Source organism: Phoxinus phoxinus (genome assembly GCF_949152265.1).
Source record: "Phoxinus phoxinus genome assembly, chromosome: 17".
In the NCBI taxonomy this organism is placed as follows: domain Eukaryota; kingdom Metazoa; phylum Chordata; class Actinopteri; order Cypriniformes; family Leuciscidae; genus Phoxinus; species Phoxinus phoxinus.
In genome coordinates, this window is record NC_136892.1 from 12850324 (window position 1) to 12962742 (window position 112419).

Genomic DNA, 112419 nt, shown 5'->3' on the forward strand with positions numbered 1-112419 from the left:
TCCAGTCTTCAGTGTCACATGATCCTTCAGAAATTATTCTAATATGCTGATTTGCCGCTCAAGAATTTTTTTTTTTATCTTCACTTTGCACAAGTGATCCAATACTCTGCAATACTTTACACGTTACATACATTTATTTCTTGCATATTTTCCTATCATTTCATTTCTGAACCTGAACGGGACTTTGTAAATATTCACAACCACTGCCAAAGTCAGTAATAAATCAGTACTTGTTTTCTTCTGTCTGAGACTGATACAGTTCACTTTTGCAGTCATGCACTTGCTTCATTAAGAAACGAATCCCCAGGGTGCTCTTTGAATTAGTTTAGTTTAGTTTCCATGGGGAAAAACTGTAATCACATGCTAGAGAAGTCATGTAAGAAGAGGAAAGGAAATGACTTCACCTGTTCACTTCCTAAAAGTGAACTCAGATGATACTTTCATGCCCTTTGACCAGTGAGACAACAAGGGAAATAGACCTAATGGGGCATGGAAAACAAATACACACCCTTTTATTGCCCATCTCTGTCCTGTCTCCACCCCTCCTTCACACCTCTGACTTTCCATTAGTGTGTGAACACATTATAAATGCAAAGTGTGGCCCTGCTTTCTGCTATGGCACATTACCTGACAAAACAATTCTCAAAGAAATAAACACATCATTGTCATAAACGAATAAAAACGAGCACTGAAGCAAAGAGGTGTTCTTCAAAAATGTATTATTTATCGATTTACACAAATATAAATATGATTGAAGTGATTCCAAAACGTATATAAAAAATAGCAAAGCCTTTAGGCAGTTATACACATTCTCATAATATTAGCTACAATGGAGTAGTGTGAAATCAATCCCTGAGAAGCGATTATATTTGTAGCATCTTTTGGGATTACTTTTATGTGCAAGTCCATGCGTTGGAATGGAAAGACCACTCTGATGTTGTGAATTTACACAGTAATGTGATGATTTTCTTTAAGAATACGGGATACATTTCAAATCTCAAACATGCGTGTGGAAAACAAAATCTCATCCGTGATCGACTGACTATTTTTGTTGTTGCTTTGCCTGAAAACTTGACCTTGTATTTAATAACAAACCATATTTCCTCATTAAATCGTATGTACAGTATCATTGAAGATTTCATCCCCTAAAACCGACGGGTGTGAAAGCTTCGGCTCAGTATTCGATCGTCTTAGCAAGTTCCGCCAGTTTGTTCTGTCATGTGGCTTAAAGCTGTAATATATCAATCATTATTCTTCATTTGTTGCAGAATCCAGAGGCAGTTCTGCTCCTATTGTTTCTCCGTGCTGACAGGTTACCAGCGTAACTGAGAAACGCAGAGGTCACGGACCGCCGTTGCTAAGCTGCCGAGGAAGTTCTCGCTTCGGTTGCGTTTGTTCACCAGGCCTGCAATGGACACTGCAGTGACAACAGAGAGTAACGATTATCCATCAGGACCGCAAATACAGATAGGCACTGTTTTTATGTACAGAGAGAGAAATATCAACATTGACCACTTTATAAAAAGGAATACACCTTACTTTGCAATGCGGAAGTTACTTTCTGTTCAGGTTCATTAGCCCTGTTTACACCTGATATTAAGATGCGTTTTGGTTGATCGAGGGAAGTAGACGAGGGACACTTCTGGTGTTTTAATCCGCCTCTTTTGTTCACTCTCAACCACTTCTGTCATGATTTCTTTGAGGCGAGGGTCTATGTGTTTTTTCAGATCTTTCAATCTAATGGATAAAATAAGCTCATGCAATTTACATATAAATGTGACCGGAGACGATGGAAAAACATACGGAGAGCATCAGCTTTCGTTTTTGCTCTGACAGCCGCAAGACACGACGAATTCTGTGAGTGTGTGTTAGAAATCAGGATTGGTGAGAGAACATTGTGCTTGGTACCTTTTTCGTCTTCAAACCAAACTTAGGTCTCCAGCCGACAAAGTTTAAATCCCGTCTGGCTAGCACACTTCTTATAACGCTTTTTTCCGCATTAGGTCAGTAGGCGGAGAGCAGGCGGTCTTTTAGTGGCTGTTATAACACATGAGCGTTTACACTACGAAAGCAATCCGGTCGAATGTGTTTTCGACTACCTCTGGAAGTGGTTGAAAGTGGACAAGCTCAAAACTTTTTAGACCCCGTTTAAACCTGTATTTAGCGTCGTCCACTTGGGATCCAATCGACCAAAACGCATCCTAATACCCGGTGTAAACAGGGCCAGTAGGTAAATAATGAGAGTAACAATAACAAAGTGCAATAAACGGTATAACTATTTGCACTACAAACCAGTGTTTATGTATACAGTAAGTAAAAAGAAAAAAATTCCTTGCACATTCAAGTTACAAATGGCTGCACCCGCTCTTACATTAGAAGTAAGGTGGATAGAAAGTACAAGAAACTGAAGTTTGACCTGCTTGCTGGAGCCCAGGTGTGTGATAGTGCTGGTGTCCATGGTCGTATATCGAGATGGATGGGAAAACTGGGCGGCTTCTTGTTTGGTCGAGTACACTGAAAAGGAAGAGCGAAACGTGAGTTTTGCACATTGTTGTTCAGAATCACATACGTTCTGCATTCATGAGCGGGGGTTATTACTGTGCGACTGTGAGAAGGGCTGCTGGGAGAGGTGAGCCGTGGTCAGCTGCGTCAGGCTGGTGTTCTGTGGGAACTGCATCGGCTGCAGGGTGGCCAGGCCGGACACGCTGTTGATGACGGGCACGCTCTGAGACTGAGGCGATGCCAGACCTGGCGAAGCGTGAAAACAGTGTCAAAGACGGAACCTGTTGTTCAAACTGTTCTATAAGATTTGAAAATGAAAAGACTGTACTAGACTGTATATATTATTTAAAATCACACGCACACACGCACGCACGCAGGGTTATTATAGTTAATATAGCTAAAATCATAAAAGAAAAAAAAATGTGTTACTTAAAATAAACGTTAACAAAAATAAAATAAAAAACTTAAACTGTTTTAATTTTTTTCTTATTTTTATTTAGTTTAACTTGATGTACTCAAAAAAATCTAAACCTGAAATAAAAATTATATATCGACACTATAGACCAGACCTGGGCATTGTACGGCCCCCGGGCCACATCAGGCCCTCTGGCTATCCTTGACCGGCCCACGTAATGTAATTGGTAAATAAAAGCTGGAGTCTGTCATTTTTTTTTATTTTCTCAATATATAAAAAATTAGATATTGAGTGTGTACATCATGAATCAATGTTCCAAACCGTGTTTGTGTCTTATCCTGAATCACTATGGTACACCTATAATCAGTGTTTATATTCGGACTATTTTAGGCCGGTCGAGTCGGCACCACTGCAGAGTAACACTGTCCCTGAGTGACTCGTCATAGACATGAGAGAAGTAGTTCCGGCTGCAATGTTCTTCTGCAATACGCATGCAGTTCTGTTTAATAACCGCTAGAGTGCCAAAAGTTATGGACTGCTGTCAAGGCAACTGATTTTGTTTATTTTATTTACGTCAGTCACAGTGTGTGTGACATGCACCTTCACTCAACTGTATTCGCGCTCATGCAGGACAGCGTTCAAGAAATGCGAGTTTACCGTTAGCCCTTAAATATGTCAGCTAAAAAAAGAAAGTTTTTGTGAATGTTAATTAAATAGTTATATAATTGTGTGTTGTGTTAATTTAATTAATTTAATTTACTGTTTTTCTTTTTTGAGAGAGATGTAATATATTGGGCAGAACTGAGTTAAGTGTATTGGTCCGGCCCTCTATAACCGCCCCAGTTTCTCATGTGGCCCCTTGGGCAAATTAATTGCCCACCCCTGCTATAGACTATATTTTTAAAAATAGATTATATAGACATATAGGAAAAAATTATTGCCAAAAATACACAACTAAATTACTACAATTCTGGCACTAAACTAACATAAAAATGAAAAATATTCAAATAAAAACTAATTGAAAATATTAATATAACTATAATAGTGTCTCAGTTATACTAAAATAACACTGATATTTATGACCCCACAAACAGTACTTTTTAAATATATAGAGATGATATGGATTTTTTGTTGTTGACCGGTTTGTATTCTTTTACATTGTCAAATATCTCTGTAAAAATGTGTTGCGTTACGTCGGAATCATTTTTTTTAAGAATTAAAGGGGCCACATCCTATACAAGTCCATTTATAATGTTCTTTTTGCGCCAGAACTGTCAAATGTTAGTTTTAAATGAGGATTTGAATCTGATCCTTAGAATGAAACAGGATGATTTTTGCTATTGTACAGGTAAATTAACCTGTAAATGAACTCTGTTAGGATTGACTGACGTCCATTTACTGGCTTAGGCAAATGTGCAAACAAGGACTCAAATGCTTGACCTACTCATCAAATGTTCTTGTGTTACAGTGGCAGTCAGACACTCCAGCACTCAAGAGGGCGATAGAGTGACCTTTAAATGTCATTAAACCGGATGTGTTATCACTCAGGTAGCTAGCTATAAACTTTTTTTTTTAATGATATAACTAGATCAGCAAGATGCTGTTGCTCCTGCTATCAAAACATTGCTCTGTTTAAGAATCCCTACCAGTAATGCAGTGTCTCAACCAATGACATGAGTTTGGGGGCGTGGGTATCTGTTTGTCTGACCAATAGAAAGAGGAGGGAGTGCTGAGAGAACCTGTTTGAATTATTTTTGAAATTCCATTTGATAAAAAAAATGAATGACAGTGTAGGTTAGTGGTTTTTAAACGTTTCAGGCCAAATACCACCTTTCATCACATCAGAAAAACATAATAGTTTTAATAATACCGCAGATGTCAAAATGTGTGATAAAAAATTAAAAAATATTGTTAACTGTAAGATACCTTACATATACGTAAAAAAAAACTGTAAATGGTTTAACATAGCAATTAGATGTAAATACTGCATTTGAGTTTTTGCCAGAAAAACTATGAACTGTATAATTACAGTGGAAAATAAGAATATACAGTCACCAATATGCCATCCAGAAATACCTAAAATCACTGTATACATTTTTGGCAATTTAAAAAAAAAAGAGTTTAACAAAAAGTTTTTATCGTAAATTTAAAAGAACACTCCACTTTTTTTGGAAATAGGCTCATTTTCCAACTCCCCTAGAGTTAAACAGTTGAGTTTTACCGGTTTCGAATCCATTCAGTCGATCTCCGGGTCTGGCGGTAGCACTTTTAGCATAGCTTAGCATAGATCATTGAATCTGATTAGACCGTTAGCATCTCTCTCAAAACAATGACCAAAGAGTTTCTTTTTTTTCCTATTTAAAACTTGACTCTTCTGTAGTTACATCGTGTACTAAGACCGACAGAAAATGAAAAGTTGCGATTTTCTAGGCAAATATGACTAGGAACTATAATCTCATTCCTGTGTAATATTTAAGGAACTGCTGCCGTACCAGCAACGCAATGATATTAAAAACTTAGTGGCGGTCACGTTGGAAGTTACCGAGCTGGGGACTATTTTCAGGCGCTGCGTAATATCATTGCGCTGCTGTTACAGCAGCACAGTTCCTTGATTATTTCCTAGATTTTTTCCTAGTCATATTGGCCTAGAAAATCGCAACTTTTCATTTTCTGTCGGTCTTAGTACACAATGTAACTACAGAAGAGTCAAGTTTTAAATATGAAAAATATCGAAACTCTTTGGTCATTTTTTTGAGAGAGATGCTAACGCTCTAATCAGATTCAATGATCTATGCTAAGCTATGCTAAAAGTGCTACCGCCAGACCCCGGAGATCGGCTGAATGGATTCGAAAACTGTTTAACTCTAGGGGAGTTGGAAAATTAGCCTATTTCCAAAAAAAGTGGAGTGTTCCTTTAATAGGATATTTTTACAGTGTACAGTATGTACCACAGTTTACGATGTAAGATATGAAGAAGGAGGAGTAAATAAAAATGGCGATACACTCACTTTGAGCGGCCAGGCTCATAATGAGGCTCTGTGCTTGTTGATGATGATGATGAGATGACTGAGACAGACTATGAATGTTGGTCAAAGTGCTCACAGGAGGCAAGACTCCACCAGAGACCGAGATCTGGACACACACAAACACACGCACACACACACAATGTCAATACATATAAGGTACACAAACACTTTGCAAGTAAGGACGTGGTTCCTTTCCTCTGGTGAAAAACTTAGTTTTTGGACTGTGAGAGCGCACTAACATAACATTACAATTGTTTATTGGGGGGAGGGGCATAAAAGTGAATGAAAGTGAATAAAGGCAGGGTTTCTGTGTTAAACACACTGCCTTCACATGCTAGATCAATGCTCTCTTTGACCTAGTTGCGTCAGTTTCCAAATAAAGGCGACTTTATCAATCATGCCTGTAAAATGTACATTGATCTCTGCGACTACACGGTTGAAAAAAAGGGCTGGCAGACCCGTACTTGTCAAAGCGTGCACGTCATGACGGTTTTTTCTTTACCATTTTGGCGTCCGGCGATAACAAGCCGTGGCAGTGGTCCAGGCTACCCGGAGACACCTGTTGCAATACTGATTGGCTGCTGCCATGGTGACTGATGGTTGTGGAGGAAGTGACCTCACTGGTTCCTTGTTGACTGTACCTGAGTTCTGCACCGACAAACACAAGAAACACTTATGTAGTATAGTGCAGGTAATGCTTTGACGACAAAAAATGTGCAATTTGTTGTGTTGTCACACTGGGGAAAAAGAGAAAGCTGCTAGTCGGCACATGCTGACCTGATTCCGTCTATCTTTATTTGACCTAGTTGCGTAGCTGTAAATGCAGCTCCAATGATAAGAGTCTGCAGTCCAAACACTGAAATGCCTTTATGAGGTCGTCTATTCCTTAAACGCATTCTCGTAAACATACCTGAAAACTGATTATGCTAAATGTTGTGCATTTTCTTGCTCCGGGGCAAACAAATACAATCAAAGAGCTTTTGAACCGTTGGAGGTCAGTGACTGTAGCAGAACACACAGCTTGAGCAAACACGCTGTCCTCTGACTCACTCTCTTGACGTAATATTAATCCATTTGTAAACATTCTGCGGAATTCGGTCCATTTCACAGGCTGACAGTTTACGGCTTTTCCACAGAAAAAAGCCCTTTTGCAGTTGCCAAAAGTTAAGCTGAAGCATTTTGATTTTTATTATATGATCGTTTTAAGCCACTGCGTGATCCTACTGGGTTTAAAATACCTTTTTTTTTTTCAACAAGCTATCGATCTTCTGAGGGAGAACATTTGCGTTACACACCCTCCCAGACACACAGCTCGAACCTTGACTTGACCCTGGTTTGACCCTAAAGATTTTATGTCCTTGTATCTCACATGTGTCTGCGGGTGTGGCTGTGTGTTTTGTTCACACACCAATGGGACGGAAGAATTCCAATGAAACAAACACACTCTTACTGCTTTTGTGACCCTGTTTTACACCTGATACTAACACTCATCATACCCCGGTTTAACAGACAAGGCTTAAGTCTAGTCCCAGACTAAAATGCATGTTTGAGCTGTTTTAACTGAAAGCAACTTGCATTGGCATATCTTAAACTGTGTTTGAATATGTCAGCGCCATTGTTTTGTCACAAGATGCAGACCAGTAATGTTTTTTTCTAAGGCATGTTTATAAAAGCTACTTAAATGTCCTAATTTAACTAAGGCCAAATCCTGGCTTAATCTAAGCCCTGTCTGTGAAACCAGGCCATAACGCTCAACCAGGGTTATTATCTTTAACTAAAACTATTAAAAACATTTGTGTTCATTGACATAAATATTAGATGAAAAGGTTTAAGCAAAAATCAGAAATTCTGTCTTAAGTTTAAGTTGAAACACTGAAATTAGTAACTGTAAAAAAAAAAAACTGAAAAAAAAACTGACCTAAAATCTTGAACCTTTAAATTAAACCTAAATAGTATTAAAAATAATAAAAGTGACAAAAGCACATGACATAAATCGCATCCAAAATAAAAGTTTGTGTTTAAATAATACATGTGTGTGTACTATGTATAATTATTTTGTATATACAAATACACACACATAAGCATGTATATAAGAAACATTTGCATGTATATACTGTATATATATTTATACATAATTTATATAATATATAAATATTTTATACATAAATAACATATTTTCTTAAATATATACATGCATATGTGTGTATTATATATACAAAATAATTATACATAATACACACACATATATCATGTAAACACAAACTTTTATTTTGGATGCGATTAATCGTTGCCGAGCCCTAAATATATATATAAAGCTAATTCCAAAGAAATTCATAAAAACTACAATAGCATATAAATAATACTAAAATAACACTTCCAACGTTTCCGGTTTGCATGACATGGGATCATCTGAGACAGATGTTAATAGCAGGTGTTTTCTGTGTGTTGTTACATGCACTTACTTGAATCTGCGGCACTGTGATGGTGCTGTGTGTGTGATGACACGTGGGACAGCAGGGGGTTCATGCTGTGGGGTGGATATGTGTCCATCGCCAGCTTCTGTCTGAAGGCTTCCTCCTTCCGCCGGTTTGCAAACCAGTTGTACACACGAACCTCGGTGACCAGGTTAGACCCAAGCCCGTGAGCTTTAGAGGGCGACACACCCCTCTGCACACACTCTGCCCTGAGAACATCCCCAAAAATAACCAACCGCTACTTACAATAGATCAAATGTGTTCAAAGAAATGTACATCTTATATTGTCGAACAGAAAAAAAGAAACAAATGATGTAAGATTGATAAAATGTAATTTAACAGATATATTAAACATGTTTAATAAAACTAAAACGAATGACACTGTGTGTTTTAAAGCATAAATAAAATAAATAAGTATCCAACCAAAGTTGGAGAAACAAGAGAATATAAAAATTGATCAAAAATAAAAACAAAAGACTTTATATATAGATTTTATAAACATTAAAATAAATGTGGTGTCGGTAATTGAACAAAGAGATAGTATATGTTGTATGTAATATAATAAAATGCAAAACATAAAAATAGATCATATGTTATATATATTATATATATATATATATATATATATATAAATAAATACAAATAAATATATTCATAGTATTTCATAGTGGTGCTCATCGTTTCATCAATCATCTTTGTTATATTTATATGAGATGATTGATGAAAAGATGAGCACTTTTTTAAGTATAAATAAATATATTTATTCGTATTTATTTTAAACATATTTTTACTAAAACTAATAATAATAACTGTATATAAACTTTTTAAAAAAAAAATAAATCTAAATTGCAGTTGCATGTCTGTGAATGCAGTTGTTCACGTTGTAATTTCACTGAAACGGACAGCAACACAGAAGAGAGAGAGCATTACCTGTTGCATTCCTCCACCAGCGCCTCCCTCTCTTCTTTGCTGGGGTTCTTCTGGCGTTCATAAGCCTGATAAAGTATCTCTTGAGACGCCGGACCCCATTTGAACCGGTTTCGTCTCATCCTCTTAGAGCCGGGCTCCCCCTCGTCTCCGATTGGTCCTCCAGAACCTCCCGGAGCGCCCGAACTGTGTCCGGTAGGATTGAATTCTGGGAAAAAAAACAGGACCTGATCCTGACTGCCTGAGTCACTGAGGTCAGAGCCCTGAACACGGTCGAACTCTGCGGAAATAAAAGGGGGACACGATTGGGGCAGAGTAAGGCAGAGTCATGATAGATAGTGCTTGGATGGGGAGGATCATAATGAAGATGCAATGTTGAGGGTCGTAATAATAATAATAATAGATCCAAGAATGGGGCTTATAGAACTGAGTATGTATATATATATATATATGTGAACACACACACACACACACACACACACACATATATATATGTATATATATATACACACACACATACCGGTAAGTAATTAACACCAATTTATGAAAATTAACATGTTGACCTTGAAAAATTAATGTCCTTCATAAATGTAGGCTATTCAGAGAAAGTAAAGAGCATGTATTATGCAGTCTACAAATATGAATAAATTATCTTCTAAATTATCTGACCAAAGTTTGAGAAACAAGAGTATATATAACAAGTGACAAGATAAAAACATTCACAAAAGAGGCTTTTTATATAGATTTAATTAAATGTGCTGTAGGTCATTTATAATGGACACAGTGGAGCGGGGCACAAACTAACACGTAACACACATGGTTTAAAACTTTCCACACATGCCAGCATGAAAAAATGTACTGTATTTTCTAGTTGCCATATCAACACTATATAGATATATTTTTTGCCAAAATTAAAAAATCTTTGGATTCACTGAACATTACTTTAACCATAGAAAAAGTATTTTTTTCATCTGTTTATTGTGTTTATTTAATATTAGGCAAATCTGATATTATTTTAATCATATATCTGTTATTTAACAGTTGAGATAGTTCTTTAATGCTCCGCTAACCAGCACTAGCCGGGTTTAAATCCCAGTTGCGCAGATAGGGCATGATATAACTGTGTTACAATGTGCTCCTATTAGAGCTACGCTATTCTATTCTTTACTTTTATTTGAGAATATTGAGAAACCATGAGAAAAAGGGTAAAGACTGAGAGTCAATGTTAAGAAATCATTAATTATTATTATGTTTTAAAATATGCTGTATAACTGTGTTTTGGGTTTGTTATTACTTTATATGAAAAAGTTAAGAATTTGTATTTTATTGACAAAATATTTTAGTTTGTCTTGTATATTTTTTTTTATTAGATCAGATAATATTTGAAGCTGACATATGGTTATGTTACATTGTGCATGTATGGGGCATGTAGTCACATTTCACTTCCATTATTTCGGGGTAATTCAAGAAAAAAAGTATAGGCTACACTGTATTTGTATTAATAAAACAAAACCACATAATTGTACTAGATGTGTGAAATTAATTGAGGGGGGAAATAAATACTCTGAACACCAAGTGATGAATTTACACAAACTGAGAAAGTCAAAAAGTGTTAGGTTGTGCCCCGCTCTCCCATATTTTGTATGTACTGTAATAAAATGCAAAAATACCAAAGAGCTATATACATGTTTTACAAGTATGTAATATAATTTGTAAACAAAAAATAATACATAGGCTAAAATAATTATTCACTGCATTGTTTTATATATTAAAACATCAATATCAGTAAAACAAAAATAAACGAGAGCTTATAAAATAAATAAAGCTTAAAAATAAATGTCACTTGTATGATATTTTGTTATATAATCCAAATAGATTAATTTACTATTAAGCTTGCAAAGGGAACAAAACAGTCTAAATACGCTATAGATTGTAAATATGAACGTTGTATCGAGATGCTGACTTACGTCTGTCGATTTCGCGCTGTTTCTGGACATACCAGGTGTAAAGCGCGGCTCGCTTGGCCGTCTTCATCGGCGTGCCTTTATTGAGGTGCTGGGACAGGTGCGACTGGTTGAGGCCCGTCACGTCCACCACCTCGCGCTGAGGGATGTTGTGCTGCTGCATGTAGCCTTTCACAGTGCGAGCCACGCGCCACGGGTCCTCGCTGACGACGACACACACTACCATCAGCACATTCACGAGCAACTCGACATTAAGTGCTATGTTAGGTTGTGTAAAAGTAGACTATGCCTTTTGTTTCGAAAAGCCCAAATATGAAAAAAGGCTAACACGTCTAAATTGACATGACGTGCAATAACATTTGATAAACATTTGATATTAAACACATAAAAAAGCATGCACGAATATTTAAAAAGCAACTCAGACATACTAGAAACAATTAATGTTGTCTACTGAGTATTAGTTTCAAAGGTTCATTTTGTTTAGCTAATTTCCCAAAACAATATATTTTCCCTCCTATCGATACTGAGTTGATTATTTGGGATTCATAACTGTATAATAATAATTGTATATAGACGAACTGTAGTTGTATAGTCATACATACAATACAATAATAAATTAATAATAGGCCCCATATTTGCATGACATTGGTTCGCCTATATAATTTTAAATGCCTCTAATTTGACGTAGCCGACAAAATGCCTTAATAAATCTGTTAAATTTAGGCCTCTTATGAAAAAAAAAAAACAGCAATCAGCATACAACAAGTAAAACGATTGTGATCGGTTCAATAAGTTTAAACCAAAAAAAAAAAATGAAAATGAAAATGTCTGACGGATCCGCTAATGTTTGTTTGGGGAAATAACCCCTCACATTAGAGTGTGCTCGAGGATGTTGATTTAAGACTATAACTTTGGACAATGAATAACTAGATATCTTTTCCCTCTATTCATACGACATTGTGTATCTTTCTGTTGATGATTTATAGAAATAAATTAATAACAACTACACGTGGTTTCGTTTTGAATTTACGTCAATGTATATCTTGTCCTCTTTATAGCCTACTTTTGCACGGGATCTTTTTTTTTTTTTTTTTGCCAACATTTTTAATAAAAAAAAAATCGTTTTTTTGTGCCTAAAGTTTCATAATTAAGTAGGCTAATTAAAACAATATTCAAATAATACTAAAATAAGAAAAAAATGGCTTCATCACAATAGGTTTAAGGCAAATAATTTTGGTATTGGTTTCGTTAGATCATTTTATTAAAAACAAACGGGCAAGCAAAAAGAAATAATTTAATTAATCAAATAAAATAAATCAATTATATAGGATACAATTAGACAAGTTTCTACAGAGAATTTAGAAGAACTAGCCAGGCTCACGGTTACTTTTATAGAGCAGCTCATTATTGCGCACTAGTCTTATTGCGACTGAAATAAATTAAAAAAAGCACGTAGGCCTACATTGTAATTTAACATGTTGCATTGTTTGCATATAATATTTTAGTAAGGGGACATTTAATTAATGAACTGAAAAAAATCAAGTATCCGTCTGTGAATAACTCACGATATCATGCGCTCCACCTGCGCGCGCTGCTCCGCCGCCTCCTCCGTGTTGAGAGACTGCAGCTCGCGCAGGATCGGCGGCGTGTCGAAGTCATCCCCGTCATCAGAGCCTTCATCCCCGGACAGTTTACCGCCTTTCCCCTGCGCGCTGGTCAGAGTCAGAAACACTGGCTTTGAATCATTGGAGTCGCTGCCGCCGTTGACACTCGCCGGGGACAAGGGTTTTTCCATTTTTATTCCGAATTCGACGGAACACGGGCATAAATCCTCCAGCGCCTGGACCAGCACATCCTTAGTGACCCCCGAGTCCAACAAGGCGCTCAGGAGCTCCTGCTGAAGCGATGTCAACTTGGACACCATGTCAGTAAACATCAATCCGGTCTCGTTGAAAATCCTCGCGGCCTCGGTAAATAGACGTGTGAAATTAACTGAAACGAAGAGTTTTTAAGGACGCAAGCACACGAGACTCAAGCGTCTTAACGCAAAGTTTTGCAGTTGTCCAGTGCACGAGCGCACCTGCTGAAGGAAGTCGTTCCACGTTCCCGGTGGGCGGAGCAGACTGCATGGTCATTGGCTGTTGCACCTTATGCAAATTATATTTACTCGTTTACGAATAATGCTAATATAAACGAGACATTTAGAGGAATCCAATTCTGTGTTAGTCTACTTTTGGGTCACACATTATATTAGGGTCCAATTCTCATTAACTACAACTTTTGCCTCAATAAACTCCTTGTTTCAACTTACACTGTAAAAATGATATGATCAGTAAGTTATGACAACATATGTTTTACTTTGCTGTAACTCATCAAAATAAGTTAAGCAATCAACTTTTTTTAAGTTAAGTTATACAAGATTCAACTAATTCTTTTAAGTCAGTTCAATGTAATTTAAGTTGAAATGACTTAAACATCCACGTTTATTGTAATTAAAATGTATTTATAAATAAATACTAACTTACTAACATTTAATAACAATATAATACATTTCTGTGTGATTTAGTGATTTAAATAGTCTCAACTCTATTTGTATTTCTTCATTTAATTGATTTGCTTTGTATGTCTTACATTGTTATGAGCTTAAATTACTTTTTTAACTTGAGAATGAAAGGCAGCTCCCCCCTCTGATAAAAAATATAATTTATGAATCGTTATATTTGTTCAGTCTTTGTTGTGTTCATAATGCGTTCATTATGAGATAATCATTACTCAAATACAAAAAATTATGTGATCAATAAGTTATGACAACATGTTTTTGCATTGCTTTAACTCATCAAAATAAGTTAAGCAATTTTAATTTGCTGTATTTTTATAAATTATACAAGATTCAAATGTTTTTTTAAAAGTCAGTTTAATGTAATTTAAGTTGAAATGACTTAAACATTTAAGTTGATTGTACTTAAAAATTTAAGGCATCAACTTTTTTTACAGTTCATCTTTCGTAGACCCCTCTTTTCTTCACTGTAAAAAAAATGTTGGTTTAACTTAAAAAAGAAAGTTACCTTGTTGCCTTAAAAGCTTGAGTTCGTTGTAATTAATTTTTTTAGTTAATACAATTAGGAAGAATGGTTTAATAAACAGAAACTCAAAATAGTATGTTATCTTCACACATTAGTTATCGAAGTTGATTTGACAAAAGATAAAAAGTTGTGATAACAAATCATGAAAATATTTTTTTTACAGTGATACTTTGTATATAATCATTTTCTCATTTATTTGATTTTGAAAAGCAAAATGTGAATTTTTAATGAGCAAAAATGTTAATCAGTGATAAGAGGCACATCGACACAATAAATGTGTGTGAAAATTCAGCATTTATGTTTTTCATAAATACTGGAATCAAAATGCTACATAAAAAGAATAATTATGGAAATGTAAAACCGTAGACACAATATGAGTAATTCAAGATCAAATCTGCTGCTGGAACAGAATTTTAATGCGCGCTGCATTTCAACCTTTCTCACACATTTTGGGGTCTGGTCAGTTCTCAATCATTAACAGCAGTTAATAACAAACTTACAGAAATTACATATTTTTTTCCAGGATGTGAAACTACTTCTGTTGTGAAAGCTGCACTGGAGTGTGACTGTATCGGATGAATAATCTGTTAGTTTTCTCTCCAGGAGGTTTTGTATGTGGTTTATTGACACTATGAAAGGCTCTGCTGTCTGTGTAACAAAGCTCCTTCCCTTTCCACCACTGGAATGTTTTTTTCTTTTCATAAATATGGCTAATTTGCCTGCAGTTTGAACCAAAAGGTGTCAGAGTCGATCGATAGCCATCCATTCATAGATATTTGATATATTAAATATATTAAATTTGTATAAGTATGGCTAAAATATGCTATAAAGGTGCATTTAGTAAAACTTTTATACTTACACACACATTTTAGACATGATGGGTAAGCTGGGGAATCAGTGACCAGAAAGATGAGTTCCGGTCAGTAAGCTGGACCTTGACTCGGACTCAAAAGGACACATAAACACAAGAACACACACACACACAGTTTATTTCTGTCATGTTCAGAGCTGGTGTTCTGAGTAAGGTCTCGAGGCATTTATTGTCTGTGTTTGCCGTGACAGAACTGTGCCACAGGTGTTACACCATATAAAGCCTCCGTTGATCACCCTGTTAGACATTAACCTGCACAGTAATCTAACCTTCAGGAGCTTCCTTTTCATGATGATGCGCAATGATTATGATTGTGTTATAAAACAGCCAAGGTGTGTGAATACACACTACACATTTCCCTATATCTTTTGCAAAAACTATTGGATGAACCAGTTTAAGGATTACAAACTACTTTAAAATGCAGGTTTTTTTTGTTAAAGCTATATACCATCATTTATTTATTTATAAAAAAAAATTTGTCATTCTGGTTTCCATGTTCAAGTATGGAGAAATTATTAGAAATTTTACAATGATTTACAATATAATTGACATTATATATTGATTGAGTCGTGAGGTATACAACTGACCGCAAGCTCCGCGCATTTGTCAAAATGAAAGTGACTGAAAGACATCACACTCATTTCCTTTAAGGAGGCAGAGGAGCAAATGAGATCAGTGGTAGAGGAAATAAGGAGTGTGAGTGGAGCTACTCTCCCAGAACGGACTGAAGCCCCCGCTGATTTAAACATCCCCCTTACAGAAATCTCAGATTCACACAAGATACCAACGGCCTTCTTTAATCTCAACTCTACAATCTACTCTCTCTCTCTCTCTCTCTCTCTCTCTCTCTCTCTCTCTCTCTCTCTCTCTCTGACAGACAGACATATAGATTGTGTAATTGAAAAAATTAAGATAGGTGAAATTGTCAAGTTCACATAACTTCATTTATTCAATACGCATGAAGTTTATTTACTTAAAACTATTAAGGCAATGGGTTTCCTCAGTTTTTTCAGTTAAGTCAACTGACTGACAGACAGACAGATAGACAGACAGGTGATAGATAGACAGACAGGTGATAGACAGACAGACAGACAGACAGACAGACAGACAGGTGATAGATAGATAGATAGATAGATAGATAGATAGATAGATAGATAGATAGATAGACAGACAGACAGACAGATGGACCGACAGACAGACAGACAGATGATAGATAGATAGACAGACAGGTGATAGATAGATAGATAGATAGATAGACAGACAGACAGATGATAGATAGATAGACAGATAGATAAATAGATAGATAGATAGATAGATAGATAGATAGACAGACAGATAGACCGACAGACAGACAGACAGATGATAGATAGATAGACAGACAGGCAGGTGATAGATAGATAGACAGACAGACAGGTGATAGATAGATAGATAGATAGATAGATAGATAGACAGACAGACAGACAGAGATATAGATGATAGAAGACAGACAGACAGAAGACAGACAGACAGACAGACAGACAGACAGACAGACAGACAGACAGACAGGTGATAGACTGAGACAGACAGATAGAATAGACTTTTGTCCATCGTAGTGGACATTATATTTTAGTGAATTTCTCTGATAGCATACATGTCAGTTTTAAGTCTGGATGTAAAGAGCACATTGAGAGATACCAAATATTTGGAGGTTTCTCCATGACAACAACAACTCCTTGGCCTTTAAAAATTACTGACATTAATTTAGTGATCAAATTTAGCACTCTTATGGAAATATGACATTTTGTAAATATATCTAATTTTCAAATTGTTTGTTAAAAATCAACATCTCAGGAAAATGTTATGGGGTTTGACTTGGGGTTTGGGTATGACTTGGTGTTACAAAACAGGGCATTGATTTCATATCCACTGTAGAGGACACCACAACTTAAAGCATGCATGTTTATCAGGCATTTTTGGAGACACACTGAGTGAATAGGGAAATAAATGATATATCATTCCAATGAAATATTAGATAGATATTATTATGAACATTTTGCCAATTATTACTCCCATTATTACACGTCTTTATTCGTTACATGATGCCCCAAGAACACATAATACAGATTAGATAGTGTATAGATACATTGTATCGAATGGTACTACACATTTATGGCCATTTTAGCCACATACTGCATAAAGTAAAATGGTATATCAGTTCATTCTGTTATTTTGATAAAGTTGAGAATCATCTTGATCAAAAATGTATTGGTGAATGAAACAAAAATCCATTGTTTTTGCCTATACATGTCATTTCATGCCATTTTATTTTGTAATCCTGGTGGACTACAGTGGATATAGCATAACATAATCAAATATATTCCCCCATTTGTTTCTTATGGTCTAAACTCAATGTAATGACGAATAATACTAAATTCAAATTACTTTTTTTGCTGGGTCTCAGGAGTGGAATAAATAGATTAGATTGAACTAATTTCGAACAAACGTATAACATTTATATGATTATAGTGAAGGCCATCCCTTTCAATCTACAAACGTTTGACGTCCCACTCAGTGTTTGCAAAAATCACTTGACATTTCATTTAAATTGCACAGGCAGAACAATTAACAGCATTATAACACATATCAGTGATGCTGTACAGCACTTTTACAACACAGTAAAGAATTCATGAGCTTTTTATGGATACAACGTTCAAAAGAAGACTTTGATGGCTCCTCACGAGGGGTCAAAATGGCCACCGTAAATGTAAGGAGAATAAATACAGGCAAAGCATGTGATGCTGGCACAGTACCAGACACTTCAAATATATGCCATCTAAACCTACACTAAATCTGAAGTAACTTCTTTTTAAATTCAGCAGGGATTCAACATCACAAAAATGTCCCTCAGCTTTTTCGGTCTTTCACTCATTACTCTCAATGAGAGCCATCGCGCATGCCATCCCGTACAGTCATTCAGCTCAATGGTTACTTGGGTTAATCGGGCATTGCTTAACGCGCTGCAAATCTTTCAACCAACACAAACATCATGTTAACATCTACTATATACGCTACATGTATATATACAAAAGCATTTTAAAGTAAAAGTGCAGTATTTCTAGTATTTTTTTTATACACAAGATTTAAAAAATATGCCTTATTTAAGATGAGTATTTCAATTATTTACTTTAACATTCATTAGACTTTTGGAGACGCTCATCCACCCCTTGCAGAAAAGTTTTACTGTGCTGTATATCTTAATTGTCCCTCATTTTTCGGGACCCCCAGTGTGAAGGGGGGATGAGGGTGAGCGCTCAGGAACAGACGTGCCTGAATCAGCGTTCCTCCCTCCTGTTAGAGATGAGTGGACTCTGCCCCGCTGAACCTCATGCTCGCTTGCTCCGCTCTTCGCAGGAATCACACGTTTCGTCCTCTTCTTCATCCTGATTGCACTCCTCCTGCTGCTTTTCTCTCTCACGCCTCAGTGACCCCGGGGCCCCAGAGGGCCAAAGTCAATCAAGGTATCAGGTCAAACTAAAACTCGCAGATAATTTCGTCACAGCTTTTTAGTCGCTGTCATTGCTCTAGCCATTCAAGACATTTAATGTTACTTTTCTACAATGTAAACAACATTTTATAATATTAAATAATAATAAATTATGATATTGAACATTTTTTAAAATGCAAAAGATTTCAAAACGGTCTTCCTGGCAATTAGGTATTGTTGCACTCAAGCTAAATTGATGCATATAACACATACACGTTGGGTTTTTGTTTTATGGGGACATTATGTATAATGATTTTTATATTGTAGAAACAGTATATTCTAGCCCCTAACACTATATCCCCAAACCCGTCACAGAAAACTCTGCAGTTTTACATTTAAAAAAATTATAATTTCATGTGATTTAAAAGCTGTTTGCCTCATGGGGACCAAAAAATGTCCCTACAAGGAGAAAGATTTCAGATATTGCCATGTTGTGGGACATTTGTATGCAAGTACATACCTTCCTATCTAAGTATATACATACCTACACTGCAAAAAAATTGCTGATTAAAATGAAGTACAATCAATTTGAATGTTTAAGTCATTTCAACCTAAATTACATTAAACTGACCAAAAAAAGTTGAACATTGCTTAACTTATTTTGATGAGTTAAAGCAATGTAAAAACTTATGTTGTCATAACTTATTGATCATATAATTATTTTCGGTGTACCTACGTACACGTACCCATCTACGCAAGTATACCTACATACGTACGTATATAAATACCTACATACATCTACTTACCTACGTACATATAAGTACCCATCTACGTATGTATATCTACGCACGTACCTACCTACCTTATCTATCATGCTTCTTATAAAGATTATTTGATACCAATGTTCCAGTAAATTTTCACTTCTGATCCACACCTATGAAATTATTTACTATATTTATACAATATTTCAATGTTCTCTAAATGTAATTGTCTATGGAAAAACACAATACGTTGTATTAGAAACAGGTCATGGTTTGATAAACAACAGCCAACAGTTATACGTTTCATTCTACAAAAAAGTAGCTTGAATCGCTCTGCTCACAACCACTAGAATATGAACATTTATTTGACTGCATTCTGATCACACTGCACAAACGTGACGGCCTTCCTCAGTATTTGTGTCTTTTCCAGTGAAAATGTCTCAAGAGTCTTAAATCTAGATACATTTAGATGCAAGTTTACAAAATATGAAGTCTTGTTTTCTGTGAAACTGATGAAAATGAAGGGAGTTTATGTCTTAAACAAGAACAAATATCTGCCAGTGGGATTAGAAAAACCATGACTGGTGTTAGGGTCAATGAAGACATTTCAAGACCTTTTAAGACCCACAGAAACCCTGTTATTTGTAATCACCTGGTGGTTTTTAGTAAATGTATCAAGTCAGTTCTCCACAAGTTTACACAGGTGTAGGCTATTCAATATCAACACGTTCCAATAACATTTGATATCCAGATAGTGTCCATATAGGTTTATAAAAATAAATAATGAGATGTAGTGGTAACCTAATGATTAAGCAAATGGCTGCTAATACAAACTACTGATTCAATCCCAAGAATGACTGACTTAGGAATGGAAGTTATAGTAAGACCAGTTCTTCTCAATAACATGTGTTTAACTGAAGACTAAGTTAAAGTTGCCACAAGGGACATGAGCTACTGACTATAACCATGAGATTTCCAAGCTGCAAAACAGAATTGCTATGGGATATGTGCAAAAAAAGTCTGAAATGTTTCTTAAATGCTATATGCATGTACAGTATTTTGCTAACTGAATATCTGCATTAGTCCAATATACAGTAACAGTGTATTTAAAAAAAAACGTATACTGCGAAGCAAACACGCACACTAAAGCAATGTTTTAATAACTTCCTATTCTGTGCAGACATGCTCACCATCATGATTCAGAATGATGATCTCCTTCTGAAATTAATATTTCATATCAAGTTTTAACTGAGAACTTGAAAAAAGGAACACTTGAGTTTACAAGAACGGTTTTATTTGTTCACTCATATACTGCGAGCGTGTTTTTATTTGCGTCAAATCATTCAAGTGAAATTAGTTTTATAGTGTACCTTGAGACTCGACAGGAATTTTGGAATTGATACTTTGATAATATATTTTAAAATATACATTTTGAATAAAATATAAAGGTGGTTATAACGTCAGAAAGTCAATCCGTATGGCTTCATCGGTGCACTTTTACTTTCACTATGGTGATTTGCTGAGCTGAAGGGAGGAATCGTTGCTGTCCGATTCTTTCATCTCCTCAAAGTTCCTCACTACATCCTCAAGGAAACTCACCACAGTCTTCAGATCCTCACTGCGGTCACACGCGGTCTCTTCTAGCGGTCCCTTTAGCCTGGTCAGTGTCTCGTTGAGCACCATCAACCCATCTTCAGGCGCAGCGTGATCCACCACCTCCTCCCCTGCAGGACCGTCAACTCCGGCAACCAAAGCCACGTCCTTATCACCAAGGTAACGCACCAGGAAGTCCTGTAGTACTGGCCTGGATTGGTCACTCAGTGATGACCTCAGCGCTGGAAGGTCCTCAGGCTGGCACACGGACAGGAGGTGCAGAAGAGCACGGCAGAGCTGCGAGCGTAAACTAGCACAGTATCGATACTCAAGGAAGTCTTCCGTATCTTCACTGTGTTCGAGGGCCAGAGCCAAAGCTTGCCACACCTCGGCAAACTGGTGAACATCACCGTAGCAATCTCGCGTTGAGGGAACAGAAAGTGCGGCGGCGGATTTGATGCGTACTTTGAAGTTCTTGCAGGAAGTGACGACGTAGGACAGGGCAGAGTACGCCTCCTTAGACCAGACAGCAGAACCTGCGAGGGAAGTGGTGTGTGTGTGTTAAGGTGCGTTCACAACATTATTACCAGATTCTGACTTCTTGTAATTGCGAGTTTTACAAGGACGTGAACACTTTTTACTTGTACCACGTGACCACTGAAAAGCCAAAACATTCTAACTACCAACACGTCAAATAAGGGGGATAGTTCCCTAGAACTATTGGTGGAAGTACCCGCTTTTTGGCGTTTTCGCACCGCAGGAACTAGGAATAATTTTAATTCTAGGAACGCTTTTTGGGGGAGCTTAATTAGCACCTACGACAGAGTAGGGTCTAACCCAGAACAATAGGAACTACCAGTGTTAGTGTACGCTGATTGGCTGAACGCATACGAAACACCGGCACCTGCCATTAAAAAAAAAAAGCTGAAAGCTGTGTACACACACAGATTATAGCCTATATATTGACACGGCAAACGCTAATACTTTTTCATTTTCTGTCTACTTTTTATAACAGTTCTATCTAATAACGTATTAGAAAGGAATGTTAAACAGATAGTAAAACTAATGAACACGGAGAATGCGAGTACTGTGTGCTCTGCGTTCTCAGTGCCGTCAAAATAAAAGTCTGCTGCTTCGTCAAAATAAAAGTCACAACAAGTGCAGCTTGCGTCATTTCAGAGTTCCTACTGGAAGTGGGAATGCAACCAGGAAAATTAAACATTTTGTTATCAGGGAACCACTCTGGTGGCTAGTTCCTAGAACTAACCAGTGCGAAAGGAGCTAAAAAGTACAAATATTCCAAGTGTTCTGAGGCCAAAACAATTGATTTTTGTGAAGAACTGACTCAAAAGTGATCACCGTGTCCATCCGCTGTAGATCCTGTGCACACATTAAACAGTTGCCGCTCAAAGACGCTTTAACCAATTACGTCATGCAAAAGAGCCGGGTGTATCTGGAACGGGATCATTTTCAGCCAAGGTTTGAAATGAACACCCGCCAACATGCCAAATGCGGGCGAAAGTCCACTGTGGCGGGTAACGTATATCATCACACCAGCCAATTTGGTGGGTTGTGATTCGTAAATTATGGTCCCTAAAAGGAGCCTCAAACATTAGCAAAACAATGTGTAAAAAGGGTTGCACGCTGAGAGAAAAGCTGCGCAGCGCCACCTTCTTAAAATCCGAACACATTGTTTTCTATTACCGTAACCAGAAACCTGGTTTCTCATTAAAAGCTATGGAGTACCCTGCACATCGAAAAATTACACTAAAGGGGTTCCCTGTGCATTAAAAAGTGATGCCGAGGGGTCCTGAACAACCATCAATATGTGACGAGTTGGGAGTGAGAGTGTGTTACAATGGTTCCGAGTAGAAATTACAGTAATTATGACATGGCATGACCGTAGCATTAGCTCAATGTCATGTGGTTACTTGGCTAAATGAACCCCCCCCCCCCCCCCCCCCCCAATCCTCTATGATGTTCTGATCTCTAGATGGTGATTGACAAATTAAGCCCAAAGTATATTTTAGTTTTCATCCAAACACTTAGCATACAAGTACAGTTGAATGTACCTTTAAAAGTTTACTTTATTTGAAAGGGCACACTAGAAAGTTTCATCTCAGTTTTCCCAGTTTCTCAATTATTAATTATGAATGATAAAAATGGTCCGCGTTTAAACTAGAGTTGTGGGTGACAAGTGCTCAACGCGGCATCTTCTGTTGCTGCCGTCTCCAGTAGTTTTTATTTCTCTCTATTTATTTTTTAACCATGAAACAATGGGCCGGGCCAGGAGTGCCACCTTGTGGACCAACTAATTATTGCACGTGTGAGCTAAGCGAAAGAGTATGCGCAACAATGCGCACATGGACAAAAGTTACGCCACACACACTGTGCGCTTACTACAGCTGCACGATTCTGAGAATAATATGAGAATCACAATTGTTTTGTTTAAAAAAAGCTAAAATATGAAAAAAATATTTTTGGAAGTCACTTGTTGCCACCTACTGGTGTAACTATGTCATTGATACAATCTTTATTTAATGCGTCAAGTTACTTTCAAAAGGTGATTTGCTCTAATTTGATCGCTACTGTTTCAATCCGAACTATAAACTTTTATAAACCGTACTTCTGTAATAATTTTCATTTTTGTAACAGAAAAAATGATACTGTGAGGTTGAAAATACTTTTTGTGAACCCGCTTCAGAAACAGCCATACCCACACATGACAAATGCTCTCTCTGCATCAGCGGCAGCATGAACACAGGTTTTAATGTTCCGCTGTGATCGTACTTGTCAAATGATCAGGTGGGTGTTTGAATCGAGATTGTGATCGTTTAATGATTAATTGTGCAGCTCTAATTCATTTGGTAAAAATAGTATAGTTTGGGCTTAAGAGTGGCCATAATAAAAAAGTAAATGTACTTTTTTTATTCAAATGTTTTGAAAAACTTTTATATAATTTTCAAAAAAAGTTTTTACTAATTCAATATCATGTGATGTAACCAAGTAACAAGTAATACCATAATGTCCTTACACTTTGAAAACATGTGACTACACATCTTAATCATTATTTTCAAAAAACATGTTTATGTATATTTTTCAAGGTAAAAACTTTATGTATTATTATTATTATTTCACAATTATTTCGTTTTTAGCGGGAAAAAAATAATTTGACTGGGTGGCCAAAAGTTGAACAAATATTAATAAGCAGTGAAGGAGTTAACTTAATGCTTTCCTTTCAAGAATTTTGTTCATTTGAATGTTCAAGGACAGGTAGTTACATCCCCTGACATATTTTAAATGTATGTCTCCTGAAATTTAACCCAAGAATAAGCTATAATAATAGTGATTTCTTCCTTAGAAAACACCACTAATCCTTGCAAAAAGTTTTTTTTTTGGTGTGTTCACTCACCTAGAGGCAGGCTGCGATTTCTGAAGGTATTGCCCAGTGCGTAGCAGGCGTTCCAGCGCACTTTCATGGTGGCGTCTCCTCGAACCGTCTCGATCAGTGCCGTCATGGCCTCCTGCAGAGGCTGCTCAAACACAGGCTTTCCCAGGTGCACCGGCTGCAGGAAGTGAAGCAGATTCCCGAGCGCACGGACAGCATTGCTCTTTACCTGCGACACAGCAAACTCTTATCTTCTAGGAGTTCAATATCATGTGATTTACTTACAGCCTTACTCTGCGGCACATTATGAAAAGATGGCTTTTGTTTCTCCCCCTAATGAGGATGCAGCAATATTCAAAATGTAACTGATAAGTAAATGTTATGGCTGATAATAAACCATAGATCGATAAATGAGCATTAGAATAGTAATAAAGAACAGAAATGTTTTTTAATTACAGCAGTAATTAGTAAAGTTATTTCAAGTGATGAATTTAAAGGAATAGGACACTTAAAGCATTTACTCACCCTCAAGCTGTTTCAAACCTGAATGAATTTCTTTCTTCTGCTGAACACAAAGGAAGATATTTTGAAGAAATATCTTCTTTTGTGTTCAGCAGAAGAAAAGAAATTCATACAGGTTTGAAACAACTTGAGGGTGAGTATATGATGACAGAATTTTCATTTTAAAGTGAACTATCCCTTTAAACTAATCTTTATGCATGAATGCACAGATTTACATTTATAAAGCAACTCTTAAAGGGACAGTGTTATAACAGAGCAAGCACTCTTCAAGAAAAGGTGGTCTTTAATGGGTTAAATCAGGTAAATGTCCAGTTAAATGTCAATAAAATCTAACAATACATATCCAATATCAACTGATAAAATAATGACAATAAAAAACACTTTGAAATGGAAAGCTGAAAGCTACACATAATTTAAAGTAGTTTAACTGTAGTCAACCTACTCTTCTGAAAGTTTTCTACACTAAAAGTAACAACAATAGCCAAGCTGTTTAAACTATATGTACATATGCATTACTTGTGAAAACTTTGGGTAAGAATTTTTGTTGTTGTTGTTGAAAGAAATTAATTATTGTATTAACCCTTGTGCATTGTTCAAATTCCCATCCTTTCGTTATGTTCGTGGCTGAAAACAGCCACTACTTTAAACTGCTGTAAAAATTGATCAGATAAATATTTTTTTGCCATTTTTTTTGCATAAATCTATTAATCAACATCAGTCCTGTTCAAAACTACTAAATGTTTTTAAAAAAAAATCAAGATTTTAACTCTTTAATTGCCAAATTCATAAATTATGACACTGATTTGGGAGGGGAAAAAACACAAAATTACTTATTTTCAATATAAAATGTGATTGTGGACTGGATTTTTTTTTACCTTTTATCACAGTCTTAGACATGTCAAAGATTAGAAACAACATTGGTTTTGATGCATTGTTAGTTTTTGTGCAGCATCAGATTTTAACTTTTTCTCCCTCATTTACTGTTCGTGGCTGTTTTTGCCCCATTGACTTCCATTATAACCACATTTTTTGATTGCAAAGCCATGACACCATATAATCATGCATTTTTGATTGTTGGTGGTTTTCCCTGTTGGGAAGAGGTAAAATTTTTAATTTTTACTGTTGATAACCAGGTGGCACCATTAACCCTTTATATAGGCCTGTGCAAAAAAAAGCTTAGTTTCTGGCTTTTACATGGAGTCATATGGAGTATAATAGCATAATAAAGTGTGTGTGTGTGTGTGTGTGTGTGTGTGTGTGTGTGTGTGTGTGTGTGTGTGTGTGTGTGTGTGTGTGTGTGTGTGTGTGTGTGTGTGTGTGTGTGTGTGTGTGAGAGAGAGAGAACTCACCTTGATGCGTCTGAGAAAATCAAAATATGCACTACATGGAGTAAACAAAAACAAAGTAAGTGTATTTATGCATCTGCCTTTTGATAATGAGAAATGCAGACTAAACAAAAACTAAGCAAGTGGATTTGAACACTTGCATGCAAGCCTGCTGGTCATTTGATGGTGAGAAGAGCAGGCAACATGAGAAAGGGCTTGACTTGTAGTGAAGTTCTAGAGATGATCATGCAGCCTGACCCCTCCAGCGAGCTGCAGGATGTATTGTCTTCTCCCTCTGACACCACAGACTCAGGAGAGGCAGATCCTTATTTGGATGTGGCACTCTCATCATCCTCTCTAGCTTCCACTGAAGGGGAGGAGGATTCGGAGGATCCTGGGTCTGGGTGGATTGGGAGAAACGGCGAAGTGTGGTTTTCCACCAACGCGGAGACAACTCCCTTTCTTCAGCCTGCCAGAGGCATGACTTCATGGCTGACGCGCTATGCCATCGCAAGGGTCCATAACATCGATTCTGTGTTCAATCTTTTTTTTACGGGCGCCGCACAATGAGAAACTGGACCGGGGTGGACTCCACAGATCTCCGTGCATACATGGGGCTACTGATTTTGGCCGGCGTCTACAGGTCCAGAGGGGAGTCCACACGTTGCCTGTGGGATGATCGCAGTGGTCGTGCGATTTTTAGAGCCACCATGTCCCTCTCAAGATTCAAGAAATCAGCAGAGCTCTGCGTTTTGGAGGTTGGTCATGCTGACAATGAGGTCAATCATCTCGTCGGCCCTGGAGTCATGCCTCTGGCAGGCTGAAGAAAGGGAGTTGTCTCCGCGTTGGTGGAAAACCACACTTCGCCGTTTCTCCCAATCCACCCAGACCCAGGATCCTCCGAATCCTCCTCGCCTTCAGTGGAAGCTAGAGAGGATGATGAGAGTGCCACATCCAAATCAGGATCTGCCTCTCCTGAGTCTGTGGTGTCAGAGGGAGAAGACAATACATCCTGCCGCTCGCTGGAGGGGTCAGGCTGCATGATCATCTCTAGAACTTCACTACAAGTCAAGCCCTTTCTCATGTTGCCTGCTCTTCTCACCATCAAATGACCAGCAGGCTTGCATGCAAGTGTTCAAATCCACTTGCTTAGTTTTTGTTTAGTCTGCATTTCTCATTATCAAAAGGCAGATGCATAAATACACTTACTTTGTTTTTGTTTACTCCATGTAGTTCTGAGAGCTGAGGTGCATATTTTGATTTTCTCAGACGCATCAAGGTGAGTTCTCTCTCTCACACACACACACACACACACACACACACTCACACACACACACACACACACACCCACCCACACACACACACACACACACACACACACACACACACTTTATTATGCTATTATACTCCATATGACTCCATGTAAAAGCCAGAAACTAAGCTTTTTTTTGCACAGGCCTATATAAAGGGTTAATGGTGCCACCTGGTTATCAACAGTAAAAAATTAAATTTTTACCTCTTCCCAACAGGGAAAACCACCAACAATCAAAAATGCATGATTATATGGTGTCATGGCTTTGCAATCAAAAAATGTGGTTATAATGGAAGTCAATGGGGCAAAAACAGCCACGAACAGTAAATGAGGGAGAAAAAGTTAAAATCTGATGCTGCACAAAAACTAACAATGCATCAAAACCAATGTTGTTTCTAATCTTTGACATGTCCAAGACTGTGATAAAAGGTTAAAAAAAATCCAGTCCACAATCACATTTTATATTGAAAATAAGTAATTTTGTGTTTTTTCCCCTCCCAAATCAGTGTCATAATTTATGAATTTGGCAATTAAAGAGTTAAAATCTTGATTTTTTTAAAAACATTTAGTAGTTTTGAACAGGACTGATGTTGATTAATAGATTTATGCAAAAAAAATGGCAAAAAAATATTTATCTGATCAATTTTTACAGCAGTTTAAAGTAGTGGCTGTTTTCAGCCACGAACATAACGAAAGGGTAGTGAATTTGCCCAGAGTGTACTGTTAAGTTTTTGAAAATTTTCAAAGCATTTTCCTAAAATATGTGTAAAAATAAGCTTTGTCACCAAAAATCATTCCATTTGCTGAAACACGGAAAAAGTTATGGCCAAAATAAGACTCAAAAATACCCCATAGTGGCTGAAAACAGCCCCAACAGCACATAAGGGTTAAACAAAGATGTATTAAATTGGTCAAAAGTGACAGTAAAGACATTTATAATGTCACAAAAGATTAATATTTTATATAAATGCTGATCTTTTGAACTTTCTCTTCATCAAACAAAGAATCCAGACAAAAAACAACAACTGTGGTAATAATCAGAAATGCTTCTTGAGCAGCTGCATAGATTTGACATTTAATTTGATAACTTTCAAGATGAAGAATATGAGGGGGTTTTGGGATATTCTCTGCCCTAATAAAACATCTTATTTTACCAAATGTCTCACTCTCTCCAAAACCAGTATATATCAGGCAGTCCTAGTCCCAAAATCTTAAATGTTTGTATTTAGCAGTCATAAAATGTTTCCCACCCTGATCCTTGTAGAACGTTAAACATAAAGTACACGTAAAAGACATTTTTGGTATCACAAATAAACAAGTACCCACCCTGTCTTTATCTCCAGAAGCTTTAGTGGCAGATCTCAACATGTTGAGCAGCAGCATATCAGAGAACTCCTCCTGAAACTCCAGTCCCACCGACTGCCTGAGAACAACAGATGAGCAAAGGAAAAGCATCAGTCTGCGAGATTTATGGAGCAAACACATGCACACATACACACAGATGTGGCCGCTCTCACATGTTGACAATGAGCGTGTCGGTGAGGTTGCCGAGAGACCAGGCCGCCTTCGCACGGACGTTAGGCGAGCGGTCATCCAGAGCGGTGAGGATGGCATTAGCCGTGTCTGCCACAAACATCACATCCTGTGGTCAAAAAAATAAAAAGTTAAATCAATCATCCTTTTGAGATGGGCACCATTTTTCTAGTTGGATGAAGGTTGATGTACTTATAGTTAAACTTGTAAATGTATATATTTAACAGCGTTATACATTTATATATTTAACCCTCATCAATCCCTCGCACTTTGTAACATCTTTTCCTTGCGGGTCAAAATTACCTGTAAATTATACGGTACTTTATTATAGATTTTTAGTTCTTTTTTTATCTTATTTACCGTTACATTACTAGATTTGATCAATACATAATAAATAAATAGTAATTTAAGCACATTCCTCGCATTCTTTCAACTTGCATTCAAAATAACTCAATTTCATGCATAACCCTTTTAATTCAGCTCAAAATATCTTACATTGGATGTCTTTGCCGACCTCTTGTGGGAAAAAAATAATATAACATGACATTTCATGACTCTTGCCACTAGATGGCGTTATAGAGCAAATTAACTGTTCCGCTGGGTCCTAAATTCAGTTTCTCTTCAGTATGCATTCAGACACACTTTTAGCATTTTTAGTTTGAATTGTGTAATGAAGCATTCCTCGCATTACATTCATTCCTAATGCTGGGTACACACCAAAAGATATTTTACATCTTATAAGATTTTCAAAATGTGATAGACCACAAACATGAGGACAAAAAATCCTAGATTTAACCGTTTGGCTCCTATATATAGTGTGTGGTGTGCCATGATGTGACAAAGACAGCACTCCACACACAAACAGATTTTCAACCAGAGTCTCGACTGTGAACACAGGAAATCTCGCGAGACTTCAGAATAAGCATAGCGGACGATATGCTGGAAGAAATTGCGATGATAGTGTTTGGAATGATGTTCACAGAAAATTCACGTGGGAAAAAAAAACATTGTACCCAGCATTATATAAGATATTCAATATTTATTGGATTAATTTTCTCTTTAGAAAGAGTTCTTTAATCCCTTTAGAACCTCACTGAACCCGTAACACTCAGCTTCCTGCAAGTGTGTGTGTGTGTGTGTGTATGTGTGTGTGAATGACCGTGTCTTCCATCATCTTGCTTTCTGATTGGATATTGTTTCGTTTCATGTGATAATCTCCAGAGCGCGCGCACGTTTGTCCTCGGGGTTCCCCCCACACATCAGGATTTCTGATCGTAAATATTCAACATGTTGAATATTTACAATTCGCGATCGGGGCGCCTCCGACGTTCTTCCGAGCAGGTTCGGAAACTCTTAACACACTTCACACCCAGGGAAAATCTGATAAAATAATCTGTAGAACCATCAAGATAATCGGGATATAGCTAGGATTGTTGGAAGGGGGAAATCGGCCCAAAATCATCCGATTTTCTTTTGGTGTGTACCTTTGTATTTGATAAGGAAGTCAAATTGACCCGCGAGGGAAAAATTGGTTACTTTTTTAAATTTCAACCACAAAACTCCTCGAATCCATAATTTTATGTTCGTTGATCAAGTGCTACAAAAGTCCTAGGGTCTTGGAATGACCCGAGGAAAGGATGAGGGTGAATGATTTGTAAAAAATACCAAATATTATTCAAAATAAAGTAAAAATAAATAAATATATAAATTAAAATAAAACTCAAATGAACGATTAAATAAATACATTAATAAATAATTACAAATGAGAAGTGAAGCTCTGATTATGCGAGTAGGCTGATCCCGTACCTCTCTCAGGCAGGGAAAGAGGATGTAGACACCTAGAGCTCTCACCGCCGCCGACTTCACCAGAGAGTTCTCGCTGTACGTCAGTCCCAGCAGTAACGTGATGCACAGCACTTGTGTCTTATCCTGCAGGCATTCATATACGCGAATATCACAAACACATTTTAGAACTCAACTCCACGTTCGACTTCCTGAACACACTCACGGGCAGCTGGCTGAACGCCTGAGGCAAGATGGAGGAGATGGTGTCGCACGCACTGGTCTGCAGGGTGGGATGCTGCTCGTTCTGTAAGGCACTGATCAGTGGACCACTCAACACTTCCGACCAGAACTGAACCACCTGCAAATCATCAAGATAATGATCTTTGAATTCAGTTTGGTTTTCTACCACGTCAAATACACCGTTTAAAAAAATTAAATAATTCACTACCTGGCATACGGGCACAAGTTTGGCACTTTGTGGTGTGTTAGCATCAGCTCTGTACTGCTGGATAATGCCTGTTCCCAGTTCTTCCAGAAGCTTGGGAAAGGAACAGATAATAATAATAATAGCGATGTTTCCCTTAGCAAGCACCAGTTATGAAACAGGAAACGACAAAGATTAAGATCTGGTACTTTAGCGCCATGAAGTTGCACGGATGGCTCTTGCTCAGCGAGACAGCGGGCACTGAGTTGCCCCAACTCCAACAGAGACGTCTGAGCCAATGAGAAGTAACCCTTAACCAGATGAGCCAAAACCTGAAATAAACCACAGGCCAACAATCAAAGACAGGCATTTTAAAGAAGCACGCACGCTTCACATCTTCACGAACGGACCACTCACCTGCAGGGCTTCAAGTCGAACAGGTGAAGGTTCCAGCGATGCTCCGCCAGACCCCCCCGCGTCACTATCAGAGTACGGTTCCTCGCGAGGCTGCGTGACCAGACTCACGCACAGCTGTGACAGCCAGCACGGCCCCTCCGGACCCCCCTCAACCCCTGCTCCAGGAGACGAGGTCCCGGGACGTCTCCAGTTGTGAGAGAGCTCCTGCGGGGTCCTGACGCCGGGGGTGTTGAGGGCCGACGTGGACCCGGGCTGCTGGAGGAGGAGCTGGATCTCAGGGAGGGGGGCTTGTGTTGAGACCAATGCGCCGAAGAGGGTGAGACAGGACACGCGGACATTCACATCTAACACGGGAGGAAGAGACGGGATTGTGAAGGTTTGAACTGGATGGATTTTCAGCAATTATCAGGCCAAGCACTGAACATCTGGACAGTTTTAAAGGGTTAGTTCACCCCTAAATGAAAATTGTGTCATTTTACTCTCCCTCATGTCATTCCAAACCCATAAGACTTTGGTTAAAGGGATGGTTGATTATGATTTCACTTTTTTTTTAAACTTTAGTTAGTGTGTAATGTTGTTGTTTGAGCATAAACAACATCTGCAAAGTTACGACGCTCAAAGTTCAATGCAAAGGGAGATATTTTATTTGACAGAAATCGCTTTTTAAAGACTACAACAAACGGCTGGTAGGGACTACACCGAGGTTCTTCTCGGGTTGGTGACATCACGAAACCTAAAGTTTACATAAACCCCACCCCCGCAAACACGCAACAAATGGCGCTTTTCCACTGCATGGTACAGCTCGGTTCGGCTCGGTACGGTTCGACTCGGCGCGGAATGGTTCGGCTCGCTTCGCTTTTCCACTGCATGGTTCGACTCGATTCGGTACGGCACGGTTAGGTTCGCTTTAGCTCGGTTGCTTTTCCACTGCAGATAGTACCGCTTCAAAGTGGGTGGGACTGATCGTTAATAGTTGTAGGTCCGGTGGTAGCCGTGTACCGGTGGTAGCTAAGAGCTGTGCTACTTCCGCTCCTCGGCAACCAACGAGAGGAACCTCTGCACCTCGTCCACTGACCACGATTCACCCATTTCTTGTTTGATTTTTTTTTTTACTTTTTTGTCAAGTAAATACTCTAAAAACAGGTGCTACCGCGTTGGCTGTTGTTGTCTGGCTTTTTAAATCTAGCGGGTTTAGTGTCTCGTGTCGCAAATACAATGACGCTGAAGTGACGATTCTGTCTGACCAATCAGTGATCTGCAGTGTTTTCATGTCACATTTAGTATCGGTAAAGCCGTGTCGTGCCGTACCATGCAGTGGAAAAGCGCCAAAAGGGGGTGAGGCCATGTTGAGCTGTTTTAGAGAAAAAGTTTGTCCTAAGGCTGACAAACTTAGAGAGGTTAACATTTATTTAACACTGTTCCTGAATATTATAACCTCAACGTTTGTCCGTGCACTGCACATTTTTTCGGAGAACTTTCCAGAACTTTTCATTTTTCCAGAAGAGAGTACAATGCAGGCTATACGAACAAAAGCTTCTACTGAAAGACGGAACCATTCACATTTTGTCGGGACAATCTGTTGTTTACGGATCACAACTTGTAAGTGTGTCTTATTATATGTAGTTGTGCTTTTAACAGTTCCAATGATAAGCTTTATGTAGTTGCTATGATAGATGTAAACAAAGATCTAAGCTTAGTCTCCGATAGCCTGCTAACATTACAGTATTGATGTAGTGTTTACTTTAGCTTTTGTAAGACTATTCACTGGCCCTTAGGAAAATTATACATTTGTATTATTATAGTTTTCCGACAAATAGGATTAAATGGTTGATGACATCGTATTCGTATCTATAATAAAATAAAAAATAAAAAAACACCACTTTGAAACGTCCTGTTAAATCCGTGCTTGCAAAGTCTGTGCTTAAAATCTGTTCAGCACAATCCTCTTGTTCGTTAACATTGTAAGGGCTCGAAATGGTTTGAAATTGACGCCATGATTAATATTTACATCGGAGTAGAGCTCGCGGTTATGAAGGGCCGTGACATTTCCCGAACACGAGCTTAAAAGCTAACTAATCACAGTAGATTTTGTATTTTGGAAAGAGGGCCTTCATCAAAAACGACAATCAACCTGACTGGGGAGAGAGGAGCCGTAATAATGTGAAATATGTGAATTTTTTTTTAACAATTAAGCATGAAAAATTATTCTAGCACACCCCAAAAACAAAATCAAGACTGGTCTGAAAATCTGGGTGAACTAAGCCTTTAATAGTACAACTGCAGCGTTTTGTAACAGTACCTCTGTGGCGTATATATGGACGGATCTGTTTCCACAGTGGGCTCAGCAGGCCCGGTCTGAGACGGTTATAGGGCACGTTGGACACCAGGTGTGCAAGGCACTGGAAGACAAAACACAAACCCTGTTCACAAACTCTTTGTGGGGAAAAACTCTTGCATGCCCTTGAAAAACAGCAAATACTGACCAAACCACCTTATATTCCTCCACTGGAATATTTCTGTATGGATCATGTTCATAGTAATGATATAGTTGTGATGTTTTAGCAGAGTAACCACAGGTGTAGTTGATCTGTGTCAAATGACTTTGGGAGAAATTGATAATTACAAAATGGCTGAAGTAAGTTTTCAGGTCAAGCACCGTTCCGAGGGCACTGTATACAGTCTGCATTTTATAGTATTATTTATAGTATTTATTAATATTCGTATTTATTATTTTATTTTTAGTTTAATTTTTGTTATGTCCTTTTGTCAGTTTTAATAGTTTTTTTTTCATATTTCAAAATAGCTTTATTTTTATTTCAGTTTTAGCTTTAATAATTTCAGTTTTTCATTTAATATTTTTATTTTCATATATTAATATTTAATATACTTTTTTTCAATTACTGAGAGTGATTTTAAACCCTATAAAGTTTACTGTATAATTTGATACACACATTTCTAAGTTCATTTCAAACATAATCAAACCTTTGCAGAAAATACTGTTGTACACAATCTACCACATGCCTTCTGTCGTCTGATTGATAGTTTATACATTTTTTAGCAAGTAAAATAAAATACCTTTTAGTGTCATTTTAAAACTGTCCATCATCGGGTCATGGTACACGTGCCTTTTTGCTCTGAAATCTTTTCTGATTTTTATAAAGGAAGTGTAAGAATCACATTTTTTGAATGTGAACATTTACTGGACTGAACCAACTTAGGTTTGCTTGATTATATCCATACATCATTTTTTTTATTTTTTATCATGGTAAAATGTTAGTTTCAAACATGATACATCAGGCTTTTGAGGAATGTTTTTGTACATCTCTCAATCATTATTATTATTTTGCATTGCACTGCATTATATGTCTGGCCCCGACAATAAAAACAACAGAGCTTTGATCATAAAACTAAGCATTTAAATATCATCTTATTAAACATAATATTGGGAAGATATAGAGTGACAACTGATATTTATATGCAGTTTATGCAAGTAATCTGCTATACTCTTGTAAAGATCTTACTTTTTGGCTGAATAAATATTAACAAGCATATTTTTGCTCAGTTTGAGCCTTGAAAAATACTGAAGTATTTCTTTCCTATATCATAATATAAGAGAGCCAAGTTTCAGTAAACTGTTACATTTCCAGACTGTTATTTCTTATGTCAGGCTGTACAGGGTTAATCATTTTATTTGTAGTTAACACCACTGGCATGAGTGTGTGTTCTGTTACCTTTAAGACCTGTGTGAGGGTCTGACAGGAGGACTCCGCTACGAGCGCTAGCAGCAAGCCGCGGTGCAGCTCTCTGACACCGGCAGCTAATGTGGCCGAGAAAGGAGTGAAGGCCTGGCGCGGCGCACTGGTGTCTTCAGCGGTGGAGAGGAACTGTCGAGAACCTTCCAGAAGAGCAGACAGAACCTGCAGAGAGCCTGCTCGCACCTAGAGTACGTCAAACGGCAAATATGCTACATTTAGCTGATGTCAGAAACTAAACGGGCAACAGTGGACTTGTGTTTTACCTTTGGGGAGGGGTCCTTTAGGGCTATGGTCAGGAGCGTAAGAGGAGGAGGGCCACCAATCCCAGGAGCATCTGGAACAAAGGAAGACCAGTAGCCATAGAGGATTCGTTTCTCAACACACTTGACCACAGCCAGGAAGCACTGAAGCGCACTCTGCCGCACACGTGCTTGATACAACCTAGACAAGAGAGTGAACATACACATTTACATGTCAAAAAAAGTGTTGTGTCAGAGAGGAAACACAGTATCAGACACTTAAGACATGCAACAATAATAAAAATGTATTACAATTACTGTGAATGATTCAATTGTTATTGAATCAACTTCAATTGTTCAAAACAAATTGAACTTCAAAAATTCAATTGTTGTTATTAAATAGCCCATTTTAATTGATAATAATAAAATGGTAATAATTTGTTGTACAATATACAATTGCATGATCATAATTTTTTTTCATAATGCATAGGTTTTTATTGTTGTAATTACTATTTAGTTTTTCAATTACTATTACAGCCGAAATACAGTATCGGTTAATGGACAATTAATGAGTGCAAAAAAGTGAATATAATAACAACCATAATTAATAGTAATAATAACGTAATATGATAACTAATGTGAATTATAAATGATTAAACATGAATTAAAAGCTTATGCGTTGTTAAATTGTCTATTTTAAATTAACAATTACACATACATGCATACAAAATTAAACAAGAAAAATCTGCATATCTGTTACTGGACACTAAATCACATACACATAATCAGTATTAGTCTTTAAAAAAAAACGCCCGATCTCTACATAACACATGTAAAAAAAAAAGAAGAAAAAAAAAGCATATTTAAACATTTCTGTCTTTTTCTTTTTACTACCTGTGAATGTATTATTTGACCTGATAATGCCAGAATTTCCTGGCATTAGTGGTCCGAGAGTCACACCTGAGTTTGGATTGCATTCCTCCCTCAGGGTCGGAGAATTCAGAGTCAGAGCTGCCTTTCTTCCAGGAAGGGTAGAGCTGCGGAGTCACTCCTGACGCTGGAGGAACGCTCTGATCTACTCCAGATTTACCTTCATCACCCTCTCCTTCCTCAGCATCCCTCTTTCCCTCGGCTCCAGCTTTCTTCCCTTTCCCACGAGACTTGCGCTTCTTGTTCTGTTGGGACTAAAGCAGAATTATACAGTTTTTCCTCTTACGGAGATCATACAGTTACAGTCTTGATTTTACAATAACCTTTATACTAGAGATGCACGATATATAGGCACACCATATATATATAACATTATAATGAGAACACTATTGTAATAAAACGTTGTGAATTCTTTGGGATTAGTTGGCGTGTCTCTTCACGTTGTTTTGGAAGAGCTTTTTTAATAATAACCAGCACTTTTACGGTTCTCGTATTATTTTCATCAAAAATATGCTTTAATTATAATAATTTTTTCCTTATTTTCCATGCAGAGGCTATTCCGTTTTATTTATCCATGGTACATGTATTTTTATTTCTTTATACGTGTTGTCTAAAGACTTGTTTGCATTATTTAGGCATTATTTTATTTCTTTGCAAGGCAGCACATTTTTATTTTTGATAAAGAAAGTTTGCAATAGTGTCAAATGAATTTGAAAAGTTCCTACACTGGTTCACTATAGGTACATAGCCTACTGTACTGTATCTGTTTGATCTATGTTGAAGTGCTTAGGACATGGCTTTTAATGGTGAGCCTTTTGTTTTTGTAATCGGGCTTTACAAAATTATATTTGGATTTAGATTTATCGGTGCATCCCTTGTAACGCACGATGACCGAAAGTATCAGAGCAAACAGTCCTTTTATAAATAATAATATCCAAATGGCACAGGGAAACTCAGGTATCACAACAAGCAAAGGGAATACAGACAAAACAGGGACAGAACACAGAAAACGAAATACACGTGACATCCCTACTTTACACTTGCATTTCTGACACACGTACACGACCCGGATGTTCTTGCCACCTACCCCTGCAGTTTTTTTCTGCACAGTTGAGTCTTGTGAGGGTTCAGGTTTTGCAGCGGAAACAGTCTCGTACTGAGGGAGAGGAGCGGGGTACAACACCTGTGGCATTTCCACACTCATTCCCGGCAGCCCGTAGAACATGAATCTCTGCCAAGGACACAGTGAGACAATTATCAGCGATGATACAATTAGCTTCCCTGCATTTATCAACCCAGCTCCCTTATGAACTGTATTACCAATCTGTAAATCTACACCTATAAAACATGAAAGGAATACAATGCATACTTTGAGCACAGCCAATAAGGTGCCCAGATCCTGGTATGGAATGGCTTTCCATTTTCCACCATTGAGAAAATACTGCATTCCCTTCAGAGCACTCTGCAATAACTGAAAGAGAAGCAATGGGGAACTTTTTATAGTGCACAAACAAGAGAAAAGATGAATAACCAACAGTTACAGCAACCAAAGTGGTTTGAGTGAAGGAGCGGTCACATTTACCGCTGCTTTGCAGACAAAATCCAATCACTTCAATAGGAATCAATGCGAACTAAAGTTTTGTGTGACGGTGAAAAATGTCCCCACACAGATTTAAGTTGGTATGAATTTGCCGCATTGACCAGCAGAAAGTTACTTGGTTTGAAAGTGACAGTGTGAGTTTTGCTTCACACATTGTTACACCGTTGACAACAGAAATTGGACTTTGGCTAATGTGACCGCACCTTGAGATCTAGCAGCATCAGAAAACATGCAGTACTGACTGAACAGAAGACAATGTCCTCCACATCGGGTGGTTTGGGAGACTGCAGGGTCCGCAGGAGGATTCCATAGCATACACCTTTATATGGCTCCTCTAAATACGGCTGACCGGGAACACTAGCACACAACCAAATCGACATTTCACTGTAAAGGCCTGTTCACACAAAGAACGATGATGACTTTAATAACGATTATAACTCCGCAGTTGACGGTAGCCATTGACTTCCATTGTATGAAAAAAATATGGTAACACTTTACAATACGGTTCATTAGTTAATGTATTAAATAACATGAACTAACAATGAGCGATACATTTGTTACATTATTTATTCATCTTTGTTAATACAAATACAGCTGTTCATTGTTTGTTCATGATAGTTCACGGTGCATTAACTAATGTTAACAAATACAACCTTTGATTTTAACAATGTATTATATGTTGAAATTAATATTAACTAAGATTAAAACATGCTGTAGAAGTATTGTTCATTTTTAGTTCATGTTATTGTAAAGTGTTACCAAAATACTGTGGAAGTCAATGGCTACCGTCGGCAGTTTGGTTAGAGACAATCTTCAAAATATCTTCTTTTGTGTTCAGCAAAAGAAAGAAAAACATACAAGTTTGGGACAACTTGAGTGCAAGTAAATGATGATAGAATCCTCATTTTTGGGTTAACTATTCCTTTAACTCTGCAGATGAGTCTCTCTGCTTTTAAAATTTTGTATTAGTAGTCAATAATAACAGATTGTTGAAGAAACTGAAATGAACGGATGCATGATATATTGGTTCCGTGTCAGTAATCAGTATGTGATATGTGAGCTGATTTTTTTATTTATTTTGATTGATATCAGCTGATATTTAATATTTAATTGTGCATGCTCATTTAATCTATTTTTACATTGAGACTGCCATCATCTAACACTCAAAGTTAAACAGCATAATACATAATAAATATAATACATATTAAATACAGTATTAAACACTGTTAAATGTAATATTATGAAAAGCAAATCTAAAAAACAAATATCCATTTATCATCATTAATATTTAAATGTAAAAAAATTACAAATTATTTTTATTTATTTAAATAAAACAGAGTGTCACTTGTCCCAAATGTATTAACATTTAAATTAACCATTTGATACAATGTACTACTTAGATTTGAAAAATAACTGCAAGTAATTAATTACATCTATAATAACACTGTTGACCCTTCCAATACAATTGTAATTCATTAGTAATCATTTACATTTTCTTACCAATGTAAGGTTAAAGACAGTGCATATGTTGTGCTTGCTTGTTAGGGTGTATTTAGGAACACAAGTCAAATACTAATATGAAACAAAAAATGGCAATAGGAACACAATACTTTTGTAACTTAAAGCTGGAATACACTACACAACTAAAATTTGAACAGATTTTAAAACACTAGACATCATACACTGGTCGACTTCATAAACGGTTAAAGAAAAACACTGGGCATCACACAGACGGAGGATCACATACTACCAGAATTTCAAGTTTTGGAAAAATTATGATTTTTTTTTTTTATGTAAAAAAAAAAAGAGAAGTCTCTTATGCACACCAAAGTAAAATAGTGAAACAAAATGTGTTCTTAAATCGGCTGAAAATATCAAACACGTTTGATCTCCTCCGACTGGATGGAATCAAAGTCTGAAGCTAAACAAATGTATCTAAAAATATATGTATATATATTAGGGCTGTCAATCGATTAAAATTTTTTACTCGCGATTAATCGCACATTTTTTATTTGTTCTAAATGTACCTTAAATTAATACTTTTCAAGTTTGTAATACTCTAATCATTATGGGCATGGATAAATATGGATGCTTTATGCAAATGTATGTTTATTATTGAAACCATAGTCAACATAGAGCATGAAGACGAGACATGTTTCAAAGGTCATAGATGTTTTTCAAAGAACTTGTTCATGTCTATTAGACACATTACACACAAGAAGAAATAAATTACTTCTCTTTCTTTAAACTGAGCAATTTACTAAAACAAACATGTTTAGATTTTTGCATGACAGCCAGCTCTTCTGAAAATGCTAAATTACATTTATTATTTATTATGTAATAGTTTATGTGTAGTTATGTGTAGTTTGTCTCTCTCTGTGCCCATTTTGATGAAGCTAAATTCTCAATAAAACAGTGTTCATTGGTATATTTGACTGTTTCTGTTGTCAAACAACGGAATGAATATGAAATAGTGACTGAAACGCGACCCATTAAACATAACCAGCTCTCCCTTCCAAGATGTTAATCTGCCCAACAATCCTGATAATCGAGCCGTCGTCTGATGAAATCAAATACACATAAGATTGTCATAAAGACAATATCTCTGTTGTGATTTCTGCTATAAGTGCATGTAAAATAGAGAAGCAACATAATATCTGTGTTTAACTGAATTAAAGCGCTGCTCCTCTCTACCGCGCGAGACGCGGAGAGAGAGAGAGAGAGAGAGAGAGTGCGCGCGTGCTGGGAGAGCACCGGCGATTCTCAGAAACTAAAGGTTTGGGCGCTTTATTGAAGAGAAAAAAAATAATCGCTGAAGGTGTCTGCAATGTCGCTAAGTTGGCAACACTGTGTATCTCCATTTCTCCAACTAGGGGTTGGGTCACGGGTCAAACTGAAAATATGCGCTGCGTTAATCGCGCGTTAAAAAAATTTGCGCCGTTAATATGATGTTGCGTTAACGCCTAATTAACGCGTTAACTTTGACAGCACTAATATATATTAATATATATATAAATATATACATATATAAATTATATAAATATATAATATATATTAATGTATAAAAATATATGTACCCAAACATATGTGTCTGTATGTTACACTAAACAATTTTCAATGAAATCGGTCAACTCCGATTGCCCAAACTCGGCAGACTGTCCCTGACATTCGGCAACTTGTGTCGAAAAATTGTGTGGCGTATTCCAGCCTTTAGTTGAACTTTTACATTTTAAATAGAAATGAAATAGCAGCCAGTTCTAAAGCTTGATTCATGACATGATTTCATTCCCAAGCCTCACCTGAGACACAGATTAGCTATGCAATGCACAGCAGAACGGCGCAGCTCTATGTCGGGCTGAACGGGGTCACCGTAGCTCACCAGAATACCACTCAATCCAAGGAGCTCTGGAAGATGCTGGAGAGGATTACAAAATAAAGATGATTAGATTATTAACATCATAAACAAAAAGTAAGTGTGAGTTTGTCGCTCCTACCCGTTGACATTTGGATCCATTGCCATAGACCAGTGACGAGAGGGCAAGCAACACATCCGGGTGGGTCCACGAGCTGCATGTGCGCAGAGCACGCGAGCAGTACGACACCAACACATCAAGTGTATGCTCATCCACGATTACCTAGAAAAGCAGGAGATTTTTCAGGAGATTGAGCCTCTTGATAAGAAGCCATGCATGGCCATAGAGTAAGTACCTGGAGCTGGTTTAGAAGTTGATGAATCAACTGGCACAATTTGATGAAGAGATGCTCTTGGCTGAGAGGGACCAGACGGCTTGCTTGCATAAGCATCTCACACACAACCTGTGAAAGATGACAGGTGGGCATTTAAAAAGACATATTGGACAAACACTACCAATGATTTATGCCCTCTCACGGACTCATTGAGATTACTGGGAATTGTAGGAATGAGCTATTTTTTTTGTACATATTTATTTATTTGTATTATTTTATATTCATTATTATATTTAATTTTCAATTATTTGATGCATGGAAATATGCATGTACATGTTCAAATATACATGTACCGGTCAAAAGTTTAGAATAGTTTTTGAAAGAAGTCTCTTGTGGTCACCAAGACTGCATTTATCTTTGTTAAAAAAATATAGTAAAAACAGTTATGTTGTAAAATATTATTACAATTTAAATGAACTGTTTTGTATTTTATTATATTTTAAAATGTAATTTATTCCTGTGATGCAAAGCTACATTTTCAGCATCATTACTCCAGTTTTCAGTCACATGATCCTTCAGAAATCAGTCTATGGTGTTGATTTGCTGCTCAAGAAACATTAATTATCATCAATGTTGAAAACAATTTGTGCTGCTTCATATTTTTATGGAAACCACGATACCACAAACTTTTGAAAGGTAGTGTATAAACTAATATACACATATATGTGTATGTGTGTGTGTGTGTGTTTATTCAGCAAGGATCCATTAAGTTGATCAAAAGTGGCAGTAAATAGATTTATCATGTTACAAAAGCGTTCTAGCTCAAATAAATGCTGTTTAATGAACTTTCTATAAATCAAAGAATCCTAAAATAATGTTTTGTGCACTGATAATAATAAAATGATGAATTAATAATTGAGCACTAAATCCTATTAGAAGGATCATGTAACACCGAAGACTCGAGTAATGATGATCCTGAAAATTCAGCATTGTCTTCACAGGAATACATTACATTTGAATGGTAGTGTAGTATATATGCATACATTTGCATATTTATCTTGATATACAACTGTCTGCTCATTTCTTAGAACGTGCAAGTTTCTATCTTGTTTTGCGTAATTATTTGTATAATGATACATTTTGGAATAATAATTTGCAAAGGTTGTGTCTCAAAACCTGTCTGAGCATCCTAGGCCATTAGATTCAGGCAGACACCCAAGCGATGCCCAGACATGTAACGTTAGTCTATGTAGGGGACTTACAATGTTTTGGGAGCTTGTCTGAGCTTGACAGCTTTAAGAAAAACAGCATAAGTCTGATCCTACCTCTGGATGAATGTTGTCATGGTTGCTGCTGCTGTAGTTTTCTGAGATGAGCTGGTCGAACAGTAAATTGAGCTCAGTTTTCAGAGTCGCGCTGTCAGACGGTCTCAGAGATCGGAGTTTCTCGTGGCAGCGACTGATCTGATCCTGCGCCTGCGCGGACCCGTCCAGCTCATGCTGTGACTTTGACTGCGGGACAAACCTTGATGTATCGGGCGAGGCGGACTGAAATCCCTGTGTGTTACGATTAGAAGGAAAACTTAAGTTCGTATCAAAAAACGTTACCTTACCGGCCATCTTTACGGGGTCAAAATAGCGGCTTTACTATGGTAACCATAAACTACTTCCGCGGTCAATCGGAAATCATCGTTTTTAAATGAAAAGTCTTTTAAAATGTAGTCCAAACGATAGCTACCTAATATTATCTATAGGTAATTTACCAGTCAGTCATACTAAATGTATGTTTGTATGCTCTACATTGTGTGGCAAAAAGGTAACGTTATACTAACTTATAGTATATAAATGTTAACTATATAACTGCAAACAATTCGTCAGTTAGCAGGACAGAGGCAGAATGTTCTGCAGGAACACAAATTACCTGAACAACATTAACATGTTATTTTTATTTCCTCCCCTGTAAATGTAAGTGACTCTTTATTAAGACTGTTACTGTTCATATATTAAAATATTTAATATGATTTAATTTATTTTATGCACGAAAATGCATAAATTGTATTATTGCGCTCATCTAACAGCTGTCGGCATCTGATGCGGACCACCAAATTAAAATTATACCAAAAAAGCCTCTTTGAAGTTCAAGACAACTTGGTTTGTGCACTTTCTCAAGGCACTTTCGTGCCACATTGCAGAGACTGTCTATGGTTACGCTGCAAAATCCACATTTTCACGCAATTGGCACATGGCATGTGTTATAATTTCCTAATAATTATATAGTTTGGGGTCAAAATCTGCCATTATTATTTAAACGTATTTTAAACAACTGTGTTATTCCAGGTGAAAAACTACGTCACCCATGATTTTACAGAGAAATTTCAACCAATCAGGGCATCGCGTCAAAAAAAAAAAAAAGCACACAAATAACACTTTATAGCGCCTCCCACACCCTCCCATGAAGCACTGTGGGGAAAAATATATAAATTGTCATAAGGCTTCATGGGAATGTAGTTATTTCCCTCATATAGCCGTGAAATATGCAGTCATGTACCTTTGTCTTGTTGTCAGATTTTTAAATAAATACTTCTTCAGAATCAAAGATTGTAATGTGACTGACCTCGTAGCTGATTGATGTGGTATATGGCTTTTAACTCCAAAACTTTTTTTAAACACCTTTGTTGGAAAAAGCAACTTAAAGACAAACCTTTGATATGTCCTGACAAGCAGTAAGCTTGTCAAAAGCTGACATTGATTCTTAATAGTAATATATAGCTATATGGTACTGCCAAGACAGGTTCCCTCAGGAATTTTCAATGGGTTTGTAGAACGACGGTGTTCAATTTATGAGTGTGACGGCGTGTCATTTATGTTGTAGAACGCTTCAGGTCTTTCCTACATTTGAAGTGACAAACAAGGTGGTAGGAGTCTGGCCATGAACACTGCACATTATCTTCAATAGGCAAAGCTACAGAAGACTTCACTCATCACTGTATAAAATATTTAGAGTGGGACTGCCACTCACCTAAGAGGGCTTTTGTGCAATGACAAAGGGATTGCGAGGGCAATCATTGACATTTTTTAAATGTATACTTTCATAAGAGGGGCATAAAAGTAATGTGTGTCCTTGAAATTCGAGCGGTACTGTATCCCATTAATGGCCCCTTGTTTCCAGACAGGTCTGCTCATTAGTAACTGAACAGCCTGTATACTCCCTACCTCAGCAAAAATGCATGCAGTGAGTGCCCTTGTCTGCTGAGATAGTGAAGTTTGTTCAATTCTTCAGCTGCACTTCATAGGAGGCAAATAAAGACAATTGATCATGTTACATAATGGGGCAGAAAAAAAAGGCTGTTGGGTAAATTTTACATAACTGAGGCGTTAGGAACAGCCATTAACTTGAAACCACATGCAGAGACATTTTCACAGAATCTACAAAATAAATAAATAAATTCTTACCCCACATATGTATGACATATCAATTTTTAATATACTTTAAAGGCAGCGGTCAAAGCATTTTGTACAACTTCAGTGCAAAACAAGTTTGGACTTGGAAAAAAAAAAACCCGAACAAAAATCATCTTGTTGCGTCATCTCGTGCAACTGCAGAAAGCAAAAAAGGTTACTGTATTGCAACATATACAAATTAAATATACACGGTCCATGCATTTATGCACAGCCTCTATAGCTAAATTCATGAGTGTGTATGTGAAAGAGAATGAAAGCGTGTGTGTGTGTGTGTGTGTGTGTGTGTGTGTAATCTGAGTGAGGCTCAAGCCATCAGTGCGTCACAGTCCAGGTTTGGAGTTGATGTCCAACTTTCACAAACGACAGTTTTCCTCTCAGCCCGATTTGAAGAGTAGAATGGCTACTTGACCCAAGTAAAAGTAGATGAAATGCTTCGTTTCATGCGTCACGTAACTGCCAAAGTTCCGTCCCACAATACAATGCCATGTTGGATTATACTTCTTATCAAACTCCTGTTGAAAAGCAAGAACAGTAATGTATACTTTAGTAAGATATTCAATATTCTGGAACAGTGGTTCTCAATCACGGGCCCAAAGATTACTTTAATAGACAAAACAAGCATGAAAATAAGCTACAACAACTAAACAACAATCAAGGTATTTCTTATTATGTGGTTGTTATTTTTTTTTTTATAACAAATATACATCTTTCTATTATGCTCTTTCAAATATTGGTGTGGCCTTCAAATAAACATTTTTTGAGATCCACTGATCCCTAGAAGGACCGGAAACTTGCTCATGATAACATGAATGAATACCTATAACATGAATAGTAGCATATTAATGTTTTTACATACTTATGGTGCTTATATTGCAAAGACATTAAAATAATCATTAATAATGTACATACACTTGTCATTAAAATTTAACAATACATTTTAATGTGAGGGGCATTTAAACATTTAGCTGAACATTAGCTTCAAAGTTTTGAAATGAAGTGCATTAGGTAGTTTAACTTATGTTGATGTATAAACAATTTGAGACCAAACAATAACTGAGCCCTGCTTTACTGAATATTTCTAAGAAGCAAGACAGAATAGGAAACGAAATCTTAAAGATAAAAATATTGTTGATGAAGTCTGTGGAGGTGTCAATCATAAACGTTCTGTGGATGACCTTTTTGATATATGCAGCAATGTCTTTCTCAATATTGTACTTCTCCATGGCCTGTGTGGCACAATCCACTGCATCCTGCTGCATGTCCTCAGACATATCAGCGTTCTTTATTACTGCCTTCCTGTCAGTCATGATGGCTGTGAATATGAAGAAAGAGAAAACGCAAAAGGAGATTCACTGACCATCTCTTATAAAGTCAGAAGAACAAGGAAGAACCTGGACCATCAAGCTGAATTAGCGTGTTAAATCAAAAGCTTTCTCGTTTAACAGTGCCACTCCCATCATCAAACAGAATTTGGGGGAAAATAAGTTTTCCCGAACACTCCTCCCCCATCTGCCATGTGTCAGACAAACAGATAGTCCCGCCCCTCAACTGGTTAGCCAATGCTGCGGTTTCAGGAAGTCAACAAATCTTAAAGGGATAGTTCACCAAAAATAAAAAAAATGTGTCATTTACTCTCCATCATGTAGGCTATTTGTTTCTTTCTTCTATTGAACACAAAATAAGATATTTTGAAGTATGTTGGTAACCAGACAGTTGACGGTAGCCATTGACTACCATAGTATTTTTTTCCTACTATGAAAGTCAATGTCTACCTTCAACTGTTTCATTACCAACATTATTCAAAATATATTTTATGTTCAACAGAAGAAAGAAACTCATACAGGTTTGGAACAACATGAGGAAGAGTAAATTATGACAATTTTGATTTCTGGGTGAACTATCCCTTTAACCTACCAAAGGCTTACTTAGTTTAAGTTTATTACACAATAATATATATAGGTCTAGTCTCAAAGCAGCATACAGAATATGCTCGTTTCAAATCAAACAGACAATTAGGAAGTATTCTGTTATCAACCAGAGATGAGTGTACTGTATAATAAATGTTCATATGGCAGTAATATAAAGCAATAATAATACATGTTATGCTCTTATTGTATTCAGTTAATCCGACACACAAACGCAATTACAACTTGTGTAATCATGATGATTACAAAATAAGGATAAAATGCATACAATACAAGGATAATATTTGACAGTTTAATTTTATAACTGCCTATCAAGTATTTTTAATATCAGAAAATTACTTTGTTTACTCAGGCCTGTAGACAAACTGAAAAATAAATAAGACTATTTTAAAGCTCATAACGTTCAATAATAATAATCCTCGTTCGCTTGCATCAAAAGCTCTGTTGCTTTAATCATGGCCAAGACAGCAACTTCAAAAAGTGTGAAATATTTCACTTCACTTACAAATAAATAAAAATGGGCCTGAATCACTATAATTGCTTGCCAGTTCTTTTAATGGCAAATACAGATGTAAACGGTCTACCGCTCTGGGAGCTGTCTGAGTTTACAGCGTCATCCATTTTACCAATCAGCTTATAAAGGAACTAGTGCATTACTAAAAATGAAAACGTGCAGTCATGATTTGGAAAAAGGAGGCCACCTCAATCAGCTCCCTCTTCAAGACTCAGTGTTCGGCCCAGGAGAGGGAGGAGGTTGATGAAATCCATTCAGTGAGAAGGACGTATGAGAAAGCACAGATCTTTATCCGGCTCGATTTACTGATATTAAACTAAACCAAGGCCTAATGCATATGCAACAGAGAGGACAGTTACATCAGAGACATTTCGAATCCTTTGCATTCAGTAAACTGTAGAGAATGACCGATATTGTTTTTGACTCCTGAAGCTAAAGTGTGCAATTTAACTTTCTCCTATACCGGATTAGCATGCAGATAAAAAAAAAAAAAAGTCAAAACAAAACTGGCTCAACCAATCGCCTAAGTTTAGGGTGGGACTATATTTTTAACTGGCCAATGGCACATGGGGGCGTGTTTGGAAAAAATGTGGCCAGTAATACATATGTAGAATTTAAATATTAGTTTCATTTCTGCTTTTTAGACAACTAAAAAACAAAACCAATTTGTACATTACTATTTGTATAATAATAATCATAGCTGAAGTGCGCAATTTTAATTTTCTCCTATCGCTGTACAGTATTCACTATTCAGATACAACTTTTTCCACTAAAGACGGAAAACGTATGTGTTTTGGCCACTCGTTTACGCAACAACGTTTGGGGGCATAAAAAACGGCAACTTTTGAAAACGGGTTTCAAAGTGCAAGTTTTTGAAAACAAGACAGGTATCCTGTCGTGGGGACCGACGTAAACAACGAAAAACACGAATTTGTGAAAACGATGTCAAGCGCATACACATTATATGTTGTCTATAGGCACATATTGTTTCTTTACAAAGTGACATTGCCAACAACTGGCCAGGCAGAATACAGCGGTTTTAATCGTTTTCGCAGATCCGTGGGATAGTTTTGACAACATTGTCGCCTGTACGCGAAAAAAAGCAAAGACTTTTCCGTTTTTAGTACATCGTTGCGGTGTAAACAGACCCTCGTATCCATTTGTAGGTTTAAACAATGTGTTACTATCAAAAAAGACTCACCAATCACATAAGTTTGAGCCTTTGGGGCGGGACTATTTGTTTGACTGGCCAATGGCACATGGGAGGCATGTTAAAAAAAAAAAAATCTGCCCGTTTGAGTCTCAGGTAACTGATATATGTATAATTTTAAAATTAGTTTTATTCCTGCTTATTAACTAAACCAAATCACACTTGTAGTGAGATTTTGCTACTTTTTGGCAGATCTGATCACCAGAGTAGAATAGTGCGAATTAGGCCTATCTGTAAAAATATCGGCCAAACCGATTATCGGGCTATTAAGACAATAACGTACAAAGGCTGACTGCCCCAAGCAGTTGCACAAGTAACAAGACGCATGAGTTAAGAATTAAATTTCATTGGGCAGAATGAAAGTGGGTGTAAATTATGCTGCAACGCACAATTAATAATTCACACAGCACAGGTGTCTTCCTTTGATAAGGTCATGTAGAGGGAATCACAGAAGGCTGATGATTTGTTACATTTGTTGCAAGCTGTAGCGGGTTTTTTTTTACACGGCAAATTGGAGTAACTTTCACCTAAGTGCTGCCATAAAACAGGCATTGGCTGGACTCTGGTGTCCACAGATGAGTCCATTAAAGCCATACGGTTGTGATGTCCTCAGCATCTGCTCTTAATGCTCTCATATGATTGGCAGAATTACGTAACATTTTTCTCCAGACGCCGAGCACTTGTAACTTTCATTTCACGCCACCGCCCTAATTATTCTCGATAAAAACTATCTGCGTAGAATATTTCCTCTCAAATCCGTCTATGAACTCCGCATCCAACAATTATAATAATAATTTAAAATGCGAACGTCTAATAGAATTGCAGCGAAGTACAGGTAGCGGCTCGTGCTGCGTCCATGATGCTTCATCTGAATACAGCACTAATCACTAAACTTCCCCACATGCATCTAAATGTTTCAATACATTATTTTTCTCACAAGATACATGGTCAACACGTCGGATGCATGCATAGTAAATAAATCCACACTGCTCACCCTCTTTTGATGCTTTTACACTGGAATACTGTTTAGCTCAGGCTTTTTTTGAGCCGCTGCGTTCACGCTTGACTTCACTAACCACTATGTCAGTCGTAAGTAACTCTACCCATGCGGCTGTGCTCGTAACTCACATCCAACTTAGCGTCACGAAACCCGAGGTGACCCCGCCCATCGCACTGCACCGGCTCTCTGATTGGCTCACGTAGAGCCTCTCCCCGCGTGTTACGAGCGTTTTCCACTAGCTTCTCACTGCCCGCATTTTATTTCATCCCACAATGCACCAGGGCCCATCTGGAATCAAAATTTCACATCCTCGGGCCAAAGGTATTGATTCCTGTGATGTATTACTGGATTTACTTACCACACTGTATGAGGTCAGGTTTGTATGTAACTTAGTGGTTACTGAAGTGACGTTCCCTAACCTTAAATATGTGTAGACTGTTCACTTTTGGAATTAACCAAAAACAGTTTCATCATTTCATCTATGAATTCACATATTCTACAGCTACATGGGAAGACATTTTTTTTTTTTTTGCTTTTTTTAAATGTGGCACTAACTTTACTTAGATTTACCGATATATATCAGCTGTCCTGTTGCTCTTTAGCATAATACCACCATTGAAAATCCCTTATTGGTCCACTACACATATGAATAAAATTTGTTTCATTTATTGACAAAAGAGGAGCTTTTACATCTGTATAAATTACCTCAATCTAGTGTCAGGCATTTCATAGACATTACATATATATGTACTTTTATTGTATCAGAGTTACTGATTCCGGTAAGATAAGTTACTGATTTCTAGAAAAAAATGAAGCAGAGAACAAAACACTTTAATTGAACATTCAATCTTTATTTAAAGAAGGGTTTAAAGAGAAAAAAAACACTACAATTTAGAAGTATAAAGTAGTCAATTGTGGGGGCAAAGAAACACCACTGCCAACACAGCAAATGCCAACAAATGTTATTTGAAAAGTAATTTTTTGAAACCCTAAATAAACTACAGCATCCCCCTCAAAAAGTGCCTATTATCCCACCCTCCCACTAATTCCCCTCTATTTACCACGCTCCTCATGCCGATTCCATCCAAACTGATCCAGCCTTCTGGTTCCTTGCTCTGCTCCTGTTTATACCGAAAAACTCATCTCACAAAACCAAGAGGCACCTGGATCCCTTCTGCGCGCGCATCATTTGGGCTCCCCGGAAAAAAATAAAAAATAATAATTTGGTTCTAGAGAAGCCAATTACGACGTCAAGTATCCTTTAACTGTGGTTTGGTGGGGGGGAATGCGGGGCTGGGGTTGGGATCCTCTCCTATGGTTCCCGCTCCCGGTAAATTGATCCCGCTCCATGTATGTATCCATCCTTATCCTAAGCCTAATTCTGCTCCTGATCCTGAACTGATCCAATGATCCGGCTCCAAGGATCGGGACACAGTGAGCCCCTCCTCCAATCCAAACCTTTAAATACCAGCAAAATCAAAAAGAGGGAGGTAACAAGTTAGAATCACAGCTAAATAAAGAGCGTCTATCATTTAAAGCTTCTATAAATTGATCATAGGAGCGGTATTTTTTTTATTTTTTTTTGTGCAAATGACAAAAAAAGGATACCAGACTATGATATGCTCCGGAAGAAATTTAAAGCACCTCCTAAACACATTAAATTGTGCTTATTTCATTGAAAAAACGAGCAAAACTAACCTAGAGAAAAACAGACACTTTCTCTTGACAAATACACAATTTACATGAGAACAACTGCACATGGCAAGCCTTTATCTTGTCTAGTGATAAATCTACATAGGAGATCAATAGTGGCCAAATCCCAGTACATTTTGGACAACAGGCAAAAATGTTTTTGGATTTAAAATCAAAACACCCAAAAAAACAAAACAAACAATGCTGTCTTAATGTACGCACAAGCATTGCAACATCCAGACAGTACACATGCATGCTTAGCAGCAATGACCAGTAAGAAAAGGTAAATTAAATGGGGAAGGGGAGTGTCGTGAAGAGAGGAAGAATGGCAAAGCAAAACTAATGTGTTACTGAACTAAGACAATCCAGGGTACTGGAAGTCTGTTGAAAAACAACAACTGCCTTTTTGAAGGTGACTAAAGCCGCTTGCCGTCATACCATTGCCTCCTTAAATGAAATGCCTGCTCCTCCTCCTCCAAATATCCTAATATGAATGAACTGTGCTTCAAAATCCTTTATTCCAAAGCTTTCTTTAATCCTGCTCTTCTGTTGTCTATAGAAAGACATGAAAAGGGTCAAAGTAGAACAGTTTTCCAACAAAATACTCTCCCACCCCAGAAAAAGCCAATAATGAAGCATTGTTTTTGTTAACAAAACAAAACAGTAGCAATTAATCCATCCCACATACAACGATTTAAAGCATTTCAACATTTCCCTTGTGTCAAATATAGTACAAGGGATGAGTGTGAAGATCCAGTTAAAATGGGAATGCAAGACAAACACACAACAGGGTCATGGGATAGGAGACGACAACAACAAAAAGATTGAAAGGGGGGGAAAGGAGAGAAAGGGGAACATCCACTTAGCGACATGTAGCTGTCATTAGCAAAATGACAGTCAAGTAATAAAAAAACAAAAAAACAAACAAACAAACAAAAAGCTAACAAACCAAAGATGAGAGACAGCAAACAGGGGGAAATGGAGAGACGAAACAAGTCAAGAGAGCAATGAAGTACAACAGTGGGTCCAATAGAGGGCGACACAGCGTGTGTATGATTGTGGCCAGCCAACTAGCTGGAATGTGGATGTTTAGGTGCGGGAACGGGAGCGGCTGTTGCGGGGCGAGTAACGCGGTGATCCTCGGCTGCGGCGTGGAGAGTAGCTGCGACTGCGGCTGTTGCTCCTGCTGCGGCTCCTGCTGCGGCTGCGTGAGCGCGAGTGCCCATAACTGGGGCTGCGCGGGCCATCCACCTTTACGCGGATGTAAGCCGTCTCGCCCTGAGAAACACATAACGCAACACTTTCTAAAGACGAACTACCAGATGTTAGGTTACTCCTAATTCATGGCTCAATCTAAAATAGATTTTTTTTTTTTTTTTTTTTAGATTTAGCGCAACATCAAATTACAGTTCCTTCTTTATGTGGCCACTGACAAAATCACTTACATTCAAAAGATCCATTCCATGGATCCTCCTAGTCCATGTGGCTCCATCATGGGTCTCTGACATCAAGCTTACCTTGATGTTCCCAAATCCTTAAGCTATGCCCTGTCCTGTCCTGTCCTTTCCAATGGCGGTCTATGTTCACAAACTCACACCTACCTCATGTGACCGGAACTTAGTGTTATCCAGCTTTCGAACGGCGTAGGTCATGTCTTCTTTGCGCACAAACTCCACAACGCCGGTGCCATCTCGGAAAACGTCAGCATAACATACATCACCTGCTTCACGCATGTGATCCTTAAGGTCCTGCCAGCTGCCACTAGGAGGAAGTCCTGGAAAAAAAGACAATCATAACCATTAAATAAGTAGAGCTTTCTTTTTATGAACGGCACAAGAATCATAATGCAAGAAACTGCCTTCAGTAACGAAAGGGAATCGTTTAGAATAAACCAGTTCAAGGAAGTAGGACAGGAAATGCTTGTTCCTGTGTACCTGGGTTTGTTTGACTGCACAGTTCAGTTCTTTCTGGATGTGAATGCTGTTTAGTGGTCAACCGAAATGGATTTTCCCCCAATTCCAATATCTTATAGGTTTATATCAGCTTCATATCGGTTCTTTATTAAGTTGCACATTTTAAATTTAATTTAAAGATAGTAGCATTTCTGAAACTACATTTATATTAATTTTATATTAATATTTAGTAAAAATCATTAAAAATAATAATAATTTGAAAATCTGTAAAAAACAACAACAACTATATTATATATTACTTCAGATAGCAACTTCTTGATTCTGTAATCCTATTATAGTATTTTTTACAAATAAAGAAGTGCTAGAAAAACATGAATAAATAGTCAGCACTAAGGCTGGGTAAAAAAAATACTATATATATATATATATATATATTTATTTTAATCGATTCTCATTTTTATGAACTGATATCGATTCTTAAATCCCAAAAATCAATCTTTTAGTCTATGCTGTTTTCAGTTGATGAATGAACAAAACATTGTAGCACCTCTCCCATCCAATAAATCGCAATACGCTTTATGCTGTGTTACTTTTGATATGAAACAAAGTCACAGAGTTCACATTTGGTCCATTTTATTATGAAATTCAAACAATAAATACCGTTTTGGCGCTCTTTAATGTGGCGTCATGCTGTAGCGCCTCAGTTCAAGCGAAGCGGCAGCGTGGAGCGCACGTGAACTGATCATCTCTTCAGCTTTACTACTAGTTACAGCACGAAACAAACATGAATGAACATCAGAAGGTATGTTGAAAGATACAGTACAACTTACCGAAATCTGTATCATGTCACAGCCACCATTTAAATGTTTATATTTCAAAAGACGAATTGGAACATAATTATTTAATTATAAAGTTAGTATTATAACTTAATTATTATAAAAACTTCCTTGTGTGTAACTTAAGGGTTTGCATACAAATCAGTTCATTTGAACCTTCAATATTCTAGTAATGTAGTATCAACTGACTGTATAGGCTAGTTTACAACATTAGAGATTTTTTTCCCCTTTTCCCTTGAGAAAATTTACTATGTACTGTACCTGATATATATCCAAAATCAAAAATTCAAAATCAAATTGTGGAATTTGTGTCAAAACCCAGCCCCAGTAAACACTAACCAAAAGTGCAGTAATCCGGTGTGCACTAGGGATGTGCGAGACTAGCCGACTAGTTACGATACTGCTGCTGCTAGTCGACTATACTAGTTGTTTTGCTTTATATTTTTATAAAGACTACAGCTAAATTACTTTCATGTTAATGTTACATCTTGAAATTAACATATTTTGTTAAAGTGTATATCTGCAGTGGAAAACAAAATCATTAAACTTTCCCTCATGTTGCAAAATTTCCATTTAAAACGGTAATGAAATTAGTCGTGGGCACTGCGAATTGTATTTTCTCAAAGATCAGGTAAAAGTAATTTTAAATTCAGTACACAGTAAATATGACATAGCAGAAAACTAGATAGCACAGCATAGTTTCAAATCAAAGATTTAAAGTTGCTTGCTCTTGCATCTCTCCAGTGACAGCCGAACTCTCCTGTCTGCGGCTTATCCTCCACACAAACAGACCGTTCACACATTTTATACAGGCTAAGCACACAAGAAGATCTATCAGCGGGATTCACAGAGGTTCGTGAAGTTCATGACATTACATTTTTCAAAGATTTGTTTAAAATTCTCACAGTATGAAAACACATTTGTCTTTCAGTTATTACACAGAACTGTTACTGTAAACTAATGAAGATGGAGAATGGGAGCTCACGTAAATCTGGGCTGTCAAAATAAAAGTCAAGGCCAAACATGAGAAACAATCTTGCCAATATTTAAATTGAACACTGGCACTTTTTTATGACTCAGTCTGCTTTAAAAACTGAAATCCTGTACGAGTTGCTGCTGATTTTAATCGAATCGTACTAAACCGTGGAAAAAGTGTGAAGGGTCAATAACATGATGTGAACATTTTTAAAGTCCAAGTGCATTATTTCCTTTTAATATAATTTGATGACATAGATCACTTAATTCTATAAAACCTATTTAGTTTGAAATTTTTTATTACATTTAAATAATACATATTATTATGTTTTACTATCTTAAGCCAACAAAATGTCAGGTGGTGCAACTGTCCGAACAAATAAACAGACTAAGAAAACAATTTAAAACAATGTCTTAATAGTAAAAAATTAACATTTTAGGTTTGAAACCTTTCATATAAACGATGTTATAAATATCAGTAGTTCTAAAGCTGTTGAGGTCATTAAAAATCTTTTGTCCAGCAATTTGTATATTCTCAAATGTCAGGGTGGCTCAACTGCAAACATGACACTTTTATCATGAATTTACAAGGTAACAGTAAACATGATAATGCATCATCCCCAACCGTTTTCTGGTATACAACTATTCGGTTGTACCACCTGACATAAAAAGTGTTAAAAAAAAGTTTAAACAATTTATTTGTCAATTACCCGCAAATTGAAAGCTCTTAAAAAGCGCTTGAATTTCACTCTTTAAAGGTTGTACTGAGATGAATAATGTAAAAAAAAAAAACTATTGACTATTGCTGCCACAAAACCATGGTTTTAGTTAGTGTTGCTACATTAAACCAATACTGAATGTTGGTTATTTGTGGATTGAAAAACCTTGTATAATTTGTTAGTTCATGGCACAATGCTTCTCCTGGTTTCCACATCAGCGTTGGTTGATCTGACATATGTGGTTTATAACAGAGAATTCTGCGCCGAATTTGAAGATCGCGCTGCAATGTTATTAATTCTGTGGCGAATTCAAACAATTTCTCACTGGATCTCCTGTTTTGAGATAGGCCTGTTTGTAAACCTGCTCTGAGTTTGCGATGTGCTGTCTAGATCCGCCATGCACAGCTCAAACGAGTAGGACAGTTTACGTTTCACTTTTGTTTTGATTGTCGTTTTATGTTTCTCATATCCAACATAAAAGGCAGCTCTTATCAGTCGGTCAATGCGGTGGTTGCGCCAATGCGAACTAACAAATTTTAATTGCACTGCTAAGAAAAAAGGTCGCAAAATCTGATCATTTATTCGCAATCTGGAGCCCTGTGTGAAGTCCAGAGGGTGCGAGCAATCAAACTCAAGTTCGGACCAAGCGATCGAACCAAGTGTGAAAGCAACCTATGTCACATGAGAATGATGTACCGCTGATTCCCTCACCTGACACTATGACCCTGTACTCCGAACGCCTGGATGGAGGGCCATATCTGCCTCTGGGAGCTCCAACGCCGCCACCACCACCACCTCCTCCACCTCCACCACCACCTCCTCCTCCTCTTCCACCTCCCCTGCCACTTCTTGGGAACTCCACTCGAAGACGATAGCCATCATAGTCATAGCCATCTCGTCCATATACAGCATCCTCTGCATCTCTGCAGACGTAAGAGGAAAAAAAATCAGTGGACAGAAAAATTTTGCACAAATAATCCTAAAGGTTCTTACGCAAGAAGATCGTTTGCGCATGCGCAGAAATACTCACAGGATCAAAACATGTTGGCAGTGGCACATTTGAAAATGGTATTTCAGGCAAAATTCTGAGTATTTCTACAGAGCACTTCTAAGAACACTTAATACTTGAGAGTTTTGCATAACTTACCTCTCATAATTCTGGTTGAGCTGATATAGATACATTATTTAAACCTCCATCCATATAACGTTACTTCCCGTGTTATGATGACCCGTCTAGTTCGCGCGCTTTATAACGTTACCTTAATTTAGAGTCCTTCATTTAGAAAACTAGTGTTTGCGTATAAACACGAATTTAAAGCATATGATGTGTTAGAGACAGCATCGTCTTGTATTGTTGTTGCCAAATTCATAGACATGCAGATTCAGGGTAAGCTGGGTTAACGTTAACGTTACCTCGGGTCCTCGAACTCCACGAATGCAAACGGTGGACCTCCTCTTCTGTTTTTAAGATCGATATCCCGAATGGCTCCGTATTTATAAAACACATCCTCTACGTCCTTGGTGCGAATATCGGGAGGTAAATTACCCACGTAAATCCGACAGTCGTTGTTCCCTGCAGGCCCTCGAATTACACCGCCAGACATGTTTAGGCAGAAGTTACGCTGACGACGTTGATAATTTGTCCGTCAGGTGATATGAAAGAAATCCGTTAGCGCTGCTGGATCTATATAAATTCACAAACTAAAGTGTCCGATTATCTTCAAAACTATTATTTTTCAAGTATAAAAAACAATAAGATCCCTAACAATATGGCGCCGTCCCTTCACCACACGCTCGCGACTGCGCGGAGGGGGAGGGGCGACGGCGCGCGGAAGGATAAAAGCGTTTGGCAGTAATTCGGCAAAAATTGCAGATTATTTTACATTGCATATTGCAAAGAGCGAATTTTATCAGCATCAACGTAATCCGAGTTTATAAGCCCGTGTTTACTAATAAGGTTGGAAACCCATGTGTGGCGTGTGTAAGTTAACGTTATAAGGATACTCTGTTCAACTCATCCTCGGTATGAAGTAACGTTAGGCTACGTAGCACGGCAATTCTATCATTTTGCACGATGGAACAACTTTATTTTTTAACACCATCATGAGAATATTCTGGCAACATATTAAAACACGTCAATTTCTCATTGTCATATTTGCTGCAGCTTCTTTATGATCTAGTTCAGGGGGTTTAACCCTTTAGATGCCACAGACCCCCCAAATATGATCAACCCAGAGCCATAGAGAGATCTCTATATGGCTCTGGATCAACCTAAAGCGATCGTGACCGCAATCCTAAAAGGCAGTCATACATTTTCATACTAAACGACCCAATTTAGCCTAATTTTATTGTGTGTAGTATTACACTAATTTAACATGCTATTTGTAAAATATTTGGTTTTTATAAAAAAAAATTATTCTCACCATAGTAGGCTACTGCTGTCATTTTTATTAATTTATTCTTTTAAAATCTAATCATGTATTTAGTTTGAAGGGAGTGGTTTTACAACCCCTCTGTTTTATGATATAATGAGTTGGAAATCATAGTTTTCTTAAAACCAATGTGTCTATTCTGGTATTAATGTTACATGCAATGAGTAAAACAGTGTTTTATCTTCCAAAGAATAAATATGTACTTGTTTTGTAATTAATTAATTTGCTCATCCCAACCAAATGAATCAAGAGTTATATTTTGTAGAAAGAGAATAGTCAGTTTGAACTTTACTCTGCTCTTCTCATGATAGCGGAGACATATAAGAAAACTTTATCAAAGGTCATGAAGGTATTTATGACTCACCTGTGACACTTACCAAAGTTTCTGGTGTATATTGGACAAAGTGTGTCAACAGAATAACCTGTTCAGATGTTTCTAAAGTTATATGTACTGTTTACATATCAAAACCTGTACAAATGACATCAACTGATTGTCCATATGACTAGGCCTATATGTATTAGTGATTCTATATCTTAAGTTAGTTTGAGGTGGGATCCTTTTTTTCTATTGCCTGTAGAAGTGTGGAGAACTTTGTCTTCAATAAACTCTGTGAACTTACTGAACTTACATTTGGACTCCTGGCCTTCATTGAGCATATCGGTCTTTGTAATGTGGTCTAACTGTAATTCCCCTACTAGTTTAATATCATTTGTAATTATTTTTTAATTTTTACATTTTAGTTTGAAATCCCCTATTTAATTAGGCTGAAATAAGGAATTAATACACCCATCAACCCAATCATTCTTACTCTGAGCATTTCTTGTAATTGTCATTAAATATAAGCATATGTGAACCTGGACCACAAAACCAGTGTTATGGGTCATTAATTGAGATGTATACATAATCTGAAAGCAGAATAAATAAGATTCCCATTGATGTATGGTTTGTTAGGATAGGGCAATATTTGTCTTATACAACTATTTGAAAATCTGGAATCTAATGGTGCGGCTTTAAAGTTGTCCATTTCTGTTAGTAGCACCTCACTGCAGTACACGAGATCCAGTGGGCGGAGTTGGATCCAGATCTAAGGGGTGGAGATTGGTAGGTTTAGGGATCAGGGGGTGAAGATTGGTAGGTTTAGGGATCAGGGGGTGGAGATTGGTAGGTTTAGGGATCAGGGGGTGGATTTTGGTAGGTTTAGGGATCAGGGGGTGGATTTTGGTAGGTTTAGGGATCAGGGGGGTGGAGATTGGTAGGTTTAGGGGTGGGTTTAGGAATCAGGGGGTGTAGATTGGTAGGTTTAGGGATCAGGGGGTGGAGATTGGTAGGTTTAGGGATCAGGGGGTGGAGATTGGTAGGTTTAGGGGTGGGTTCAGGGATCAGGGGTTGGAGATTGGTAGGTTTAGGGGTGGGTTTAGGGATCAGGGGGTGGAGATTGGTAGGTTTAGGGATCAGGGGGTGGAGATTGGTAGGTTTAGGGATCAGGGGGTGGAGATTGGTAGGTTTAGGGATCAGGGGGTGGAGATTGGTAGGTTTAGGGATCAGGGGGTGGAGATTGGTAGGTTTAGGGATCAGGGGGTGGAGATTGGTAGGTTTAGGGATCAGGGGGTGGAGATTGGTAGGTTTAGGGATCAGGGGGTGGAGATTGGTAGGTTTAGGGATCAGGGGGTGGAGATTGGTAGGTTTAGGGATCAGGGGGTGGAGATTGGTAGGTTTAGGGATCAGGGGGTGGAGATTGGTATGGTTTAGAGGTGGGTTTAGGGATCAGGGGGTGGAGATTGGTAGGTTTAGGGATCAGGGGGTGGAGATTGGTAGGTTTAGAGGTGGGTTTAGCGATCAGGGGGTGTAGATGGGTATAGGTTTAGGTATATGTAAGGTGGGAGGAGTTGGATCTGGATCCAACTCCTCCCCCTGGATTTCGTGTTCTGCAGTGAGGACCATCTCATTTCTGTTGGCGAGTGCATCCACTCACAACAAAAATATATTTTTAAATATTTAAGGTAGAAAATTTACAAAATTTCTTCATGGATCATGATCTTTACTTAATATCCTAATGATTTATGGCATTAAAAGAAAAAACAATAATTTTGACCCATACAATGTTTTGTTGGCTACGTATTGCCACAAATATACTCATGCGACTTATGATTGGTTTTGTGGTCCAGGGTCACATTTAAGCAAATACACTGTACAAAATTAGATGACCAGTAAGTTACGACATGTATTTACATTGCTTTAACTCATCAAAATAACTTTCAACTTTTTTAAAAGTTATACAAGCTTCAACTCATTTTTTAAAGTAAGTTTAATGTCATTTAAATTACATAAACGTTAATGCAGCAATTATTATTTTTTTTTTTTTACAGTGTAGAAGTTATTTTTGTTATGAACGTTGCCCCAAAGAACGTGTCACTCAAGATGAACCCCTTGAAAAACAAACCTGAATATACCAAATAAACCCTCACAAACAGATAAAAAAATCGAGTGTTACAGTGTTAAAACAAGATATGGACCAACACATAATGTGCACAGAGATAGAAAACAAATTCCCCTCAGGAAGATTCAACCATGTCATCCATTCATTGTTCAGTACAGCTGCCTTTGTAAATTTAAGCAGCATTTTTTTCACTCAATTTCACTCTAATAAATAAGATTTAAATATACACCACATACATTATCAGTGTGTTTTTAAACATCCCACACAAGTGTAGCCGTTAAGATGGGTATATAACACTTGTGACTTGTTTCTCAGTCTCTTTTGGCTTGCTTATCTGCTCGCCTTTGCTTAGCTTCGCTCACAATTTTCAGCAGCGAGAGTACAATAGGTACACACATGGGTAGAAAAAGAGGAATGTAGATGGCGAATTTCTGATCGTCTGGAAAATAAAGAAGATGCAAAAGAGAGGGGTCGAAAAAGGCCCTCTCTGAAGCCAAAATGGCCTCCCTGCTGTACTGGAGCGCAAAAGCCAGGTTCCCAGTCTCTAACTCGGCCACGGCAGACTGGAGCGACGTCACTGCGCTGGAAACCTGTGCAGAAATGATTGTAAAATTGTACAATTCCTACCGTTCAGGACAAACGCTACAGTGGAATGATTTCATTATGTGCAGAACTATGAACATCTGGACGGCGCACCTGCTCTGCAATGTTGTCATTGATGACGATGTTTCCAATCTGGTCGAGGAGCTGAGCTAGTGAGGTGATGGTGGTGCTGGCGGTGGCGATGTTCTCCACACTGCGGCTCCACAGGAGTCGGTCCAGCTCCCAATCCGCCAGTCCAGCGCTGCCGGGACTCTGAAGCACAAAGCCTGTGGGAGGACGAGTGTGCTGCAGTCCCAGCATGAGCCTGAAAAGGGACAGAAATGATAAAGAAAGTGTAATGAAATACCTTCACCTGGCAAACTAGGCATTTTAACTTACATTTGTAAAGTCAAATGGTCAAGCACTAACCGTAACTGTGCCAAGAATACACCCATCACTTTAGCCATATCAATGGTAATATCGACAGGACGTTCAGATTCAGGCCCATACATTTCATTTACATTGTACACCTGAGGACGTAGATGACAGATAGATGATCAACCCTGAAATATAGCACATTTACACACAATATTTCCAAGAACAACAATGTTTAAAGTCACAATGAAATCAAAACCTATCACTCACATGAGATCGACCAACAGCAAACCACAACAATCCAATCATCCAATCAATTCCCCATGGACAAAATCAAGTCCCGCCCTACATTTTTCTTGTTTCGAGAAGCCGTTTCCCTCGTATATTCACTCGTAACAACAGGGAAAAGTCTATTGCAACTTCCATTTCATACCGACTTTAATTGGTTCATGAAATGGAAAATCAAAATGTCCTTGATATTTACACATATAAGAGGTTAATCTACAATACAAACATACTACAAGTTTCATACCTCACAGGTTTTCTACCCTTCTGAAACTTCAAGATTCAAAATGTCAATTGACCGTTCGCAAAGACCCATCCCCCTTAGTTACTGTGGCTATGTCCGACAAGCTACGCCGCTCTCATGCCACACCATGTTCTCACGCAGTACATTGTGGAGCAGAGAGGAGACTGTCAACACGCTGACAGACAGACAGGACAGACCAGGTTACTTTTGATATTAAACATATTAAACAAAGTCTCTCCTTTCAAATTTGGTCATTTTTAAAAAGAAATGTAAACAATAAATACCGTTTTGTGGCTCTTTAATGTGTCGTGACAGATCGCTGTAGAGCATCAGTTAAAGCTAGGGTAGGTAATCCTGTTCAGAAACATTTTTTTATATACTGGGTGAAATGGTCCTTCCATTCTGATAGTAGTCAATACATTATGTGTTCAGAAAAAGGAATGAAAAAAATCTGACCTCTGTAGCAGCTGTAGGACAGTAAAAACTCTGACCAATCACTGCCATTCGGTGCGAATGTAAAGAACCAATCAGATGCCTTCATGTCTCGTGCCCGAGCACCACTGCGTGCACAGCAGTGATGCGTGGGTCAATGTATAAACAACCCGCACCCGACCGACGTTTTCAACTAACCCGCCAGCAACTCAGACAGCAAAAAACAAGAAAGAAAATATTGTACCCGACCCGCATTTTTTGATTTATTAATTTATTTCGTTTCATTTTCTTAACAATTAAGATGCTGCATGTGTTTATCCAGTCTAATCGAAGTGTGTCGTCTCTCCCCGGACTTTCCCAACAAAAATCCCCCCCGCCCCCTCTCAGCAAATAGGCTACATAAAACTGACATTACTGAGCTATATGCGTTTAAAAGTAGCTTATTAAAATGGCACAATGGCATTGCTAAGTTCAACGCGTTGGGAAATCGGGCATTTTGTCCCGCGTCAGCTTTTATTCAAAAGTTAATAATGCGCTCAACATTTAAAAGGTAAATAAGGATTTCCCACTTTCATCTGCAGACTGAGCTCGTGCGTCATCCTCGCGTATTCAGCCAATAAAGTGTAGACCTATGTATTTCATAGAACATTGTGTCTAGTACTATATAAATTACAAAGGTAAACGACCCGACCGACCGCGACCCAAATATCATGAAAAATATTTTTGGATGACTCGTAACCGCGGGTAACCGCAGGCACCCGCTCATTTTGGATCAACCCGCGCATCACTGGTAGGTACATGCAGCTGACTCCAAATGTGGATGCGCGTTCATGTTTGTGGGGGGGCGTAGCTTTGGACGGAGCACTGACAGGGGCGGAGCTTAGAAGAGGTGCCACTTTCAAATCTGGCTAGCTCTCCAACATTACCGACCCTAGCTTTAAAGCTGCTCATGAACCGATCATCTCTTCCTTCTAATTAATTTATAGCATCAAATAAACATGAATGAACATAAGAAGGAATGTTGTTTTAACTGCGGAAATACGTCATTACACCCTGTTTTTCAAATTCAAATCCTCCCATGTTAATCTACCAATTCTCCTGACTGCTTTGTTGGACAAAATGGCGGATGGCGAAGTATGATTGATCAGATCACCTGTCAATCAAGCTCCCTGCGAAGGGTCAATTGTCCTCTACAAGGCCCTTAATATGTCTGTAAATCAAAAGGATGTGTTCTGAACAACTCATGCCTTTTCATTAATCACAAGAGTGATACTCCTGTCGACTGGGAATCGTTGTGGTTGCATTGGTTCGTTTTAATCTGACTCAATCCGGCTCTATTACAGCGCTGGCTATCACAAGCATCAAAACACACATCTCACATGCACCCTAGAAATAAAGAGTTTGTGAAAACGAGAAAGATGGAAAATAATTTGTACAAATATTTAAACCATTTTGATGCAAAATGTAACCTCCAGAAACAGAAATATATGAAAATGCATTTCATGACCCCTTGAATTCACGTGGACAGTACCATGATGCCTCCCCAACGAGGGCTGTGAAAGGCGTTCGAGGGCACCTCCTTTTTGCTGTGGTCTCGGATGAACAGAGGAGAGTGGTGGGCATCGGGCACATACAGCAGGAAGTTCAGGACAGGGTTAGAGGAAGCAGCATTGGAACCTGCGTGAAAGACAAGAACACTTTGTGTGAACATAAATAAGCATAAAAGCGGTTCATTAAGATCATTTCTCATCAGTGAAAGTCAAATCTCACCTAGTCTGGCTTCTACGGGGTTGATAACATGTGACAGGCTGTCTGCACTGAGTGTATAGGCTGACACACTGTCGTCAAAACGAGGGTTCACACCCAGAACCGCATAATACAGAATCTGAAAAGAACAAGCGTACAAATAGCAGCTGAGAGTTTGAGGTAGGCGGTATGGACAAAATATTATATCACGAATTACAATAAATGATTGTGATAATATACAAGGTATATATATATATATATATATATATCATGACAATTATTATATATGCTGGACACTCAAGGAAATTAAATGTTTATGCATTATGTAAACACAGTTAACACGTATTTTTTTAAATTAAATGTACATTAATTTAAATTAAACCAAATGTAATTCATTTTATTTGAATACTTTTTTATTCCATTTAATTTTTTTTATCTTATTTCTGCGTGTACGTATTGTTGAAAGAAGTCTTTTCTACTCACTAAAGCTGCATCTATTCGATCAAAAATACAGCAAAACATAGTAAAAAATTTAAATTTCAAATATCATTCATTATTTTCTACTTTAATATATTTTAAAATGTAATTTATTCCTATGATGGTAAAGCTGAATTTTCAGCATCATTACTCCAGTTTTCAGTGTCACATGATCATTCAGAAATCATTCTGATATGCTGATTTCTGACTCTAAATGATGACTGGTTGAGTTTTAAAGCTGTTATAAATATCTTCTGCTATGTATATTTTGCATTACTCCATGTTTATCCATTGTTCAAAAAACACAACTACAAGTACCTGAGAGTCCACTGAAAAGTTGGCTATAGGGGCAAGTTTGTCCAATAAAGGCTGAATGTAGCTATGAAGGGCGCCTTCGATGTCCCAGTGAAGACTGTGCGACTTTGGGTCTGGGTTGAGCAGACTGAACGTGATCTCGTAGCCTAAGAGAAAGCCAAAATGAGATTATGAAGCTTTAAATGATTATATGCCATTGAGAAAACAAGCCAAACTGAAAGCGAATACTCACCTGGACTAGATTTGATGGCCCTCATGCTGTCTGCCATACTCTCCTTAGTCACTTTAGGCATGCGGACGCGGTCGCTCAGAGCAGCCGCGATATCCTGGTGACTGAAGGACATGGTGCTCACAACCTGCTCCACTTGCAGGTCCAGATTTGATAGGACTTCCTTCAGACTCCACGAAGTTTTAAAAGGAGCAGAACGCAGCAGCGCAGTGCGTCGTTGCCCCACGTACACTTTCACATCCTGAAAGTAGAAGGCCAGAATGAGCTTTGAAGGCGATTCGGCTTAGGTTTTCTGTGAATAAATACAGAAATGCTCTGAATCTTACCTTTGGTAATAAAGTGGAGGACTCCGGGATCACATACACAACCACAGACCCACAAGAGCTCTCAGTGAGCATGTGTAGGGACAGATCTGCCTCTATGAAGGGAGAGGTAAATGGGATAGCAATTTCAGTGATCGTACCAATATAGACAAACAATTAAATTAGCCATTGTTTAGAATAACTCAACAAATATTATTATTAATAATATATATTACAATTGTTCTTCATTCAGTTGGCATTGCTGAAACAAAATAAACGCTTCTTTTTTTTTAATACTCAATCTGTCAATATATCCTCATTAACATAATAAAATGGTATAATTAAATAATTAAACAAGTGATTAAATGTCAGAGACAATAGCCTCATGGGCAGCTCCGACATATATTTATATATAAAAATAAATAAATAATCATAATAATCATGTCCGTACTGTTATGTATACTGTATTCTGTCCAATATGTTGATGAACTATGGGAGATTGTTTCCGCCACAGGATACATACATTTAAAAGACAACTTTTTATCTCACATAAATGACTTTTTACTCACAATTGTGTGTTTACATCTATTAATTCTGACCTTTTTTCTCAGAATTGCAAGATATAAACTCACAATTGTGAGTTATAATGTCTAATTCTTTGGGAAGAAAAGACTGACAATTCGGAAAGATATAAACTCACAATTCTGAGAAAGAAAGTCAAGTCAAGTCAAGAATATTTGTATAGCGCTTTTCACAATACAGATTGTATCAAAGCAGCTTCACAGTATTAAATTTAAATAATAATAATAAAACGTCCATGTTTGGTAATGCTAATCAATAGTATTATTATTGCTAATGCTAATCAATAGTATTATTCTGTTTGGTAATGCTAATCAATAGTATTATTCTGTTTGGTAATGCTAATCAATAGTATTATTCATTGATAAAAGTCAGTTTATATCTCGCAATTCTGACTTTATAACTTGCAATTGTGAGTTTATATCTCGCAATTCTGACTCAGAATTGTGAAATGTAAACTCGCAACGGCAAAAAAAAAAAAAAGGCTCAATTGTGAGATAAAAAGTCGCATATATTCTGTGGCAGAAAACAAGCTTCCATAATAAACCCCCACGCAAAAAGCGTTTATTTGTACTCCAGAGAAATGATTAGCAACAATAAATCCAGTCGACCTGCAGCAGTGGGCTGATTCAAGGCATCTTCCTCCATTATAGTGGCAGTGCGATATCTGGTTTCATACTTGTACCGCAAACCGGTTTTAGCTGGAGATGAAAAATGCATTTTGGATATCAGAATCTCTGTTCTTTGTGTTTATGGCTTGTTTTATGATGAAGCTTCCAAACAGAAATCCGTTACTTGCCATCAATCTGGTGCTCCTTTTCATTGACATGACTAAGTGGAAGCTTTTTCTGCTGTTCTGGGGTCAGTGTACCTCGAGAGAAGACCACCTCGATATCAACACTTAGCTGGAGCTGTTAAACACACACGTGACATGATAATGTATCAGATTATTAGATTAAGCCTTAGTTCAATTAGGACATCTAAGTAGATTGTATAAACATGCATAAAAAACATTACTGGTGTGCATGTTGAGCAAAAACAAGCTCCTCCGACATTTAAAAATTCACGTTTTAGAGTTCTAATTCGTGACTGGTGTCTTGTTTTGCTCTATCTTCTGCTGCGCTTCTGTGCAGTGGAGCACTTTTATGATGGATGGATGGATGTACTTTTATGGACTTCAAAACATAAACGGCCATTCACTGGCATTATAAAGCTTGGAAGAGCCGGACATTTTCTTTTATATAACTCTGATTGTATTCGTCTGAAAGAAGAATACACCTATGATGGCGAGTAAATCATGGGGTAAAATTTTAATGTTTGGGTGATGAACTATCCCTTTAAGTCTTGTCTGCTGATTCTGACTTGAAGGATGCAGTGTCTGTCACCTGGAGGCTGTCGAGTTCGCTGATCTCAGAGAAAGGCAGCCAGGCGCGGTAGGTCTGTGTGGTCTTCCACCATAGTGGGATGCCCACAACAGTGACCACTGCAGCGATGGCAAGAACAGCATATCGACCTCGCTGCTTTTCTGGTATAACCAAAAGGAAATATTAGGGAATGAATTATACTAAATAGGGACTGCACATTCAAACTGTTGTAAACACAGGCATGCCATATACATTCACAAAAAAACATAGTGAGTGACCCAACGCTGCCATTTCAACATGAACTAGAGCTTAACATAACTAAGCTAACGAGACGCTGACATTTGGCTTTAGAGTCATTTACTCATAAATGGACAGTCGTGAAAAAAATACGTGAACACCAAAATGATATCGAGAGCAAAATGAGGAAACCGTTTTGAATTAATGCACAAGACTCACCAAGCTGCAGAGCCGCCATTGCTGTGTGAAATTACTACCGCATGGCACGCGATTGGTCGATTCTATCCAATCGGACGCTAGAAGGCACTGAGTCTTCCAATCAGAGTTAAAAGGGGCGGGTTTAGTGTCATTTTACTCTCCCTTAAAAAGGCTATTCGTTTTTCTTCCGGTATGCATGCAGTTAATAAATTATCATGTAAATTATGCCACTTTTAAAGGGTTAGTTCACCCTCAAAATTAAAATTCTGTCATCAGAACCCTCATGTCGTTCTAAACCTGTATACATTTCTTTCTTCTGCAGATCACAAAATACGTTATTTTGATGAATGTTGGTAACTTAACCAATATATTTCCAAAATACGGAGGCAAAAATATGTTCTTTTTGGGTTTAAACCCCGATGACCCTCATGCGCTGCAGTGACGGTCGTTTTAAAACATTTTAAATCCTGCATTAACTTTTCATATGGTATTTTCATACAAGGGTTATATCATTTTTATTTTTATTTTTTATACCTGCAACATGGCCCAGTAAGAGAGATCACAGTGCCTCCTACAGTCACAGAAGTTTGGAACAACATGAGGGTGACAGTTTTGGGTGAACTATCACTTTAAATTAACAAATGGTCTGTTTCACTATATAAAAATATTATTTGTCATTTATAAAACGATCTTTATTTGTGTCCTAAATATGTTTTTTAGGGGTTTGGAACAGTTAGATACAGTTGAGAAGGTGGCAAATCATTTTTAATGGGGAGGATATGTGTATTTGATGCGTTTAAAACTTTTCATGCTAGTTAATATACTTTTAGGTAAAAAAATATTTTTTGATCAAATATCTAATAGGTCTCAACATAAAACATTGGATTTTTGTGTTCCTCTTTACTTAGAACTAAACATGCGTAAAATTCAGCAAATTGCTGGGGGTCTGTGGAGGAAAGCTGCAAAATAGAAAGAATGTGTAAATGTAAACTGTGGTGTATGAAATACCTGCATAATAATGGACAAAGAGGATCTGGGTTTTACAGTATTTTTATTTTAGTTTTTACTATCTGACAGACAAAGTGCTCAGAGAACAACATCAAATCACAATATCACATTTTGTCAACAGAGCAGGGAGTGCTCCCCTTCCCAGAAGCTCCACAGTTTGGTCTGCTCCGCCGTTTACAACCAATACAAGTTTATTATTCATGTAGCACTGTCACAAATATGGGGAGGAAAGGGAGAGCATGATACACTCAAGCACACAACACAACAGAATACAACTCTAAAATAACTGTCCTTGTTTTCAAACTTATATTGTTAGTATCTTATATTAAATTTAATGAACTGTAATCACACACATTCCAGACAATGCATGAATATTATATGTGAAAACACAAAATAATATTCCTCAGAGTCTGGAGTTAATAATGTTAACTAGCAATTATATATTACTTTCATTTCATTTTCAATATGATAAACTGCCCTTGCTGTGTACACTGATCTGAACTCCAGTACTCGCATCATCCACGCATCATTATGAGGACCGGTGACGCCATACTGCACTGAAAGGAATGTGACAAGTCAACTCGAGTGGCTGGTGCCTGAATTGGAATGACTTAAATTGGAATAATAATAAAAAAGTCTGACATACATTGACATACATTTGAGGGCCCACAAAAAAACACTGTTTTTAGCATGAAACCACGCCTAGAACTCTTCAAGAACAAAGATAATCTCATGTGTACCTTTATTTTTCCCATTTCTGTTTCAAAAGTGTAATACGTTTTAAATAGATATATAAGACATCGCAATGACAACCCTAAAGTACAGAAGACAGCGCAGGCCTGTGATTGGTTGGTGACAGGAAGGGTAGCAGCTGTGCACTATACTATTGGCTGGCGGAAGCTGGAACGTTGGGATGCAGGATGTTCAGTAGGAATGATCGGCCACGTAAAGGGACTGTCCTGCTGCTCCACCGGTTGCACTGGAGACGTACTTGCCCTGAGCAGCCAAACCATTAGCCTGAGGAAAGTTCACAAAGGTCAGTTTATGCTGCCAGTTTCAGACAGGCCTTACATTAACAATAACCCAATAATTACAAACAGATTCACATAGCTCTATTGTTATAAAATGTTGTATATTAGATATTATTTTCCAGTTCACGTTAGTCAATCCATATATTTACTAGAATACTGTCATTCAATTAGTGATATGATATAGTGATGTAGCAAAATGTAGTACCGAAACCACAAGAGAAATTAAAGTTTTCATGTAGTTGAAAACTAGGGCTAATCGATAATGGTTAAAGTGAGAATTATGATTATTTTGTTTAAAAATTATATTCATGATTATTATTCACGATAAATAGTTAAGTTTAAATAATATCAAGATATTCCAGAGAAAGACAAGTTAACACACATATGCGCTTATTATATAATATTATATTGTTTTATTATATTATGATAAAAAAGGGTAAATTAATAAAGGCCATTTCATATTTCACTTCTCCTAGTAGGCCTGATCATCAGTGCTTTTTTGCAGCCCAGAGAGAGCTTGTGCGCATGTTTGCCAGGTTGGGCAAGTAAAGATAGTGGAGGCTCGTTCGTTTCCAATGCAAGATAACGGAAATGTCTTAACGTTTTCAGGACAAATAACCAGCATGCCAATTAGGGTTGCCACCCGTCCCTTAAAATACGGAATCATCCCGTATTTACAAGTAAGATGATGCGTCCCGTATCAAATCAATAAGGGACGCGATTTGTCCCGTATTTTACATTAGGCCCACACATAGTTGAATAAAAACATAAGGATTCTGCAGTATGGATAATACTAATAGCAAAAATAAAGAAATCAATTTCGTAGTAGAGAAGCTCATTTCGTGATTGCATTTTAGCGTCTTTGTTTCTATAGCGACTGAGTCTCGTGAACATGCGCTGTAAACCTGCACGTTTTTAACCCCTTGTGCGCTGTTCGGGTCTTTGACCCCAAATGACGTTTGCTGAAATAAATAAAAAAATATCTTTGTCCAAATGGCGTGAGACTTTGCACAGTTGACAACACTTTCTACATCTACAAAAAAAATTCAATAAATTTGAATAATATCTGTTTTTTATGTTAGTGTGTGGGGGGGAAAGTCACTTGTGTTGTTTCAACAAAATGTAATTTTGAAACAACATAAGTTTTTTTTTTAAGGATTTATAGTTTTAGGAGGATTTTTTTATTATATATTTTTTAATTTAGGCTATATAAATAAATATTTTTTAAACAAAAACTGGATTTAAAAAAAAGTAAAATTCACTTAAAAGACCCACATTTCTAACGTTCATGGATATAGATAATTTGACATGGTTTAGTGTAAGATTTTTGCCCATCTTTTGGAAAATGCCATTTTAAAAGTAAAGAAATTATCACTTTAGTAGATGGCTGCAGAGCTACACCATTTGCTATTTGACTAAAATACATATTTTCACTAGTTTTTAGTTGGATTCATATCTACATATTATGAAATCACAATTATAACAATAAAAATGACTTTGTCAAAGTTGAGCATGTTTTGTACTGACAAAAATCTGTTTTTCAATAATGTTATATTATGATTAGAATCAAATTACATCAAGGTTTGACCCTGTTTAGAAAATTGACAAAATTCATCCTCAAAATCAGAAACAACGCAAAACACACATAAACAGTGGCAAAGTGGCAAACTACAGATGATATTAAAAAAAACAGATGTTTGAAATGGGAAAAAGTCAAAAAGCTCTATTGGGGGGTGGGGGGGGGGGGGGGGGGTGAATGGGGTGAATGGGTGTCCCTTATTTTGCCACACTGAAGGTGGCAACCCTAATGCCAATATAGCGACATTTTGAATAATCAAGAGAAGCAGATATTGTTATCGTTTGAACCAGTTGTAGTGAAATTCTTCTGTAGTGAAAAAATATGAGAAGGGAGGGAAAATTATGAAAATGCTTTTGAGTTCACTCACTAATGTTTTGCGTTCCCCTGAAAAACATTGGCATTCACTTGCCAAGAACACAAATGTTTTGCGAGGGAACTAAAAGGTTTTGCAAGCGAACAGAAAGGTTTTTTTCCCTTCACCATGTCCCTTTAGGGGCTCCGTAAAGCTTAACAAATCTCAATAAATATAAACATTCACATTGTTCTTGCATTCCATGTAAAAAGTCTGGCGAGTATAATAAATAATGTACTAGCCAATGGAGACTCGAGCTTCAGTGTGTCCGTAGAGGGTTGTTAAATACAAATCTTTATATTATTTTAAAGAATTAGAATAAATAGTTATATTTAACAGATTTCATAAAAAATGCTTTGCATTTAGGTAAAATTACAAGCGTCACATTTACTAATGCTAAATCCAGTTATTTCAATAGGAATCCACGCAATCAGAGAGGGAAAGATTTCTCCACAGATTCAAGTTGCAGATTTGCCACATTGACCAACAGAAAACTGCTTGGCTTGAAAGCGACTCTATTGACAATAGATCTTATTTGCCTGTGAAATTTGGGTCATTTGACTGCACCTTAATGGAGGAAATGATTTGAATAACTGACCTCAGCACGCTTGATGAACTCCTCTGTGGCGGCCTTCTCGTTGTCCTTGGACCCGCGCCAGGCGTTCAGGGCAGAGGCCTGCAGGGCACGTCCATAAGAGAAGGTGAGGGCCCAGGGTTTTTTCAGAGGGCAGGTGTTGATGGCGTTCAGGTTGATGGACGCCTCCTCCTCACTCTGACCTCCAGAGAGGAATGTCACACCTGCCAGAGGAATTTCAAAATGGATTATGCACATTTTTAAAAACATGATGTTTCCAGAAGTAACTACGTTATTGCGCTCTTCGGATTCATAATACTATAAACAACCTCATTCTTTATGCCTCAAAATCAGTGAATCAAACAGCTGGTAGTTTCTCTATAGACTCACATCTACACTAATGTTAGTCTTTCTGTTTATAGGTTTACTGAAGTAAGCCGGATCCGGTTCAGATGGTGGACCTGCGCCTGACCCATCCACAACGCATCCCTGAAGTGCCAGCCTCATCAGCCCTGTGAAGGCCTCATTGACACGACAGCCATCGACACAGATCCTCAACAAACTCGTTATGATTCAAACTGCCTGAATCACAATCATACACTGTTCGTTCGTTGGCCAGAGGAGAACAGCCCCAGACTGAGCCTGGTTTCTCCCAAGGTTTTTTTCTCCACTCTATCACCTGATGAAGTTCTGGTTCCTTGCCACTGTTGCTTTGTCTCTTGGTTTGATTAGTTGGGGACATTTAATATTCAACAATATTATTGACCTGCCTACTTAAAGGGTAACTCTCGCCAAAATTGATCCTAGGCTTTTTTTGTTAATCTACCCAAGTCAAACATTCGTGTAAAAGCATAATTAGAATGGAAACTCCACTTTTAAGTTTGACCGTATTTTCGTTTTCGGTCAAAATACCTTTTGAATCGGAGTGCATGGGGCACTACAATGTGAGGATCAAAATGGCTATTTTTAAAACACTAAGGAGGCTCGACACAACATGAAACTGTGCTTGAAGTATCACCAGGGGCTCTACACATGAACTCGAGCATTGACTACATTGTTTGTGCACACAGGAGTTAACTAAAAAGAAAGGTTTTGTACGACTCACTTTATCAGTTAGTGTTTCCGGTGGAATTTTGTCAGTCAAAAGTAGTCGATCTCCGAATGCAACGTAACATGAGGAGAGTGAAGATGGAAATCTTCTAAAGCTTGTTTCCATATAAATTACCATGATCTAAGTCATGGTTTTCATCGGAATTACAAGTTCATGACATTTCCTCATATGGAGTCAGTTCATTACGTTGCATTCGGAGATCGACTACTTTTGACTGAGAAAATGCCGGCGTACGGAAACAGCGAGTTGTTCAAAATCTTTCTTTTTTAGTAAACTCTGTGTACACAAACAATGTAGCCAATGCTCAAGTTCATGTGTAGAGCCCCTGGTGATACTTCAAGCAGTTTCATGTCAGGTCTCCCTTGCAAAAGAGAGGTTTAATCTCAATGGGCTTTTCCTGGTTAAATAAAGGATAAATAAAATAAAAAAAATGTTGTGTCGAGGCACCTTAGTGTTTTAAAAATAGCAATTTTGATGCTCTCATTGTGTAGTGCCCCATGCACTCCCATTCAAAAGACATTTTGACCGAAAATACGGTCAAACTTAAGTGGAGTTTACATTCTAATTATGCTTTTACACGAATGTTTGACCTGGATAGATTAACAAAACTAGCCTAGGATCAATTTTGGCGAGATATTTTCATGTTATCACTGTGAAGCTGCTTTGATACAATCTGTATTGTAAAAGCTCGATATAAATAAAGGTGACTTGACTCACCTGTTACTGCGGGGGGAACGGTCCGACGCAAGGCTGTCACTGTTGCCATGGCAATCTCCTGGTTGCTGTATTTGGTGGGGCAGGAGTGACCAGCTGTCACCATGTTAGGTTTCAGAAGAGTTCCCTCCAGATAGACATGATGGTCAGACAGGGCCTTGTAGCAGGCAGCAAGGACCTGGAAATACATGGGAAATAGGTAAAGTAAATATAACAATGTATCATGCCACAACCCATTAAAGCAAGTCTAATTTGAATGATATATTTTGATTTCACTTTTTACGAACCTTCTCTGTAACATACTGGCAACGCTTCAAGTCATGGTCACCGTCAGGTAAAATCTCTGGCTCCACAATGGGCACAATGCCATTCTGAAAAACAAAGACAATATAATAATAAACGGAGCAATTTCAATAGAGTCCTCTCACCATCGGTGCTCGGGCCCTAATTACGTAAAAAAACAAAACAAACCACCCGTCACTCCACTGACTACATCTATCATATCCATTCATTAGCTTCGACAAAATATCTAAACATTTGTAACGCGTATTTCTTTATTTCAGTGTTATTTTAGTTGTATTTATATATTATTGTTGTATTTATTTATATTTTTATTAATACATTTTTATACATTTTCATTCTAGTTTAAGTTTTAATTTTTTTTCCTTATATTTCTATTTGGCTTTAATTTATTTCAGTTGTAGTAATTTTTGTACTTCAGCTTATTTTATTTCAGCTAATTACCAATTTTTTTGTTTTGTTTTATTATATATATATATATATATATATATATATATATATATATATATATATATATACACAGCTATTTTTTCATATTTTGATTTCATCAAAAATATTAATCAAAAACTAACCATTAACAGCTACGCAACTACTATTTTGACGATTCAAAAAGGTCATAAAGAGATTGTTAAACTAATCCATATGAATTGAGTGGTTTAATCCAAATTTTATGAAGAGACTTGATCACTTTATAAGATGAACAGATTTAATGTTATGCAGAACGTTTGAGCTTCCGCACGAACCAATGAGGTTCATTTTCATGTTACGCAGCACATTTGAGCTTCAGCAAGAACCAATAAGGTTTGTTCTCACGCGTCAAGCCAGTACTGTCTAGCGAGACAGTCAATGGAGGGACAGAAATCTCTGATATTATTAAAAATATCTTCATTTGTGTTCTGAAGATGAACGAAAGTCTTACAGGTTTGGAACAACATGAGGGTGAGTAAATTACATTTTTGGGTAACTAAACCTTTAATAGTATTATTTTTAATTAACAATAACAACACTGCTTTAAGATCAACACAAAGCTGGCCAAGACTTAAGCTCACCTGCTGGCAGATGCTGGCGTAGCGAGCCAGGACGTTAGCGTTCTCCATGATGGCCAACTCTGAGGGAGTAGTCTCACTGATCTTCAGCACACTGCGCCACTTGGCAAAGTCTGCACCGTCTTTCTTATACTGAGCACAGCGTTCTGACAGGCCATCGAGCCCTTAAGACAAACGGGTATCCCATTGACATAACACCATAACTGCCATCCTTTTAAACAAATAAAACAGCGGTGACTGTGAGCCTACCCTGTGTTGTGGTCTCTCCGTTTGTTCCTGCCAGAGGGACGACACCTTTGTCAACCTGAAAAAGAGGACAACCTGCTTTAGGATCAAACTGTCATGGCTGCATTGCTAATAATCCAATCCTAAAAACTAAATAGTTGAAACTGCTTTATTCACCTATAAACTATACATACAAAGCAATAATAGAAGTATAATTCGGAAGAATATGTCAAATGTACATTTACACAAAATACATCTTCAATCTTCAGACAGTTAAAAAGGTCTTGTACCAATCAGAATACTTGGCTGAGGCAAACATGAACAACCTCCATTAACCTGATAATCTTTTTTTATACTATAAATGTATTTTTTTGCTAGTACCGTACTTGTGTATTTAAATATCTGTGGTTGTAAACACTGAATAGTTGTGATTTAAGACAAGGGCTGAGCACCAGCCAAAGCGCGAAAGCACATTTGAATTTAGCAGCTGATCACGTGACGCACTGACCGTTCTCATCACACCACTGTTATTGTACCTTGATTCCCACAACCATGCCCCTGTCCTTGATCACGTTGGCAAAGCATGTGCCATCATCAGCGTTCTGATAGAGGGTCTCGTGGAAGAAGATAACGCCACCAATGCAATTGTCAATGCGCTCGTCAGCACAGAAAAGCAGCTGGCGATACAGACGACGGTTCTCCTCTGTGTTCTCCACGCCGATTGGGTTCAGACGCTTCGCCATACTACCTATATAGACACAGACATGCATATCATTGTGTTAGAGCATTGGTCTTCACTATTTTTTTTTTTATGAGAGCCACACTGATAGGACTAAGTCAATAGTAGAGCCACTTTTACCACAAAGTATCAAAAGTTACATCCAGTCATAAATACCATGTCTGCTTATCAATCTGTCATCCCTGAACATACAATATGCAATGCAATAAATACAAAAGTGGGGAAAAAAATTTATTCTTTATGATTGACCAGTCAAATTTGTAAAAGAGACAAGAGGATTTCCCTTAATGACAAAAAAAAAAAGCAGGATTTCCAGAACATCTTCAATGCCAGAATTCATTCCGATTGATGAATCTGAACGTAGTGTTTACATGAACGCTAAACATGTGATCGGGTTGATGTGATTGTCACAAGCTTCAAATTGGAATAAATGGAAGACATGCGCACACTGCACAAATATACAAAGTTTCCCGTTGTTTACGCTTATAACCATTCTCCTACATAGGTTCTTTATTTGTTTTAAACAGTAGACAATCATTTGGAGACAATGATCATATGAACCGTTGTGCCGTGCTGCTTATATTTATCATGCAGTAAAAATCTCGGTGCAGTGGATGAGAATCCGAAACAAGGATGTTTTCCTGCTCCACTTCACAGACGCGGAGTGAAAGGAGAATTTTAGAATGATGGGACACTCATTTATATGACACTTTATTCAACAGGAAGACCAGATTGTTCCACGCGTCATACGTCGTCCTTTTAGTTTCGGTTTTCAATCCGATCAAGAGTTTACATGTTCTCTCGTTCGGATTAGAAAAGGAATAAACCGCCCTTTTCAATCCGAGCGAAATTATTTGTAATGGAGCTGATGCTTTTGTAATGGGTTATATTATAGCTCTACTTGTTTTTATGAAATATCTGTATTGACTGCATGATCATATCACCGTATTATTTACCGCCATGCGAGCCACAAATAAAGCTTGAAGAGCCGCAGAAGGTAAGCCGCGCAAGTAGTGGCAGAAAGCAGACGTAGGCGTTTCAGTCACTGTTTGCAGCAGGTCTCGTTTTCCAAAGAATGACAGAACGTCGACCGTCAACATGACAGAAGTAAATGATCAGACTGATTGTGTTACATTCATACCCGGTGCAAACGTCACTGACCTGTGGACTCATCTGCAGCGAGGATGCCCTTCCCAGGAGCTACGATACGCTGAGCGATGTCCTGAAGCTCCTTCTTCTGCGCAGTAGTGAGTGCGGGGTACTGGTGCGTCATGATGTCTGTGGCTCAAAGTAACCTGCAGAGGAGGAGGAGACACGACTGTCACTTCATCCATCTCACCAGCAACTTCACATATTGGAACAAATCTGCGTCTATATAAATGATCCATCCATCTATATACATACAGTAGTGGCCAAAACTCATGTCCTGCCTAGGAAAATTAACATTTTCAACCTTGATTTAATTATTACCGGTAGTACAATTTAATATGAACTAATTATTAGTTAAAAAATTAGTACAATTTGATAAAGATTTTGTAATTATATTATTTAGTTGTGCTTGGAATCAATTGTGCCAAATTGTGTGGACAATTTTTGGCCAGCCTTTCATTCAAGAATTAATTAAATTGTGTATTAAATTTAATCAATTAAATATTAATAACCGATTATTTTGTAGTCATTGCTTTTTCCAAAGAGCTGTTTTTATTATTATTTTAAAATAAAACCTGTAGCTGTAGTTTGACTTATTTACCAAATAATTTTGTCAGATACATTAAACAAATTTAGCATTTACTTTTTCCTTCAAATTTAAAACCATTTACTATTTTCCTCATATTTAATCGAACTGGAGTCATAAATAAACAAATATCAGTAAAAAACAAAAACAAAACATTAATAGTGTAAAATATTATTACAACTTAAAATTACAGGTTTCTTTTTTCAATCATGTATTATGCAATTTATTCCTGTGATGGCAAAGCTACATTTTCAGCATCATTACTCCAGTCTTCAGTGTCACATTATTCTAATGCTGATTTCCTGCTCAAGAAACATTTATTTTTGATGTTGAAAACAGTTGTTCAGCTCTTAATTTGAGAGTCAGAACATGACTGGAATGAGAAACTGGCTGGCGGCGCTCCCGGCAGCTTAGAAACAGCCTCACACAAGGAACAATCCGTCTCCTGGAAACATCTAACTGCCGGCTATGAATAAACAAAACTGAGTCCCATTATTCAGTCCGTCTAAAAGAGTTGGTTAATATTCCTGCCCACTCTCCCTCACAGCTCTTCAGTGAGGCTGAATTGCATAATGCAGACTAAAGCCAGCAGAGCAGTTTTTTCTACTGTTGTTATGCAATCACGGCTCTTTAATCTCTGCTGTCAATCCCCATTAGACATGCCCCACTGTCTGCGACGACCTGTTGTTACTACTCACTTTTAGAGAGCTAGGCTGACACAGCATTTCATTTAAAGGGCACAGATTATTACTTTAGCATCATTTTTAAAAGACTTACGGAAATTATATAAATTTTAAAGAATATACTTCAGTATGACCTGAATGTAATGTTTTCGGACACTCAACTGTATGCAATTAAAAAATTGCAAACTGTATTATAGTTTAAATTTAAATTAAGCAATTAGTTGAACTTGAGTGCTTTTTTGACCCACTTAAGTACATCTTTATACTTAATATCACAATTGCTTCTATAATCTTTGAAAGTGTACTACTAAATGTACTGACAAGCATTTGTGGTAAACTAATAGTCATTATAAACAAAGCACATAGGCCCCGCCCCCTGGCGTTCGGTCGCTTAACGGCTGACAGTTGCCTACACCTGATGAAAGTGCCGCGTCAAAAGTAAATAGACCCCATTATAATCACTGATTCTGTCTACAGTATACAGATGCATATTCACTTTCTGACGAATCTACGCGCTTGAGTCTGTCGACAACAGGACAAATGGAAGAGTAAATTGAAGGGTAAAGGATTGTTCACTTTGACGTGTCCTGTTTAAACCGCTTGTGTGCTTCTCTGTACAGACTTCAGAAGGATACCAGCTTCAGGATCAAGTAGATGGTTTGTTTTTAATGCCGTCCTGGATCACGTCGGAGGATTATGTTTGTTCAGAGAGTTTGACTGCAGATTATTTTGTAAACCAGGCACATTGTAACAGAGTTCGTAATGAAACTTTTGTTGACAGATGAAGTAGTCAGCTGTATTGGATCTGACAGGAGCTGCAACGCAAATAGTAGGTAAATTATTTTAAGATGCTTTGTCTGTAAATTATGGTTTTATATACATAATGTTTTCAAAATACATATTCGCATGCAAGGGTGAATGGGTTTTGATACTATGCAATGATGTTAGGCAATCATAATAGAGTTAAGCCAAAGTCCTTTTCAAGACAAGTCATTTCACTCGGCGTCGGCGGCCATCTTTAAAACGCCTCTCGGGCATTCAAAAAGTGCAGCTCCGATCTCTTTGAATGGGGAAACATCAAATTCTCCAAAACTGTTCCCCAAGCTTACAATTAAATGTAATAATTGAAATTACCAATGAAATCGGACAAAAACTGTATCATCAATTTTGTTTCTATATTTGAATCACGACAGAAAACGTAATTTCAGGCTGGATCAAGCCAAGGCGTATGCGGAGTGGAAGTGCGCGTCTGACGGTCTCTATAGGAACCGGAGCTTCTAACGGCAGCTGCAGTGACGCGATGACTTCACCGATCGGCGATTGGCTATTATTTAGAAGGCGGGATTTATTCTGCCATATTGAGCGTTGCACTTTTCCACATTCAAAACAATACGAGTGTGTTATTCTTTGGCTAAGCCACCCCTAAAAAACCGGATCATTTCAGAAAGAGGGTCAGAATGAGGCTTGGAAATACTTTTTCCACATGTATATTTGTTTTTGTGTGTAAACATATATTTTTTATTTACATTAGAAGTGAACCTCAAGGAACATTAAAATAAAAATCCATGTCATAACCCCTTTAAAGCATGACAAATAATATTAAAACAATGATATAAAATGGAATTTACAAAGTGCACTTTTAAATGTATACTTAAGTGTGTTATACGCGTGTTAAGAAACAGTGATAAAAGTGGACTTTTGTTAAATTATTATAATATTATCAACAAGTACAGTTTTATAGTTTTAAGGTACACTACAAGCACAGATTAAATAGGCTACAATTAAATGCACTTTTTCACAAAAGTTCTTTTCTCACATCATATTTATAACTTGTATTTTAAATTGACTGCGCAGTTCACTGCTCGTCTAAATCTCTTTCTATGTCTTAATAGTCTTCCCGGTTGAGTGCTCCCCCATCTCTATGCTGAATGGAACGAGCCTAAACCGGCACAAACTGGCTGGTCTGTGTCGATGTAAATCACAGTTGGATGCGCTCTGGCTATAAGCACACCAGTTTATACACACAGAAAGAGAAACCTTTCACATATTGTCCTTAATTGAGATTTTACTGAAATTAATTAATGTGGGTTTTAATGAGAGACTAAAGTCAGTTATTGGTTTCAAGCCGGTTGTTGTTCCTCTACACCTAGCATCTCAGCTACTGCTGGATTTCTGTGCTAGCAGAGGGTTTATCACAGCATTACTGAAGTGACAGGAAAGCACACGTCTCTGGAGCTCTGTGAATGAAGGTTTTGTTGAACAATGGAAGTTCCCACTAGAAAACACAGCCTACGGCAGACGATTGAAATCTTTCGAGTTCTGCGAGGGATGTGTTACGGCACGCGTTTACCATTCCACTTCTTCACTCTGTAATAAAGGAGTCTTCACTGTCTGGCTTTAGTTTGAGCAATGCTAATGCTAAAGGCCAGGCTGTATTGGCTTCATTGGCAATGTGTTGTTGTGTGTAAAAGACAAACAGAGGTCATTTTGATGTGACCACAGTCAGTGACCCATGATGAATAGGTGTCCACTGGTCCCAATTCAAAGGGACCTTAATTTGGCCTTTGCTTGACAATTGTTGTCACATAAAGCATGGGATAATCTTTGTGTACTAAACCTTATGTCTCCAAGACACAAACTGTACTTCAATACAGGTCCATATTTCAATTTTATGTTAACAAATAATTACATTATTATTTTATAATTAAATATTATTGATACATATTTGATCATCATTTTAATTAATTTATTGTAAATATTATTGATACATATTTTATCATTTTTTGAATTAATTTATTGTAATTTATTTGTATTTGTGTTATTTAAATGTAATATTAGAGTCTACTTGGTATAGCTTTTATGAGATTTTATGTTGTATTGTGTCCTTGATAGCATATTTTTATTTTGCATCTATGTCTTTTTATTTTATTTTTGTAAATTGCTTTGAGATAAAGATGCCATAGAATTTTTTTGTATTATTATTATTATACGATATTATTTAGACTGCTTGCTAATGTCAGTTTATTATGAGACATTTTGTAGATGAGCTCCATTTAATGAACAGCTTCAACAGAAAACCACATTAGCCTATCCATTTACAAAGCGTCATCAGTGTTTGTAATGCAAGTGAATATATTTGATGAGTCATGATGTCCCTGTTTATTAGACACTTCGCTTCGAAATAATTTAGTTCGACTTTAGAGTATTCATTTTTAACTGTTTTTAAACAAATCACACAGTGGATCAAAGTCTACAAGGCATCAATCTGATATAAAGCCTGAATATACAAGCTAAAAATAGCAGGATGGAGGAGCTAACCGGTCTATAATCAGTCATGGCTGTGACAAACAACCCCTGCCGACTGTTGCTGACACCTTTTACCAGTGCACGCACATACAGTTCTAATGCTGCAGATCCAACTATAAAAAGAAACTATTTTTTTATTCAAACAAATCTTTATATTATGGACTGTTGTTGGTCTTGCAGAAGATGCTTCTCAGAGAAAATGCTTCAGGCATAAGCGACAGCTGATTGTTTCAGTCTGTATCTCTTTGACAAGATCGGGTTCCCTGCACCGCATCATGCGCAACAGTGACCGCCCATTTTTCGAGACAGGGATATCTGCAGGTTGGAGTAATGGGTGAAATGCTACAACAGAAACGAACCCCTAACCCTCCCCCCACACCCTAACAGGCAGCCTTTGCGACAATCCGTCACGCCCAGAACAGACACAAATACAGAAAAAAAAGATGTAGGGCAGGACTTGACTTTGTCCATCTGGAATTTATTGGATGTAATGGTTATGGTTTGCTATTGGTCTATCTCACATGCATCATCAGAGAAGAGAAGTCGTTGCAAGGGTGAGAAGTTATTTTGATTAAAGATTATGAGAGCAGATTCATTAAAAAAAAAAAAAGTGCACAGATAAATTATTTATAATAAATAAAAAACAGGAATTGACAATTCTGATTTTGACACCAAGTTCAATATTGCAAAATATTCCTTAATTTACAAATAGCAGTTTGAGAGTGTCTGCTCAGTTCCTTAGCAACAGTTTCCATTTTAACACTGACTTCTCTGATTGGTAGATTTCACTTCAGGAATATGGGTAGTGTAGTTCTTTACAGTATTAAAAATGATTTATTTCAAATAAAAATAACACTGACTTGTCAAAACCACTTTTGCAATGGAGAAAAATGACATGAAGCGTTTACTACGTCAATAGGCCTAGAAACACATGTTCTTCTTCAAACAGATGTATTATGCATGAAGAATTACAATGGTCATTAAAAATATAGAAGATTACATAAAAGAAAAAAAATAAGCGTCAAACGCCACCGTTTAGAGAACCGTACATCTCGAGCTTAGTCTTCATCATCAGCTTAGCTCGTTTAACCTTGATACATGTACCTGTGTCCTCAGAGGAGAGACACCATCTTCAGCACGTATACACCTCACGCGACAGAATGATGAGAGAACACAGCTCGCGTGATTCATTACAAACATTCTGCACTGCTGTGACGCATCGCGACGCGCGCGTGCCGCGTTCTACTGGCGTCGGTAGCGGTGTAGATGGGATGTTAAAGCGACCGAGGGGAACGTTTAGAGTGATGGACATCTTTGACAAATCCTAAATTGGATGAAAATTGTTTTAATAGCGCGTTCGAGAGGATGGGATATTGTGAGGATGTGTATTAAATCTGAAGGACACTAGGAACCGCTATTTTCATCACGTTAGCTCACGTCCGCTAGGCTAAGCTACTAAGTTACCCTGATGTAGGAATGCCTACGTGCAGATGGGCCACACTCCCTTCTGCAGACACCAGTCGCATCCGTGATGCTGCATAGACCTACGCATGAATACGATGTTTTTATCTGCGTATTATGTGAAATAAACACTGTTCGGGATCGGTTTGTCAGTTAGCTAACGTTACACCTAAATATACGGAAGAGAGAGATGATGATGATGGTGTCGTCACCCGTGATCAGGATGACATTGAATGTCGACATGATGATGTTTGTCTCTTTATGTAGTTGCTTTTTGAGTCAAAAATGAACATTTCACGTCGAAATTAACGAGACCTGCTTTAATATGTTATATATCTGCTAAACGTATTAGTTATTGTAAGTTAATATGACGGAGAAGCCCGTTGATAACTAAATAAGAACCACCTGTCGGATGATGACGCATTAACTTGACATCAAAGCAAATAAGCGTTTTTTTTTAAATAGTAAATTTAAACACATACGTTTTAAGTACAATTCAGAAGAAATTAACAAAATTACATTAAACATCAACATTTATCTGATAAAACAATGACATGCCATCAATGAACGTTGCAGTGTCACTATAATTACACATACACACACACATACATTTATTTAAATGAAAGAATTTACTCGCTTACCTGCTAAGGAGAGTGATTCAAAAGATGAACTGATGTCGACAGCCTCCAGTTTCAATGAATGCCGCAACGCAACGTGATCGCTTAGAAAAAGCAACCCACATAGGGGCGTGGCTTTGGTCACGACCTTATTGTAATAATAGTTAATATTCATGATCCTTTAAAGTGACCTCGCACGTCAACATCACATTGCTTGGGGTGTGTTTACAAGCACGTAGGCTTTTTAAAAAGTAAAAGTAAAAATGTCAGAATAAATAGCTAGTTAGTCAATGTAAAAGAACGAATGAAAGAAAGAAAATGAGAACAATTGCATACAACATCTCTTTTTTCTTACAGAACATTTGTCTATTAATTATATATGCAATATAGGTATTAGATAAACCAATTAATGATTGGTTATATTTTAAAAAGGCTTCTTTTATCTAGTATGGAAAAAAATGTTGATGAATATCTTATTGTAGCTCAATGATAGCACTATCCGAAACTACAGTAATGTGTCCCTGCTGGGCGGAGCTTCAAAAATGACCAGATACAGCATCAATTACAATATTGAATGAAAAAAAAAGATAAACATTTTACTAAATTTTTTCCCCTTTTCTTTGCTTAGTATTTAATAAAGGATCACTGGAGTCAGGCATTCTGGGCGTAACACAACTGTCATCCCAGGAAGACAAGGTTATTCATGCATACATGGGCATTGATCCAACCAGGCCCAAAGCATTGGTTAAAACAACAATAGGATCAATAAAGCCAATAGGAAAATCAGTATAACAACAGAACCACAGTTCCTTTCCCATTCAGTCCCAAGTGCATTATGCAAATACAATGAACAGTGCTAAGCATATTATTTCATATAAAAGTATAGATGTCCACTTTTGGGATTTTACTATTTTTCTATAAACTATGCTTTTTCACGAGGCTTAGGTTTAGTAATTACGAAATGAGTGATGATTTGGTCCCTTGAGCATTAAAGTATATCCCTGAGGGTTTGCACAGCTTTCAAAACATAAAACCGGGAAGAACTGGATTTATGGTATGTTTGTTGAAAGGAAATGCAGTGCTGGCCTATTAATAAGGACAACATAGTCAAATAACGTCAAAGGATATGAGGAACTATGAACCACATTTCACTAAATGTCTCAACAAAAGTTATGGAATTCAATATAAGAGCTAGGGTGTCTCAATAAAAATGAAATACACTTAACCATATTCCTTCACGGAAGAATAACCTACAATTAAGGTTTGAACTTTCCCTCGCACGCACACTTGTAGTTCGGTTCTCTTGGTTCTTTTGATGAGAAAACCAAAAAAGAAAATGAAACATTTAGTCCTGGTTTGCTTAGCGTTCACACTATTTTCACACCGAATCTAAAGATACAAAACAAACAATAAATGGATTTTATGACATATTTTGTGACAGAACTTACAGAACATCCAAAACAATACCTCTTTTTAGGGTTGCATCTTGTGACATCATGTCCCGTTTTTGGTTCATTTAAATGTCTTTGGTCCATGTTGCATTCATATTTTGTCCGTTTGGAAGTGGATCGAGATCTTTTCAGGGGTCTGATTCTGCTTTTTGGTGCATACCAGGGTTCGGATGGCAGCGTTCACACTTACGCAAATGAACCGCACTAACAGAGCAATCGCACCCGCTTTCATTTTAATCAAACCAAACCTGGCAAGTGTATAATTTAAAAGAAGTTAAACAAACACTTCTCTTTGGGAAGCATCGTCCTGAGGTACGTGGATTTGCATGAGCGCTTCTACCCGCTCCATGTTGGCCAGAGTTGGGGAAAGGTCTGGGACCGTGGGTGTGCAGGGTGAGGTTAAGAGAAAGTCGCAGTCAAAGTTTGCGAAGGGCTCCAGGGTCAGGCCTCGACGGGATTTGGCAGGCCGGTCCGGCCGGTTCTTCAGCTCCACGATCAGCTCCATGGGGGTCTTTTGGAGCAGATGGGAATCAAATGGCGTGCCGTGGAAAAATGTTTGGCGTTTGAAGCGTTCGAGTGTCCGAAGGCGACGTACTGGAGTCTTACAAAGAAGCTGAGGGGAGAAAAATTGGGTTTAAAAGATTGAAGTAATGCAGTTATTACTTGTAGGTGACTTGCGATTTGTTAAAAAGTGACATATCAACACCAGGAATTAGTGCTCTGCCTTAAGTTTTTAAAGGTCCTCACAGTAAAGAATCAATAATAAGATATATTGAGCTTAAATAGAGAGCAAATAGACTTTCCTGCTTCTCAGCTGTATCTCCTGAGAAAAGGTTATTAGTACACTGAAATAAAATGTGTGTAAAACTGTTCAGAATCGTAATCAAAAACCACAGCTTTCAGTATGAACTCTCCTAAAATGATCTGAATTAAATGACCCAAATAATCTAGGCAATCCATTTTATAAAGGGATTTTTTGAAAAATATTTTTTAATGGTCTCATTTGTGTCTATTTTTAGGGAATTTCAGAGACAAAATTGATACTACTTTAAACATTTTGGCGAATAAAGCTCCCCATCAGGTATCCAGGTCTCACCTCTGTAAGCAGCAGAGCAAAGGGAGGAGAGAAGTTTTTTGGCATCTCATAAGGGAAGCTGCGTACCCTCCTCAGCATGCAACAGTGATCCGGTTCTGGGGACACTGGAAACTGAGGAGGGAGGGGGAGTTAAGAATGACTTGGCAGAAAAGACACCACACACACACGCAAACGTGTCATTACCCCCACAATGAGCAAAAAAAAAACACAATATATGCAAATATATGTGCATTTGTCCTCACCTTTCCAGTGGCCAGTGCGAAGAGGAGGATGCCGAGAGACCACCAATCGGCAGTGTGGTTGTAGGGACCACCGCTAAGGACTTCAGGAGCTGAAGAGACAGATTTCATGAGAATCTAGCTTACATTCCACACACAGCTAGACATAAACATCCTTTCATTTGCTCAGCCGTAAATATCATTTAATGACTCGTTTGGCATGCCATTTATGTACATTATTCAATATATAATTCAAAGTAATTCTTTATTTGTTTTCATTTCTTGATTTGTAATAGATTTACCCATGTATTGAATTGTTCCACAAATAGTGAATGCCCTCCCTCCACGCTCAAGACGCCGGGACAAACCAAAGTCAGCCAGTCGTAGGTGGCCTGTAATAAGACAGACGTTTATCATTGATAATTGAATATTATAGGTTATAAGGTTTCAATATTATTGTTGTAGAAAACTATTCATTATTATTATCAATATCATATTATATATTTATGATTAGATGTTTATTTGATGACATTTTAATTTTATAAGCTTTAATGTCATATTTCACTTCAGCATTTTAACAAACAAATATTGAAATAATTGAAATAATGTAGTGAATTTGATTATTTGTTAATATTGTATTGCTACCACGACGTCATATTTGTGTAAATACTCTAGGCCTATTCGGAAAGAGTGAAGCCTGGATGTTCTGGAAGATTCCATGTTTACATGAAAAAAGTGGACACACACTGCCCCCTGCTGGAGTGACTACACAACACCGGCTGCCTTACCCTGATCTGTTAGAAGGACATTTTCCATCTGTTAAAAATACAATAGTGAATGTTTTTAAGACATTCTTCTGATATTTTAGGGATCATATTTATTATCATTACATCATTATATAAAACAGTGTATACCTTCACATCCCGGTGGATGATTGCACAGTCATGAAGGAACCCTATAAACAGAGATGATACAACGTGATTATTGTGATAAGCATTCATAAATACTGTACTTGAACAAAAATTGTATTTATCAATAAATTGCATTATATAATATATAAATTTGGTCAGACTTTAGATTAGGGTCCGATTCTCACTATTAACTAACTATTAACTATGACATTTGCCTCAATGAACTCCCAATTATTGCTCATTAATAGTTAGTAAGGTAGCATGTGGAATATGGTCATGCAGAATAAGGCATTAATAATGTGATTTATAAGTACCAATAAACAGCCAATATCCTAATAAAATGCATGCTAAAAAGCAACTAGTTAATAGTGAGATTTGGACCCTAAACTAAAGTGTTTCCTTAAAATGTCTGTAATGCAGGGGTTCTGCATGTTTTAGGAAGGTAAATTTAAGACTTTTTAAAGAACCTTTCACGATCAAGTAAAGAAAATGTAAGGAATAAATTGAAGGGAAGACAATAGGTCAATATGTTATCCACATGTAACTGTCTAGCGAAAAACACAATGAGCAATACTTCACTGTTTTAAAATACAACTTTCAACAGATATCCGTTTTTTTTTTTATTCATTATCTTTATAGTTGTGGTGTGGACTCTGCTATTCTTTTACATTTAGAATGATTTTATCTAACTACGGTATATCTTTATAGTGATCGCCTTTAGACCTGCAGAAACCCTGTAATACACCACCTTCCAAAAGCTTGGTCAGTAAGATTTCTTTTTTTCCTTTTTTATCTTTCTATTAATATTTTTATTCAGCAAGGGCACATTAAAATGATTAAAAGTAACAGTTAAGACATGTATAAGGTTACGAAAGATTTCTTTTAAATAACCCTGAAAAAAAGTATAACGATTTCTACAAAAATATTAACCAGCACACCTGCTTTCAACATTGAGAAAATTAAAAATTGTTTCTTGAGCACCACCTCAGCATATTAGAATGATTTCTGAAGGATCATGACACTAAGCATCCAAGATTGCTTACCTAAAGCAGAACCCAATTCAGCAGCAAACACTTTGACCACATCCTCTCTGAACTGACCAATCATCACCCAGTATGTGTACAAGTCTCCTGTGCTGCAGTAATCACACACTAGAGAGGGAATAAGCAGAATCAAATCACATGAACAGTGCCTGAATGTGCAAATCCCAAATAGAGATAAACATGAACACAAACATCCGACTGATACATGGAAAGGGCAAGTGAACCCAGAGAAAACATCTGTCACTTTGGGAGATGACCAGATTCATAATACATCAGTCAATACCATCTGTTTTCTAACAGTTATGCCCTCACCCAGACCACTGACTGGTAAACCATCATGGTTTAGATGAAGTACAGAACATTCTGGCCTGGTTTCACAGACAAGGCTTAGATTAAGCTAGGAATAGGCCTTAGTTCAATTAGGACATTTAAGTAGCTTTACTTAAAAAAAAGCATTACTGGTGTTTACTTGAGATAAAACAATGGCGACATAGTTGAAGATATGTCAATGCAAGTTGCTTTTAGTTAAAATCGGTCATTTGTTCACACATTTACTATTTTCTACATGGTGAATGGCACATAGTGCACTATATAAGGGATAGGGAATGATTTAGAGAGTGTAAATATGCTTTACACTGGAGCGAATGAAGCGTGGTTTCACGTTAGTGTCACGTGAACCGCCACAGCGCACACACAGTCCAGAGACACGATACAAAGAGTGGATCATATGATCGAGTCGGCACAGACCACAAACATATCAGACACATTTGAATTCTGCACAGCATGCTATATTTTAAAGCAACATGGGGGAGAAACGGTCAGAGATTAGGAGGAAACTGCAGCTTTACCGAGCTCAGCTGTCTAAACTAAACGCTATTGGCTATTTTAAAAAAAGGTCGGAGCTGTTTGGATATGTCCCGCCCTGTCTTCCTGTTTCAGTTTAAATTACATCAACACATTGAATAATGCTGCACTTCAGTGGGCCTTTCAGCCTCGTCTGTGAAACCGGGCATCTGTGTTATTAAATAGGATATTGAGTTTTAAGATCCCGGTGATTTAAACAAATCCCAATAGTGATCTAGACTGAATAAAGATTCAAAACAGTGCAGGCTGTGAATGAAGGAATCAGGTGGTAATCAAGTGTTGGTAAGGAAGTGGCACGTTCGTCGTAGCTTTAGCCAGGAGAAAGCATTCAAGGAGTGAACATCAAAGTAGAAGAAGGAAATTCACTCTCACAAATCACTGGGAAAAAAAAGGACTTGAGGTTTGGATTGAGGTGTCCTAAAACATAGGAGTGTTACTAATGCTGCCTTCACGTGCTACACGGGATTTATCGTAAATACGATTTTCCTAGATAAAAATTGGACATGAATGCCATCTCAATTAGTTTTTACCACTGGAAAGATCGAGGATAATTTTGATACCCAAGATCCCAAGTTGGGCGGGCCATAAACTTGGGATATCCTCTATCTCAAGATGACAACACATGACGTTATATTCTGAGCTGTTCTGAATCAGCCTATTAGAATGATTTCTGAAGGATCATGTGACACAGGAATACATTAAAAATATTACTTTTGTACTCTCACGGACCCCAAACTTTGAAAAGTAGTGTATCATTTCAGATTACATGTCCTCTTCACAGTTGCTCACAGATTTGAAGTGGAATGATAGTTTGCGAGAGCTCCGGGCAGATTTTCGATCCACATGGCACTTTGTGTGAGGGAAGACTGATTTAGAGGGGGGAAAGGCAGGAGGAGAGTTGGGGCAGGGGTGTGTTCTGATTCACTCACTAATGTAGATGTGTCGCTGGGTCTGCCAGCAGTCCTGCAGGTCGTGGACAAAAGGGTGGCGGACCTGACGCTGCAAGGTAACAGTTTGACAACAAGAGCACAGGCACAGTGAGTCACAAACCTCCGTGGGTTTTGAACTCGACCTCTTCATTTACCAGGGTGATAAAGAGACCTGCTAATATTCATCCTAGCTCTCTTTCAGTGAATGTGCATTTATTACTAAAACACACACCACCTCAATCGCCATAGTACTTGTGACATAAGCTAGAAGTCAGTGCCTGTAAAAGATGACACAGACCATTTGTGACCCTGGACCACAAAACAAGTCACATGGGTAAATGTATATCTTTTAAATAAGCTGTCCATTGATGTATGTTTTGTTAGGATAGGACAATATTTGGACATCATTGAAAAGTGAGGATGTGGGCTCACCTGGACTATTACTTCCTCCTTTGACTGCTCCAAAACTCCCAAGCGCAAAATCTCAGATTTTGGAATAACCTACATTAGACAAAATATATCACAAATGGCAAATCATCATTACTGTGTTACTATGACAGGCTGTTTATTCTATCTCATGAAGATGAGGCCCAGTTCATATACATTACTGGTGACAAGTGTGGGGTCAGTACATTTTTATTTATTTATTTATTTATATATATATAAATGAATGTATACTCTTATCCCACAAGGACAAATTAATTTGGTCAGAAGTGACACTGACAGTATTTCTATTTTAAATGAATGCTGTTCTTTAGAACTTCCTATTCATCAAAGAACCCTGAAAAATGTAGTATGGTTTCTGCCAAAAATATTTAAGCAGCAAAAATTATGTTTTCAACATCAATAAAAATCATGTTAATGAAATTACAGCATATAAGAATGATTTCTCAAGGATCATGTTGCACTGAAGACAGGAGTAATGATGCTGAAAATACAGCTTTGTATCACATAAATTCATTTTTTAAATTTACATTTTCAATTACAATTTACATTCAAATAAATAAAAAGTTTAAAATGTTAATAATATATGTTACAGTATTACTGTTTTTTTTAAATCAAATAAATGCTGCCTTGATGAGCATAAGTGTCAGGGATACAGAGATGGAATATGAACACAACGGGAGCGTTTATTGAAATCCAGCAGGAACAACGGAGAACAGGTGAGTATTGACTTTAGCAGTTTGAAGCAATGGTAGACAGCATAATTTGGGTTTATTAAGCCTATTCGGACTGGATTAGTTTTACAAGGGTAGATGGAGTAATGTAATCTTTCCACAGGACGTCTGTAATAGAATTGGCTAATTTGCCCAGGATAAAACATCTCAGTAAAACTAGCGTTTTAGGGTGACTCGATTTACGCACCGCCGTCAACTTCCTGATATAATATGCATAACCTATATATAACAGTAAGGTCTGATTGAACGATTTATTAATTACATTTATTAAATTCTAATTGGGGTCTGTTGGCAATAGGCACTTACCTAAAGCTAAAATAAGTTTAGTGCCTCTGACAAGTGCTTTCAACCTTCTTTTTTATCTGAATGGTGTGTGGAAAACACTTGAATTTTGCCACAGACTTGATGTCCCACCGCCTAGAACACATCTGAATGCTTTTTCAAGCACCTCCATACTTGAAAAACCACGGAAAAGTACTTCTAAACAGGAAATGGCGGAATATTTACGTCCGTATTTACAGCGGGTTAAGTGGTATTATCTGAGGTAATTTTTCCTTTTTACAGAAGGTAGAAGTCGCCGTAATCTTTACTGACATTGTCCATAATGATTACTGAGATGGCACATTCGGACGGAACTAAAATCACTGAGAAGCTCTGGTAATAATTACTTTCCCACACCTCTCCATGCTAAACTAATCCCGTACGAATTAGGCTTTATCTGTTGCAGGCTGGCTGAGGAGCTGAGGAGCTGGGAATCTTGGAGGTAGTAATGGGGATTTCACTTTTAGTTCACTTGTAGAAGACACTGGGATTGCTATGTTGAAACAGGTAAGCCTTCACAAGGTGAGTATCAAAGTAAGTAGTCGTTGCTCTTGATAAATCCGAAATCGCCCCCTAAACCCTCATTCATTATTCCCTACGTTAGTCCACTAATACTGTTCACTTGGAGCGAATGAAAACGAGTGAGCGAATTCGGACAGCCGTTGAGCGTAAAATATGTTAAATAGCCTATTGGTCAAATGTACCAACAATCACGTTTAAAAATAAGCACTTTTTGGCATACCATAAAAATAACCTGTAGCCCATCTAAATTATATAACAAGTAGGCTATATCCATCTCATAGTGAAAAGCATGTAGCCTACCAAAGTTTCATTAACAGTAGAAGTGACATCTTATTGTAGTTGAAATCTAGGTACCGTCTTACATTTTAAAATCGCGTACGGGGGAAGTTTGGTCTCTTGAGTGAGGCACGCAAACATGATAGTCACGCGGCTCTAAGACCGTAAGCTTTTCTTTTCTTTGTCTTTTTGCACTCGCAATCTTCTAACATTACACTCTGACACACTCGTTTTACGCGCATTTGGCGCCACCTATTATTGCGGGTGTATAATTGACATGTAAAAGTCTAGACCTTGAATATAAGACAAGCCCTTTTTTCAGATGTATTTCTACGAAAAATATATTGTCTTATATTCGGAACAACACGGTAAATCGTTTAATGCACAGCTAGCCGTGGATTATCCCGATTATACCATGGTCATTAGCCAGCATTGACGACTTAATGCTGTTATTGATGTTTGCAGTGCAATATTTGACCGGAGTAGTGCGTAAGATAACATTTATTTGAATGAATGAATTATAGCATTTATTTGAATTTATTATCAAGAGAGAGAGGAGAGAGAGAGTGATGATGCTTGTGCGAATTACCTGCGTCTGTTCAGCGTTTCTCTCTATTAACAACAAAGCTGTGAGTTTAATTACTTCAAAACCAGTAGGGCTGTGAAACGATTAATCGTGATTAATCGCATCCAAAATAAAAGTTTGTGTTTACATAATATATGTGTGTACTGTGCATAATTATATAAATACACACACATGCATGTATATATTTAAGAACTATTTGCTTATATATACTGTATATATTTATATATATAATTTGTATTGTGTATAAATATAAATATTTTATATATAAATAAAAATAAATTCTTAAATATATACTTGCATGTGTGTGTATTTATGTATACTAAATAATTATGCACAGTACACACACATATATTATGTAAACACAAACTTTTATTTTGGATGCGTTTAATCACGATTAATCGTTTCACATCCCTAAAAACCAGCGATGTTACCCCCTCATTGCTATGTTTTTACATTATATTAAACCTAAAGGTTGGCAACTGGAAATAATCTCAAATATAAGAGAGTTTTGATTTGTTTGACATTTTTTGTGCAACTGTCTGTTATATTTATTACCGGTAGTTTTAAATGTGTAAAATAGTAATTAGAAACAATGAGTAGGTGTGCACAAACGTTTGATTGGCTTATAGACAACGTTTTTACCTTAACTGCGTAGGTCTTTTGCTTCGACTTATCCTTGACCTTTAAAATGGGACCAAAAGATCCTTTCGCTATGTAACCCAGCACCTAGGAGTAGGACGATATGATAAAATACTGTGAAAAACATATCAAATAAATAATAAACTGTTGACAAATGACTGAGTGAGCTTATTTTCACCTTTTGCCCTTGGCATCTCTCACCTGAAAATGTTCATGTCCTGGGACATTGCGGTGGGGGAATTCAGGCAGAAACATGTTGATAAAGCTTGGAAAACTCCATTCCATTCGGAGTCTCTCAGGGCCCGGCAATGAGGAGACCAGGTGCTCAGGAATGGATGGCTCCTTGTCACAAATCATTCTATGTGATCCGATTGGTAATGGGTTGATTCTGCAGAGCCCAGCTGGGAGAGAAATACCCACAGCTGAGAGAAATCCCCTCCATCTGGATATTTGTGATTGCTCCTCCGACCCTGTGTACTGCTGTGAATGAATGTCATTAAATAATCATTACATGGTTACTCATATTCCAGAAATGACCTATTTTTCAACATGCTCATGGGTGTTTCTGTATGGACACTTTGCAATCCCAGCAGTCATTATAGATCACCATCTTTAATTTTAAATAACAACAAAAAACGTACTAAGAGAAAATAATGGGTTATAAACAACATAATTTACAGGAAAAAAATACATATTTCATGGTTAAAATTAATTGGTTTTTTTTCATGTCCCAACACCCGTCAATTATGGATGAATAAAAATGGGAACATTTCTTACATTTTCAATTAACAAGTGTTAAAATGATTTTTACTGTGTTTTGTGTGATCTGGCATATGTGGTTAATAAAGGCACAAATGTGTATAATGACATGGGTATTAGCCTACAACATAAAGGTTGTTTATGAGGACACTTCATGTGTCCTTGTAAACCAGATTGGCTTAAAATTCATACTAAACTATACTGTTTTTTTAATAAAAAAAATGCTGAATGTTTTCTGTGACGGGTACGTTTAGGGGTAGGGCTAGCGTAGGATTGTTCAATTGTGTCATTACTGCATCATTGACGGTGACCGTGTTAGTTGTAATGATGAACAACAAAGACAAACAAATGTGTATACCGGTAGTTAGTTTGAAATAAATAATCAAATATTGCATGCATTAAATCTGTGCGTGTGTGTGTGTGTGTGTGTAAATTCAAAAGTGCCTATGGTAAATGAATCACTGTAATATTCATATTAATTAAAGGATGTTAGTCATACTCCAATGCCACAGCTTGTCCTTTGGCTTTGTTTTCAGTTTAAATCCACACAGATGTGAAATGACTCATGGAATTATTGTGCATTCAGAAAACAGTTCATACAGTACATGGTCACAATTTATTGGTCATTAGGTAAATCAATGTTTTAAAATCACTGTAATGCCATGCTTGTCAATAAAAAAGAATGTTCTGCAGCTTTAGTTGTATATAAAATAACTTTACATATACTTTTATATGACATACTTGTCAGTATAATGTTTATTTATTAAATTTGGCTTTTAAAATAAACGTGCGCACTGCTATACTTTTACAACTGGAGATCAAAGAAAAGTAGCCTAACACATGCACAGTGAACAGCCATCCTGGACACATGGTTTCTTCCTGCAAAGTAACTTTTTTCCATCATTCATAAGAAGAAATAATATAAAGACTAACCTTGCTGTTTTTGCTAGCATCGGCACCCATCACATTTGTCGCTCTGCGTGAAACATTAGTTGAATCTACAGTGTTCATCCATGTTGTCGCCTGTAGTTTCAGTGACAGTGAGTGACAGCACTACCTATGTGCATTACTGTTCTAATCGCTTAATTATGGACAGGGCAATGGCTTTTTACATTGTGTCTTACACGGAACTATGAAGTCGAACTCATTTTCCATCAAAGCGCTATGGGTCTGACAGATATGGCGACAAAAACAAGATAATCTCCGATAGAGTCGACGAATACTGCGCATCCTCCCACGTTGCTGTCACCCAATCATATTTTTTGCTGAGTTTTTAGGCCACGCCCACTCGAGCGCAATCTCAAAATAGTATCAGGAGCTGTCCGGGCTGAATTATTGACGCCTAGTTACACCCAGTGATGAAACATGACGCTATTAAACATTCAACAATATAGGATAATGCTTCTATTTAATTTACAGTTATTTGACTGTGTTGTTATTGCATTCACGTATAAACTGGTTTATCTTTTTTATCTTGTTTCTGGGGAGCCACAGCAATGCATATTTTTATGTCTCTCTTTTTTGACAGGATTGGGACACTTTTGCTATTGAGATGACTGGGGGAAAGTGTCCCAATCAACCTGAATTCATCCCTAGTCAGTTTAGCTGCTTTCCTAACGAGCTGATTTACAGTTATACCTACACATTGTGCAGTAAAAACTCAAGATAAATGTTGAAATGTATTTCTTTGTGCTCTGGAGTATTGGACATTGTTATTTTAGTATAGTTGAGAAAGATTTTATTACTATTTTGAATTCATTTTTATTTTTAAATATGAAAAGTTTTAGCATTTTTCACATTTTTATTAGTTCTTGTTTTTTTAAAAGCCAACCATTTTTATTTCAGTTCTAGTTATTTTAGTAGGGTACATCAAGTTAAACTATATGAAAATGTTGCCTACAGTTGAAATATTTTTTAATATTTTATTTTATTTCATTTCATTTATTTCAAATAGGCCTAACAAAAATTTTTTTTCCCAGTTTTAAAACTTAGATCACTATAATAACCTATGGTTCTGAATGATTGTATTTGCATTTTTGTCAGTTATGATAATGCTTTTTATGTGGCGTGTTTGACATGTCCTGTGACAACTGATCTGTTCAGCAGATTGCATAAGACAAGGGATTGGATTATCTCTCAGTGTTGCTGGTATGCGACTGAACAGTTGGTATGACTGAGTTTATGAAAACATGTTGTCTATATGAACCAATTTCAATATATTTTAAACATTATTTCTGATTATTTCTGATATTTCTTGATTAGAATTGGTTTTAGTCTTACATTTATTGATGACGAAAAGTCCAGCAGTACTTCAATAAAAAAGACAATACAGTTTGTATTTTTACAAAAATGTTTTACATACAATACATCACATATTATATTTGATAAAACTAAAGATCAGTGATCATATAATTGATATTCATATATGCAGTTTTATGGTACTTTGACAAATAATAAGCATGCGTCACACTGTCTCATGATACAGTTTAGCTTTAACTTCTCTCTCTGTCTCTGTTTTTCTTGTTCACAAATACATGCACATACACACAAGTCAAATGCTTCAGAATAACAGATGATAACAGTAGCTGCATAATTGCCCATAATGCATGAACGATGATGCTAAAAGCAATGCTGAAATCATTCTTCTACAAATATCAACCATATGTGGCCCCTTTAGACCACAGGTGAGGCTTTTCACATACGTAGAGGAAATATTAAATAACTACATTTTCACAATTATATATTGTTACTCAAAAATGTAATTAACTGGCACTAGAATGCTGTTTTAACTGATTCACTCTTGATATTTCATTGTGATATGAATAAAGCATTTTTTTTTTTTAAATAATCTTTATTTGATAATCTTATAATCTTAATTATGAAACTTTGGATTTTTCAGGTTTCTCCACTGAGCTAACAACAATAAATTGAAATCGAATCGAATCAGTGAAAAGTTTTGTGGCAATGTCATGAAGTAAAACATTTCTAAGATATTTTTGAATATTTTATTAAAGGAAATTTTGCCAACTAGTCTATTTTTTATTAATATAGGTAATACTACCCTTCCCATGGCTAACGCATGGCTCGTGAATATTAATTGGGTAAATACTGCTTGTCGTTCAAATACAAATGCGTGACTTTTAAGCGTCCGTAAATGCGCATCCCGGAAGTTCAGTTGTCAAAATGGCGACGCGCATTGCAAGCATGAGATTCTTGTACCCAATATTTCAACCAGCTTTGACATTGCGATGTAATGCCGTAAATATCAAACGATATGTGCGTAGACGCACATCTGTATCTGGATTAATTTCAGTGAATGAGTCGATAGAAAATTCGAAACAAATCGTCAGTCAAACCAATGAACATTCATTAAAAGACAACATTTTCAGAAACCTTGAAAAAGCGAGCATTCAACGACCCGAGATTGCTACAAACGTCAGCCAAAGTGACAACAACTCGCATTCAATTCAGTTCTCACAATTACGTCGGGAAAAGGTAATAAAAAAAGAAGACCGCCATGGCCATGTCGCTGCTCAATCCACATTCTCCCGTTTCAGAGAAGTTGATTGTTTGCTGTATGAGAAATCACAGCCTGGCGACAAATGTTTGACGTGAGTGATACTCTTTATCATACTTTATTGACATTTGTTACTTCCAGTGCCTGAGATTACTCATTAATATTAATGTTAACTTATTAATATTAATAAGTGCACTAATTATGTTTTTGGCTAAAGTTTAAGACAGAAAGAAATGAGCAACAATTTTGAGAAATATAACAATGATTAAAACTATTTTCACATTAAATGAAGACATCAATTTATATCACTTTTTTGTAAATGTTAAATTGTTCTTGTAACATGTTTTTTTTTACTTTTTCTGCAAAAAAGTATTTAAAGATAACATTGAATATTAAATAAATAATTTGTTGTTATATGCATGAAGATAAACGTATTAGCAATTTTATTAACTTTATCATTCTGAATGGCAAATTCTTTATTCATAAATGCTGAGTACAACAAATTTGCTCTTACAATGAAGCCACTTTAAGGAATAGTTCACTTAAAAATGTAAATTCTGTCATAATTTTCTCACCCTCATGTTGTTCCAAACCTTTATGAATTTCTTTCTTCTGTTGAATGCAAAATAAGATATTTCGAAGAATGTTGGTAATCAGTTGACGGTAGCCAATGACTTCGATCCATATAGGAAAACAAAATACTATAAAAGTCAATGGCTGCCGTCAACTGTCTGCTTTAAGGTTATGAAAAACAAAAAAAGTATGGTAAAGTACTTTGAATCTGTATTTGGCATCTTGTGAATGCCGTTGTTGTTTGTTTGACCCCATCTTTGGAGCCCCATCTTTGGTGCCTGTTTTTATGCAATACTACATTCTTTAATTAAAAAAGACCCAGTTGCTAATAATACTAGTAGTAACTAGTTTTTATGCAACACATGTGCAGTAAGTGCTATAGTCCCCTTATATACTACAAATAATGTTGCATTTAATCTCCATTTCATATGCAGGAAGTTGGTCAACATAGCTCGATCTAAGAAGCTTCGTGAGCAGCAAGGTAAAGTCGTTCTGGAGGGAAAGCGTCTCGTAAGTAGTGCTCTAGATGCAGGGGCTATAGCACAAACTGTTTATTTCACTTCTGTGGATGCACTGCGGGAGCTTCCCCCAGATAAACTCAGACGTACCAGCATTGTGAAACTAAGGATGGAAGATTCTAAAGTCTGGTCTGATCTTGACACCTCACAAGACATAATCGGTAAGATGATGTAACTTTGTTATCAATAAAAAATTGTATTGCTTATACTGCAGCACCTTAATTTGAAGGATGTTTTGCAGGAGCCATGTGTGACGTGACATTCTCTAATTGCAGCCATATTCAAACGGCCTGAGGCTTCCCATTTAACATTCTCACAAGAAAAGTATGGCAAGCCTGTGCCTCTGACATTGATTTGTGACAACATGAGGGACCCAGGAAACCTGGGCACAGTGCTACGCTCCGCCGCTGCCGCAGGGTGCCATACTGTACTGCTGACTAAAGGTACCAGCAAAGCATTTTTTTTTTAAGTTAAGAAACTTTTCTCTTCCAAAGAATTAAAGGATTAGAGTTAGAGTGATTCCTTTAATGGGCAGTTAACATAAAGTATTCCTTTATTTGAACAATATCAGCTAACGGTATATAAACATACTCGTTTTATCAGGGTCAATGACAAACAAGTGTCAATGATAAATCAAATAAAATAATCTTTTCAAATTCTACTTTAAAACACAAGTTTTAGGACTGTACTCTTTGTTCATGTTGCTTTCTTATGGTTTTGAAAAACTTTTATTCCATTTTCACACCAAAAGTTCTAATTCTAAAGATTCTAAAAATGTTAAAAAAGAGAGAAAAAGTAAACACACACACACACACACACACATACACACACACATATATACACTTGCATACATACTCTTATTTATATTAAATGGGCTAATGCTTAAGGGTCAATGATTGGATTATTATTGCAGTGATTATTATGTTTCTAGCATGTTATATTGGGAACAGGGAGTGTGTAGCTTTTAATTTCTTAAACATCATGGCCATGTTCCAGGATGACATTGTCAAGATTCATCAGGCTCAAACTGTGAAAGAATGAATGGTTGGGAGGGAGCATAAAGAATAATTTTCACACATGAATCTGCACCTCTGAGTCCAGACCTTAAATTCATTGAAAGTCATTGGAATGTGCTGGAGAAGACTTTACAGAGTGCTGGACTCTTGCATTGTTAATACAAGATCTTGACCAAAATATTATGCACTTCTTGATGGAATTAACATCACAACATTTATGTGCAAGAGTCAGGCACTCTTTAAAGTGTTCTCCAGCACATCCCAAAGACTTCCAATTAGGGGTGTGCGATATCACGGTTTTTGATCATGGACGATTAAAATACCCCCACGATCTGCTTTTTGAAGAAGTATCGTAGTATCGTGCTGCAGTGCCTTCTATCAGTTCAGTTTTGGCACCTTTGTCTCAACATAGCCTACTGTACAACGCGACATACATTCACACATCATGTTAATGCAGCATTAGAGTTATACTCACGGGACACTGCAGTTCATAAGTTCATTATTTTCCTGTGCAGTAAAGCTTTGCCGGTTAAACATTTCATTCGCGTGCTGTTGTGCTGTTCTTACTAACATGCTCTTTTCTGAGCGCTTACACCCGAAGCACACACACTAAAACGTCAAACAGCGCCTGGTTACTGGACTTAGTTATCTTTCAAGTCTTATACGCTAATACTGTCAAATACACACAAGGTTTACATAAACACAGTTGGTAATGTCTCAAGGGAAAGCACACATTTGAGAGAAAAAAAGGGTATGTGTCCATTAGATGCAGTTGCACCTCATTGCAGTACACGATATCCAGGGGGTGGAGTTGGATCCAAATCCAGGGGGCGGAGTTGGATCTCTGCATTTCGATTGGTCAACAGATTTCCAACACGTCATACCTTTAAAACACCTTTAAACTCGTGTTGTTGCTCTATCGTTTCCGCATTGACTCGTAACTAGAGTTAGTTATTCTTTTGATGGAAAAACAAACTAGCTGAAAACGGATTTCATTTAATAACGTTTCAAATAGTTACAAACACTGTAATTTGTTCAATTTTTTGTTTGATTTTAAAAAGTTTGATTTTACTCAAATATCATTATAACAAATTATTACGTTTCACCTTCCTTGAAAAGCCTTGGGTTCCTTGTTACATGCAAGAATAAATATCTCTTAAAAAGAAGCGTATTCTTTGATTGGCTGATCCTTTACCCCTCTTAGTAGTCTACATGCACTTTGACTTTAAATAAATACTTAAAAGCATATTAATAAGTATGCACTTCTAACTTTATTTGAGTAATATTATATCAAGTTCAAAATAAAGTAGAAAATATGTGACTGACTAAATTATAGCGGCACTAATTTAATACTTATAAATGACTTCACAAGGGCATCTGACTTACATAAATACATGCAAAATGCTTTACCAGCACAATGAAATGGGAAAGAAAGAAAGAAAGAACAAAGTTTATTAACACACAAGGTAAAACAGATATTTTGAATACAGTGGAAAACTTTGAAGGCAACACATAAGGAAAAGCACACTGGGATCCCATCGTAAGCACATGCAGAATAACACCAACATTAGAGGGAAACAAGACATTCAAAATTACTAAAGTATATAGTGGGAGGAGTTGGATCTGGATCCAACTCCGCCCCCTGGATATTGTGTTCTGCAATAAGGACCATCTCATTAGATGCGCCCAGAGCCGTTGAAAAACTCTGCGTCGGTCTTAAAGTGACAGTACCCCAATAGTAAACATGCTGCCGCTTGTCCTAATATATTTTATATATTTTAGGGATAGTTCACCCAAAAATGAAAATTCTGTCATTATTTACTCACTCTAATGTTTGTTCCAAACCTGTATTCATTTCTTTCTTGTGCTGAAAAAAAGAAAGAATATATTTTGAAGTATGTGGCTATCCAAACAGTTGTATGCATGGTCCCCAATGACTTCCATTGGAAAACATATGCTATAGAAGTCACTGGGGACCAGCAACTGTTTGGTATTCTTCAAAATAACTTTTATTTTCAACTGAAGAAAGAAACTTATTCAGGTTTAAAAACAAATTGAGAGAGTAAATGACAATTTAGATTTTGGGGGAAAACTAATCCTTTAATGTTAATAAAACAACAAAACACAAAGAGGAAATCACTCACTGCCTTTAACTAAGAACTTTAATAATAGCCTTTAATAAGAATCAGTGTATAATTTATACAGTGATGTCTATGTGGTGTTTTATTTTAATATTTCCTGAATGCCACTGGGTTAAATACACCTACTGTAGCTGAAAAATAAAGCACTGTTTATTTAATTTTTATATTATGTTGTGTAGCCTATTTTTATTTTCTCCACTTCGGCCTAATTGTCTGCCATTCTTTTTTTTGTTTTATATTTTGTTACCTTTTAAGGCTTTTGTTTTTTGTAATGCTCAGTCACTTGCAAAATAGTAAAACCAACTAAGAATTGTGATAAAATCGTGAATCGTGATTATCCTGAAAAAAAAAATTGTGATATGATATTTTTGCCATATCGCCCACCCCTACTTCCAATGAATTTAACCCTCTGGAGTCTAAGGTGTTTTTGGGGCCCTTGGGATGTTTTGAAATGCCCTGATATTTGTATTTTTTTCAGTTGCTTATAAACATATTAATGGCAAAGGTGTAATTACACTCTATTTAGCACGAACATGGCTATCATAATATGTGAGCAACATATATGTACATGTTTGCATTTTTGAGAGAATATTATTTATGCGTGGTTATTCAAAAAACTCAAACTTAAATTGTCTGATATAAGACCACAAACGACCAACTTCACATATTCCCACAATACTTTTGACTAATGGATCTTGTCGGCTAGAGTATTTACTTCAAAATGATCTGAAAATCATCCGGGCTAATCGTTCACATTAAACAATAGATTGATTTAAATTTTGTAAGACACTTTTTGTTTGGAAAGGCAATATGCAGGTGGGCGTGAATGATCCAACAAGGTCATGAATAATGTCCTCATTCACACCTGAGAGACAAAGGAGACCTGCTAATGCTGCAGTGCATACTAATGAGCCTTAGGTGTCACTGTGGCTACAAGAAAAAATGCAAAGACAACACACACACATATATACATACATATATACATACATACATATATATACCGGTATATATATATATATATATATATATATATATATACATATATACATATATATTACTACAGAATTGGTTCAGAGTTGGAAACATCTTGAAAAAAAGTGTATTTTTCCACAAACTGTATGCTTGCAAATTGTATAATATCCAAGGTAAACATTTCTAGTAATTGTGCAGTTAATTCTCATTCGTATTTTCAGAAAGTTTTGGATTATGTAGGCTATCCTCTCCCCAAATTTGTCACTAATAAAACACAAAAATAATTTATAGAGAAGGCTTATATTGACCTTTTAAGATTTTGTTTGCACCTTGTAAATTAGGTTTTGATGTGGCAGTAAAAGCTTTATAAATAATCTATCCAAAACGAAATTTTGTCTTTCATATTTCGTCTGTAACATATGGTCTTTTATAATATATATTAGGGCATAAATGTTAATTTGCAGTTTAATATGTTGCTTATACAAATACATTTTATTTCAACGTATTCAGTCGATTTTTACTCATCTCAGTAGGCAATATAGACAGTTTGCTAAAAGCGAAACTCGCGCGAGCTGTAGTAAACAACATGCATATGTGCCGTGCATTCATTCAAACACAGAAACGCGATTCAAATTTAAACAGTCTTTTGCGGTTTACAGACACCATTTCATATCGCGATTAGAACAAAGCACTTACTGATGATCAGCAGCTGGATCCGTTGTTCGGCTACTCCAGCACGTTTGAGGTAAAATTTCCAGAATTATCACGATATTATTATTCCTCACAGCGAGCGTGTTGTCCAGCTGTTGTGGGCGTTGACTGGTTTGCATGTGTTGCTTCAGATAATCTGCGTTTGAATAGCGCGCGCTCTCGATGGGCGTGTCACATTAACGGAGTAATGAGGTGGCAGAAAGATAATGAGCACAGCTGATCTCTCGCTCTTGTTATATAGATTACATAAACAGAGAATATTTGTTTTAGTTTTGAATTAGATAATTTAAAACTACACACTTAAATGATTATAGAGATATATAGCTCATGTCTGAGTGAATAGTATTCGCTGAGATTTGTTTAAATTTAGAAACGTGCTTCAGAAAAAAAGTTCACGGAGATGGAGAGGCATAAAGCACTCCCTGTTTACTTTCTTTATTTTACAAAAGCACAATGTTTTATTTCGATTGTAAGTGGACACATAAAAAAGTAGACATTTAACAGCTTATTTTCTCATATTTCTTAAGGCTGTATGACCAAAACTGACTGAGTATTTTAGGTCTATTTTGCTGCTATGTAAAAAAAAACGAGCAAAACGCGCCCGCGCGTTTGCCGACCCCAGGGGGTTAAGGTCTGGACTCAGAGGTGCCAATTCATGTGTGAAAATGATTCTTCATGCTCCCTGCCAACCCTTCTATGTTTATATATTGTATTCTACAGTGATAATGTTTTATTTTAAAACAACAACACATTTTTTGTTTATAATTCAGGATGTGTGGATGTTTGGGAGCCCAAAGTTCTCAGGGCAGCCATGGGCGCACATTTCTGTCTCCCTATAATCCCAAGCCTAACATGGAACGAGATTCCAAGTCACCTTCCTAAAACTGCAACCATTCACGTAGCCGACAACTGCAGCTCCACCATAACAGAAGATGACCATACCGTAACCCCTAAAAAACAAAAAAAGCCATCTGATTACGGTTGGGTCAGAGGCCATCAGCACCCAAGGAAGGTGGAATATGAGGATGACGATTTGTCTGGTTTTGAGGATTATGATAGTCGCAAATCCCTTGAGACTCAGTATTATTACACTGACTGGGTTGCTAGGCACACATGCCTCATAATTGGTGGAGAAACGCACGGTCTGAGCCGGGAGGCTTTGCGATTGGCTGAGAGGACTGGAGGACGGAGATTACTTATCCCCATGCTACACGGTGTGGACAGCCTGAACTCTGCCATGGCTGCAAGTATTTTGCTCTTTGAAGGAAGGAAGCAGCTGCTGTCTCCGGCTGAGGAGATAAGAAGCCTCATGAAATAAAGACATCAATGCCAGCGCCGTGCAATTCTTACATAATCTCTATGTAATATGAACGCATCGAGTATGCTTTTCTGTGATATTTAAATATTTGTATGCAAATTAAAGTCGTTATTCTGACTAGGGTTTCATTCATTCATTAAACAACAGAAAATGGAAATTTATTCTTGATTTTCAGATATGTCAAGAAATGAATAAATATAGCACAACTATATAAAAATATTAAGAAAACAAGTAAAATATAATGTGATAAATATAACTGACAGACACAAATCCACTTGAATACTTGTACCACATTCTCTCTCAGCCAGATGTTTAACGGCTGCATTCCTTTCAAAAATCGCATGCCATGAAGTTTCTCAGAAAGTTTCTTTGTCGAGTGCACATTCTGCATTCTCTCAGTGAGAAGTTAAGCACGCTCTCTGTGTCTTCATGTATTATTTATGCAGACATTCTGCATTTATTCAGTCTAGTCCTTCTTTCCCTGTGCTTCTCCAAACAGCAGATGCAAGGCTCTGCAACTGTTGCATTATTTAGGGGCCTAACTATGTAATCTTAGGACATCTTACGAATTTGTGTCTTAGTTATTTTTTGTATGGAAATATCAATCGTAGTACTTCAGGTTATTACATTTATTTGTCTATTTTCATAAAGGTGAGAAATAACTAGGCTTTTTAAGTTGCAGAATAAAGCCACTAGAGGCTGCAAGTGTACTGTATTTTGAGTTGGAAACATGGTGTGTAGTCAATCAACAGTGTTCACTATTCTGCATACAAACTTTGATTTGAGGTCATGGTACTTTTTTTGTGCTGGACACTATGTGTCTTTGGTCATAAAGCCTGCTGGTTAATATACATAAAACACAGCTGACTACGAGAGCAATGATTGCCCATCCGTGATCAAGTGTCAGTGTGCATGTGAGGATATGATGATCACTGCTTCCTGATGAAGTGGAATGAGGACCCAGCTGTTGATTAGGAGGGAAAGGGGGATTCATTACAAGGTAATTATGTGTCATCTAAACTGTAATTGTGGCGAATCCATCTATACATGCATACGTAGTACTGTCCTGTCCATTACACATGCTTTTACACTCTCATTTTCCTTTAGGATGCCGGGACAGAGAAAATAGGAACGCATTACATGTGAATGACCAATGGATCAACAATGGAAAGCAGGCACAGTGATCAATAGAGGAATTGATTACAAAATTTAGGCTCAGTTGCACTGCCTGTTTCAACTCTATTTATAGTACTGTTCTATATGACTAAAGCTTGAGCGTAAACAAATCTTTTGGGTCACAAGAATGTTAAATGCTTAGTTTGATAATTACACTATTTAACACTTTTAATGTAGTCTGTCATTATTGTAAAACAAATAATAATACGTGTACAGGCTTCTACCATGAAATATGGAGTTGCTCACAGAAATTAATCTATAGCAGACCTGAACACAAGCCTATGGGAGTAGCGTACCAAAGGGAGCTGGAGAGGCAATAGAGCAGCGATCGATATCTGTGATACACCATTCTGCTCTGTTAAATCCCCGTTCCAACCTTCGAGTAGCCTGGGGATGGGGATCAACCCATTCACAAGGAGCATAATCCTACTTCAAACCCCAATATAACAAATTGGTGAGGAGGAGTGAGGGAGGAGAAGTTTCCATTTCCATACTCGATCTAATTGTCAAGCTCTACTTGTCCTCAGTCCCTGCTAGGGAGCTCAGCCCTACTTCAACTCCCAGTCGATGAACTGGGCAGGGCGACAGACTTCCTATTCAGGCTCAACCTTATATTGCTAAGGAGCATTGCCCTGCTTTAATACCCAATCTGATAGATTGGGGAGGGGGCGACAGTTGAGAGAATGGATATAGTCCACATTCAGATTGACATATACATACAGATTGACATTCCTGCCAGGCAGCCCAACCTTCGTCTATAACAGTGAGTGAATTCAGCTCCCAAGGTGGAAGCCTTTAAAGTGGATGCAGTGTCAGGGGAGCGATAGCTCACAAGCAACTCCTCAACCCGGGGCAACCTCGCGTATCACTGCTCATACAGCCCCTCCACTCGAGAATAGTTATACTGAAAGACTCCTAACCCTAACCCCACTGTAGATTCATCGCTATGAGTGCATCCAACTCATTTGGGAGCCAAACGCACTCCATTCAGACACTCGATTCTATCCCTCGAGAGAAAATCAAGCAAGAACAGAGCTTTTATCTTCACACACACATATAAACAAAGCGGCTTCCTGAGGACAGAAAAGCTCATGATGTGTAATGCATGCACCCTTTTGTATGCTTGGGCGCTCCATGTGACCTCATCGGACTGCCTTCGGCTAATAAGATTGGCATGAACTCACGCTACAAACTAATTCAACAAAATGAGTTTCATGTATCAGAGGTTGAAACAGTTTTTGATAACACTTTAGAATAATGGTCCTTCACTATGCAGGAAGTCCTGCATGACTAATGAGTAGTACTACACTTCAGCTACTACAGTACTTGTAACATCTTGTCTTGTTTTGGTCAGGTTTCATGTCATTAGGCTTGTTCAACTTGAACCGGCGCTGCACAGACCGATTCGTTTATGACATCAAAGTCCCGCGAGAGCAATTAAAAAATTGTCGATTCGCTCTCGCGGTACTTTGATGTCATTCACCGATCGGTCTGTGCAGCGCCGGTTCAAGTTGAACAAGCCTATTGTCATGTTTCTGTGTCTTGTCATGTGATTTCCCTGTTAGTCATGTGATCCTGCCATGTGTTCCCTTTTCTGTGTCATGTTGTCATTGGTTGATTGTTTCATTGTTCACAGGTGTCCCTTTCTTGTCATTAGTCTTTTATGTATTTAAGCCCTCATATTTTCCATGTGTCTTTGTCAAGTGTGGTTTCCTGTAGTAGACCATTGTTTGTAAGTCTTTGTTCATGTCTTCATTTTGAGGTGCCATGCCATGTTTTTGTTTCATGTTTGATCTTGGATCTTGGATCTAGTTATGTGTGACTAAACTGCACTTGGGTTCTCTACAACTTGCCTCCAGTGGATCCCTTTTACACTACTATTAATGTGGAAACAAGATTAAATAATCAGTAAGTAATATCAAATTTAGGACTAAGATGTCCTAAGGTGTCCTCATTAGGAAATCAATAATTACTTGAAATAGATTGGCATCATCAAGAACTATAAGTAACTATGAAAAACTATGAAGTATTACTAATGAATTACTGAACACAACATAACACGTCTGAGATTGCAATCTCAGCAATTGTCTTTTTGTTTTGTTTTTTACGGTCATGAAATGCATCCCTAATTGCTCAAGTCTGCGGTATTTTGCGGTAGTTATTAAGGCTAATCTCATAATTAATGATTACCTAATAAGGAACTATCTTAGTCCTAAATTTGATATTACTGATAATACTCGTATTACTGATTAGTTAAGCTAATATTTCCATATTAGTTAGCTGAAGTGTTAATTTATTACTACTCATTTGCCCTGCATCCCTTGCTTATTAATGGACCATTATTCTAAATTGTTACCCAGTTTAGACCAGGGGGATCAGAATTCTGTCAGAATAAAAATTTAGTGTTTTTTTTCTTAAATAAACATGATTATTGTAATGTTCTTCTGTAAAGAGAAAATTGTAATGCATGTTAAGATTGCCTAAGGATATAGTTTGACTATAGCCCACATTAACTACATCAACCCACGCCATCTGACAGCCATTCGACCTCTAAAAATTGAATTTCAAGGTAACAGAAAATGTGAGGAGCAGAAAAGGACATTGTGACAGACTATTCATATGTGGCCATGGAGAGAAAATACTGGGAGGGAAGAAGCCACCCTACCTTCCATTCAGTGCTGATGAGAGTCTATAAATAGCAACAGAGCGAGAGACAAAGAGAGAGAGAGAGAGAGCCGTGAAGCTTTCGATGTCATCATTGTGGCAATTCTCTCGCAGTATGCTGAGGTTTAATTGTACCTACATACATGCTGACCCGACCCCTATTCACTTCACAGACCCCTCAGGGACTTTTTATCTTCTCCCTTTCACGACCCGATATTGACAAGGGTTTTATCTCTTATCTCTTTCTCATTCATCTTTCTTAATTACTCACTATTCACCAGCAGCAGTGTTTTGCTGTCTCGAAATCTGTTGACAATAGGTCACTCAACTTTCCATTTTTTAGGGCCTGCATCAGTCAGCACATCCTTTTAGTGAGGACCAAAGGGACTGATTAGAACCATTAAGGCGCTTGTTAGGTAAAACAAGTGTGTAAGTCCTGAAAAGAGTTTCTCGTATAAAACCACACACTTGACCTTCAGGTTTATGTGCTTACCTCACATTTACATTTAATAAATGAGCAGATGCCTAAACCAACTTGCAAATCAGAAATATAGCTATTTGATAGCCTTATTCAATTTCTGTATATTTCTGATATATCAAATATTTAAAATGTACTTCATATATGTATACAGGATCAATTTGGAGATTAAATGTGAAATTATTACAATATAAAAATATATTCAAAACTTGAATGTTAGGTGCGATTAATCATGACTGATTGCAGAAAAATGTGATTAATTCGTTAAATTTTGTAATCAATATACACATATATATAAGCATACATTATTGGCATAGTTTTAGTCCGTTCAAGCGTGAAAGAGAACTCAATGCGGCCGGCGCGCTGTTAGAAGCAGCTTTCTGTGCGCACAAGTCATGTGTGTGTCTGTCACACAGACAAGAGATTCACTTACAGATTTAAGTTCTTTTTTTTTGCATCTTATCACGCTTGAGTGGTTTAATAGCAGTTGAACGAATGATAGCATGATCATATACTGTAGCAACCAAAGGATGACAGAAAAAAAATGGATGCTTTATATGCTTTTTATATATTTTATTTGGTTAAGTCAACGTAATCAAAATTGACCATTGAAATTTTTTATGGAATATTTCAGTATTTATTATAAATGATTTATCCATGCACATCTTTTTTTTAATTATTATTCATGTGCCCTTGTAATCTTTAATCAACATAGTGACATCTCTTTTCTCTGATGACGTTTACTGGATGGGACAACCTGTTACTCACAAAATCATGTCCCGTCCTTAATTTTTCTTGGATATGAACCCATTTCACACGGATATACCAGCCTGGTCTCATTGTTAATAAGCTATTAATACGTAAATTTCAAAGACACAAAACATACTTTTTTGTACGTTTGGATAGGTGCTGAAACGTATAATATGTATCGGCAACATTTAAACCAAAATATTACAAAATGGTTAAACGATTAAAGAAATGTTATTCATGTTAAGGTTTTAAAGTGTAGTCTTGTTTAACATTATGTTTGCAGCAGAAGTCACGAACAGCGAAATTGTATTATTTCTTATTAAAGGGGTGGTATAATACCAACAATTATTGGTAAAAGTCTTTGATGTCCCCAGAGTGTGTATGTGAAGTTTTAGCTCAAAATACCCCACAGATATTTTTATATTGCATGTTAAAATTGTCACTTTTTGAGGGTGAGCAAAAACACAGCGTTTTTGTGACTGTTCCTTTAAATGCAAATGAGCTGCTGCTCCTAGCACAGGGGGCGGAGCTACAACAGCTTGTGTCCTTTTAATCTCACACTGACATGCACTGAAAATGTCAATGTTTATGTTCAAACTGGAGTCAGACAATAATGGAGAGACTCAAGAAGAAGTGACAATATGTAGAATGCAACAGGACAGTTCTGAATGGTTAGTTGATGAATTTATGTAGCTTATGTGTAGTTGTATTCTAGTCATTGATTAGCATATTCTGTCATGATAATCTATAAATCGTGTTCCCGGAGGTGGGGTTTATGTAAATTTTGGGGTTGGTGATGCCACTAACCCGGGAGGAATGTCGTGTAGTCCCTACC

The 112419-nt window shown here is 37.2% G+C and overlaps 8 protein-coding genes across 11 annotated transcripts; 1 reads left to right on the forward strand and 7 right to left on the reverse strand.

The window, feature by feature from the left end:
• Positions 1–1258: 1258 nt before the first annotated feature.
• Positions 1259–13383, reverse strand: hnf1bb (HNF1 homeobox Bb). 2 transcript variants are annotated; one of them, XM_079587032.1, is made up of 10 exons: positions 12874–13383; positions 11312–11511; positions 9348–9624; positions 8406–8626; positions 6446–6591; positions 5926–6049; positions 4564–4656; positions 2599–2748; positions 2417–2514; positions 1259–1417 (listed from the first exon to the last, which is right to left on the reverse strand). In XM_079587032.1, exons 1-10 carry the CDS (start codon positions 13242–13244, stop codon positions 1397–1399), a joined length of 1701 nt encoding a protein of 566 aa, XP_079443158.1. In that variant the 5' UTR covers positions 13245–13383; the 3' UTR covers positions 1259–1396. The 2 variants fall into 2 exon arrangements, with proteins under 2 accessions (XP_079443158.1, XP_079443159.1); XM_079587033.1 differs by lacking the exon at positions 4564–4656.
• Positions 13384–20760: 7377 nt separating this feature from the next.
• On the reverse strand, positions 20761–43666 carry heatr6 (HEAT repeat containing 6). Of its 2 annotated transcripts, XM_079587227.1 has the most exons (20): positions 43322–43666; positions 42018–42125; positions 41804–41944; positions 41609–41724; positions 38552–38666; positions 38079–38180; positions 37797–37940; positions 36740–36963; positions 35804–35981; positions 35517–35723; positions 34085–34184; positions 31786–32129; positions 31578–31700; positions 31393–31482; positions 31168–31302; positions 30966–31088; positions 29144–29268; positions 28953–29049; positions 24492–24696; positions 20761–21615 (listed from the first exon to the last, which is right to left on the reverse strand). In XM_079587227.1, the coding sequence occupies exons 1-20, from the start codon at positions 43613–43615 to the stop codon at positions 20993–20995; spliced, it is 3594 nt and encodes a 1197-aa protein (XP_079443353.1). In that variant the 5' UTR covers positions 43616–43666; the 3' UTR covers positions 20761–20992. The 2 variants fall into 2 exon arrangements, with proteins under 2 accessions (XP_079443353.1, XP_079443354.1); XM_079587228.1 differs by lacking the exons at positions 41804–41944; positions 42018–42125; positions 43322–43666 and having other exon boundaries at positions 38552–38703.
• Positions 43667–45458: 1792 nt separating this feature from the next.
• Positions 45459–50243, reverse strand: dynll2b (dynein, light chain, LC8-type 2b). Its single transcript, XM_079584928.1, has 3 exons — positions 50101–50243; positions 46633–46769; positions 45459–45969 (listed from the first exon to the last, which is right to left on the reverse strand). The coding sequence occupies exons 2-3, from the start codon at positions 46762–46764 to the stop codon at positions 45832–45834; spliced, it is 270 nt and encodes an 89-aa protein (XP_079441054.1). The 5' UTR covers positions 46765–46769; positions 50101–50243; the 3' UTR covers positions 45459–45831.
• A 695-nt stretch (positions 50244–50938) lies between these two features.
• On the reverse strand, positions 50939–58124 carry srsf1b (serine and arginine rich splicing factor 1b). 2 transcript variants are annotated; one of them, XR_013794489.1, is made up of 5 exons: positions 57655–58051; positions 56953–57164; positions 53400–53572; positions 52237–53076; positions 50939–51564 (listed from the first exon to the last, which is right to left on the reverse strand). XR_013794489.1 is itself a non-coding variant. In XM_079585142.1 (4 exons), the coding sequence occupies exons 1-4, from the start codon at positions 57843–57845 to the stop codon at positions 52888–52890; spliced, it is 765 nt and encodes a 254-aa protein (XP_079441268.1). In that variant the 5' UTR covers positions 57846–58124; the 3' UTR covers positions 50940–52887. The 2 variants fall into 2 exon arrangements, 1 of the variants encoding a protein (XP_079441268.1); XM_079585142.1 differs by having other exon boundaries at positions 50940–53076; positions 57655–58124.
• Positions 58125–60697: 2573 nt separating this feature from the next.
• On the reverse strand, positions 60698–68623 carry pigs (phosphatidylinositol glycan anchor biosynthesis, class S). The gene is made up of 12 exons (XM_079585635.1): positions 68498–68623; positions 68063–68202; positions 67477–67588; positions 67289–67378; positions 66123–66214; positions 65800–66037; positions 65571–65713; positions 64800–64914; positions 64561–64706; positions 62123–62223; positions 61808–62018; positions 60698–61701 (listed from the first exon to the last, which is right to left on the reverse strand). Exons 1-12 carry the CDS (start codon positions 68514–68516, stop codon positions 61423–61425), a joined length of 1686 nt encoding a protein of 561 aa, XP_079441761.1. The 5' UTR covers positions 68517–68623; the 3' UTR covers positions 60698–61422.
• An 888-nt stretch (positions 68624–69511) lies between these two features.
• aldocb (aldolase C, fructose-bisphosphate, b) lies at positions 69512–85116 on the reverse strand. Its single transcript, XM_079585733.1, has 9 exons — positions 84982–85116; positions 78317–78450; positions 76953–77164; positions 76441–76495; positions 76195–76355; positions 75133–75216; positions 74849–75023; positions 73045–73244; positions 69512–70501 (listed from the first exon to the last, which is right to left on the reverse strand). Exons 2-9 carry the CDS (start codon positions 78426–78428, stop codon positions 70409–70411), a joined length of 1092 nt encoding a protein of 363 aa, XP_079441859.1. The 5' UTR covers positions 78429–78450; positions 84982–85116; the 3' UTR covers positions 69512–70408.
• Positions 85117–85567: 451 nt separating this feature from the next.
• On the reverse strand, positions 85568–96974 carry rskrb (ribosomal protein S6 kinase related b). The gene is made up of 12 exons (XM_079585732.1): positions 96684–96974; positions 95193–95471; positions 94995–95078; positions 91902–91970; positions 91470–91539; positions 89677–89784; positions 88637–88677; positions 88511–88538; positions 88025–88114; positions 87747–87835; positions 87505–87615; positions 85568–87021 (listed from the first exon to the last, which is right to left on the reverse strand). Exons 1-12 carry the CDS (start codon positions 96759–96761, stop codon positions 86683–86685), a joined length of 1386 nt encoding a protein of 461 aa, XP_079441858.1. The 5' UTR covers positions 96762–96974; the 3' UTR covers positions 85568–86682.
• A 1846-nt stretch (positions 96975–98820) lies between these two features.
• Positions 98821–106633, forward strand: mrm3b (mitochondrial rRNA methyltransferase 3b). Its single transcript, XM_079585846.1, has 4 exons — positions 98821–99361; positions 100275–100519; positions 100634–100801; positions 105969–106633. Exons 1-4 carry the CDS (start codon positions 98934–98936, stop codon positions 106514–106516), a joined length of 1389 nt encoding a protein of 462 aa, XP_079441972.1. The 5' UTR covers positions 98821–98933; the 3' UTR covers positions 106517–106633.
• The last annotated feature ends 5786 nt before the right edge of the window (positions 106634–112419 follow it).

Coding starts and splice junctions, on each gene's coding strand:
- mrm3b (XM_079585846.1), top strand. CDS start 98,934: ATGGCGACGCGCATTGCAAGCATGAGATTCTTGTACCCAATATTTCAA. Junction 99,362..100,274: donor CCTGGCGACAAATGTTTGAC/GTGAGTGATACT, acceptor TTTCATATGCAG/GAAGTTGGTCAACATAGCTC. Junction 100,802..105,968: donor TACTGTACTGCTGACTAAAG/GTACCAGCAAAG, acceptor TTTATAATTCAG/GATGTGTGGATGTTTGGGAG.
- rskrb (XM_079585732.1), bottom strand. CDS start 96,761: ATGAACACTGTAGATTCAACTAATGTTTCACGCAGAGCGACAAATGTG. Junction 88,678..89,676: donor TGAATTGGGTTCTGCTTTAG/GTAAGCAATCTT, acceptor CTCTGTTTATAG/GGTTCCTTCATGACTGTGCA. Junction 87,022..87,504: donor TTGCTCTGCTGCTTACAGAG/GTGAGACCTGGA, acceptor TTCTCCCCTCAG/CTTCTTTGTAAGACTCCAGT.
- aldocb (XM_079585733.1), bottom strand. CDS start 78,428: ATGACGCACCAGTACCCCGCACTCACTACTGCGCAGAAGAAGGAGCTT. Junction 77,165..78,316: donor CGCTGCAGATGAGTCCACAG/GTCAGTGACGTT, acceptor GTGTCTATATAG/GTAGTATGGCGAAGCGTCTG. Junction 73,245..74,848: donor CGTTCCCCCCGCAGTAACAG/GTGAGTCAAGTC, acceptor TTCCTCTGGCAG/GTGTGACATTCCTCTCTGGA.
- hnf1bb (XM_079587032.1), bottom strand. CDS start 13,244: ATGTTTACTGACATGGTGTCCAAGTTGACATCGCTTCAGCAGGAGCTC. Junction 9,625..11,311: donor ACAGCGCGAAATCGACAGAC/GTAAGTCAGCAT, acceptor TTATTTCCGCAG/AGTTCGACCGTGTTCAGGGC. Junction 6,050..6,445: donor TATCGCCGGACGCCAAAATG/GTAAAGAAAAAA, acceptor GTGTGTGTCCAG/ATCTCGGTCTCTGGTGGAGT.
- dynll2b (XM_079584928.1), bottom strand. CDS start 46,764: ATGACTGACAGGAAGGCAGTAATAAAGAACGCTGATATGTCTGAGGAC. Junction 45,970..46,632: donor TTGCTGCATATATCAAAAAG/GTCATCCACAGA, acceptor GCTTTTCAACAG/GAGTTTGATAAGAAGTATAA.
- srsf1b (XM_079585142.1), bottom strand. CDS start 57,845: ATGTCTGGCGGTGTAATTCGAGGGCCTGCAGGGAACAACGACTGTCGG. Junction 57,165..57,654: donor GTGGAGTTCGAGGACCCGAG/GTAACGTTAACG, acceptor TTACGTCTGCAG/AGATGCAGAGGATGCTGTAT. Junction 53,077..53,399: donor CTAAGTTCCGGTCACATGAG/GTAGGTGTGAGT, acceptor TGTGTTTCTCAG/GGCGAGACGGCTTACATCCG.
- heatr6 (XM_079587227.1), bottom strand. CDS start 43,615: ATGGCCGGTAAGGTAACGTTTTTTGATACGAACTTAAGTTTTCCTTCT. Junction 34,185..35,516: donor CCCTCACACAGGTCTTAAAG/GTAACAGAACAC, acceptor TTTGTCTTCCAG/TGCCTTGCACACCTGGTGTC. Junction 32,130..34,084: donor TCCATATATACGCCACAGAG/GTACTGTTACAA, acceptor CTCCCGTGTTAG/ATGTGAATGTCCGCGTGTCC.
- pigs (XM_079585635.1), bottom strand. Junction 64,707..64,799: donor CCCCGTAGAAGCCAGACTAG/GTGAGATTTGAC, acceptor TCTTTCACGCAG/GTTCCAATGCTGCTTCCTCT. Junction 62,224..64,560: donor CTCGTTGGGGAGGCATCATG/GTACTGTCCACG, acceptor CTACGTCCTCAG/GTGTACAATGTAAATGAAAT.